This window comes from Mobula birostris, chromosome 2, assembly GCF_030028105.1.
Source record: "Mobula birostris isolate sMobBir1 chromosome 2, sMobBir1.hap1, whole genome shotgun sequence".
NCBI lineage: Eukaryota > Metazoa > Chordata > Chondrichthyes > Myliobatiformes > Myliobatidae > Mobula > Mobula birostris.
Window position 1 is genome coordinate 239,354,396 of NC_092371.1, and position 144,179 is coordinate 239,498,574.

The window sequence follows — 144,179 nt, forward strand, 5'->3', positions numbered from 1 at the left end:
TCTACCCAACTGCTGTCAACTGGCAGTCACAATTAAAGGAACTCTGCATTCCCATAACACGTTGTTTAGAAATGGGAGACCTCAGGATTCAGCTGCAGATTTCAATATGGATTGTTTCCACGCCTTTCAAAATGTTCGATATTTGCTCAGAATACAATGTAGAGTCTTTTTTTGGTTGAGTTACTATGACAAATTTAATCTGTCTGAGTGGTCAGACTGCTAAGTGCTTCCTGAGTGGGAACTTCAAGCAGGGATCACGGTTGAATAAGCCACAAGTGCAGCACTAGGGAGAACAGACATAAAAACAGGAATATGTAAAGACCTTAATTGTTTGCATTCAAAACTCAATACTCTACCTTGATCTATTCGAAGAAGAGTGGTTTGGGTTTACCAAAGCCCACGTCACCGAGATATGTGATATTTCAAGATTTCAGGGGGATTAATATTATGTACATTAAAACATAGAGTGAAATGCGTCATTTGGAATCATTCACCTACAGAGTCTGAGGATTGAGCTGGGGGCAACTTGCAAGTGCCGTCATGCTTCCAGTGCCAACAACTCCAACCCTTATTGACCCATATACTTCTGTTTGGGAATGTGGGAGGAAACCGGAGCACTTGGGGAGAACCCACACCATCATGGGAAGAGCTTACAGGCAGTAGCTGGATTCGAACCTGATCACTGGTGCTGTAAAGTGATTTGCACTGACCGCTATGCGGCCGTGCCACCCCTACTGGGAATCCCGTGGGAAGTTCTCTGGCATTCTGCTAGAAGGCTCCTGCTAAGCACCCCTGACCTCGTTGTGAAAATCAGGGTCACAGTCAGCAAAAGGTCCAAGTCTGGCTGCTCCCTGCTGATGTGTACCACAGATCTGAGGTCTACTGCTTCCTACAACACTGGAAGTGTCACCAATATTTACTCAAGGGGTTTGATTTTACTGAGGAGGTGATGGCATTGCCTGGAAAGGAACTGCAGGCATTGCTAGCCTCCCCGAACTTCCGTAATGCTACTACAGTGCCAGAAACCCGGCTTCAATTCCATCACCCTCTGTAAGGAGTTTGCACATTCTCCCATGGGTCACCTTGCACATAGAGTCCTAGGCACAGAAACAGGCTCTTCGGCCCATCTAGTCCATGCCGGACCTTTTAAACTACTCCATTGACCTGCACCGGGACCATAGCCCTCCATAACCCTACTATCCCATGTACCTATCCAACCTTCTCTTCAACACTGAAATCGAGCTTGCACGCACCACTTGCACTAGCAGCTCGTTCCACACCCTCACCACCCTCTAAGTGAAGGTGTATCCCCTCATGTTCCCCTTAAACATTTCAGCTTTCATACTTAACCTATGACCTCCACTTGTGGCCCCACCCAACCTCAGTGGGAAAGCCTGCTTGCATTACCCTATCTGTACCCTTCATAAAATGAGTATACCTCTATCAAATCTCCCCTCAGTCTCCAATGTTCCAAGGAATAAAATCCCATCCTATCATAGAGACATAGAAACATAGAAGACATACAGCACAGTACAGGCCCTTTGGCTCATGAAGCTGTGCTGAACATGTACTTACTTCAGAGATTACATAGGGTTACCCATAGCCCTCTATTTTTGTAAGCTCCATTTACCTAACCAGGGGTCTCTTAAAAAATCCTATCATTTCCGCCTCCACCACCCCCATTGGCAGCCCATTCCACCACTCTCTGCATAAAAAACTTACCCCTGACATCTCCTCTGTACCTACTTCCAAGCATCTTAAAACTGTGCCCTCTCGAGTTAGCCATTTCAGCCCTGGGAAAAAGCCTCTGACTATCCACACAATCAATATCTCTCATCATCTTATCCTTAGAACTCAGGATCTCTAGTCCCGACAACACCCTTGTAAATTTTCTCTATACTCTTTAAATCCCACTGTGTACATACATCTATTGATGCTTCGGGACACATCTTCAGTGATGTTCCTGGAATCATCGGGTGTTTCGGGTCTTTCAACATCATACAACCTCCTCCAGGTGACCCAGCCGGGGCTGATCAGACCCCAGTTTGTGTCCAGATGGCTAGCCACTTATGACTCTGTGGCTCCCCTCTTTTGAGCCCAGCCATCTTGAGACCCTCTCTGCCGCATCGGTGGTACTGCGGATGGCTCTCCTCTTCCTCTCTCCCTCGATGCCCAAAATGCTGAAGGCTCTAACTGAAGAATGGGCTACAAATCCCCTACAACCAACCTCCACTGGGAGACATATGGGTTAGTAGGTTAATTTGGTCACATTGGTGTAATTAGCTAGCGATTTGGTTGGAAGGGTTTGTATCTTCAAATAAAATATAAAGCTTCAAGTGCCATTGACTTTAGTCAGTGGCAACTTTTACATATTTCACTAAGGAACTCTGAGTTCATCATACACTGAAAATACTTGTCTTCACTCCAGATACTAATTTTCCAGTGATCAATGCCACATCTGGAAAAAGCACACATCTTAAGGGAACCACTGAGACATTTTAGTAGACAGAGGTGGATCCTGAGAGACAAGAACTATCCACTTGTATCTGACGCAGTGAATTTGTTACTTTATCCCCAAGTACTGCCTGACCTATTGTCTGTTATTATCTGTCACTATTTCAGATTTCCAGCATCTGCAGTTCTTCAGACTTGGATTTACTGCCAGCTACTTACACAGCATCTCACATACTTGAACTCTCTGACTCGGCAGCTGCCAAGAAAGCAGCAGAGAAGGTCATTCTTCAGTAAACAAGTTAAAGAAACACAATAAGCAAAGGAACACAACAAGAAAGGACAAGAGAGGCTAGGAGTGACACGGCGGTGTCATGGTTAGCACAACACTTTACAGCACAATCACCCTGGGTTCAATTCCCACCACTCTCTGTATGTTCTCCCCGTGACTGCGTAGGTTTCCTCCAGGTGCTCCGGTTTCCTCCCACAGTCCAAAGACGTACCGGTTGGTCATGGTAAATGTCCCGAGTTTAGGGTTGAAGCAGGAGGATTGCTGGGCAGTGTGGCTCAAAGGGCCGATAAATAAAAATTGAAAAGTAGAAAAAAAACAATAAATAACAATGATTGAAGTCTCCTGCAATTAGGAGGAGGCTGTCCAGATGCCTGTTTTGTGAAGAGCTGATGATATGGTAAAGCTCTTCCAGCACATCCTTAGCATTCAGGAAGTGGGAATGGGGTGGGGTTAGACGTAGGCCGTGATGGTGCAAATAACAGTGAACTCCCTGAGCAGGCATCGATCTTCATAAGATGATATTAGTCCATGTGCCCCACTCTGGGTTCAGAATGCTTCTGTTGTGTGCATGATCTGTTTTGTGTTTTATTTCTCTTTCTCTGCTGGCACTGGGGGTCGGTCTTATTTTTTTTAATTGAGTTCTTTTGGGTTCCATGCTCTGCGGCTACCTGTGAGCAAACAAATCTCAAGGTTGTATAATTTATACAATCTTTGATAATAAATGAACTTTGAATCTTTGAATCTATTTACAAACAGTAAAATATTCGACCAAACATCTAAGTTCCTCCAAGTTACACAAACCACAAAACTAAATATTCAATAAACAGATGCTTAGTTGAGATTGCGAGAGGAGCATAGCTTCCTGATGGTTCTGTGGAGTGTGTCTGGAGACCGCGGAAAGAGAGAGCAAGCCTCCTGCACGCTTTATTCTTTATACCCAGGGTGTTTGAAATCAGACACCAGAGCTGAGGTACACAAGGCAACCAATAGGAAGAGCTGCTACAGATTTCAAGTGGACCAATCAACGGCCGACACGGCGGAAGCAGCTTTTGAATGGCAAGTAACCCACACCCCCACATGACAAGTACACTTGCAACAGATCAGGAAACCTTGTGGTGATTTCCTGTCACTTCCATAAGTTCACCTACATGAAATCAAATTTTGCTGCCTGTGTCCTAAAGTCTTGTATCTCAGTCATTCATTACCCCCATGTTTGCTTGAGTATATTTTATTGTGAGACACAACATGGTTACAGGCCCTTCAGGCCCAATGAGCCCATGCCGTCCGATTATACACTTAAGTAACCTAACTCCCCCATGGGTAGTCCCAAGCCTGGCTGTGAGAGGAAGAGAACGGGGCATGGGGTTCACAACTCGATGCAGTAAAAACACACAGCCACAGAAAAGCTAACAGAAGCTCCAAAGACCTTATTCCTGGGAGAGGAAGGACCTTCGCCTAGAAGACGTATGAAGTCATGGTGAAAGCAGAAACCACAGGGCCAATCAGTTTTTGGCCCAGAACTGAGGACTCTGGTGAACTGCTGTTGGCAGCCTACCCCACTGTAATGGGCTGATGGGCTAAGGAAGAGGAAGATTGATTAATCTACCAATCCAAAAGTCTTTGGACATTGGGAGGAAACTGGAGTACCCTGAGGAAACCTACAGAGTGTTGAGGAGAACACACACACACACACGCACACACACACACACACACACACACACACACACACTCACTCCTTACAGGTAGCGCAGGAACTGAACCCAAATTGATAGCACTACACTAACCATTATGTTACCGGACATTTAATTATTACTATTTGATGGATTAATCGTTAATAATTAGTAATTGATGAACTATCCTGTGCTTGATTCAACTTAGCATCTGCAGTCTTAAAATCTGCAGTGGCCGGGTGGCAGGATTGGAGATAAGTCTCTCCCGAAGGACATGAAAGACGCTCTTTCCCTCCGCTAGCCTGCAGGTCACCGTTTGGCAAGGTGTAGCACCTGCTTATCCCCACAATCAGGGTCCCGTGGAGCCCTGGGAGCAGGTGGTGGATGGTTGTATGAGCAGCTGGTGCACATCACAAGTCCTGACGCCAGACAGACAATCTCTGAAGAGTACTGATCATTGTTGGGCTCACCCGTCTTGTAAAGACACTGCCCAGAAGAAGGCAATGGCAAAGCACTTCTGTAGAAAAATGTCCCAAGAACGATGATGGAAAACCATGATCGCCCACGTTTTATGACACATAATGATGGTGATATAGCCTGTCCTTACCTCACCAGCTCTACCAAATATCTGTCCTCCTCCAATTCTGGCATCTTGTGCTTCTTGAACTTGAGTTGCTTCACCATTCATGGTCATTTCTTTGTCTTCTGAAGCCTAAGCCCTTTCCAAATATTTTCCGCCTTTCTCCTTCCAACTTCCTGTAACATGCTTTGAAAAACCGAAGTACTTCACTAAACTTTGAGTAACACACAATGTGCTGGACGAACTCAACAGTTCAGGCAGCATCTACAGAAGGGGACAGACTTGGAGTTTCTGTCCAAGGCTCTTCATTGGACTAGAAAGTAAGGGGGAATGGGGCAGGTAAGAAGTTGGGAAGGGACTGCCTACAGGCTGGCAGGAGTTCGGTGAGACCAGGTGAAGGGAAGGGAGGAGGGTGGGGGAGGGGAGGGATGAATTAAGATCCTGGGAGGTCATTGGTGGAAGATATGTTCCTTTTCAATGTGTTTTGGGGTCTATTGAGGTGCTGATCTGCAACAACACTCAAACTGCATCTTAATTTTACAACGGATGAGTTCTTGGTGCTCAGTGGCCGGCCATTTTGCGATATTCTCCAGGTGCTTCCGGGGTACCTCCTGCGTGGCCTTGTGGAGGACCGATTCCGGGCTGGTGTTGCCAACAGAGGCATTACGGGAGAAGGATGGTTGTACGGACGGAGGCCTCTGTAGTAGGGCGATCGCACTCCCGCTCTTTCTCTCGACGGTGGGGAGAATTTGCTGGCATTTCTTGAGTCAGAGAATCTCAGAATAGAAAGTGATGTGGCAGACTGTAATATTGTGGTAAACCATATATATATGTTGTAACTGGGTTACCTGTCTGGACACGCCCCTCTGCTGACTGCGCCTGTGGCTCCTCCCACAGACCCCTGAATAAAGGTGATTGTGCCATTGCTCCTCCTCTCAGTCCAGGGCAGATACTCAGCATGGATGAGACCTATTTTACTGTTAATAAAATCCTTTCAGTATTTACTCTACTTCCAGTCTTTTGGAGTAATTGATAGTGCATCAAATGTTGTGACAACGACTATCAGTTTCCCCCAGCTGTAAAAATGGGTGACATATCTCTGTGCCTTGTGTGTGTGTGTGTGTGTGTGTGTGTGAGAGAGAGAGAGAGAAAAAAAGAAAAAGAAAAAAAAAAGAAATATTTCAAGCTGTCGGGTAAACCAGACCAAACATCAGAAAGGGGAAGAAATATGATTAAGGTGACTTTGACTATGGAATGATTGTTGGTACCAAACAGGGTGGTTTGAGTAGATCTCCTGGGATTTTCGTACACAACAGTCTCTCAGGTTTAGAGAATAGTGCAAAAACAAACAAAACATCCAATGAGCAGCAACTTTGAGGGTGAAAAAGCTTTGTTAGTGAGAGAGGTCAGAGGAGAATGGCCAGACTGGTTCAAGCAGACAGGAAGGCAACAGTAACTCAAATAACCACATGTCACAACAGTGGTGGCAGAAGAGCATCTCTGAACACACATCAGTTTGCACCCTGAAGTGGGTGGGCTACAGAGCGAAGACCATGAACCATGAGATACTGAATAAAGTGGCCACTGAATGTATAACTATTGCCAAATTTTGTCTGACAATGTTCCTGCCTTACTGTTTCAATATAATTAAAATATATTTAAAAATACAATTTCAATACAAATTGCTGCTATTAAGTGTTAAGGCTGATTTATACTTGCGTGTACTAGCTTGTGCTGTAGCCTAGCAAGTGGACTACGCTGTTGTGAGCATTTATACTTGTGCGTTGGTGTGTCTGCGTTGCTCTGCAATTCACGCATGTCACGCATGCACACACACTTGCCCATGCGAGGCTTCATGGTCATGGTAGTCTCTCTCGGGGTAAACAAGTTTAAAGCAAGTGTCTTTTTTCATAAAAGCGATATGTGTCCTCCATAATTTCGGAGGTCTGTAAAGCTTTATGGAAAGCATTGCAGCCAGAGCTCCTTCCCTGCCCTTCAGTCGCCCAATGGGAAGCTATTGCAGCGTAGGAAGACATGCGATTCTACCAAGTGGATCAATCACAGTTGTTCCGGTCTGCATTGCCGCGACGCGTGGTTACATTTTGGGAGAGGTGCACGTCAGGCTACGGTGTAGAGATCCGCATAGACACTGCGTAAGGTTCGCGGCTATGCTGTACCTACAGCGTCGATTTGACGCACAAGTATAAATCAGCCTTCACTCATTAATTAAGAATTGGAAAAGTGTAAGTAACACTGCACAACAAAGGTTTTGCTTCCTGAATACTTTTGGGTGTATCTTATGGATTTTGGGCTGCAGATCATGAAAACCTCCATGAAAGTTCTCTATCTCACACCATTATGTTGAACTGGCCCGTATTAGTCCACAATTCAAACAGATCATTAGTGACAGGCAATTCGAAGAACTTCTAGTGGGACTGCAGAAAATCGCGTGGAAGGCATTCAAGGATGTTGTTGAAAATTTTCCTGACAACTACAGATCACCAAACTACATGCAGCTGGTTGACAACATGCTGCAAGCATACAAGACCATGCAGTGCATCATGTCACTAAAGATTCATTTCCTGTGTTCCCATTTAGACTTCTTCCCTGCGAATCTTAGCGCTGTCAGTGACAAGCACGGTGAAAGGTTTCACCGGGACACTGTGACCGTGGAGAAATAGTATCAGGGCAACTGGAATCCATCAGTGCCAGCTGGTTATTGTTGGACACTTAATGAAAAGTCTCAGACACTGAGTACAAACGAAAATCAACACAACATTTTCAGCTTAGTTGAACAATTGCAAAGTGTCAGCACATATAATGCAATTAAACATATTATTTTCAATAAAAGTTAATTTCTTGTTTCTCCAAATTCCTACGTGATACAAGTAGTCTGAAATTATATTTGTGTTCAGCTTCAAGTGGTCTATCATAAACAAAAAAACTTTCTGAGGAAGCAACACTGTCGAAAAAGTTTGCCCTCCAGTTTAATTAGTAAAAAAGTAGAATGGCAAAACAGATATTAAACATAAAATACCAAAATCTAGAAGACACACTAATTTGTCCTCTGCAGATTATACAACAGTTCAAAATGGCAAAGAGATTTCAACAAAGGAAATGACATTGCACTTACTCTGGTCTACTTTAGAAACTCATCCATGAGCTGAGGACACTACAGCAGCAATTACTTGCAGTGTCAGATGAAGACAGACAAATTCGTTTTTACAAAAATGGCGCTTTCTACTCTCTTGTCATTTTTTGAAAGCAAACGGACAACAATTCTAGTTATGTTGACTTCCCTGGCAACGGTGGCAGGACAGCAAGCATTTTCATTCTTTGCGTTCAAATGTCCGTGCAAACCAACGATTAATCTATATTATGGCCTGGCTTTTAGTACGGTTCCTGCCCTGGTGTTGCTGATAATCGGATTTTCCATTAACAGTCTGACCTGGAAACTAATAATGAGTTTAAGAAAAGGCTCAAGTTTATTGCGCAAAAATTGCAAGTTAATCTGTTACGTCCTTGTCAGCATAATTTTAACATCCCTGGTTGCCCCAGTAACCTGGATAGCTGTTACTCTTCTGAATGGCCTGTATTACAATTGTGCCATGAGTGAGTTTTTACCAGTTGACAGCTGGAATGTTTTTGAGAATATGAGTCTTCATGATCGGAAGATCATTCTTGCTCGCTTTCCCTGTCCAAAGGTGAAAATTACAGGGATAAAGAACATCAACGATCTAAGAACTGAAGGCAATAATATTCTTCTGTTTCAGTCACAGGTAGGCCAGATTCGCACAAATGTTTGCTTTACTTTGTAGTGTTAATGTTGATTCCAGGCAATAAAATTGCAGTAAGTCATTCATTTCTTAAACTACATATCTTTTTTTATTTAATCTGTACTTCTAATTATTCATTAAAGTTGCATTGCCAAGCTTAGCAAGCTTATAAAAATAAATAAGTATTGAGAGAATGAATTAAATTAATTAAGTTATTAAAAGTGACCAGAGCAGCATTTCTATACTAAGAAATATTACTGCTGAAATACTAACTCATGGTTTTATATCACATAGACTAGATTACTGCAGTGGACTTTTTACTGGCCTTCCAGTTCAATTCATTCAGAACGCAGTTACTAGACTTTTAGACCACGATGAGGGAACATATCACTCCGTACCAGCTACTCTGCATTTACTTCCTTACTCTTTTAGAATCGATTTTAAAGTTCTTGTTTTTAAAGTTCTCAATGGTCTGGATCAGAGTATATCACAAAATCACATTTGTTTATAATCCTATTCAAGCTTCTTCCACTGGTCTCTTAAGTTTAAGCCATCTCTCTCAAAAGAAAATTGGCAGGTCAACTTTTCTTTTTGAACAATGCTCCTAAACTGTGGAACTCAATATTAAAAACTATAAAGGATTCAGACTCAATTGACACTTTAAAGGCCAGCTTAAATCCAATTACTTTAACCTTGCTTTTAACTAATATAACATTGTCTTTTGTTTTTCTGTTTACATATCCTATTGTAAAGCATTTTGAACGACATTGTTTGTATGACAAGTGCCCTATAAATAAGTTATTATTATTAGCTTTTACATTCTCAGTTGATGAGATTTTGATAACACAATAGTGGCTACAGGAAGACTTAATTAAGTAACAGACTAGGTCCTGATTACAGGATAAATGGTTATCCATGGGTCTAATAACAAATCCAATTTTCTATTACACCAATGAGTGCATGCGATGGCATGCAAGTGAAATCTCTGAAACATGGGTATGGTTGTTGCTGCATTCCTTGTCTTTCATCATCATTACCATCATTAAATGTCATGTTGTGTGATGTAGATGATCATGGTCTTTCTATGACCATGATCGTTCGTGGCATTTTTTTCCGCATAAGTGGTTTGCTATCGCCTTCTTCTGGGCAGTGTCTTTACAAGACGGGGACTCCCAGACATTATCAATACTCTTCAAAGGTTGTCTGCCTGGCAGAACTAGGACTTGTGATGTGCAGCAGCTGCTCATATGACCACCCACCACCTGCTCCCAGGCTAAGCAGGTGTACATCTTGATCAAGGGTGACCTGCTGACTAGTGGAGGGAAGGAGTGCCTTACTCCTCCTTTGGTAGAGCTGTATTTCCCCCCAGATGTTAAATTGGGGGTTGCTAGAGGGGGTCGCCTCACTATAGGAAGGATGTGGAAGCATTGGAAAGGGTACAGAGGAGATTTACCAGGATGCTGCCTGGTTTAGAGAGTATGCATTATGATCAGAGATTAAGGGAGCTAGGGCTTTACTCTTTGGAGAGAAGGAGGATGAGAGGAGACATGATAGAGGTGTACAAGATAATAAGAGGAATAGATAGAATGGATAGCCAGCGCCTCTTCCCAGGGCACCACTGCTCAATACAAGAGGACATGGCTTTAAGGTAAGGGGTGGGAAGTTCAAGGGGGATATTAGAGGAAGGTTTTTAACTCAGAGAGTGGTTGGTGCGTGGAATGCATTGCCTGAGTCAGTGGTGGAGGCAGATACACTAGTGAAGTTTAAGAGACTACTAGACAGGTATATGAAGGAATTTAAGGTGGGGGCTTATATGGGAGGCAGGGTTTGAGGGTTGGCACAACATTGTGGGCTGAAGGGCCTGTACTATGCTGTACTTTTCTATGTTCTATGTTTTTAGATGGCATGGCTCAAAGGGCCCGTGGAGTCAATTTCATACTTTATCTCAATAAATAAATAAATTCATTATTAGGCTTAAAACAATGGGTTAGAATATATCCTTGAGTCTGGTGGGACGTGCTTTCAGGCTTTTGTATCTCCTGCCCGATGGGAGAGGGGAGAAGAGAGAATGTCTAGGCTGGGTAAGGTCTTTGATGTGTGGAAACCATAGAGAGGGTGCAGAGGAGATTTACAAGGATGTTGCCTGGATTGGGGAGCATGCCTTAGGAGAATAGGTTGAGTGAACTCAGCCTTTTCTCCTTGGAGCGATGGAGGATGAGAGGTGACCTGTTAGAGATGTAGAACATAATAAGAAGCATTGATCGTGTGGATAGTCAGAGGCTTTTCCCCAGGGCTGAAATGGCTAGCACGAGAGGGCATAGTTTTAAGGTGCTTGGAAGTAGGTACAGAGATGTCAAGGGTAAGTTTTTTACTCAGAGAGTGTTGAGTGCGTGGAATGGGCTGCCGGTGGCGGCGGTGGTGGAAGCGGAAACGATAACGTCTTTTAAGAGACTCCTGGATGGCTACATGGAGCTTAGAGAAATAGAGGGCTGTGGGTAAAACCTAGGTAGTTCTAAGGTAGGGACATGTTCAGCATAGCTTTGTGGGCCGAAGGGCCTGTATTGTGCTGTAGGTTTTCTATGTTTCCGTGTTCCTATGTTTCCATTATAGTGGCTGCTTTACTGATAGAACGAGCAGAACTGAGATGAGGCTGGTTTCTGTGATATGCTGAGCTGTGTCCAGAACGCTTGGCAGTTTCTTGTGCTGACGTACAGAGCAGTAGCCGTCCCAAACCATTGTGCATCCAGATAGGATGCTTTCGACAGTGCAATGGAAAAAAAATGTTTGGGGACGTACCAAATTTCTTTAGCCTACTGAGGAAGAGGTGTTGGTGAACTTTCTTGGCCACGATGTTTATGTGGTTACATAAGCATGAAAACAGCTATTCTCAGCTTGGAGAAATATTGCAACAAAAAAGGGAACGACTGGAAAGCAGAAACGCATCTTGGTTGGGAATTCACTGACCATAACACACATTCATTACAGAGAGAATACACATTTACAATATGCCCTCAGATAAATAAGGGTAGAAAATCACATCAATAAAGTAAAATTAGACAGGACGCTGGAGGAACTCAGCAGGTCAGGCAGCATCAGTGGAAACGATGAGTTGACGTTTCCACGGTTGCTGCCAGACCTGCTGAGTTCCTCCAGTGTGCTGTCAGTGTTGCTTTGATCCCAGCATCTGCAGATTATTTTGTGTTTAAAATTAGACAGGGTTGTCTATGAAATTGCAGTTAAGTTCATTAAACTTAAGAAACTCCTCACTATTTCTTTTGAGAAAAGCAGACCTGTTTTTTCAGCACACCTCCACAGTCATCATCAGCACAGGAGGCTGTGTACTGAGCCCACTGCTCTATTCCATTTACACTTACGGTTGTGAGGCTATATATATTCAAATGCCATATTTAAGTTTGCTGATGACACCACTGTTTTTGGCCAGGTCAAATGTGGTGACAAATTAGCATATCGGAGGGAGACTGGAAATTATGTATTTATTTACTTATTGAGATACAATGCAGAATAGGCCTTTTAACCCAAGCCTAATCACAGGACAATTTACAATGAGCAATTAACCTACAACCGATACGTCTTTGGACTGTGGGAGGAAACCGGAGCACCCGGAGGAAACCCACGTGGTCATGGGAAGAATTCCTTCCAGGCAGCGTCGGGAATTGAACTTGGGTTCCTGATACTGCAAGGTGTTGTGCGACCGTGCTTTGAATGGTGGCACAACAACAACCTCTCACTAAATGTCAGCAAGACCAAGGAGCTGATTATTGACTATAGGAGGAGGAAACCGGGAATCACTGAGCCAGTCCTCATTGAGGATCGGAGGTGAAGAGAGTCAGTAACTTTAAACTCCTTACCATTATCATATCAGAGGATCTGTCCTGGTTCCAGCATTTAGGTACCAATACAAAGAGGGCACGGCAGTTCCTCTGCTGAACCAGGCACAGTTATTACCCTCAACTCTGAACTGATTCCAATATCAATGGACTCTACACTTTCAAGGACTCTACGACTCAAGTTCTCAATATTATTCATTTACTTATCTATTATTATTGTTGTACTTTTCTCATCTCAAGCTGGTAAAACCTGAGGTACAGGCATAGCCAAGCACACTCTTTTCTCAATTGTTAGGAATTTTCAGACTCGTTTAATGGTGTTTAGTCTTGTGGATTTCTGGAGATTAACATAAATATTGATGTGAAGCCCTAATTATTTAATGCTATTATGTAGTGACTTTGGGATTTGTAGATATTACTTTTGGGACAATGTATACCCTGTTCATGTTCCATCATCTTTCATTTATGATTGTGAGGACATGCAGTCCCCTTTTATTGTCATTAGGTAATGCATGCATTAAGAAATGATAAAATGTTTTTCTACAAACATTTCCATTGTTTAATTCAGCATATTTCTGATAGAAACATAGAAACATAGAAAATAGGTGCAGGAGTAGGTCATTCGGCCCTTCAAGCCTGCACCGCCATTCAGTATGATCATGGCTGATCACCCAACTCAGAACCCTGTACCTGCCTTCTCTCCATACCCCCTGATCTCTTTAGCCACAAGGGCCATATCTAACTCCCTCTTGAATATAGCCAATGAACTGGCCTCAACTGTTTCCTGTGGCAGAGAATTCCACAGATTCACCACTCTCTGCCTGAAGAGGTTTTTCCTCATCTCAGTCCTAAAAGGCTTCCCCTTTATCCTCAAACTGTGACTCCTTCTTCTGGACTTCCCCAACATCAGGAACAATCTTCCTACATCTAGCCTGTCCAATCCCTTTAGAATTTTATATGTTTCAATAAGATCCCCCCTCAATCTTCTAAATTCCAGAGGGTATAAGCCTAGCCAATCCAGTCTTTCATCATATGAAAGTCCTGCCATCCCAGGAATCAATCTGGTGAACCTTCTTTGTACTCCCTCTATGGCAAGAATGTCTTTCCTCAGATTAGGGGACCAAAACTGCACACAATACTCCAGGTGTGGTCTCACCAAGGCCTTGTACAACTGCAGTAGTACCTCCCTGCTCCTGTACTCGAATCCTCTTGCTGTGAATGCCAGCATACCATTCGCCTTTTTCACTGCCTGCTGTACCTGCATGCCCACTTTCAATGACTGGTGTATAATGACACCCAGGTCTCGTTGCACCTCCCGTTTTCCTAATCGGCCACCATTCAGATAATAAGTGATGTTTTTCACTTTTTTGATTTCTGTATGTTATGTGTGTTTGGAATGGTTCTATCTATTAAGTAAGTTGTTCTTGCTTGTTTATCCCGAATTATTATACCCAGATGGTTACTATGGATTGTTCTATCTGTAGTAATGGATCGGTTGTAAAATAATTTGTAGGTTCTGACTCTAAAGGTGGATCAGGTTTGTATTTTTAGTCAGTCATGGTGTCTTTCATGAATTTGTATTTTAAAGCAAAATTTGGTGAATGATGTTTGCCACTTGAGTGGTGCCTGTGTAAGTAACCAGATTGAGTTAGACTGCTGCAGGATTCTATATTGCGTTGGATTGTTCCTGGATTCTCTTGGCAATTTCTGCATTTATGTTTTGAATTTGAGGTCTTTTATTACGTGTTTTTGATAACTTTCTTGTGTTAACAACCTGGTCCTGTATTGCCATAAGATACCCTTCTGTTTCTGGGAAGAGGTCTCCAATTCTTAGCCAGGCATTCTATGCTTCCTTGTTGACATCTAGTCTGCTCAGATTATTATTATTATTCTTGTTATCATTGTTATTTGTATTTGCAGTTTGTCCTCCTTTGCACATAACTCGTTTGCCAGTCTTTGTGTGCAGTTTTTCATTGATTCTATTGTATTTCTTTGTTCTACAAAGAAAATGAATCTCAGGGCACATGGTGACATATAGGTACTTTGATAGTAAATTTACTTTGGACTTTGATCTTAAATTTCTATTGAAAACTTTTAAGTGAGATGGTTTTGTTTAAATAAATATATTTTTCATTCTCAATTTCTGAAAATAAAATAAAATAAGGAACTTCATCGCGAGAGTTGCCTGAAACACATGCAACCTCATAATTTAGCACATATCCTGGACCTCAAATTTAACGGAAAGTTGGGTTTTGGTCTCTTGCCTATTACAAAAGCAGAATTACAATTAACTGGCTCCTGTCATTTGACTTCCAACCCGCTGTGCAAGAAATAATGTAGAGCAAAAATACAAATATTGCAGGAAGAGTCAGACTTACTATTTTAAACGGAATAGTAAACCAGAGGGCACAGCCTCAGAATAGAGGGATGTCCCTTTAGAATGGAGATTAGGAAGATTTTTTTCCCCCAGAGGGTGCTGAATCTGTGGAATTCATTACCACAGACGACAGTGGAGGCCATGTCATTAAGTGTATATAAAGCGGAGGTTGATAGATTCTTGATTAGTCAGGGTGTCAAAGGTTACAGGGAGAAGGCAGAAGACTGGGGTTGAGAGGGATAATAAATCAGCCATGATGGAATAGCAGAGCAGACTTGATGGGCCAAATAGCTCAATTTTGCACCTATGTCTTATGGTCAGAGGTCAGAGTGAATTGGAATCAGAATCAGAATCAGGTTTAATGCCACCAGCATAAAATTTGTTCACTTTGTGGCAGCAATACAATACATGACAAATATAAAAAAATGACTTAGATATGTATATCAAATAGATAATTAGATAAATATATGTATATCAAATAGATAAATTAAAATAAGTAGTACAAAAACAGAAATTAAAAAAAATATGGTGGGGTAGTGTTCATGGGTTCAATGTCCATTCAGAAATTAGATGGCAGAGGGAGGAAGCAGTTTCGGAATCACTGAGTGTGTGTCTTCAGGCTCCTGTACCTCCTCCCTGACAGGAACAGTGAGAACAGCCATATCCTTGGTGGTGGGGGGTGCTTAATGATGGACACTGCCTTTCAATAGACAATGGACAATAGACAATAGGTGAAGGAGCAGGCCACTCGGCCCTTCGAGCCAGCACCGCCATTCACTGTGATCATGGCTGATCATCCACAATCAGTATCCAGTTCCTGCCCTATCCCCATAACCTTTGATTCCGCTATCTTTAAGAGCTCTATCCATCTCTTTCTTGAAAGCATCCAGAGACTTGGCCTCCACAGCCTTCTGGGGCAGAGCATTCCACATATCCACCACTCTCTGGGTGAAAAAGTCTTTCCAAGGCAACACTCCAAGATGTCTTGGATATTACAGAGGCTAGTACCCATGACAGAGCTGACTAATCTTACAACTCTCTGCTGCTTCTTTCAACCCTGTGTAGTAGCCCCACCCCACCATACCAGACCCCGATGCAGCCAGTTAAAATGCTCCCCATGGTACATTTGTAGAAGTTTTTGACTGTTTTGGATGACAAACCAAATCTCCTCAAGCTCCTAATGAAATATAGCTGCTTTTTTTTTTGCCTACTTTTAGTTGCATCGATGTGCTGGGACCAGGTTAGATCTTGACACCCAGGAACTTGAAACTGCTCACCCTCTCCACTTGTGATCCCTCTGTGAGGACAGGTGTGTGTTCCCTCTCCTTACACTTTCTGAAGTCCACAATCAGCCTTTGGTCGTACTGGCAATGAGGCAAGCTTGTTGCTGTGTGACACCACTCAACAAGCTGGTATATCTTGCTCCTGTACTCCCTTTCGTCTCCATCTGAGATTCTGCCAGCGATGGTTGTATCAACAGGAAATCTATAGATTTTCTAGGGTAGACTTCACAGTCAGACTGAAGTTGCAGATTTCTCTGTATAGCAGCATTGTGATGCGCCTAGTGTGGTGTGTAGTGGGCAGTGCTTGTTACTCTCGCTTTCAGCTTCCACCACTGGCTAGCAGACTCATAAAAAGGAGATCTGAGTGCCAGTACGCAGCCTCTCCAACAGCAAGCTTCACGTAGTGCATCCTCACTGGCAACACATGGAAACCGGACTCCTTTTGGATTTAGGCTCAACTACACAGGACGGGGAGGAGGTCTGGCCCCTGCACACGTTGCACACAGACACACCGGTGTGTGGACATGCCCTGGTGCTCGTGAACCAGATCCCCAGCTATGGATAAATAGCCCTACTACTTTGTGGGCAGCCTCAGGAGAGACGAAGGCTACGGGAGTAAACCCAGACAGCAAATCCTGGGTGGAGCCCCCAAGGTAGCAGGACATCACTGAACATCCTTCCAGAAGCTCCTGCAGCCAAGCTGGTGCCAAACGTATTGTTTTCCTTTGGACTACACTGGTGAGGCGGAGAGAGCGATCTTGATGACTAGGCATCTCAGGATCTCCATACCTTCTGCCCAGGCTTGTGATGATGATTATCAAGCAACAGATCATTGTGGCAATAAATATTGTTAAAACATCTAGAATTCTTTCAACTCTAAAAGGAAATTCATAAGTCTAGTTAAGTGTGAAGTGGTCTTGCAGATTTATTGACTGAATAAATTTGTGGGGTTGGAATTCTAAATTGGAGAAAGACCAATTTTGATGGTATCAGAAAGGATCTGACAAGTGTGGATTGGGACAGGCTGTTTTCTGGCAAAATTGTACCTGGTAAGTGGGAGGCCTTCAAAAGTGCAATTTTGAGATTACAAAGTTTGTACATGCCTGTCAGAATAAAAGGTAAAGATAACCAGTGGAGGGAACCTTGGTTTTCAAGAGATATTGAGGCCCTGGTTAAGAAAAAAAGGAGATGCATAGCAAGTATAGGCAGGTGGGAATAAATGAGGTCCTTGTGGAGTATCAGAAATGCAATGCAAGAGAACACGTGAGAAAGAAATCAGGACGGCTAAAAGAAGGCTTAATGTTGCCCCAACAGACAATGTATGGAGAATCCTAAGGGATCCTACAGATATGATAAGAGCAAAAGGATTGCAAGAGACAAAACTGGTCCTCTGGTCAGAATGGTAGAGCCAAAAGAGATGGGGGAGATCTTAAATGAATTTTTTCCACCTGTATTTACTCAGGAGACAAAGACAGAGTCTATAAAGTGAGGCAAGGTGGCATCAACTTCATGGAATCTAGCAGAGATATTTATATCATTCTTAGCAACAGGTGAGTTATCGGAGGATTGGAGGATCACTAACGCTGTTCGCTTGAGAAAGTTTCTAAGAATAAACCAGGCAGTTATAGGCCGGTGAGCCTGGTGTCAGTAGTGGCTACCTTATTGGTAGGAACTCTAAGAGAACAGATATAGAATTATTCGAATAAACGGAGACATATTAAGGATACTCAGCATGGTTTTGTGTGTAGTAGTTCGTGTCTAACTAATTTTATAGAATTTTTCAAGGAAGCTACCAGGAAAGTTGATGAAGGCAAGGCAGTGGACGTAGCAATGCATTTGACAAGATCCCGTATGGGAAATTGATTAAGAAGGTTCAGTTACTCAGCATTAAGGATGAGGTAGTAAGTTGGATGAGACATTGGCTTTGTGGGAGAAGCCACGGGGACCTGTGCTGGGTCTGTCATTGCTTGTCATCTACATCAGTGATCTGGATGATAATGTTGTTAACTGGATCAGCAACTTTGCAGGTGGCTGTAGTGGATAGCAAGAAAGGCTATCATGATGGCTTGCAGCTGGGAAAATAGGCTAAGAAATGACAGTTGTAATTTAATGCAGACAACTGTGAGTTTTGTACTTCGGCAGAACAAACCATGGTAGGCCTCATGCAGTGAACGATAGGGCACTGAGGAGTGTGGTTGAACAAATGGATCTAGGAAAACATGTCCATAACTCATTGAAAGTGGCATCACAGGTAGATAGAGTCGTAACCAAAGCTTTTGACCCATTGGCCTTTATAACTCAAAGTATTGAGTACAGGAGAAGGGATAATATGTTGAAAGTGTGTAAGATATTGGTGAGGCCTAATTTGGAGTATTTTGTGCAGATCAGCTACCTACAGGAAAGATGTAAATAAGGTTGAAAGAGTGCAGAAAAAAATTACAAAGATGTTGCCAGTTCTGAAGGACCTGAGTTATAAACATACGAGGGGTGATTGATAAGTTCACGGCCTAAGGTAGAAGAAGTCAATATTAGAAAACCTAGCACATATATTTTTCCTACATTTACACACTTAGTCCAGCGGTCGTGGAGCATACGGATCCCTTCTTTGTAGAAGTCGGCGTCTTGGACCTCCAGAATGTGGTCCACAGCAGGGGTGATTGATAAGTTTGTGGCCTAAGGTAGAAGGAGATGAGTTATTAACTTCAAACTTTCTGCATTGTCACTCAAAGAGTTGAACTGCACGTGCATGTAACGGGAGCTGTATAACTCATCTCCTTCTACCTTCGGCCACGAACCTATCAATCACCCCTACTATGGACCACTTCTACAAAGAAGGGATCCGTATGCTCCACGAACGCTGGACTAGGTGTGTACATGTAGGAGGGGACTGGGTTGAAAAATAAATGTGCTAGGTTTTCTAAAATTGACTCCTTCTACCCTAGGCCACGAACTTATCAATCACCCCTCGTAGATTGAATAGAGCCTTTGAATAAGGAAAGATTCTTTAGAACGTAGAAGATTGAGAGGAGATTTGAAAGAGGTATACAAAATTATGAGGGTTATAGACAGGGTAAATGCAAGCAGGCTTTTCCCACTGCATTTGAGTGGGACTACAACTAGAGGTCATGGGTTAAAGGTGAAAGGTGAAGTGTTTAAGGGGAACTTGAGGGGAAACTTCTTCACTCAGAGGGTCATGAGAGTGTGGAATGAGCTGCCAGCACAAGTGGTGCATGTGAGCTCGAGTTCAATGTTTAAGAGAAGTTTGGATAGGTACATGGATGCCAGGGGTATGGAGGGCTCTGGTCCCAGTGCTGATTGATGGGACTAGGCAGTACTAAATGGTTTGGCACAAACTTGATGGGCCATAGGGCCTGTTTCTGTACTGTATGACTCTATGAATGCTAAGGAAAAGTTAAATCACAAAAAAAAATAAACCTTTATAATCAGACAAGGCTAAAGTAAAGATAACATCTTCTCCTCTGTCCTCAGATGCCTTCAGATGTCCTCAGAATGGTCCATGAATCCTCATTATTCCTTTTATTTCACTATTTGATTTGTAATTTATAGTAATTTATGTCTTGTTGTGCAAAACAACAAAATTCACATCATCCAAGACAGCAATAATAACTTGATTGTGATTTTGAGGTAAATTTTAAGTCTGATGGCATTGGAGCCTTCTCTTTCTAAAAGGGTAGATCTTGGAAACAAATACGAGTGATATTAAATGGGAAAATGGTCTGTTAACACTAATTTTACACCACCGTGCAATGTCAAAATTATTCTCCCTATTCCGTTTTCAACCTGACAGCATGAACATCAATTTCTCTAACTACTGGTAATTTCTTCCTCATTTCCCTTTTCTCTTTTTACATTCTCCAATTCTGGCTCCCCTTTGACCCCTTCTCTTCTCCTCTCCTGTCTTTCACCTTCCTCTGGTGCCTTTCCTCCTTCCCTTTCTCCTATGGTCCACTCTCCTCTCCAATCAGATTCCTTCTTCCTCAACCCTTTACCTCTTCCACCTATTGCCTCCCTGCTTCTTACTTCATCCCCCACTCACCTCCCCCTCACATGGTCTCACCAATCACCTGCCAGCTTGTATTCCTCCCCTTCCCCCATCTTCTTATTCTGGTATCCACCCCTCCTTCCTTTTGATGAAGGGTTGTTGGCCATAATGGGTTTAAAATATTGAACTTGAATGGGTCAAGGACAGTGGGAACAGACAGATTAATTGTTTTTGTTACTGTTATGTGCTTGGAGATGGAGGCTGCCATTTTGTGGAAATGTTTTATGTCCTGCATTTTGCGAGATGGTGTTGCTTTGTTTTCAGTGTCTTAAAATAGACACAATGGTGTTTTAGGTAATCTGTGTATCTAGAGATGAGTTCCAAATAAGAAGCTATTTGTGAGGTGTTCTTTGATATAACATAACATGCAGGTTTGTGAATATTGGGGTTGGTGCTTGTCTGGAGTAATGCGAGCTGGTTACTGAAGAGAACAAAAAGCCATAAAGTACCGACAGTCACTTGCTGGGAAGAGGGCAAGTGACTCGATGCTGGCCTGGAGCAGAGCCAATAAAAAGGTGTTAAAGGTTAATCAGATGACCTACAGCCAATGACACTGGAATGCAATATTTAAATTGGTAAGGAACAAGTATAAAAGTGGACACTTTGAGTGTGCTATCAGCGATAACTCTCTCAAGAGACCCACCATTGCAAAGAAAAACCCCCGTGCCAGGGGCTGGGAGAAGAAAAGATAGATCATCTGACCAACGGAGATCCCCTATTTCGGTGTTATCAATTGGAGAAGTGGTCTGAGTGAGCAATGGTACAGAGGGAACAGTAAGATGTTGGTCCGGAGGTCAGCAAAGTTACATTGTTGTTTGTGCAGAGACAATAAAGTGTGAGCTTAGATTAATTACAAGTTGCTAAGTGAGCTTCCTATCCTAGTTCCGTTGACGAACAATCAACAGGGTCTTGGCACGAAATGACAACAGATTATTCCCTTCCATAGGTGCTACCTGACCTGCTGAGTTCCACCAACATTTTATGTGTTGGTCTGGTATCCCAGCATCTGCAGGGTCTCTTGTGCTTAAAATCCAAAATGTGTTTATCAGACATAATGTTGATAAACATGATGCTCCCCGTAGTGGGGAAGTCAAGGACCAGAGGGTGCAGCTTCAGAATAGAAAGACATCTCTAGAAAACAGAGATGAGCAGGAATTTCTTTAGCCATAGGGTGATGAATCTGTGGAAATCGTTGTCACAGACGTCTGTGGAAGCCAAGTTATTGAGCATATTTAAATGGGAGTTTGATAGGTTCTTGATTAGTCAGGGCATCAAAGGTTATGGGAAGAAGGCAGGAGATTGGGGTTGAGAGGGATAGTAAATCAGCCATGATGGAATAGCAGAACAGACTTGATGGGCCAAATGGCTCATTGCTGTTTCTATGCCCTTATGATCTTGTCACGGTCCTGTCTGTAAAGTAAGCATTCTGGTTCGCGGTCCGGTCCGTGAAGCCTGCCTTCTGGTTCATGGTCTGGTCCGTGAAGTCCGCATTCTGGTTCACGGTCCAGTCCATCAATCCGTATTCCAGGTTTTCCCTGTTTTCCCCAGTTCCGTTGGGCTCCTTAATCGAGGCACGTGATTCTAGTTTTGGGCTGGCTACATAAATAGCTTCAGGATTCAGCTTCTTTTGGCTGGACTGTTCCCTTCCCCTCCCCATCCGAATCCCTGACAGTTACCTCGGCAATTTCCCTCAGCAAGTATCCTTGGCAGTCATCCCGGCCCTGCTTCCTAGGAGGATCCCGGTCCTGCGTCCTAGGAGGGTCCCGGTCCTGCGTCCTAGGAGGGTCCTGGTCCTGCGTCCTAGGAGGAGTCCCAGTTCTGTACCAAAGGGGCTAACCAAGCCGAGTCCAAGAGCCGAGCCTAGCCCAGTCCAAGAGCCAAGTCCTGGCCTGGAGTTCCACGTCCTGCACTGGAGTTCCTCGCCCAGTCCAGGAGTTCCTCGCCCAGCCCGGTGCTGGAGTTCCCTTGTCCTGTGCTGGAGTCCCCTTGTCCTGTCCAGGAGTCCCTCGTCTAGTCCAAGCCTAGTTCAAGAACCTCGTCCTGTCTTAGCCACGTCCACTCCTGTAGCCACGTCTTGTCCTTGCCTAGATCCAGGGTCTGAGCCCGAGTCAAGACCCAGGTTCCAGGTCCCTGTCTGGTCTCTGGCTCAGAGTCCTAGCTCAGGCTCCTAGTTCCAAGTTCCTTATCCTGGTCCCGCTTTCCTAGTCTTAGTCCCAGCCCAGGCCCGGTGTCCTTGTCTCGCCCAGGGCCTGTGTCCATGTCCAGTGTCATTTCTTCCTGACTCCCCTTGCTTCCTTGATAAACCTTGTCCTGTTCCTAGTACCTCTGTGTCTGTGTCTTGCATTTGGGTCCACTCCCAGCGCCCCCTTATGACAGATCTTATGGTCTTACAATCAATCAACCATTGTTGCACCTATATATTATCGCTCTGCATGGACCCAATTTCATTAGCTCTCTGTTGGCAGAAATACCGGCAGCTTACAATTTAAAATGTGAATGCCTTCATATTAACGTTTCCAACATTTTCTTTTTATGTAGGTGGCCGGTTGGATTTTGATAGCCTGCGTGACCGTCGCTGCTTTCCTGACCGTCTGCATTCCAACGTTCTGCTCTCCGCTCAGTTTCCTGCACTTAAGCTACTGGGCTCAGTACATAGACAATGAAAACACTCTCTTTCAAGAGACATCCAAAAAGCATTCCCAACTACTTGCGTTGAAGCACATCAAGAAATTCTTTGGCTTTACATCAAAAGAGAAAGAAATAAAGACTATCTGCTTGCCTGCCAGGAAAGACTGGACAACGGTCTCCGGCATAGATATGTTTACTAAAGTGGAGGATGAATTCTGTCAGTACAGCCTCCTGCATACCTGGGCTGATGAATCAACTCCAAGTGGCCAATATATTTCAGTTGACGATGTGGTGGCATAATCAAGGATCAAAGATCAACTTTATTCAGCACCCGTACCACCCCCTGCCCATGGCACTCCTTCTCTGCCACCTGCCCCACACCTCTCCCACAGCGTTCCACCCCCACCATTCCCAACATCCTTTGCTCCTGCCAGATTTACAAACTCGCTCTCCACTCCATGTTGACAAATACAGTACTGTGCAAAACTCTTAGGCACCCTAGCTATATGTATATGTCTAAGACTTTTGCACAGTACCATACATTTACATGTATTAGGAATTTGCTGTGGTGTGTTGGTCAAGGTGCTCATGCAACAAAAGCAACAACATTCAACAATTAAAAGTAAAGGCATCCGTTACTCTTGCGAGACCATAGATCTATGCCTGGAAAGTCTTCACTCTCCAGGGCACAGGCCTGGGCAAGGTTGTATGGAAGACCGGCAGTTGCCTATGCTGCAAGTCTCCCCTCTCCACGCCACCGATGTTGTCCAAGGGAAGGGCATTAGGACCCATACAGCTTGGCAGCGGTGTTGTCACAGAGCAATGTGTGATTAAGTGCCTTGCTCAAGGACACAACACGTTCCCCAGCTGGGGCTCGAACTCACGACCTTCAGGTTGCTAGTCCAATGCCTTAGCCACTTGGCCACGTGCCCACACTATTCAACAATTACAAGAATAAATAATTAGATAAAAATAAAGTACAGATATTGGATAAAATATACTTAAATACATAAAATGCATAACTTACAAAGAAGACATAAAATACATATATACTACATGTATACATACACAATATAAAAATACATACCATAAATACGTAAAATATACATATGTACCAGCATGTATTTACATTGTAAACAGCGTTATAAAATGTGGTTTAAAGTGTTTACAATGCAGTGACTGAGGTAATAGATATAGTGGGGTTGAGGGATTACTAAAATGGTTGATCAGATTAACTGCCTGTGGGGAACAAATTTATGATGGTGTGGTTTTTGTTTTAATAGCCCTATGGGTTTTCCAGAGGGAGCTTTTGGAAAAGGCAATTTGCAGGGTGAGTAGTATCTGCAATGATTTTTCCTGCTCACTTCTTCCTCCTGGACCCACTCAAGTCCCACAGTGCTGGTAGACTACAGCCAATGACCTTTTCTGCTGACCTGAGAGTTTGCTGTAGTTTTTGTATCTTGGGAAAGGATGCTGCACCAACCCAGACAGTAATGGCTGATGTGACAATGCTCTCCGTGCTGCCAGTGTAGAATTGCACCAGTATGTTCTGGGCAAGTTGGAATTTTACTAACTGTTGCAAGAAGTACAGTCCTGTGCAAAAGTCTCAGGCATGTACACATAGCCAGGGTGGCTAAGATGTCTGCACAGTACTGTGTTGGTCAAGGTAGAGCGAAGAGCAAGTTTGTAAATCTGGCAGGAGCAAATGACAAGGGTGGAAAGTTGTACATCCTTGGCCAAGCCTTTTTTTTAAATGAAGGAAATGTGGTTCTCCCACAGGTCCTGCAAAATAGTGATGCCCAGAAACCTGAAAGTTGAAACAGTGCTAATTGCAGCGTTGCCGATGATGAGTCAGTGGAGAGGAGACACATTTCTCCTGAAGTCGATATACATCTCCATGGTACTGTGGGCATTCCGTTCCAAGTTGTTTTGATTGCACTAAGTTGGAGCAGAATGCATTAATACATTTAGGTCAACACTTTCCTGTCAATCCAATCTCAGTAATAACACCAAGGTTATCCCCACTGCTAACTCTGCTACAGCCCTCTCTAATGGTTTGGAAGAATCCTTTGACAGGCTGGGATGAAGCTAGAGCATTATGTCCCACTAGCAAGGTAGTAGAACCAGATCTAATTTGACCATTCTTGCAGCACCAAGTCCTAACTTAAGAAGCAAAAACGATACCATTATTGGTGGGCTGTATTCAATGATCTAAAGTAAAACAAAATTTTGAGGCTTCCAAGCCATGACCCCCACTGCAGCCACAGGACCAGAACAAAGAAGTTCATAGATGACAAAATTCCTGCCTGGAACCCCTCTCTTGATTGTTTTTGAGCAGCACTCTGACCAACACACTCCAGCAAAGTTTGAATACATGTATATAACATATTAAGTTGATCTTTGATCCTTAACAAGACCTCAGCCAAAATGATGATTTTTTTTTCTGCTACAACTAAAGACTTTTGGTGGTTAAATAACAAGTTTGAAGCTTAAATCAGCATTTGAATACAAGAACACAAGAAATAGGAGTAGATCATTCTGCCCTTGTGTTTGACCCCTGGAGCTGAGTGGGACAGTCTACAACCAGAGGGAAAGCCTCAGAATAGAAGGATGTCCCTTTAGAATAGAGATGAGAATTATCTTTAGCTAGGGGCTGGTCAATCTGTGGAATTCTTTGCCACAAAATGTGGTGGAGGCCAAGTCATTGGATAAAGCAGAGGTTGATAGGTTCTTGATTAGTAAGAGCATCTGTGATCAATATTCACTGACCAGGGCCAGAGGTATTTTTTGCCAAGTTCAGCTTTCTAATCTAGCTCAAAGAGTTGTTTTTGTGTGCAGTTTTGGTATTGTGTGCAGTTTTGGATTGTGTGCAGTTTTGGTATTGTGTGCAGTTTTGGTCCCCTAATCTGAGGAAAGACATCCTTGCCATAGAGGGAGTACAGAGAAGGTTCACCAGATTGATTCCTGGGTTGGCAGGACTTTCATATGAAGAAAGACTGGATGAACTGGGCTTGTACTCGTTGGAATTTAGAAGATTGAGGGGGGATCTGATTGAAACGTATAAGATTCTAAAGGGATTGGACAGGCTAGATGCAGGAAGATTGTTCCCAATGTTGGGGAAGTCCAGAACAAGGGGCCACAGTTTGAGGATAGAGGGGAAGCCTTTTAGGACCGAGATTAGGAAAAACTTCTTCACACAGAGAGTGGTGAATCTGTGGAATTCTCTGCCATAGGAAACAGTTGAGGCCAGTTCATTGGCTATATTTAAGAGGGAGTTAGATATGGCCCTTGTGGCTACGGGGGTCAGGGGGTATGGAGGGAAGGCTGGGGCGGGGTTCTGAGTTGGATGATCAGCCATGATCATAATAAATGGCGGTGCAGGCTCGAAGGGCCGAATGGCCTACTCCTGCACCTATTTTTCTATGTTTTGAGTAAGTTAAACTCCCAACTAATTTTTTTCTGATTAGCTTCTTGTTGTAAACATGAGGCAGTTTTCAATTCTTAATGTAAATGGCAATCTGAAGTTAAAAGAACAGCTTTGCAGATGAATAGTACTGTCTATTGAGCACAGACTGATGACCCACAGTATGGGGCTGGTGGCTCAAGAGATACAGTATAAGACAATGGAGTTATGTTAATTGGCTTGTATCAAACTAGACAAACTGGGTATGTTATTTAGTTCAAGGAAGGTTGCACACCAGATTGATTCTATCACATCAGATAATGATCTCTTTATAGTTGGAAAGTTTATGTACCCAGAGCATCAGCATTCACAGCATTAATTGTGGGTAGTTGGGAGCTCTATTGCCAGAAGCTTTTAGACCATCTATGTGAAAAGGTATCTGGAAAAATGTATTGCGTGTGCATGAAGTCACCCAAGTGACACAAAAAAAACAGTATAAATGTTAAAAAGCAGACAGCGTTGTTAGGAATGGTCAATGAATATCAAGAAGAATGACAGAAAGGCTGGGTGAATTTGAATCTATTCTTCTGCCTTTGACTTCAGAGACGGACAATTCTTTTATCTGCAACTCATTGGTATCTCTTTTTAGCTTATAGGAATTGCACCTGTGGTTTGGAAATCCTTTATGTTTTAGAAATCTTTTATAAGATTGAAAACCTCTGGAAGTTTTAAATGTGTTGTAAGAATTTTATCTAAATTTAAACATGTACCGCTAAAACTAAATGAACTGTGTTTAAAATACTTTGCTAGCTAGAAGTATCTCCTCCTTGGTAGGGAAGAAAGACCCACTGTTCAAATAGTGGGTATTGGCAGCTGAATTCGCTGTGGAGGATTATCAGGGAAATGATCTAGTCTTTAAGGAGTAGCTAGCTACAGTATAACCTCCCTTTAGTGAGGTTACCCGTAGCTATCTGTACTGGATATCTTTGTTTGAGTTCAGAATTTCGTGATCAGCAAACTTAATACCATCACATCACAAGATTAAAGGGGAGAAGGCAGGAGGGTGGGTTTGAGAGGGTTCCAGTCATGATGGAATGGCAGAGCAGACTTGATAACCTAATCTAAGACTTATTTACGGATCATATTTCAGTGGCTTGTTCACAAGGGCACTTACTTTGAACACCAATATCTTTCAGTCTCTCAACTTTTCACTACTGTATACATACATCTACTGATGCCTCTGGACACACCTTTAGTGATGTTCCTGGAATCATCGGGTGTTTCGGGTCTTTTAACATCATACATCCTCCTCCAGGTGACCCAGCCGGGGCTGATCAGATCCCAGCTTGTGTCTAGATGGCTAGCTACTTATGACTCCATGGCTCCCCTCTTTTGAGGAACAGCCATCTTGAGGCCCTCTCTGCCGCATCGGTGGTACTGCAGATGGCTCTCCTCTTCCCTTCTCCCTCGATGCCCAAAATGCTGAAGGCTCTGGCTAATGAATGGGCTGCAAATCCCCTACAACCAACCTCCACTGGGAGACACCTCACTCTCCATCCAGCCTGCTGACAGTTGCTGACGAGTTCTGTGTACTTGGAGAGCTTCCTTTCAAAGGCCTCTTCCAAGCTATCTTCCCATGGGACTGTCAGCTCCAGCAGCACCACTTGCTTAGTCGACTCAGACACCAGGACAATGTCTGGTCGCAGGGTGGTGGCTGCGATATGGTTGGGGAACTTCAGCTGCCGTTCGAGGTCCACCAACAGCTGCCAGTCCCTTGCAGAGGTCAGGATGCTTGCAGATGTTCTTTTGGCGGGTATTGGCTGCTCCCCAACTCTGACAAAGGCAATGGTCTGCTTAGAGGGTCAAGTATACTCCACACGTTTTGAAACCAAAGTGGGTCTCAATTTTCCGCTTTATATTTCATCTGCTATGTCCCCACCCATTCACTTGGCCAGTTCAAATCCTGTTGAAGGCTTTCTACATCCAAAACTGCCACCTAGCGGTGAGTCAGATTTATCATATGTACATTGAAACACACAATGAAATGTATGGTACAAGATATTTTGTGTTAACAACCAACATACCAGACAACCCACCCTGCAAAATCTCATTTCAGGGAGGTAGCATCCCTGCCCCCACCACATATCCCACGCCCCCCGTCGACCTCCAAGGGTGTATGTAATATTTTGTTTAATGATTTTGTCTAATCTGTAAACCAAGTTGGGTATATGCAGCAAATGTGACATTAATATATGTACTTATATTATCATGTTTATTCTATTACAACTTTAAGCAAGTCTACAGGGAGTGTGGCCTCATCACGTAGGACATCAATAGCGTAGCTCCTTGGCAGCTAGCCAGCTGGTTTAAATCAGGGGTCCCCAACCTTTCTTGCACCGCGAACCGGTTTAATATTGACAATATTATTGAGGACCGGCCGACCTGGGGGCGAGGGGGTGTTAAACGTGACCGGAATATAGGTGATAAGTCAACTGTAAGTCACTTGTAAGTGGCTAATACACTCAATTTCGTTTCTAAAGGGGTTTATCTAACGAATTTAATATTAAACACACAGCGCATATTTTCCCTGTATGAACATATAAAATCATTGCTACACACCAATATCGTTGAATCAGTGGGAGCCCTGGGCTTGTTTTCCTGCAACAAGACGGTCCTATCGAGGAGTGATGGGAGACAGCGACACTCGAAGGAGATTCCTTATGTCCAGTCTATTCTGCAATTTAGTTTTCGTTGCATTCATTGCAGAAAACTCCGCTTCACAAAGGTATGGTGTTGGAAATGGAAGCAACGTTTTCAGTGCTTTCATGGCTATCTCAGAATATTCAGCCTTGACTTTGATCCAGAATGCCGGCAGAGATGTTATGTCAAACATACTTCTCAGTCCGCCGTCATTTGCAAGCTCGAGGAGTTGATCTTCCCTCTCTGACATGGATTATTCACTGGAGACATTCACTAATGGCTCACGGACCCATTCCTTTGCACGTCTTGGGTGACTGATGACCTCGTGTGCGTTAAAATTCAACAGTGGACGTGACAGGGAATGAGGAAAGGTGCAGCTGACTCATATCGTTTCATATTGCCATATCATATTGTTTCCTCACGGCCCGCTGATTGGGGACCACTCTTAGCACGAAGAGAGACCAATCAGGATGCCTGCTCTCCCTCTCCCTCTCAAAAAAAATCTATTTCGGGATATTTTATATAATTTCCGGGCATCAGGGAGCCATTATCGATATGCGGGAGACTCCTGGAACTTGCAGGAGAGGTGGGATGTCTGACATACCCAAGGATGTGCTGGAGACAGCCCTCAAATATCGACACATACTCTGCCGCCAACATAGCATGTTCAAAACACCACACACAAAAACCAGACAGAAACAACAACATAACCGGACAATGACAGCAAATCAAATTCCTTTCCTACCCTCCTACTCAGCCATCCCCTCACACACACGGACAGGCCTTCAGGCCTACAAGCCTCCAGTCCTTGGAATCATCAAACTGGAATACACTGGTCCTCCCAACCAAATTATTAATATAAATTGTAAACAGCTGAAGCTCTTTGAAAGATTCTCCCCTCAACAGAAATCATCCCCCTTCTCTCATTCCAAGCCTCATCTTCAGCCCAGGTCATCTGATTTGCCAAGACACTGACAGCAGCTTATTCAGGTGAAGCCCATCACAAAGGAACTATTCTCTGTTTCCATTCACCCATCAGTTGAGACCCTTGTCTTGCATATCAGTCTTTGAGCTTTGGAATTAATTCTGAGCTCAACCTAATTACAATTTGCAATGTACATATCAAAGTATATATATATATGTCACCACTTACATTTCTGAGATTCCTTATTTTGCAGGCATACTCAATAAATAAAATAACCATAATAGAATCAATAAAAGACCACATCAACTAAGGCATTCGACCAGAGTGCAAAAGACAACAAACTTCGCAAATTCAAAAAGAAAGAAATAATAATAATAATAATAAATAAATAAATATTGACAACATGTGATGAAGGGTCCTTGAAAGTGAGTTCTTAAGTTGTGGGAAATTTCAGTGATGGGGTGAGATAAGTTAAGTCAAGTTACACACACACAATACAGGAGCAACTCAGCAGACTAGGCAGTATCTAAGGAAAAGAATAAACAGTCATAATTTTGGACTGAGACCCTTCATCGGAGCCTTGAAACGTTGACTGCTTACTCCCTTCCATAGATGCTGCCTGGCCTGCTGAGTTCCTCCAGCATTTTGTCTGTGCTGTTTTTAAAGAGTGTATTTTGCTCTTATCTTCACTTTTATTTGCTCAAGCTTGCGGCTTTACGCTGGGGAATGAATCCAGCAGCACTGGCTATCTATTTCCTGTGAAAACTCTTCGGCTCTGAGGGCAAGTACTGGAGCTGGATCTGGATGTACTGAGTCCGACTGGGAGGCTGAAGACCTCAGAGATGGTTACTGATGTGGTCACACCCGGAGTGCAGGCTCCAGATAGAGGATGGGTGACTACCTGGAGAAGTAAGGGAAGTAAGCAGTTAGTGCAGGATTCCCTGTGGCCATTCTCCTGGGCAACAAATGTACCCTTTTGGAATCTGCTGGGGGATGGGGGATGGCCTATCAGGGCACAGCAGCAGTCAGGCCAGTGGCACTGTGACCAGCACTGAGGCTCAGCAGGGAAGGGTAAAGTCAGGTAGAACAATAGTGATAGGGGACTCGATAGTTAGGGGGATGGATAGGAGATTCTATGACAGCAAAAGGGAAGCCACAATGATGTGTTGCTTTCCAGGTGCTAGGGTCAAAGATGTCTCAGAGAGGCTGCAGAATATTCTCAAGAGGGAAGGTAGCAGCTCGAGGTCGTGAGGCACGTTGGTACCAATGAAGGGTAGAAAGGGGAAGAGGTCCTGCGCAGTGTATAAGGAGTTAGGGAAGAGGCTGAAGAGCAGGACCTCCAAGATTGGAATCTCTGGATTATTCCCAGTGTCATGAGCTAAACAAGGCAGGTATATGATGATTGTACAAATGACTGAGTGAGGAACTGGTGCAGCAAGCAGGATCTCTTAATATTATTATTGGGATCTCTTCTGGGGAAGGTATGGCTTTAAATAAAAACGTGGGTTCCACCCGAAACTGAGGGGGACAAATTTCCTTGTGGATAAGTTTACTAGAGCTGTTGGGAAGTGTTTATTTTGGATTGGGTGTTGTGTAATGAACCAGATTTGATTAGGAAGCTTAAAGTAAAGGTATACTTGGGAGTCAGTGATCATAATATGATAGAATTCATCCTACAATTTCAGACAGAGAAGCTAAAATCAGACGTATTAATATTACAGTGGAATAAAGGGAATTACAAAAGCATGAGAGCGGAGCAAAGGGACACCAGAAGGGATGACAGCAATAGCTATTCTGAGGGCAATTCAGAAGCTGCAGGATACATTCATCCCAAAAAAGAAGAAGTATTCTAAACAACAGGAATTCTGCAGATGCTGTAATTTCAAGCAACACACATCAAAGTTGCTAGTGAAAGCAGCAGGCCAGGCAGCATCTCTAGGAAGAGGTACAGTCGACGATTCAGGCCGAGACCCTTCGTCAGGACTAACTGAAGGACGAGTGGGTAAGGGATTTGAAAGTCGGAGGGGGAGGGGGAGATCCAAAATGATAGGAGAAGACAGGAGGGGGAGGGATGGAGCCAAGAGCTGGACAGGTGATAGGCAAAAGGGGATACGAGAGGATCATGGGACAGGAGGTCCGGGAAGAAAGACAAGGGGAGGGGAACCCAGAGGATGGGCAAGGGGTATAGTCAGAGGGACAGAGGGAGAAAAAGGAGAGTGAGAGAAAGAATGCGTGTATATAAATAAATAATGGATGGGGTACGAGGGGGAGGTGGGGCATTAGCAGAAGTTAGAGAAGTCAATGTTCATGCCATCAGGTTGGAGGCTACCCAGACGGAATATAAGGCTTGCCACACATTTTAATTCCACATCCCATTCCCATTCTGACATGTCTATCCACGGCCTCCTCTACTGTAAAGATGAAGCCACACTCGGGTTGGAGGAACAACACCTTATATTCCGTCTGGGTAGCCTCCAACCTGATGGCATGAACATTGACTTCTCTAACTTCCACTAATGCCCCACCTCCCCCTCGTACCCCATCCGTTATTTATATACACACATTCTTTCTCTCTCTCTCTCCTTTTTCTCCCTCTGTCCCTCTGACTATACCCCTTGCCCATCCTCTGGGTTCACCCCCCCCTTTTCCTTCTCCCTGGGCCTCCTGTCCCATGATCCTCTCATATCCCTTTTGCCAATCACCTGTCCAGCTCTTGGCTCCATCCCTCCCCCTCCTGTCTTCTCCTATCATTTTCAATCTCCCTCTCCCCTTCCCACTTTCAAATCCCTTACTCACTCTTCCTTCAGTTAGTCCTGACGAAGGGTCTCAGCCCAAAACATCGACTGTACCTCTTCCTAGAGATGCTGCCTGGCCTGCTGCGTTCACCAGCAACTTTGAGAGGTATTCTAAAGGCAGGGTGGCGCAACCGAGGCTGACAAGTAAGTCAAAGCCAACAGAAAAACAAAAGAGAACAAAAGGTAGTGGGGAGTTAGAGGATTAGAGAGCTTAAAAACCAACAAAAGGCAACTAAAAAGGAAAGAAAAGATGAAATATGAAGCTAGCCCACAATATAAAAGAGGGTACCAAAAGTTTTTTCAGATATATGAAGAGAAAAAGGAGGCGAGGGTGGATATTAGACCACGGGAAAATGATACTGGAGAAGAAATAATTGGGGGAAAAGGGCGGAAAAACTTAACAAGTACTTTGCATCAGTCTTCACTGTGGAAGACACTAGCAGTATGCCAGAAATTCGAGAATGTCAGAGGGCAGAAGTGCGTGTAGTTGCAATTACTGAGGAGAAGGTGCTTGGGAAACTGAAAGGTCTGAAGGTAGATAAGTCACCTGAACCAGATGGACTACACCCCGGGGTTCTGAAAGAGGTAACTGATGAATTTGGAGGCATCAGAAATTATCTTTCAATAATCACTAGACACTGGAATGGTTTCCTTCAGACCAAGTGACCATAAGACACAGGAGACTCCAACATCGTCCCAACCACTGAAGTCAGGCTAACTGGCATGAAATTTCTTTTCTTCTGCCTCCCTCCCTTCCAAAAGAGTAAAGTGACGTTTGCAATTTTCCAGTCCTCCAGATGTAATGCTGAGGCTTTATAAGGCACTGGTGAGGACTTACTTGGAGTATTGTGACAAGTTTTGGGGCCCGTATTTAAGCAAGGATGTGCTGACACTGGAGGATTCAGAGAAGGTTCATGAGAATGATTCCAGGATTGAAAGTGTCATTGTCAGAGCTGCGATTGAAGGCTCTGGGCCTGTACTCACTAAAGTCCAGAAAAATGAGTGGGGAACTTAATGAAACCTACCAAATGTTAAAAGGCCTACATAGAGTGAATGTAAAGAGGATGTTTCCTTTGATAGGGGAGTCTAGGACCGGAGGGCACACCCTCAGAATAGGATAGACTTCCGTTTGAAACAGTGATGAGGAGGAATTTCTGTCGCTAGAGGGCAGTAAATCTGTGGAATTCATTGCTATGTGCAATTCACTGGGTATATTTAGGTTCTTGATTAGTCAGATTGTTAAGGGTTCTGGGGAGAAGGCAGGAGAATGAGATTGAGTGGAATCATAAATTAACCATGATGGAACGTAGCCATGTCAGAGCAGACTCATTGGGAAGAATGGCCAAATTCTGCTCCTATGTCTTATTGTCTAAGCAGTGACTGTCAGTCTGCTGTTCAAACACAGAAACCCAAACATTGCTGTGACATGTATGTACCCTTTCCAAAAGCAATCTGCATTAGAAAGTGCAGTGAGACTCCAGTTCCTTTGCGGCTCAAGTACGTCCTCAGATCAGCACCCAAACCTCACACCTCATGTTATTGCTCATTTACATAATTACACTAGGCATCGATGTGGCCTTTCAATTCACCTGGCAGAGACAACTCGTTTTCATTCTGTACGCTCTAACTTTGCAGCCGTAGGCATTGTAAACATCGTGTTCTGACCTCTAAATCTGTCACCTTCTTCCTTTGCCTCCCCAGTGCAATGACCCAAGCCGACAGCACCCTAACCAGAATCACTTACTGCCCGTTATGCCACTGGCGTTTAGAGCAGTGATAAGACCACAGACCATAAGGCATAGGAGGAGAATCAGGCTATTCAGCCCATCAAGTCTGCTGCACAATTCCATCATGGCTGATCCTGGATCCCACTCTACCCATACACCTGCCTTCTCGTCATATCCTTTGATGCCCTGACTGATCAACATCCGCCTTAAATATACCCACCACTTGGCCTCCACTGCAGTCTGACCACAGATTCACTACTCTCTGGTTCAAAAAATTCCTCCATACCTCTGCTCTAAAAGGTCACCCCTCAATCTTGAGGCTGTGTCCTCTAGTTCTGGATACCCCCACTATAGGAAACATCCTCCTCACCTCCACCTTATCTAGTCCTTCAAAGTTCAGTAGGTTTCAATGAGATCCCCCTGCATTCTTCTAAATTCCAGTGAGTACAGACCCACAGCTACCAAATGCTCATCATGTTAACTCCTGCATTTCTGGAATCATCCTCATGAACCTCCCCTGGACTCTCTCCAATGACAACACATCATTTCTGAGATATGGGGCCCAAGCCTGTCGACAATACTCCAAGTGTGGCCTGACTAGTGTCTTATAAATCCTCAGCACTATCTCTTTGCTTTTATATTCTATTCCCCTTGAAATAAACGTCAACTTTGTATTTCCGTCTCTACTACAGACTCAATCTGTAAATTAACCTTCTGGGAGTCTTGCACAAGGACTCCTAAATCCCTTTGCACCTCTGATGTTTGAACCTTCTCCCCATTTAGATAATAGTCCGCACTATTGTTCCTTTTATCAAAATGCATTATCATATGTTTCCCAACACTGTATTCCATCTGCCATTTTTTGCCCATTCTTCCAATTTGTCTAAGTCCTACTACAATTGCATTGCTTCCTCAGAACTACCTACCCCTCCACCTATCTTCATATCATCCACAAACTTTGCCACAAGGTCATCAATTCCATTATCTAAATCATTGACAAAAAATGTGAAAAGTCACGGTTCCAATACTGACCCCTGAGGAACACCACGAGTCACCAGCAGCCAACCAGAAAAGGTCCCCTTTATTCCCACCTGTCAGCTATTCTGCTATCCATTAATCAGCCTCATGTGCAGCTCCTTATCAAACACATTCTGAAAATCCAACTAAATGACATCCACTGCCTCTCCTTTGCCCACCCTGCTTGTTACTTGCTCAAAGAACTCAGTAACAGAATTGTCAGGCAAGATTTCCTTTTACAGAAACAATGCTGACTTTGACATACTTTATCATTAGTTTCCAAGTACCCTAAAACCTCGTTGTTAATAATAGACTCCAAATGCTGGAGGAACTCAGCAGGCCAGGCAGCATCTATGAAAGAGAGTACAGTGACGTGTTGGACCAAGATCCTTCAGCAGGACTGGAAAAAAAAAGATGAGGAGTAGAGTTAAGAGATGGGGGAGGGGAAGGAGAAACACAAGGTGATCGGTGAAACCGGGAGAGGGAGGGGTGAAGTGAAGAGCTGGGAAGTTGATTGGTGAAAGACATGCAGGGCTGGAGAAGGGGGAGTCTGATAGATGAGGAGAGAAGGCCACAGAAGAAAATAAAAGGGGTAGGAGCACTATAGGGAGGCGATGGGCAGGCAAAGAGATAAGGTGAGAGCGGGAAAAGGGGATGGGGAATGATGAAGGGGGCGGGGGCATTGCATGAAGTTTGAGAAGTCAATGTTCATGCTATCAGGTTGGAGGTTACCCAGACAGAATATAAGGTGTTGTTCCTCCAACCTAAGTCTCAATGGCCTCATCACAATAGTGGAGACCATGGATAGACATATCAGAATGGGAATGGGAAGTGGAATTAAGTGGGTGACCACCGGGATATCCCACTTTTTCTGGTAGACAGAACGTAGGTGTTCGGCGAAGCCGTCTCACAATCTACGTTAGGTCTCACCGATATACAGGAGGTCATACCAGAAGCAGTAGACATTGTATGACCCCAACAGACTCACAGGTGAAGTGTAGCCTCAACTGGAAGGACTGTTTGGGGCCCTGAATGGTAGTGAGGGAGGAGGTGTAGGGGCAGGTGTAGCACTTGTTCCGCTTGCAAGGATAACTACTAGAGGGAGATCTACGGGAAAGGATGAATGGACAAGGAATTTGCACAGGGAACAATCTCTGCAGAAAGCAGAAAGTGGTGGTGGTGGTAGGGGAAAGATGTGGTGGAATTCCAATGGAGATAGGGGAAGTTGTGGAGAATTATGCGCTGGACGGGGAGGGTGGTAGGTGAGTACAAGAGGAACCCTATCCCTGGTAGGGTGGCCGGGAGCAGACGTGCGTGGAATGCGGTTGATGGTAGCATTGATGGTGGAGGAAGGGAAGCCCCTTTCTGTGAAGAAGGAGGGTATCTCCTTCGTTCTGGAATGAAAAGCCTCATCCTAGAGCAGATGCCGCGGGGACGGAGGAATTGGGAGAAGGCTGGGAAGAAGTCCAGTTAGCTGTGGGAGTCTGTGGGTTTATAATAGACATCAGTCGATAAGCTGTCTCCAGAGACAGAGATAGAGAGATCGAGAGAGGGACGGAGGTGTTGGAAATGGATTGGTTAAATTTGAGGGCAGGGTGGATGTTGGAGACAAGGCAGATGCAGTCGACGAGGTCAGCGTGGGTGCAGGAAGCAGCACCAATGCAGTCGGCGATGTAGCGAAGTGCGGGACGGCCACTAATGTAGGTTGGGATGGGAACATACACTGTTCCACGTAGCCGACATTGTGCAAAACTCAGGACAGTAAGCGCAACTGTGTTAAGCACATCACCGGGCTATGCTTTTTCATTAGGACCCGGGACCGTCTCAGGAGCTGCCAGAGACGAGTGTTGCGCCGCCAGACACAGCGTGGTTCCCCAGCACGTGCGCCAGGCCACGCTGGGGATTCCCCCGCCAGCACCGCATTCCAAATCAATGACGACACAGCTGTGACGTCCGCTCAGTCTCGGCCCCAGCAAATCAATCGTGAGTAGATCGTTCGGGGAGGGTCACGTGTCCGCGCTGACAGCTGAATCGATCGACGATCCGCAGCTGGGTACGGGGGTCGGTGTGTCTGACGGGAGGCGCTGCTTTCAATGGCCTTGCTCCACCGTGCAAGATGACTGATTATTGCGAGGAGCAGCGCAACGAGCTGGAGGCGCTGGAGTCCATCTACCCGGACTCGTTCACAGGTGAGCGGCGAGCCGCCGAGCAGGGAGAGGTGCTGCCCTCCGCTCTCTTAGGGGCCCGGCTAAGGCCCATCTGGTGACTGGCGTGGAGGCAATGCGGGGAAATGGGCGAGGGAGAGACCAGGAGAGAGCGAGGGACGGGAAAGTGAGGCGGGGGAGTAGAGGAGGCTGCGGATGGGAGGGGTGGGTTATGAGTTGGGGACGGTGTAGATGAGAAATGTCGGTGGGCGATGAGGAACGGGGTGGGGTGGAGGTGGTTGAGGGTGGGGTTGAGCTGAGGGTGGGGGGGGGCGAGATGAGGCCTTTTCCATTAAAGTGACAGATTGCAATAGTCTGTATTCCATGGACCTTAGAAGAATAGAGGGCTGTGTGGTGGGAAAATTCTAGGCAGCTTCTACAGTAGGTTACACGATCGTCACAACATTGTGGGCCGATGTGCTGTCGATTTTCAATGTTTCATGTTCTATTCAATGACGCTTGACAATGCCCCAGAATGCAAACTTCATTCTGATTCTGAGGGGGCAGATGGGGCCAAAATGCAGCCCACACATCGGCATCTTCTGCTATTTTCTCCATACACAGAGATTCCAAAGACTCCTAGATGTTACTTGTTTTTTTTCTCTCAGGAAGGTTTTGAAACTTCCTTGAACACTTCTCTCTGATGAGCAACATTCCCTCTAATACAGCTGTGTGAACTAACCATTGCTCTGAACAAGAAACTTTTACACGGCCTGAAAACTGAGCACGGTAGTTTGCTTTGTAATATGCCCACGATGAATTCCTAGAATGTGAATTGAAAAATCACATTTTTTTATCTATTAATGGAATGGTACGATTAAATACAGAACAACAGAAATCTTTCACATTTCGAAAACTTTTTCTAGCCATGCCCAATTCTAGCTGCATGGTAACAATTGCTATGTGCGCGGGAGCATTTCAGTTACTGCGCAGCCGCACAGCGTAAAAGGAGCAGTGCAGACAAGGACAGAAATTGGAATAGAGTGTTTGTGTGAGCATGTGAATGATGTTGCATTGCCAGCAGAGCTGACGGGGGTTTCAGGTCTCAATCTTTCAGCCATATTCTGGGGGTAAGGTGAGTGAGTTGCCCCAGAATGGACACGGCAAGCCCCTTCACCAGAGGTGCTACCTTTCCCTGGCCACCCCATACATCCCAATAGAATACAGTCACCAAATAAACTGAAAAATCTTAGTGTATCAGCAAAAAGTAAGTGGATTTATAAAGGGTAAATTATGCCACATACATGGCTATGGTTTTGTCTAAAGTGTTGGATGCGCTTGGGTGGTGGGGTGGAGATACAGCGGTGCAAGGAAGTTTGTGAATCCTGTAGAATTTTCTTTACTTCTGCATAAAAATGACAACATAAGAACGTAAGAAATAGGAGCAGGAGTAGGCCATCTGGCCCATCAAGTCTGCTCCGCCATTCAGTAAGATCATGGTTGTTCTGCCATGAACTCATCTCCACCCACCTGCCTTTCCCCATAACCCTTAATTCCCTATCCAACATTGTCTTAAACATATTTACTAAGGAAGCCTCCACTGCTTCATTGGGCAGAGAATTCTACAGATTCACCACTCTCTGGGAAAAGCAGTTCCTCCTCATCTCCACCCTAAATCTACTCCCCCAAATCTCGAGGCTCTGTCCGCTAGTTCTAGTCTCACCTACTAGTAGAAGCAATGTGATTGCAGCAGGACTTAGACAAATTGGAAAAATGGGCAAAAAAGTGGCAGATGGAATACATTGTTGAGAAATGTGTGATAATGCATTTTGGTAAAAGGAACAATAGTGCGGACTATTATCTAAATGGGGAGAAGGTTCAAACTTCAGCGGTGCAGAGGGATTTGAGAGCCTTGTGCAAGACTCCCTAAAGGTTAATTTACAGTCTGTGTTAAAGAAGGCACTTGCAATATAGGCATTTACTTCAAGGGGAATAAAATATAAACATAAGGAGATAATGCTGAGCCTTTATAAGACACTAGTTAGGCCACACTTAGAGTATTGTCAACAATTTTGGGCCCTGTACCAGTGGAAACAACCTTCCTGCCTCTATCTTATCTATCCCTTTCATAATCTTAGATGTTTCTATAAAATCTCCTCCCATTCTTCTGAATTCCGGTGAGTATAGTCGCAGGCTACTCAATCTCTCCTCATAGTCTAACCCCCTCATCTCTGGAATCAACCTGGTGAACCTCCTCTGTACCGCCTCCACAGCCACTACATCCTTCTTCAAGGAAGGAGACGAGATCTGTAAGCAGTACTCCAGGTGCGGCCTCACAGTACCCTGTACAGTTGCGGCATAACCTCCCTGTTCTTAAATTCAGTCCCTCTAGCAATGAAGGCCAACATCCCATTTGCCTTCTTGATAGCCTGCTGCACCTGCAAACCAACCTTTTGTGATTCTTTCACAAGCACTCCCAAGTCCGTCTGCACAGCAGCATGCCGCAATTTTTTACTATTTAAATAATAATCTGCTCTTCCATTTTTCCTTCCAAAGTGGATGTCCTGGCATTTACCAACATTGTACTCCATTTGCCAGACCCTTGCCCACTCACATAACCTATCTATATGTATGTCTCTGCAGACTCTCCGTATCTTCTGTACAATTTGCTTTTCCACTCAATTTAATATCATCAGCAAACTTAGATGCACTACACTCGGTCCCCTCTTCCAGATCGTTAATTGCGGGCCCAGCACTGACCCCTGAGACACACTGCTCCCTACTGATTGCCAACCAGAGTAACACCCATGTATCCCAACTCTCTGCTTCCTAATAGTTAACCAATCCTCCATCCATGCTAATACATCACCCCCAACTCTACATCCTTATCTTATGGATAAGTCTTTCATGTGGCACCTTATTGAACGCCTTCTGGAAATCCAAGTAAATAATGTCCATCTGTTCCCCTCTATCCACTGCACTTGTTATATCCTCAAAGAACTCCAGTAAGTTTGTCAAACAGGACCTGTCTTTGCTGAATCCTTGCTGCGTCTGCCTGATGGATCCATTTCTTTCTAGATGCTTCGCTATTTCTTCTTTAATGGCAGCTTCAAGCTGAAGCCTGTTGAGCCAAAGCTTTCAGTTCCCACTCACACAATGGCTGCTCTGCTTTGACCCTGCCTTACTTTTACTTGCTCCGGCTAATGAACCATGAATAAACCTGTGCAAAGCTCTCTCTGCGAATAGATTGGTCTGTCGCTAATGCGCCAAGCCCAGCGAAACACTCCTTTTTTGAAACTCTTCTCCTCAATCTGTGCAAAGCTCTCTCTGCATATCAGTTGGTCCGCTGCTAATGATCAGATCTTTTTGTCAGTTCTAAAACTAGATAAAGGGAACCCAATTAAGTAAATACATTATACTTGTTCATTTATTTATTGAGAAAAATGATCCAATATTACATGTATTTGTTAGAAAAAGTATGTGAACCTTTGCTTTCAGTAACTGGTTTGACCCCCTTGTCCAGCAAAAACTTCAACCAGATGTTTCCAGTAACTGTTGATCGGTCCTGCACATCGGCTTGGAGGAATTTGACGCCATCCTTCCTTACAAAGTTGCTTCAACTCTGGGATGTTGGTGGGCTTCCTTGCGTGAACTGCTTGTTTCAGGTCCTTTCACAACATTCCTTTAGGATTAAGGTCAGGACTTTGACTCGGCAGTTCCAAAACACAATTTTCTTCTTTATAGGCCGTTCTGTTGTTGACTTGCTTTTGCCTTTTGGATCATTGTTGTGTTATATTATCCAGTTTCTGTTAAGCTTCAGGTGACAGACTGCTACACTGACATTCTCCTGTAAAATGTCTTGTTACAATTTTGAATTCATTGTTCCCTTAATGATTACAAGCTGTCTAGACCCTGAGGCAGCAAAGCAGCCCCAAACCAGGATGCTCTTTCCACCATGCTTCGCAATTGGGATGAGGTTTTGGTGTTGGTGTGCAGTACCCTTTTCCCTCCAAACATAACAATCTGCATTTCTGCCAAACTGTTTAACTTTTGTCTCATCTGTCTACAGAACAGTGTCCCAGAAGCATTGTAGAACATCGGAATGGTCTTTTCCAAACTTGCGATGTGCAGCAATGTTTTGTTTTTGAAGAGCAGTGGTGTCCTTCCATGAACACCATTCTTCTTCAGTGTTTTTCTTATCGGGGACACATGAGCAAAGACTTCAACAAGCTCTAGAGATTTCTGCAGGTCTTTTGCTCTTACCCTTGGGTACTTTTTCACTTCCTTCAGCATTGCACATTGTGCTCTTGCTGTGATCTTTGCAGGATGCCCACTCCTAGGGAGAACAGCAATAGTACTGAGTTTCCTCCTTTTCTGGCCAATTTCTTTTAAGGTGGACTGATGAACATTCAGGTCTTTAGAAATGCTTTTGTAGCTTTTTCCAATGATCTACAATTCTTCTAAGTTCCTCCAAAAGTTGTTTTGATCGAGGCATGGTGCACATAAACAGCTCTTTCTTGAGAAGAGCAGGCCCTCTCAGTAACCTGACTTTGACAGGGCACCTCTACAACCCACAGCTCCAATCTCATCTCATTGATTGGAACACCTCACTCCAAATAGTTTTTGTAGAAGACATTACCCTAGAGGTTCATAATACATGGATCATTTTTCTCAATCAGAGAATCAATAAGTATAATGTTTTCTGTGTTATTTATTTAATTGGGTTCTCTTTATCCAATTTTAGGACTTGCTTGTTGATCTGATCATATTTTAGGACAGATTTATGCAGAAATAGAGAAAATTCTACAGGGTTCACAAACTTTCCAGCACCACTGTAGATCTCTACCCAAGCAGGTGTAAGATATTCCTTCCCTATCGGCAAGTTGTAGCGATCCCCTCCAACTGATCAAGGTCACGTGAAGCCATGAGAGCAGGTGGTGGATGGTCGTACGAGCAGGTGGTGGACATCACAAGTCCTGGTTATGCAACCACTGATGCCAGGCAGATAATCTCTGAAGAGTGTTGATAATGGTTGGGTGACCCGTCTTGTAAAACAAGGCACTGCCCAGAAGAAGGCAATGGCAAACCACTTCTGTAGAAGAAGTTTCTAAGATGATGGTGGATGTAGGAGATTTTGTTATTTACATTGACGTTTATTAAAAATATAAACTTCCTTATGAGACTCTGGTAACTAAATTTGAAGCTTCTGGAAGGCAGGTCATTGACTCGTCTGGGAAATTGAGTGACAAGCAGGCGCGCACGTTTCTCTTAACTGTCACATTGTTGGGTTCTCAAGTCAAGTCAGCTTTATTGTCATTTAACTATATACATGCATACCGTTAAATGAGACAACATTCTCCGAACCAGGGTATAGAGCACTGTAGCATACATAACATATAATATATGAAAGTGAGGATGAATTACACATAAGTAAAGTTCAAATATTATATGTCGTAAGGTGTGGCAGGGTTTCAGGAGCCTAATGGCTTGAGGGAAGACTGTTTCCCATCCTGACAGCATTACAAACAATTTTTGTCATTTAAAATCTGTGACCAATTAAATATCCTACTGAAATTCAGGCTTGACCATGATTTATGTATCTTTAGTTCCACTGGCAGTTCTGATGCACTTTCTATCTACATTTGGGGTAAGAATCAGTTTGGAATGTGGTAGGAAACAAGCACTCAGAGGAAGCGCACGCAAGTCAGAGGGAAAATGCAAATTCCATGCATTCGGTGTTCAGGATCAGATCAACAGTAGGTTCGTGAAACGATGAGGCCGCAGCACCATCCCTGTACAACTATGGAAGAGCAATTAAATAATTATTCTGGTTCCGTGTACGAGAGGAGATAAAGGCAATTTTCCAGAAATGTTAGGAACCAAGAATGTGATGAAGATGGTGAATAAGCTTTAAAATAGTTATGTTGCTCTATTTTTGAAGTGTAGGCAAGACAGAACGAGGACCTCTGGTCTATTTTATAGAGTCATAGAAAAGTACAGCACAGAAATCGGCTCTTCCATACAACCAGACAATAATGGCCCCGGTACCATTGTCATAATATGGATGATAAAGTGGATCTTCGTGAAACTTCTGTCAGGACTAAACAGCCCGGATACTAAAAGGATCCTTGACTGGTGTGTCTAGAATGGGGAATCAATTTCAAAATGCAGGGTAAAAAGATTGGAACTGGTGTAAGGAGTCTACGGCTTGAAATGGTCTACTCTTGACGCCATAGCCTCGCTGTCCACTTCTTCCTCTCCCACCTGGAAAACGATGCCTCATACACCAGGATGTTGTTATCAACCTCAGCTCGGCGTTTAACATGATCATCCCTCTGAGACTGGTGAGTAAACTATCCTCAACATCCTCCTCTAAATGGATCTTGGACTTGCTGATGGGAAAACCCCAGTCAGTCCAAGTTGGCAGCAATATCTCAGGCTTAATCACGTTGAACGCTGGTGCCCAGGGTGGCGAACTCAGCCCACTATTGTCTTACGGCTGCACTGCCAGATGGAAATGCAGCTCAAACTGCAAGTTTTCTGATGATGCAACAATTGTTGGCCTCATCAGCAACAGTGTACAGAGAACGGGAAGAGAGGTTTGTCCAGTGGGGTGCAAAAACAACCTGGGCGGGAAGAGGAGAGAGCAGCGCGCCACGTGTGTGCAGCCCTCCAGTAAAAATGATATCGTATTGGTTAAGTAGGGGCCGTGGACAATTCTGATTTGATGGAGACAGACGTGAAAGCACAGAGGAACATCTGGAGAAATTTCTGAAATGCAGGTTCGCTGCTGTTGTTACTGCGCGATCGAGAATCTTCCAGAGGGAAGGCCTCAAAATCCCCGGCTTTGCCTGTGTTGGCGACTGAGATTGAGGTCGAATCGTTCGGATAGAGATGGTACTTGGTGTCGGAGAGCTGATCGGAGGCTCCAAGTTTTCGGACGACTCAGAGTCGGACTGTGGTTGGGCATGGCAGGGAGAGTTTTTCTTCCTTCTCCCGTCTGCGTGAGATGTGGGACATTTGAGAGACTTTGAACTTTTACTGTGCTCATGGACTGTTCTTCATCGAGTTATGGTATTGTTGCACTGTTGTAACTATATTTTATAATTATGTGGTTTTGTTAGTTTTTTCAGTCTTGGTCTGTCCTGTGTTTTGTAATATCACACCGGAGGAAATATTGTATCATTTCTTAATGCGTGCATTACTAAATGACAATAAAAGAGGACTACGTGTCTTCATAATCTAATCTAATCTCAACATGGACAAGACAAAGGAAATCAGAATCAGGTTTATCATCAGTCTCATATGTCATAAAATGATATTTTTTGTCATAGCTGTACAGTGATACATAAAACTACTGCAGTGCTGTGCAAACGTCTTTGGCACCCGTGCTATATATACGTGGCTAAGACCTTTGCACAGTTCTGTATTACATTGAAAGAAGCCCGTAAGACATAGGAGTCTAAAGGGGCTGCCTTCTATTCCCCCCCCCATCCTAGACTCCCCACTACAGGAAGCATTCCCTCCATGTCCACCCTAATAGATTTCGTACAGTCATTTGCATTAACAACGAACACAATCAGGGATGTACTGAACACAACTGATAACCAGAGATGTACTGGCCGCAACTGGCTACCTGTTATGTACGTTTGCTAGCTTTTTAGTTGCTGTACCTACGTACTAATTTTCTATTAACTTCTTATTCTTCTAAGGAAACTAATATTTGTTTTTCCCTCTAGTGGTGTCGGAGAATCCTGCAAGTTTTACCATAAGGGTAACATCCGAAACGGGTGAAAATGAAGAAAGTAAGTGCCCTGAGTTTGGTTCAACTATATTTCCATGTGTCTTATTCAGTGTGGGATTAATATTATTGTTCCGTTTGATTTTATATAAGACCCACTTGTGTTCTATCTATTATTTGTACTTGTTTGTATGGAAGTATGGACACGTACTGGAAGTTGGTTTTATGGTTCCATGGCCTCCGTGTTACGCTAACAGTCTGTATTACAATGGACTGTACATAGTTCAAAGCTCTGCAGTTTAGAACAAGCACAGGAAATGCAGTTCTTGCTCACCACCAATAAATGCTGACTACTGACATAGTGTTGTGCGCAGGAGTGTAGCAGCTAGCGTTTACAGTGCCAGCGATTGGGGTTCAATTCCCACGGCTATCTGTAAGGAGTGTGTACAATCTCCCCCTGGACCACATGGGTTTCCTCCAGGTTCTCCGGCTTCCTCCAACAGTCCAAAGGTGTACAGTTAAAGGTTAGTAGGTTTGGGCGTGCTCTGTTAGCACCAGAAGATTGGTGACACTTGCGGACTGCCCCAGGCATGTCCTTGTTGGCTGTCGACAAAACATGTTTCACTGGGTGTCCCAATGTACGTGCAGCGAGTAAAGCTAATCTTTATCTTTACAACTGGATAACACTGGAGTACTTTGGAAATTTTGATGTTGCCATTGACTGTGTAACATGGCACCTACCATCTTCGATGATTTGCCTAATTACAAGTTTTTTGTAACGAGGCCAGTTGGGGTGGGATGGGCAGCATAGAGATATCTGGAGATTCCTGATTGTTTTCACAAAACCATGTGACGTCACAGTAGCACAGCCATTAGCACACATCTACTTCAGCTCGGGACGTCAGATTCGGAGTTCCTTTCCGGTACAGTAAGTAGTCTTTCATGACCATATGGATTTCCTCCAGATGCTGCGTTCCCCACCCACATTCCAAAGATGCACTGGTTAGTCGGTTAATTGGTCATTGTAAATCGTCCTGTGATTAGGCGAGGGTTAAATAGGTGGGTTGCCGGGTGTCGTGTCTCGTTGGGCCAGAAGGGCCTCTTCCATGCTGTATCTCAAAATAAATAAATGAAACAATAAGCTAAATAAATGGGTTGATGAAAGATAAAGGCAGGCAAGACCTTTGCCGCAACAGACGTGTGAGGCAGGTAGATGTTCTGTAGGTGGGAGTGTTTTATGACTGAAAAAATGCAGCTTTGGGAATGCAGCATGTCAGCATAATTGGGATTTGTAGTGAAGATGTGCAAAACAAAACTATTGGTAATCACACAGTGATATTAAATGGGGAATTGTAGAACAAGCTCATTGAGTGTTCGATGGCTCTGGGCCTGTAGTCACTGGAATTCAGAACAATGAGGGGTGACCTCGTTGAGGATCTGCCTCAGAAGGCAGTGGAGGCCAGTTCTCTGGATGCTTTCAAGAAAGAGTTAGATAGAGCTCTTAATGATAGCGGAGTCAAGGGATATGGGGAGAAGGCAGGAACGGGGTACTGATTGTGGATGATCAGCCATGATCACAGTGAATGGCGGTGCTGGCTCAAAGGGCTGAATGACCTACTCCTGCACCTCTTGTCTATTGCCTATTGACCTCATTGAAACCTATTGAATGGTGAAATGATGTGGAGAGGATGTTTCCTATGCTGATAGAGTCCAAGACCAGAGGACACTGCCTCAGAATAGAGGGGCGTCCTTTTAGAATGGAGATGGGAGGAATTTCTTTAGTCAGAGAGTAGTGAATATGTGGAATTCACAGGCAGCTGTGGAGACCGTATTTATGTATATTTAAGGCAGTGGTTGATAGATTCTTCATTGATCTAGGCCAAAAGGGATACGGAGAGAAGGCTAGAGATTGGGGCTGAGAGAAAAATTGAATCAGCCATGATGAAATGGTGAAGCAGACTTGATGGGCCAAATGGCCTAATTATACTCATTATCTTATGGTCTTATGGTCTAAAGCAACTTTCAGAGGACCTTAGAAGAATTGTAGAGATGCATGGAGCTGGAAAAGGCTACAAAGGCATTTCTAAAGCCCTGAGTGTTCATCAGTCCACAGAAAGAGAAATTGTCTACAAATGGAAGAAACTCAGTACTGTTGCTACTCTCCCTAGGAGTGGGCATCCTGCAAAGATCACACCAAGAGCACAATGTACAATGCTGAAGGAGGTGAAAAAGTACCCAAGGATAACAGCAAAAGACCTTGAACTTGCTAAAGTCTCTGTTTATGTGTCCACTGTCAGAAAAACACTGAACAAGAATGGTATTTGTAGAATGACACCACGGAGGAAACCACTGCTCTTCAAAAAAAAAAACACATCTCAAGTTTGCAAAAGACCATCTGGATGTTCCACAATGCTTCTGAGATAATGTTCTGTGGACAGATGAGACCAAAGTTGAAAAGTTGGACTTTTTGACAGAAATGCGCACTGCTATGGTTGGAGGATAAAGGGCACACTGCACACCAACACCAAAACCTCTTCCCAACTGTGAAGCACGGTGGAAGGAGCATCATGGTTTGGGGCTGCTTTGCTGCCTCAGGGCCTGGACAGCTTGCAATCATTGAGGGAACAATGAATTCAAAATTGTATTAAGACATGTTACAGGATAATGTTAGGGTAGTGGTCTGAGCATCTGAAGCTTAGTAGAAGTTGGATAACGCTGCAGGACAATGATCCGAAACACAAAAGTAAACCAACAATGGAATGGTTTAAAAAGAAGAAAATTTGTGTTTTGGAATGGCCGAGTCAGAGTCCAGACCTTAACCCAATTCAGATGCTGTGGCATGTGGCATGCAAGGTATCCCAGTAATATTGACGAACTGCAACTGGTCAATGGTCTAAAATTCCTGCTTGCCATTGTACAAGGGTTCACATACATTTTGCCAGCCTGGACTGTGAATGATTAAACAATGCGTTCAGTAAAGACATGAAAAGTACAACTGTGTGTGTTATTAGTTTAGGTAAATTGTGTGCGACTATTATTGTGACTTAGATTAAGATCAGACCACATTTAATGAGTAATTAAAGTAGAAATCCAGGTAATTGTAAAGGGTTCACATTTCCTGCAACTGTGTGCCTTTTTGAGGCATTGCTCCTTGAAGATGTCTTGGATGCTGGGGAGGCCAGTGCCCATGACGGAGCAGCTGACTTGAGTTCACAATTTTCTGCAGCTTATTTCAATCCTGTGCATGCCCTCCCCCTCCCCGCCCACACCAGAGGGTGATGCAACCAGTTAGAATGCCTATCTGTAGAGATATGCCAGTGTCTTTGGTGACATACCAAGTCTCACATTCCTAACAGGTAAGAGTGGTAAAGGAGGAGGATGTGATGGCAGAGGAGTAAGAATACACGGTGCTGCTCAGGCACAAATCATACCATGTATGGGCTTGATAATATCTGGAGAGGTTTTTGTAAGGAGTACACCCGTAAGGGATGGAGCCATTCACACTAACTAGGAAGGAAAATGTTCAAGGTGCCAGAAAGTGCTTGTTATGATCTAGAGCAGGGGTTCCCAAACTGGGGTCCTTGGTCCGCTTGCTTAATGGCATTTGTCCATGGCGTAAGAAAGATTGGGAGTCCTTCGTCTAGGTGAAATATGAGGACAAAAAAGAAGAAAGAGTATAGAAAGGTAGGAGATGAATGTGGGTGAAAACCAGGGAATAGAGGGATGCTCATGAGCAGATGACTGGACTGTTCTTCCTGTACCTGAGACTGCGCTTCTCGGTATTGTGGTCACAGAGAGAAGAACAGCAGAAAAATAATTCCTGATTCCACGCTCACAATTTTTGCATGGTAGGGGAATTGAGGGTTATGGGGAGAAGGCAATAGGTGGTGGAGATGAGACCATGGCCAGATCAGCCATGATCTCATTGAAAGTTGGAGCAGGCTCGACGGGCCAGATGCACAGAGTCTTGTCATCTTCAGAAGTTTTCTGATGACTCTGCCATAGTTGGATGCATCAGCAAGGGAGATGAGGCTGAGTACGGGGCTACGGTAGGAAACTTTGTCACATGGTGTGAGCAGAATTATCTGCAGCTTAATGTGAAAAAGACTAAGGAGCTGGTGGTAGACCTGAGGAGAGCTAAGGCACCGGTGACCCCTGTTTCCATTCAGGGGGTCAGTGTGGACATGGTGGAGGATTACAAATACCTGGGGATACGAATTGACAATAAACTGGACTGGTCAAAGAACACTGAGGCTGTCTACAAGAAGGGTCAGAGCCATCTCTATTTCCTGAGGAGACTGAGGTCCTTTAACATCTGCCGGACAATGCTGAGGATGTTCTACGAGTCTGTGGTGGCCAGTGCGATCATATTTGCTGTTGTGTGCAGACACCAACAGAACCAACAAACTCATTCGTAAGGCCAGTGATGTTGTGGGGATGGAACTGGACTCTCTGACGGTGGTGTCTGAAAAGAGGATGCTGTCCAAGTTGCATGCCATCTTGGACAATGTCTGCCATCCACTACATAATGTACTGGGTGAGCACAGGAGTACATTCAACCAGAGACTCATTCCACTGAGATGCAACACAGAGCGTCATAGGAAGTCATTCCTGCCTGTGGCCATCAAACTTTACAACTCCTCCCTTGGGGGGTCAGACACTCTGAGCCAATAGGCTGGTCCTGGACTTATTTCCTGGCATAATTTACATATTACTATTTAACTATTTATGGTGTTATTACTATTTATTATTTATGGAGCAACTGTAATGAAAATCCAATTTCCTCTGGGATCAATAAAGTATGACTATGACTATTTGGAACTGAAATGAAGAGAAATTTCTACACGGAGGGTGTGACATTCTCTACCCTGAACCTTGGCCATTAAGTTCATTCAAACATTTTTGAAGATTTCATGATATCAGAGATTTGTGAATATGATAGTGCGGAAAAATGGGTAAAGGTCAGTCATGATCCTGATGACTTTGAGTAGATTTGAAACCTAATACCATTCCTAATTGTTTTCTTGATGCAACACACATCAAAGTTGCTAGTGAACGCAGTAGGCTAGGCAGCATCTCTAGGAAGAGGTGCAGTCGACGTTTCAGGCTGAGACCCTTCATCAGGACTAACTGAAGGAAGAGTTAGTAAGAGATTTGAAAGTGGGAGGGGGAGATCCAAAATGATAGGAGAAGACAGGAGGGGGAGGGATGGAGCCAAGAGCTGGACAGGTGATTGGCAAAGGAGATATGAGAGGATCATGGGACAGGAGGCCCAGGGAGAAAGACAAGGTGGGGGGGGGAACCAGAGGATGGGCAAGGGGTATAGTCAGAGGGACAGAGGGAGAAAAAGGAGAGAGAGAGAGAGAGAGAAAAAGAATGTGTGTATAAAAATAAATAACGGATGGGGTACGAGGGGGAGGTGGGCCATTAGCAGAAGTTAGAGAAGTCACTGTTCATGCCATCAGGTTGGAGGCTACCCAGACGGAATATAAGATGTTATTCCTCCAACCAGAGTGTGGCTTCATCTTGACAGTAGAGGAGGCCGTGGATAGACATATCAGAATGGGAATGGGATGTGGAATTAAAATGTGTGGCCACTGGGAGATTTTTCTTGATGTTCCTGTCCAGTGCTCTTTTTGTCAAACCACTAGATGGCAGTATAGGCCATGTAATGGATCTGCCAGAGATTTTGCAGGCCTTTGGTAGTAAGTTATAAATCATAAACAGAAGAAAGTCTTCAGATTCTGGAAATCCAGAGCAGAGCACCCAAAATGCTGGAGGAGCTCAGCAGGTCAGGCAGCATCATGGAAAGGAATAAACAGTCGACATTTCAGGCTGAGTCCTTCCTTCAGGACCGGAGAATAAGGGGGAAGACGACAGAATAAAAAGGTTGGGGAGGGTATGTAGGTGATAGGTGAAGGCATCAGACATAGGAACAGTTAGGCCGTTCAGCCCATCAAGTCTGCTCTGCCATTCCATCATGGCTGATCCCAGATCTCGCTCAACTCCATACACCCGCCTTCTTGCTCCTCATGTTAAACTGCTTCATTTCCAGAATCACCCTCGTGAACCTCCTGTAGACTCTCTCCAATGACACCCCGTCCTTTCTGATATATGGGGCCCAAAACTGTTGACAGTACTCCAAGTGCGGCCTGACTAGTGTCTTATAAAGACTCAGCATTATCTCCTTGCATTTATATTCTATTCCCCTTGAAATAAATGCCCACATTGTGTTTGCCTTCTTTACCACAGACTCAACCTGTAAATTAACCTTTGGGGAGTCTGGCACGAGGACTCCTAAGTCCCTTGTGACGGGATCCTGAAGTACCCCTATGAACTGTGCTTTTGAAAAGAGAGAGAGAGAGAGTTATTTAACACCAACAGCTTGTTTGTAAGACAGAGAGAGAGACGAAGACTAACGATTGGACTGTCAATTTAAGGCACTGGAAGTAACTTTGGATTTCTACTGAGTTGGAGACAGCACCGAGCAGCTCGTAGGTTGCTATGGTGACCGAAGGCGGTGTTATATAATGGACACTCGATGTTATGATTTTTGGCAGGTTGTTGACACTTTCTTCAAGGATTTTTGCCTGCTTGCATTTCTTCACAGAGGGAGGAAGGAGGAGTTATTTGAATGACAGGTGGTACCCAGTACGATGAGAGGAGTAGAAGGTCAGATGATACAGACCTCAGACACATGTTCTGGACACTGAATGAGCTTTGTTGTGCCCGCAGGAAAAGTGGGTTTTGGAGGATCGATCAGGCGGATCGATCCATCGTTCTTGCAGTGGAAGGGTTGACTGGTGGGGAATTGTCCATGTGTCCACCCTCGCCTGAGGGATAGCTCCACCACAGAAAACCGGTACCCTTTGTTAAAGTTACAGACAGTGACTTTTAAAGGATTTCGAAGGACAACGGGAAGATCGACGGCGTCAGCTCACCTGAAGACTCAAATCTCTCTCTCTCTCTCTCTCTCTCTCTCCATCACTACTCAACTCAATACTAAGAAATGAACTGAACTGAACTTTACTCATCATCGTGAGACTGTATCTTTTTACCCCTAGACTTAAAGAAGCTTGGTTTTTCATACACATATTTCCACACTTACTGATATACTTACTTACATATGTAATCATTGCTAGCCTGTTTGATTTATCCACATTTATATTACTGTATTGTGTAGTTACTAATAAATATTATTAGTTAATAGCAATGCTGGACTCCAAAGTGTTTTCTATTTCTGCTGGTTCTTTATTCCCATTAGGGGGTTCGTGACACCCTCTACACCTGTGACATTTGAACTTTCGTCCCGTTTAGGTAATAGTCTGCACTATTGTTTCTTTTACCAAAATGCATTATCATACCAATTTCCCAACACTGTATTCCATCTGCCACTTTTTTGCCCATTCTTCCAATTTGTCTAAGTCCTGCTGCAATCACATTGCTTCCTCAGCACTACTGACCCCTGTCTTCGTACCATCCGCAAACTTTACCACAAAGCCATCAATTCCATTATTCAAATCATTGACAAACAATGTGAAAAGTAGCAGTCCAAATACTGACCCCTGAGGAACACCACTAATTGCTGGCAGCCAACCAGAAAAGGCCCCCTTTATTCCCACTCACTGCCTCCTGCCTGTCAGCCATTCCTCTATCCACGCCAGTATCTTTCCTATAATACCATAGGGTTTTATCTTGTTAAGCGTCCTCATGTGACACACCTTATCAAATGCCTTCTGAAAATCCAAGTAAATAACACCCACTGCCTCTCCTTTGCCCACCCTGCTTGTTACTTCCTCGAAGAATTCTTAACAGAATTGTCAGGCAAGAATTCCCTTTACAGAAACTATGCTGACTTTGATTTAGTTTATCATTAGTCTCAAAGTACCCCGAAACTTCACCCTTAATAATAGACTGCAACACTTTCCCAACCACTGAAGTTAGGCTAACTGGCCTATAATTTCCTTTCTTTTGCCTTCCTCCCTTCTCATAGAGTAGAGTGACATTTGCAATCTTCCAGTACTCCAAGATCATGCCAGAATCAAGTGATTCTTGAAAGATCGTGATCAATACATCTGTTATTTCTTCAGCAACCTCTCTCAGGACTCTGGGGTGTAGTCCATCTGGTTCAGGTGACTTATCCACCTTAAGACCTTTGAGTTTCCCTAGCACTTTTTCCTTTGTAACAGCAATGGCACTCACTCCTGCTCCCTGACTCTTACGGACCTCTGGGACACTGCTCGTGTCTTCCACAGTGAAGACAGATGTAAAGTACCAATTAAGTTTATCTGCCATTTCTTTGCCCCCATTACTACCTCACCAGCATCATTTTCCAGTGGTCAAATATCAACTCTCACCTCCCTTTTACTCTTCATATAACTGAAAAAAACTTTTGGTATCCTGCTTTATATTATTAGCTAGTTGCTGTCAGATTTCATCTTTTCCCTTCCTATAACTTTTTTAGTTGCCTTTTGTTGGATTTTAAAGGCTTCCCAATCATCCAACTTCCCACTCTCTTTTGCTACCATGTATGCTCTTTCCTTGGCTTTTATGCAGTCCTTACCTTCCTTTGTCAGCCACAGTTGCCTACCCTTGCTATTCGAGAACAACTACTTCTGTGGGACCTGTGCCCAGAATCTTCAGCTATCTCTGCTCTGCCATCATCCCTGCCCGGATCCCCCTTCAATCCACCTGAACAATCTCCTCTCTCATGCCTCATGGGTGGGAAAGGCAAAGAGCTGGTGAAGAAGGAATCTGATAGGAACAAGGTGGCAGCCAACACAAGTTCCCAGGAGGGGCGTGTGGCTGTGGTAGCGTGTCTGGGTGAGTACATGGTCGAAGAATCAGAGTAGCAGCAGAGAAGGAGCAATGAGAGAGGGTTTCACTGAACTGCTGTCAATGATCAGATTTACACGTATTCAGGGTAGGCGGCCCTCGAAGAGATTTCGCAGTGGAAAAGCAAATCATAAACACGAGAAAGTCCTCTGAGTTCCTCCAGCATTCTGTGTGTGTTGCTGTGGTTAAAAATGCTACGTTATATTTTCCATTCACAAGTTAAACCTTTTTTTTTTGGTCTCTTTTGTGTGTAATGTTGGATGTTCTAATCCAGTGACTCTCAACGGGGTAGGTTATGTGTCCTAAGGGGGCATTAGGGGGAAGTAGAATTCATTGGGGGGGGGGATATGATTCTTACCTCCCCCTAAGCGACACCCACCTAACTGGCACTATAATTATGATACCATATGTGATTGATCAATCGTGCTAACTGGAATAGTATAAAGGTAGCTTGCCGAACACCAGCTCCATCCCGACAAACATTTAGATTCCAGTCTGAATCCTCGTCAATGTAATTTTCACTGTTGTGATCGTCTTCATCTTCACCTCACCGTTCCTTTGCGTGCTGCCACCATCTTCAGTCTGTGTCAACTCACTGCCATCGTCAACATCCGATAGGCATTTCCAGTTTGTGTTAATTTTTTATTTTAATTTAGCCTCGTTAATGATGGATAAATGCGTATGGCACAATTTCTACATATGAAGGCGGTGAGGCCTTGAATTCTAATCCTGCTAAGAAACAGGAACTACAGATAGTGTGTCAATACAATGTTAAATACCTGGAGTATGGTTTTATTTCATTCCCATCAGACCAGCAACGGCCCATGTGTCTTATTTGTACAGTCTAATAAAGCCATGAAACCATCAAGATTGCAGGAACTCTTCCGTAAAAGACACCCTGAAAAGGCTACTTATGCCATTATTCAGTTCCAGAAGATGAAAAAAGCATTTGCACACTCAAGTCATTTGTTGAGAAAGCTAAAAATGACCTTGCTAGTGGTCTCATTGCTTCTTAAAACACTTCCAAACTGATAGCAAAGTGTGGAAAATCTCATACAATTGGTGGAAGATTAATAATGCCTGCTTTATCAGAAGTGCTCACCAGTGTTCTCAGAATGGATACCAGTATTTTAAAATCAATTCTTCTGACTAATAACTCTGTAGCTCAATGTACTGACAAAATGAGTGAAGACATTGAATAACAACTGTGCACGGAGCTACAAAAACAGAATTTGAGATACAACTCGATAAGTCAACTGTGCGAGAAAGCGAGACATTGCTAATGGCATATGTATGGTGTGACACATAGATGTTAGCTGTCCTGTGTGATCAGCAGTTGGTCTGCCACCTGTCTTCGGGAGAGAGAGAGATAAGGAAGACAATGGAGCAGCATTTGGAGATGTGTAATGAAGGGACGGGAGAGAGAGCTGTCAAGAGCGGCTCCCCCTTTGAACCTTGAACTGTTTGAAGTGATGGACAGGCGATACCCCAGCAGGGGGATAAAAAGGGACAGGTTTGCTAAGGCAGGACACACACACGACACCCGAGGTAACGAGACCCTGGAAGCGGTGCGCCTCTCACAAGTCGGTGGGAAGCTTTTGGACGGCTGATCGCGGGATTAAGCCATAAACGCACAGGGTGGAAAGGCACGATCGGCGGGAACCTGGTGTGTGTCCACCCTTGCCTGGGTGCCAGGTTCAGCGCAGGGAAACGATCGTATCTGGAAACGGAGGGGTCACGGTTGGTGACCTCAGATGACATCACAAAGGACTCGCCCGAAAGCTGACTGCGAAGGTCTGTGTGTGGAAGCTGTGTTGAATATTCATTTGTTTTGCTCTCTCTCCTCTTCCCCACCACTGTCCATCGCCATCGCAACGATTACTGCGAACTGAACTAAATTGAACTGGACTTTGTGTCACTTTGAAACTGGTCATTTACCCCTAGACAATGATAGAGCTTGATTGATCCTGAATTCTGTGTACATGTATGTTTATCATTGCTGAACTGTTGCATTCATTATCCTTTTGATTAGAGTACTGTGTTGCTTGTTTCTTTAATAAAACTTCCTTAGTTCTAGTAATCCAGACTCCAACTGAGTGATCCATTTCTGCTGGTTTGGCAACCCAGTTACGGGGTACGTAACATAAGTGGGGTTCTCGTCCGCGATTTTGAACGCTAAATTTGGGACGGAGTAAATTGATTGGGTCAAAATTCCCGAAAGAAAGAAAAGACAAACAGCAGAAATGGAGGCTGAGGAATTTATAAAGGCGCCGACCTTGGAGGCATTAGAGGATGCCAGGAAATCGGAATTGGTAGCTGTGGCCAAACTGTTGAATCTTGCTAAGGGGAAGTCGACAATGAGGAGAGAGGAGATACACAGAGCTATCGTAGAGCACTATGTATCTAAAGGTGTGTTTCCCCAAGGGGAGCTGGAGGTGGTGTCTATTGAAAAACCTGCTGGAGACGCGGTACAGGTGCAGCTTGAAAAACTGAGACTCGAGCACGAGTTCTGGGTACGGCAGTTGGAGCAAGAAGAGAAAGAGAGGGATAGACAGTTGGAGCGAGAAGAGAAGCAGAGAGAGTTAGAAAGGCAGGAGAGAGAGAGAGAAAGGCAGTTGCAGCGAGAGGAGAAACAGAGGGAAAGGGAATTCGAGTTGGAGAAGTTAAGGATAAGGGCAGAGCAGGGGCTCGTGCCGAACCAAGGTGGAGTGTTCCGGGCGACCCAGGAGGTTAGGCTGGTTCCCCCATTTGACGATACCGACGTGGATCGGTACTTTCTCCATTTCGAAAAAGTGGCTATAAGTCAGGACTGGCCGAGGGATAAGTGGGTTGTTTTGCTTCAGAGTGTACTTAAAGGAAAGCCCAAGAAGCTTACTCAGCTTTGTCCGCGGAAGATGCCCAGAGGTATGAGGTGGTGAAAGAGGCCATCCTCAGGATTTATGAGTTGGACCCAGAGGCATACCGGCAGAGGATCCGGAATGCGAGGAAGCAGTGGGACCGCACGTATTTGGAGTTTGCCCGTGAGATGCAGACATATTGTGAGCGTTGGTGCGCCTCGAAAGGGGTAGAGGGGGATTATGACAGACTGCTGCAGCTGATCCTGATTGAGCAGTTTAAAGGTTGTGTCCCTGAGGGTATGAGACCCTACCTAGATGAGAAAGAGGCAGCCACTTTAGCCGCAACTGCTAAGTTAGCGGATGAGTATGCGTTGACGCATAAAATGAAGTTTGTCCCGAGTAAAGGCTACCAGAAGGGTCGTCAGGACGGCGGGGAGAGTCCGCCAGAAAAGTCAGTAAGTAAGCCGGGGACTAGTGAGAAGGATAAGGTAGACCGGGAGCAGTCTGGCAGGAAGTCTCCTGGGGTCGTCTGTTATAATCGTGGGAAAGTTGGACACTTTGCGTCCAGGTGCTTTGCCCCAAAGAAGGAGATGGAAAAGGAAAAATGGGGGTTCCGACTGGCTGTATTGAGCTGGCAAACCAACCTCCAGGAGAGGGGAGGTCAGATAAGGTTCGGGAAGGGCACAAGAGGTTTATCTCGGCTGGATTGGTGTCAGTGAAGGAGGGTTTAAAACCAGTTCCAGTGTGGATCTGGAGAGACACGGGAGCGTGTCAGTCACTGATACTGAAGAGTGTATTAGAGTTTAGCTCAAAGACCCGGACTGGGGAGGTCAAGGTCAAAGGTATTGGGGAAGGGACAGAGTCAGTCCCTTTGCACCAGATACACTTACAAAGCAACCTGGTCTCTGGACTAGTCACGATCGGGGTGAGGTCCGAATTACCGATGAAAGGCGTGGAAGTCTTGCTCGGTAATGACATCGCCGGGGGAATCGTGTTCCCAGCCGTGAGATTGACAGGTCAGCCTGCCAGCATTGAGGCCCAGCCCATGGACTCACAGGTTCATCATGGGACTGCGGTAGTAAATTTAGCTGAGACGTTTCTGCCAACCTTGTACGAGACGGGGGTAGAAAATGAAAAGAAGGAGTGTAGTGAGACAAGAGGTAGTGAGGAAGCTGGGACAGGCGTAGCAGTAGCCAGGAAAGAATTTGTGCAGACGCAGGAGCGAGACGAGGGGCTGATGGTTTTGGCAGAGACAGCTCTCTCTGTCACAGCTTTAACAAGGGAACTAGTAGGCTATTGTGTGGAGGAGGAAGTGCTAAGGAAGCAAGGGAGACCAATTACCGTGCCCGCAGATGAGGAATGGGGGGTGGTGCAAAAGAGTTATGGGGATGAGGTTTTTAACCTGGCCCACGAGGTACCCCCCGGTGGACATTTTGCGGTACTGGAGGGAACAGTTGGTGGAACCATGAAAGAGGTTTACCGGCTGCTCAGGGGGAAGGATATTATTGATTATGACCGACGCAAACTGAGACGGTCACAGGCTTTTGATATGCTAACAAACCTAGTCGGTGTTAGCACGGAAATCAATGAAGCTAGGGTCCCCCCGATAAGAGAAAAAAACCATTTTGAAAAGATGAGTATGGTATCGACCAGATGGGAGAAGGCTATTGTTTTGGCCAGGTCTGCTGATAAGGTCTCTCCCTTAATCCCCGAACAAAGCGACTCTTTAGGAGGAGTAATTAAATGACTCGCACCCGTGTGTTTGATTGTCCCGAGGCGATGCAAAGAACTGGGACGTTGGGTGGTGTCTGTTACAATAGGTCAGCCTAGTAAGAAACATTCATATAGAATGAGTAATTCAGTGACTAAAGGGCTGACGAACACAGAGGTGTGTATTGGCAATTTAATACGGCTGTCTGAAGCCAGCTTGATAGTGAACCTTGAAAAAAATGAGTTCGGCCACACGATGGTCACTTACCTGGGAATTGTGGTGACACGGGCAGCTGGCAGCGATGCAAGCTACAGTGCAGGCTATCGCTGACCTCCCAACCCCGACGGACAAGAGGGCCCTCAGAAGGCTCTTGGAGATGGTGGGGTACTGTAGGAAGTTTTGCGATAACTCTGCGGTCACTACCCCCTCCCCCTCCTACTAAGCCCTTGCGAGAGAAAACTAAGTCGGAATGGGACGACCCTTGTTATTGTGGTCCGGGACAAAACCAAATGAGAGGTTACATTGATCGCAATTCATCAGTGTTTTTGGCCACTATGAAGTTTGCTGAGTTGGAGCCTGGTCCAAGGGATTATTAATAACATATAAAAGGAACAGAAAATGTGATGGCTGACTGTCTGTCAAGGTGTTGACAACTTCAAACTCGCTGTGTTAGCCAAATAGCTGATAAAGATGTATATTTGTGTGTGTATCAAATAATGTATTTATGTTTGTAATTTTTACCCCCTGGTAAAAATCCTTAAAGGGGGGAAGTGTGACAAGAATACACATAGATGTTAGCTGTCCTGTGTGATCAGCAGTTGGTCTGCCACCTGTCTTCGGGAGAGAGAGAGATAAGGAAGACAATGGAGCAGCATTTGGAGATGTGTAATGAAGGGACGGGAGAGAGAGCTGTCAAGAGCGGCTCCCCCTTTGAACCTTGAACTGTTTGAAGTGATGGACAGGCGATACCCCAGCAGGGGGATAAAAAGGGACAGGTTCGCTAAGGCAGGACAAACACACAACACCCGAGATAACGAGACCCTGGAAGCGGTGCGCCTCTCACAAGTCGGTGGGAAGCTTTTGGACGGCTGATCGCGGGATCAAGCCATAAACGCACAGGGTGGAAAGGCACGATTGGCGGGAACCTGGTGTGTGTCCACCCTTGCCTGGGCGCCAGGTTCAGTGCAGAGAAACGATCGTATCTGGAAACGGAGGGGTCACGGTTGGTGACCTCAGATGACATCACAAAGGACTCGCCCGACAGCTGACTGCGAAGGTCTGTGTGTGGAAGCTGTGTTGAATATTCATTCATTTTGCGCTCTCTCCTCCTCCCCCCACTGTCCATCGCCATGGCAACAATTACTGCGAACTGAACTGAACTAAATTGAACTGGACTTTGTGTCACTTTGAAACTAGTCATTTACCCCTAGACAACGATAGAGCTTGATTGATCCTGAATTCTGTGTACATGTATGTTTATCATTGCTGAACTGTTGCATTCATTATCCTTTTGATTAGAGTACTGTGTTGCTTGTTTCTTTAATAAAACTTTCTTAGTTCTAGTAATCCAGACTCCAACTGAGTGATCCATTTCTGCTGGTTTGGCAACCCAGTTACGGGGTACGTAACAATGGTTTATCAAAAATGACCAAGATAACAATGAAGAGTTTGAAAGCTTGCTACTTCACACTGAAATGCTTTGCCTGTCAAAAAGCTGCTGCTTAAAAGGTAGTGTTGAGGAAACAGGTAGGCTGCAGAAGGACTTAGACAGATTAGGAGAATGGGCAAGGAGGTGGTAAATGAAATAGTGTTCTAAAATGCATGGTCATACATTTTGGTTGTAGAAATAAATGTGTAGACTGTTTTCTAAATGGAGAGAAAATCCAAAAATCTGAGATGCAAAGGAACTTGGGAGTCTTTGTGCAGAACAGCCTGAAGGTTAACTTGTAGGTAGAGACGGTGAGGAAGGCAAATGCAATGTTAGCATTCATTTCAAGAGGTCTAGAATACAAGAGCAGGGATGTGATGCTAAGGCTTTATAAGGCACTGGAGAGGCCTCACTTTGAGTATTGTGAATAGTTTTGGACTCCTCATCTAAGAAGTGCTGGTATTGGAGAGGGTTCAGAGGAGGTTCACAAGGATGATTCTGGGAATGAAAGGGTTATCATATGAGGAATGCTTGGTAGCTCTGAGTCTACTCGCTGGAATGTAGAAGGATGAGGGGGGATCTCATTGAAACCTTTCGCATGTTGAAAGGCCTAGTTATGGTAGATGTGGAAAGGATGTTTCCCATGGTGGGGAAGTCTAGAACAGGACGCAGCCTCAGATAGGAGGGCACCCGTTTAAAACAGAGATGTGGAGAAATTTCTTTTGCCTGAGGGTGGTGAATTTGTGGAATTTATTACCACAGGCAGCTGTGGAGCCAGGTTGTTGGGTGTATTTAAGGCAGAGCTTGATAGATTCTTGATTGGACAAAGGTTACGGGGTGAAGGCCGGGAAATGGGTCTGAGGAGGGGAACAAAGGATCGGCTGTGATTGAATGGTGGGGCAGAGTTGATGGGCCAAATGGCCTAATTCTGCTCCTATGTCTTATGGTCTTATGTTAGCATATGGTAGACATGTTTTTACACTATGGAAGCACTAAGAAGTATATTGTGCCTGAGAGGGGCATTGGCAAGTATGAAAGTGTTTTGGAAACTGGGGAGGATCATTGGGCTAAAAAAGATTGGGAAACACTGCTGTAATCAAAAGCAGATCAATCTGTTTGAATTCAGGAAAAAGTGGAACAGCCCAGTGTAATAAAAAGCAAATGCAGTATGAAAAATAGCTTTGAGTCCTGCACTTGACTATATTTTATTTCCTCTTACTGCCATTTCTTCGATTACAACCTTCGTAGCAGTGTTAAGCCTCAGTAATTTTAAAAGACATCAGTAATCAGCAACCTCGTATCTCCCTTCCTCTTTGACTCCCTCTACACCCATCTGTGTATTAAGTTCTTTTTCTAAATTATTTGGATTGGACTTAAAGAAAAAGATGAGGGAAGTTGATAGATAGGTAGATAGATATACTTTATTGATCCTGAGGGAAATTGGGTTTCATTACAGCTGCACCAACCAAGAATAGAGCGTAAATATAGCAATACAAAAACCACAAACAATCAAACAACAAAATGCAAACTATGCCAGATGGAAATAAGTCCAGGACCAGTCTATTGGCTCAGGGTGCCTGACCCTCCATGGGAGGATCTGCAAGTTCGACGGCCACAGGCAGGAACGACCTCCCGTGCTGCCCAGTGTTGTATCTCGGTGGAATACGGCCGGAGTCCAACAGTAAAATGTTCAATATCCGGGCTACAAACACATTCCTCGATCGTAATATGACCCGGATTGCACCATCTGTTGTTAACCAGAACAGTAAGCACCCAACTCCTTTACGCTTACCGCTCTCAGTGCACCTCCGGTCAGCCAGAACGGTCTGGAAACCCTCCATGGAAAAGTTTTGATCGGGTGTGTCCTCGTGCAGCCCCAGTGAAACACATAACATTGCACTCCTGAAATGTTCTCTGAGTCCTGGCTAGCGCCGTGAACTCATCCATTTTATTACCCACCGAACTCCTCTTCTCCATAAGTCTCTGTTGTCTCGACCCGGTCCTCTTTCCTCGACTTTGTGATCCCCGTCTGCATCCTTTGTGTGTTTTCCTCCAGATTTCAGCAGGAGTGTCCGCCGCTCTGCTTGCTAAACCGGCCGGCATTAGCGCAAACAGCTGGTCCCTGGAATACACAATGCGACCATGCTTCTGTCCCGCTAATGAGACGTGTCAGAATGTAACTATTTCCAGTGCTAAAATCCCAAATAAACCTCTTTCTACCAGCATGTTAGAGAGGGTGCAGCTTCGACGTGTTACCGTGAAAAAAAATGTGTGCTCATTTTCCAATAACAGAATGTTACTTATTCAAATTATCTCTTTATCAGCAGTTGAAGCAACCCTCCAATTCACATATGTGGAGAAATACCCAGATGACCCTCCGAAGTTTGAAATTGCCACACATGAGAATCTTCAGAACTCTGATACTGCAGATATAATGTCACTGTTAACTGAGCAGGTAAGTGAAGTAAAGGCACAAAGTAAAGGTTTCCTTTTCAGCATAGAGTACGTAGAGTTCACCAAAGAAAATTTGACAAGTTGAGTTGCATTCCTATAGAAGATTGTTCTGTTTTCCTGATGAGAATGCATCCTGCCCAGTGTAGGAGTCTCAGAACTAGGTTTCATAAGGTGCTTCATCCCAGACTATGTAGAGAGGGTTCAACTGGTAAATGCAAGCAGGCTTTTTCACTGGCTGAGATTAGGTCATGGGTTAAAGATGAAAGGTGAAATGTTAAGGGGAATTCACTCACTCAGAGGAGGGTGAGAGTGTGGAACGAGCTGCCTGTAGGAGTGGGTAGGTACATGGATGGGAGGGGTCCGGACGGCTATGGTCCAGGTACAGGTTGATGGGCCTAGTCAGAATAGTCTGGCACCAGGTAGATGGGTTGAAGAACCTGTTTCTGTGCTGTAGTGTTCTATGACCATTATTTTTCTTACATAAATCAGTGGAAATGCAGTATTGCAATCAAAGGAAAGCACATAATGTGGATCCAGAATTGAATTAACTCAAGTAAAATAATAATTCTGGTACTTAATATTCACTTCAGGCTAATAAAAGTTCCTTTCTGTCTGATTGGCAATAACACATTACTCAAAGGCTGAGCAACAGATGGCAGCTGTCATTTCACTTTCTATTTTTCCTCCAGGTTGGTATGCCAGGTGTGGGGAGAGAAAAAACAACTACCGTCTTTACCAAAGTATAACCTTATTGTTGAATTACTCATAGATTAAAAAAAATAGTTAAAATGGTTCAATTTAACCATATAACATATAACCATATAACAATTACAGCACGGAAACAAGCCACCTCGGCCCTTCTAGTCCGTGCCGAACTCCTACTCTCACCTAGTCCCACCGACTTGCACTCGGTCCATAACCCTCCATTTCCTTCCTGTCCATATATCTATCCAATTTAATTTTAAATGACAACATCGAACCTGCCTCAACCACTTCTGCTGGAAGCTCGTTCCACACATCTACCACTCTCTGAGTAAAAAAAAGTTCCCCCTCATGTTATCCCTAATCTTTTGCCCTTCAACTCTCAACTCATGTCCTCTTGTTTGAATCTCCCCCACTCTCAATGGAAAAAGCCTATCCACATCAACTCTATCAATCCCCCTCGTAACTTTAAACACCTCTATCAAGTCCCCTCTCAACCTTCTACGCGCCAAAGAATAAAGACCTAACTTTTTCAACCTCTCTCTGTAACTTAGGAGATGAAACCCAGGCAACATTTTAGTAAACCTCCTCTGTACTCTCTCAATTTTACTGACATCTTTCCTATAATTCGGTGGCCAGAACTGTACACAATACTCCAAATTTGGCCTTACCAATGCCTTATACAATTTCAACATTACATCCCAACTCCTATACTCAATGCTCTGATTAATAAAGGCCAGCGTACCAAAAGCTTTCTTCACCACCCTATCCACATGAGATTCCACCTTCAGGGAACTATGCACCATTATTCATAGATCCCTCTGTTCTACTGCATTCTGCAATGCCCTACCATTTACCATGTATGTCCTATTTTGATTAGTCCTACCAAAATGTAGCACCTCACATTTTTCAGCGTTAAACCCCATCTACCATCTTTCAGCGCACTCTTCTAACTGGCCTAAATCTTTCTGCAAGCTTTGAAAACCTACTTCATTATCCACAACGCCACCTATCTTAGTATCATTTGCATTAATATGATATTTAATATCAGAAAATATATACATTAAGAAATCTGAAATTCTTAGTTTTTGCAGCTTTTACTACCTTAAAGGACACTGCTTGGAATTTCAGAATCAGGTTGATGTATGTTGTGAAATTTGTTGTTTTACAATGCAATACATTGTCATAGCATCAAGAGAGGCTGGAAAAATTTGCATTGTTTTCTCTGGAGCTGCAGGGACTCGCCTCTTCCCACCCCTTCCTTCCGCCCCTCCTTCTTCCCCCCCCGTCTTCCTTTCCCCCAGAGTTCCTTCCCCCCCTCCCCGGTTTTCCTTTCCCCCCTCCCCTGTCTTCCCTGCCCCACCTCCTTTCCCCCACCCCTCCTCCCCCAACTGAGTTTTACAGTTGATAGTGATCACTGACCTCATTTATGTTTGAGTGGAGCAATTGTTCATTCTTTCATCTTGTGCTTACACTGAGTCTTTTTCCAGGCGCAAGAAAACATTGGGATGGTCATGATATTTACCTTAGTGACAGCTGTTCAAGAAAAATTAAACGAAATCGTCGATCAAATAAAATCTCGCAAAGAAATGGAGAAGTTATTAAAAGAGAAAGAAGCTGAAGAAATTGAAAAGGTATTTTATGTGCAAATTTACCTGTCAGTGAAAGTGGATTGAATACGTCAGAATGATCTGTACGTCATACACTCAGTGGCCACCAGTGCTTAATAAAGTGAGTTTATTCTCAAGGTCTTCTGTTGCTATAGCCCATCCACTTCAAGGTTCGACATGTGTATTCATAGATGCTCTTATGCACACCACTCCTTGTAACGTGTGGTTATTTGAGTTATTGTCGCCTTCCTGTCAGTTTGAACCAGTCTGCCATACTTCTCTGACCTCTCATTAACAAGGTGTTTTTGCCAACAAAGCTGCTGTTCACTGATTTTTTTTTGTTTTTTGCACCATTCTCTGCAAACTCTGGAGACTTGTGCATGAAAATCCCAGAACATCAGCAGTTTCTGAGATACTCAAGCCGCCCTGTCTGGCAACAACAATCATTCCACAGTCAAAGTCACTTAGATCATATTTCTTCCTTATTCTGATGTCTGGTCTGAACAACATCTGAACCTCTTGACCATGTCTGCATGCTTTTAAGCATTGGATTGCCGCCACATGATTGGCTGATTAGGTATTTACATTAATGAGCAGGTGTGACTATTAAAGTGGCCACTGAGTGTGGATCTCAGTAGGTTTCTGACATTCGTTTGAATCCTTAAAGCTGTTATTCTACATCTGTTCACTCATATTTGTCATTTGCTAATTTTGTCCTTTTTTTTGTACATAAATATATCTTTGGATCTCCTGTCTTTTGGAAAAAGTTCCACAGATTTGTTTGCAACTGAGTGCTCCCTGTGCCATGTGCTCATGAAGCAAGAAACAGGAAGGTAGTATCAAGCTGCAGAGTGGCATGGCGGTTAGCATTATACTTTAATACGCCATCGATCACAGTTAATTCCTGCCATTGTCTAAGGAGTTTGTACAGTCTCCCCGTGACCCCCTGTGTTTTGTTTAGGTGCATCGGTTTCCTCCTACATTCCAAAGTCATATGGATTATTAGGGGTTATTAATAAATTGTTGGGCATCTGAAATATGGCCTGTTTCTATGCTGGCATGTTCTATGATTTCACGACTGACAAAAACAAAATTAGAAGCACAAGAGATTTGACAGATGCTGGAAATTCAGAGTGGCACGCACAAAATGCTGGAGGAACTCAGCAAGTCAGGTAGCATCTTTGGAGTGGAATAAACAGTCGATGTTTGGGGCTGAGACCATTTATCGGGACCCTTCCACAGAAAATTCAGTTGGTTGTAAATTTAGTCAGCTCCATCTTGGGTACTAGCCTACAAAGTACCCAGGACATCTTCAGGTAGCGGTGTCTCAGAAAGGCAGCGTCCATTATTAAGGACCTCCAGCACCCAGGGCATGCCCTTTTGTCACTGTTACCATCAAGAAGGAGGTACAGAAGCCTGAAGACACACACTCAGCGATTCAGGAACAGCTTCTTCCCCTCTGCCACCCGATTCCTAAATGGACATTGAACCCTTGGACACTACCTCGCTTTTTTTTAAGTACCGTAAATTCCGGTGAATAAACCAACCCTGAGTGTAAGCCGATCCTCCATTTTCAAGGTTAAAAAGGTGACTTTTTCATGTTACCTTTGTGTAAGCCGACCCCTTTTGTAGAGGTTTTGGATCAGGGAGGGAAGTTTTGGATTAGGTTCCCAATGGTAAAGAGTCCTCTGAAATGTAACCCCCGTGAAACTATTTAGCGCCCATTGTAATCTTGTTAAAACATAACACGGGGTAGCGGGATCAGTACGTGTACTCAGTATTGAGTTTGCGACCACCATGTACAAAAGATGGTCGCAAAACACAGAATGTGTTTTGTTGATCTTTTCTTTTTTGTAGATTTCATAAGTGTTTGTATTTTTTGTATTTGACTCAAAAACAGCCAATAAATACGACCTGTTTTCTGTGTATTCGTTTTTCCAAAGTTGGCATCCTCTGTATAAGGGCCAAATTCTCGGCTTATACACCAGAATTTACGGTATATATTATTTCTGTTTCTTGCACAATTTTTAATCTGTTCAGTATTTGTATACTGTAATTGATTTACTTATCTGTTTATTATTATTATTTTCTTTTTTCTCTTATTCTATATAATGTATTGCATTGAACTGCTGCTGCTAAGTTAACAAATTTCACGACACATGCTGGTGATAATAAACCTGATTCTGAGAAAATGTTGGTGGAATTGCAGATAATGAAGACGGTCTGTTGATAGCCCCATTCTAGTGATTGAAGCTTGGGCAAAATACTAGAGGGTATAGGTTTTAAGGTGAGAGAGGGAAAGTTGCAACAATTCCTCCTCATCTCTATTCTATTCTGAGGCTGTGTTCTCTGGTCTTAAACTCTCCGACCATAGGCAACATCCTCTCCACATCCTTCTTCACTGTTCTGAATACCAGTGAATACGTGCCCAGAGCCATCAAGCACTATTCATTTGACAAGCTATTCAATACTGTAATCATTTCCGTGAACTTCCTTTGAACCCAATCCAGTTTCAGCATTTCCTTTCTAAGATAAAGAGCCCAAAACTGCTCACAATTCTCCAAGTGAGGCCTCAGCAGTGCTTTATAAAGTCTCAACATTACATCCTTGCTGTTATATCCTAGTGCTTTTGAAATAAATACCAACATTGCATTTGCCTTCCTCACCACAGACTCAATCTGCAAATTAACCTTTAGGGAATTTTGCACAAAGACTCCCAAGTTCCTTTGTGATGCAGTTTTTTTGCATTTTCTCTTCACTTAGGAAATAGTCAACCATTTCTTCTACCAAAGCGCGTGATCATATGCTAATGATCTTCCAAGAATCACTAGATTCTGGAATGGTTTGGGAAGACTGGAAAATTGCAAATGTTACTCCACTCTTCAAGAAGGGAGAGAGGCAGAAAAAAGGAAGTTAGTCTAACCTCGGTGGTTGGGAAGATGTTGGAATCGATTATTAAGGATGAGGTCTCAGAGAGGAGGCACATGATAAAATAGGCCACAGTCAGCATGGTTTCCTCAAGAGAAGATCTTGCCTGACAAATCTGTTGAAGTACTTTGAAAAAATAACAATCAGGACAGACAAAGGAGAATCAGTTGATGTTGTGTATTTGAATTTTCAGAAGGCCTTTGACAAGATGCCACACTTGAGGCTGCTGAACAAACTACAAGCCCATGGTGTTACAGGAACAATGTATAAGGTTGTGGCTGACTGTGTGGGCAAGCCTGTTCTGGATCCACAAAGCAATGCCCCCTTGGATCCCATGCCTCCTTACTTTCTCAATAAGCCTTGCATGGGGTACCTTATCAAATGCCTTGCTAAAATCCATACACACTACATCTACGGCTCTACCTTCATCATTGTGTTTAGTCACATCCTCAAAAAATTCATTCAGGCTCGTAAGGAAAGACCTGCCTTTGACAAAGCCATGCTGACTACTCCTAATCATATTATGCCTCTCCAAATGTTCATAAATCCTGCCTCTCAGGATCTTCTCCATCAACTTACCAACCACTGAAGTAAGACTCACTGGCCTATAATTTCCTGGGCTATCCATACTCCCTTTCTTGAATAAGGGAACAACATCCGCAACCCTCCAATCCTCCAGAACCTCTCCTGTCCTCATTGATGATGCAAAGATCATTGCCAGAGTCTCATCAATCTCCTCCCTCACCTCCCACAGTAGCCTGGGGTACATCTTGTCTGGTCCCGGTGTCTTATCCAACTTGATGCTTTCCAAAAGCTCCAGCACATCCTCTTTCTTAATATCTACATTCTCAAGCTTTTCAGTCCACTGCAAGTCATCACTACAATCGCCAAGATCCTTTTCCGTAGTGAATACTGAAGCAAAGTATTTAAGTACCTCCACTATTTCCTCCGGTTCCATACACACTTTTCCACTGTCACACTTAATTGGTCCTATTCTCTCACATCTTATCCTCTTGCTCTTCATATACTTGTAGAAAGCCTTGGGGTTTTCCTTTATCTTCTCCACCAAGGCCTTCTCATGGCCCCTTCTGGCTCTCCTAATTTCATTCTTAAACTCCTTCCTGCTAGCCTTATAAACTTCTAGATTCATATCTATTCCTTGTTTTTTGAACCTTTGGTATGCTCTTCTTCTTGACTAGATTTACAACAGCCTTTGTGCACCACGGATCTTGTACCCTACCATCCTTTCCATGCCTCATTGGAACGTACCTACTCAGAACCCCACGCAAATATCTAGTTATGTTAACTTCACACACTTATGTCCCTTGACACCTGGAACTTCCACCATACTGCTAGTGTTTTCCACAGTGAGGACTGATGCAAAATACTTATTCATTTCATCTGCCAATTTGTTGTCCCCCAATACTACCTCTCCGGCATAGTTTTCCAGTGGTCTGATAGCCATTCTCACCTTTATTTACACTTTATGTATCTTCTTTAATATTATTGGCAAGCTTTACTTTCGTATTCTGTCTTTATCTTAATTACTTTTTAGTTGCCTTCAGCTGGTTTTGAAAAGTTTCCCATTGCTCTAACTTCCCACTAATTTTTGCTTTATTATATGCCCTCTCTTTGGCTTTTATGTTCTCTTTGGCTTCTCTTGTTAGCCACGGTTGTGTCGTCTTTCCTTGAGAATACTTCTTCCTCTTTGGGACGTATATATCCTGCGCCTTCTGAATTGCTTCCAGAAATTCCAGCCATTGCTGCTCTGCCATCATCCCTGCCAGTGTTCATATAACAATTACAGCATGGAAACAGGCCATCTCAGCCCTTCTAGTCCGTGCTGAACTCTTACTCTCACCTAGTCCCACTGACCTGCACTCAGCCCATAACCCTCCAATCCATTCCTGTCCATATATCTATCCAATTTAACTTTAAATGACAACATCGAACTTGCCTCAACCACTTCTGCTGGAAGCTCGTTCCACACAGCTACCACTCTCTGAGTAAAGAAGTTCCCCCTCATGTTACTCCTAAACTTTTGCCCTTTAACTCTCAACTCATGTCTTGTTTGAATTTCCCCCACTCTCAATGGAAAAAGCCTATCCATGTCAACTCTATCTATCCTCCTCATAATTTTAAATACCTCTATCAAGTCCCCCCCTCAACCTTCTGCACTCCAAAGAATAAGGACCTAACTTGTTCAACCTTTCTCTGTAACTTAGGAGGTGAAACCCATGCAACATTTTAGTAAATCTCCTCTGTACTCTCTCAATTTTATTGCCATCTTTCCTATAATTCGGTGACCAGAACTGTACACAATTTCCAGTCAATTCTGGCCTGCTCCACTCGCATGCCTCTGTAATTCCCTTTACTCCACAGTAAAACTGATACATCTGACTTGACACGAGGAAATCTGCAGATGCTGGAAATTCGAGCAGCACACACAAAAAATGCTGGTGGAACGCAGCAGGCCAGGCAGCATCTATAGGAAGAGGTACAGTCGACATTTTGGGCTAGAACCCTTCGTCAGGACTAACTGAAGGAAGAGCTAGTAAGAGATTTGAAAGTAGGAGGAGGAGGAGGGGATCTGAAATGATAAGAGAAGACGGGAGGGGAGAGGTGGATCTAAGAGCTGGAAAAAGGGATACCAGACTGGAGAAGGGAGAGGATCATGGGATGGGAAGCCTGGGGAGAGAGAGAAGGGGGGAGGGGAGCCCGGAGGGTGGGGAGCAGGCAAGGAGTTATAGTGAGAGGGACAGAGGGAGAAAGAAGATAGAGAAAAAAAGGGGGGAAATACAAAAATATATTAAATAAATAAATAAGGGATTGGGTGTGAAGGGGAGGAGGGGCATTTAATGAAAGTTAGAGAAGTCAATATGCATGCCATCAGGTTGGAGGCTACCCAGACGGAATATAAGGGTCCGGGCCCAAAACATCAACTAGACATCTGACTTGAGCTTCTCCTTCTGAAATTTCAAGGTGAATTTGATCATATTATGATCACTTCTCCTGAGGGTTCTTTTATCTTACGCTCTCTAATCAAATCTGGTTCATTGCACAACATCCAATCCAGAGTAGATTGATCCTCTAGTGTGCTCAGTCACAAGCTGCTCTAAAACGCCATCTTGTGGGCATTGTAGAAATACACCCTCTTGAAATTCAGCACCATTCTGGTTTTCCCAATCTACTCGCATATTGAAGTCACCCATGACTATTGCAACATTGCCCTTTTGGCACGCATTATCTATTCCCCCATTGTAATTTGTAGGCCACATTCTTACTATTGTTTAGGGGTCTGTATACAACTCCCATCAGGATCTTTTTACCCCTGCAGTTCCTTGGTTTTATCCACAGTGATTCAACACTGTCTGACCCTATTTCAGCTCTTTTTAATAATCTGCTTTAATTTTTTACCATTCTGCATTCCTCCCTATCCTTTCAATATAGTGTGTATCCTTGGACATTAAACTTTCAGCTATAATCTGTGATTCCGTGATGCCTATAACATCATTAGATTATGAAGACACGCAGTCCTCTTTTATTGTCATTTAGTAATGCATACATTAAGAAATGATACAATATTTCCTCTGGTGTGATATCACAAAACACAGGACAGACCAAGACTGAAAAAAACTAACAAAACCACATAATTATAACATATAGTTACAACAGTGCAACAATACCATAACTTGATGAAGAAGTCCATGAGTACAGTAAAAAGTTCAAAGTCTCTCAAATGTCCCACATCTCACGCAGACTCACGCACATCACACTCTTCCTCCAGTGGAAGAGAGCGCAATGACTTAAAAATGTCATGTCCTCCCTCCTACACCAGCTCCTTAGTCACATATTAAACTGTATAATCTTCCCAGTTCTAGCCTCATTAATTTTGAGATCAGAACACTGGAGGTTTTGCTATTTAACTTAGCACCTAAATCCCAGAGCTCCCTATGCAGAACCTCGTCAGTGTCCTACCCATATCATTGGTACTTAAGTGGACATTACTTTTGACCGTTCACTCTCCCAGCTAAGAATGCTGAGGACTCGATCCGTGATATCCCAGACCCTGGTACCTGGTAGGCAACGTACAATCTGGGAATCTTGTTCTTGCCCACAGAACCTCCTGTCCGTTCCCTTATCAAACGAGTGCCTTATCACCACAGGGTGCCCTTTCTCCCCAATTCCCGATCACTGTGACTTTCCTCTGTGAGGTCACCCCCCCCCCCCCGACAGTATACAAAGTGATAGACCTATTGTTGAGGGGGGGATGGCCACAGGGTTACTCTGCACTGTCTTCTTAACCCCTTTCCCCCTCCTGACTGTCACCCAGTTTCTTGTGTCCTGCACCTTTGGTGCAACTACCTCTCTATATATCCTATCTATCACCCCTTCAGCCTCCCGAATGATCCACAGTTCACCCAGTTCCAGCTCCAGCTCCTTAACGCTGTTCGTTAGCAGCTGCAGCTGGATGCACATCTCACAGTTGTAATCATCAGGGATGCTGGAGGTCTCCCTGTCTTCCCACATCCTGGAAGAGGAGAACTCAGCTATCCTGCCTGGCATCTCTACTATCCTAGCTGAGCAGATACAAAGAAGTGAGGGGAAAAGAGCTGAACTTCGAGCTTTTCTTTTGCTTTCCCTGACTGAAGCCTGGAAGAGCAAAAGTCTCAAGATCACCACTCTAACAACGTCCACTCAGGTGACAACCTTTGCGATGATGACTGTTGTGCTTGCCCCTGCCTTTCTTTAATTTGCTCTTACTAATCAATTCCAAACACTGATTGGTGGCTGGTCAAAGCTCTGTTTCACTGTACTGACCTGCTGCTATTGTTTATACTCAGGCAGTGGACCTGATTGGAGCCCCCTCCTCTCAAAACTTCTGATGTCCTGATTGGCTGTTAGTCAAAGCCCTTCTTAATGTCAGAAGAATAGTGATCCTGAAGATCTATTAATTTTAACCTGATCTTGATTAGTGCTATTAAACTTCCTGCTTCGGCTCATACGTAAATTAAAATATCACAATGCAATGCGTATGTGGAAAAATATTATATGATTGGTTTCCTGAAATGGACTGCATCATCAGCAATTAAATGCAGGAATGCATAGTGCAAACTGAAATGGAAAAGCAAAACTGAAAATATGAAGGCTATCTGTATCCAAGGTTGATAATGAACAAATCATATTTCTGTCTTGTCAATACTGCAGAACTTTAGTATTGATATGTTAAGTTACTATATTGGTCTTTTTCTTGAGTCCTGATGCTGAGATAGATGCCAGGATGTGCTGGGACACATGATCAGTGATGTAACCTGGGGTCATCGGGTGGTTTGGGTCTTTCAACATCAGACACCCTTGCCAAGGTGACCCAGCCAGGGTTGATCAGGCCCCAGCTTGTGTCGCAGAAGCACTGGTCCACAGGTCACACCTCTTGGTCCATAGGCATCTGGAGGCTCGCTCAGCAGCCTCCGTGCCAGTCCTGATAGCTTGTTTCTTTGCAGACCTCATAATGCCAAGGAGAGAGTAGGTTCTGCAGAGCCAGCAGCCAGTGAACACCAGCTTTAAAGGCCCTGGCAGTACTCTAGCTCCTGGTATTCGGTCTTATTCTTGAATGCCTCCTCAATCCGGTCATTCCAAGCTACTGTCCATTCTGCCATGATCACCTGCTTCAAGGTTCTGTACTATTACATTTTTTTCTATTAACTTTTCTAGGCTATTTTCCATGGCACGCCTGTAACAATTGAGAATTTCTTGTCTTGGAAAGCAAGATTTGATGCAGAGTTAACTGAAATGAAGAAAAAACAAAAAGAAGACGAGCAAGGCGGAAAAGTTAAACTGACAGGTTTGTGATTTGATTATTGTACCTTCTCCAGAAACTTTTGGTTAGTTAATACAAAATGAACGATGTAAATCTTTTTCCAAAATATTAACAAAGCTCATCTCATTACTGTATTGATGTTTATTTATGTGTATTGAAACATGCAGTCTGAGGGGACAAGTGGAGAGATAGTTACACACAAGGTGTAGGACATAAGGAATTGGGTGACAGTCAAGAAGGGGAAAGGGGTTAAACAGTCAGTGCAGAGTAACCCTGTGGCCATCTCTCTCAACAACAGGTATACCACTTTGGATACAGTTGGGGGTGGATGACCTAGCAGAGGAAAGTCACAGTGCTCAGCTCTCTGGCACTGAGTCTGGCTCTGTGACTCAGAAGGGAAGTGTGGGGGGGAGGGAGAGAAGAGGCAGGGCCCCAGACAGTTCTTCCAGGTGAGGTGACACTTCACCTGTGAGTCAGCTGGGGTGATATAATGCGTCCAGTATATCACCCCAGCCGATGTGGCCTTCAATATATTGGCGAGACCCGATGCAGGCTGGGAGATCGTTTTGCTGAACACCTACGCTCTGTCTGCCAGAGAAAGCAGGATCTCCCAGTGGCCACACATTTTAATTCCACATCCCATTCCCATTCTGACATGTCTATCCACGGCCTCCTCTACTGTAAAGATGAAGCCACACTCAGGTTGGAGGAACAACATCTTATATTCCGTCTGGGTAGCCTCCAACCTGATGGCATGAACATTGACTTCTCTAACTTCCGCTAATGCCCCACCTCCCCCTTGTACCCCATCCGTTATTTATATACACACATTCTTTCTCTCTCTCTCCTTTTTCTCCCTCTGTCCCTCTCACTATACCCCTTGCCCATCCTCTGGGCTTCCCCCCCCCCCCTTTTCCTTCTCCCTGGGCCTCCTGTCCCATGATCCTCTCATATCCCTTTTGCCAATCACCTGTCCAGCTCTTGGCTCCATCCCTCCCCCTCCTGTCTTCTCCTATCATTTTGGATCTCCCCCTCCCCCTCCCACTTTCAAATCTCTTACTAACTCTTCCTTCAGTTCGTCCTGACGAAGGGTCTGGGCCCGAAACGTTGACTGTACCTCTTCCTAGAGATGCTGCCTGGCCTGCTGCGTTCACCAGCAACTTTGATGTGTGTTGCATGACAGGGGATTTGTTAGTTAGGGGAACAGCAAGGAGGTTCTGTGGACAAGAGTGAGATTTGCTGATCGTATGTTGCTTCCTGGCTGCTAGGGTCCAACACATCTTGGATCGAGTCTTCAGCATTCTTAAGTGGGAGGGTGAATAGCCAGAGTCTGTGGTCCATGTAGGTAGCAATTGCATTGGTAGGAAGAGGGATGAGGTTCCTCAAAGTGAGTTCAGGGAGTCAGGTGCTAAGTTAAAGACGATGACCTCCAGGGTTGTGATATCAGAATAGCTACCTGTGCCACGTGTTAGTGAGACCAGAAACAGGAAGATAATACAGTTTATCATGTGGCTAAGGAGTTGGTGTAGGAGGGAGGATGTCAGATTTTTAGATCATTAGGCTCTCTTCCAGGGAAGGTAGGATTAGTACAGAAGAGCCTGTTTGCCCCTGACTTGGAGAGGGATTAATATCCTAGCGGGAAGGTTTGCTAGTGTTGTATGGGGGGGGGGGGTTGTTAAAACTAGAGATGCAGGGTATGGGAACGAGAGTGGAGAGGCTGTGGAGACAAATCTTGTTAAGACCTTAGACAAAGTCAGGAGTCGAAAGATTGAGCAGAATATATTTCAATGGACTCCCATACTGTGAAAGGACTAGATGGAATAGAGTTTGTCAAATGTGTTCAGGAAAGTTTCAAAGTAAATATGGAAAAGGATAGATCTGGTCATTGGGCTGAGGTTCTACTTTCGTATTTCAGGAAAGCAGCAATTTGAAACGGATCATAACCTTGACACATCTGACATTCAGTTCTTGGAAGAGGGTAAAGTACAATTTATTTTGATTTTTGTATGTCTGTATAAGATTGCCTCTATGTGCACAGATATGACATTTTTAATAACAGATTGATCTGTGTGTCCTCTGATTACCTCATGTCAGTTTGTTGATAGGAACATGGTAGAGGAATGACTGATCTTTCAGCTTTCTCTGATGTAATATTTTATCTTTCAATTAAATTATCAGTATCAGAATCAGGTTCAATTTCACTGGCATATGTTGAGAAATTTGTTTACTTTGCGGCAGCAGTACAGTGGTAGTGGCATCCGTTAGTCTCGCAAGACCATGGATCTGCGCCTGGAAAGTCTTGCTTCAGTCTGTGTTAGAGCAGCGTCTGTTGTGGCTGTAGAGACCCACACGGGAGTGACAGTCTCGGTTGCAGCGACTGCACTTGAAGGCACTGTCCTCCAGTGTTGTCTTGGTGCTGTTTTTCCAACGAGTGCACTTTTCTTCAGCAGCAAGCCTCAGCTCTTCTCTTCTCCTCATTTTAGACCTCTGCGTAGTTCCAGCCTCCAGTGAGAGCGATCGCTTGCGATGTCCTCGCACCTCTCGACGTTCATGTTCAGTGACTTCATGTCTGTCTTGCAGACGTCTTTGAAATGAAGATGGAGCCACCCTTGTGCTCTCTTGCCGGAGGCCAGTTCCCCGTACAGTAGGTCTTTCGGGATCCTCCTGTCTGACATGCGGTGTACGTGGCCCAGCCAGCGGAGATGGCGTTGTTGTAGCAGGGTGAAGAGGCTGGGTATCTGGGTGCAGGCCAGGACCTCATTGTTGGTGACTCGGTCAGTCCACGTGATGTCCAGGATGAGTCTCAGGCTGCGAAGGTGGAAGGCGTTGAGACGCCGCTCTTGTCTGGAGTAGAGGCTCCAGGTCTTGCTGCCGTAAAGCAGTGTGCTGAGGACACAGGCCCTGTAGACTGCAACTTTGGTGTGCATCGTCAGCTTTCTGTTCTCCCCAACTCTCTCTGTCAGCCTGCTGAATGTTGAGGCTGCTCGACTGATCCGTCTGTTGACCTCGGGGTCTAGGGAGAGACTGTCTGTGATGGTGGAGCCAAGGTATGTAAACTCGTGAACTACCTCCAGCTCGTAGTTGTTGATGGTAATGGCAATGGGGGTGCTCAACACCTTGGCTCAAGACGTTGGTCTTCTTCAGGCTGATGGTCAAGCTGAAGTCCTAGCAGGCTCTTGAGAAGCTGTCCATGAGGCGTTGCAGTTGCTCTTCAGAGTGTGTTGCCAGTGCCGCATCGTCTGCAAACAACATGTCCCTGATGAGTACTTCACGAACCTTGGTTTTCGCTCTCAGCCGGGACAGACTGAACAGCCTCCCGTCCAATCTGGTGTGGAGGTAGACACCATCAGTTGATGTTCCAAAGGCGTGCTTCAGCATGACTGCGAAGAAGATGCCAAACAGGGTGGGGGCAAGCACACAGCCCTGCTTCACACCGCTGCCGATGTTGAAGACCTCCGAAGAAGAGCCATCGCCACGTACGCACTCCTGTACTGTTGTGATGAGGCCACACTCAGGGAGAGGAGCAACACTTTATATTCCATCCTGAGTAGCCTCCAACCTGATGGCATGAATATCAATTTCTCCTTCCAGTAATTGACCCTCCTCCACCTTCACCATTCCCCATTCCTATTTCCCTTTCTCATCTCCTTACTGGCCCATCACCTCTCTCTGGTGATCCTCCCCCTACCCATTCTTCCTTGGCCTTCTGTCCACTCCTATCAGATTCCTCCTCCTCCAGCCCTTTATCTCTTTCACTAATTTTCTTCCCAACTCTTATCTTCACCTGTCCCCCCTCCCAGTTTCACCTTTGACCTACCACCTTGTACTTCTTCCTCCCCTCCCTTCCTCCCACCTTCTTGCTCAAACTTCTCATCATTTTTTCCAGTCTTGCTGAAGGATCTCGGCCCGAAACGTCAACTGTGCTCTTTTCCATAGATGCTGCCTGGCCTGCTGAGATCCTCCAGTGTCTTGTGTGGTCCATGTACACTACCTGACGTTCCTTTTTTTTGCTCTCTTCTAGGTCTTTTGTTATGTATTGCACTGTACTGCTGCTGCAAAACAACAAATTTCATGACATATGCCGGTCAGCAAATAACACAGTGCTAGATATAACTGAACTGAATATGCCTGGACTGTGTAATTTATTTTGTGTTTTGGTGTTTTATATTCTTGTTTGTCACTTGTTTTTTGGTGTTTGCATGATTTGTCCTTTTTTTTCACTTGTTGAGGGTTTGATGCTTTTAATTGAGTGAGTTCCATGGTTTTCTGTTTCGTGTTTATCTGTGGGAAGACAAATCTCATGGTTGTATACTGCATGCATACCTTGATAATAAATTTTTTTGAGTTTTGATATTAAACTCGATTCTGATTCTGAATAAATATATAGTGCAAAAAATGAATAGCGAGGTAGTGTTCATGGGTTCATGGATCATTCAGAAATATGATAGAGGTGGGGCAGAAGTTTTTCCTAAAACATTGAGTATGTGTCTTCAGGCTCCTGTACTTATTCCCGATAGTAATAGTGAGAGTAGGGCATGTGTTGAATGGTGAGGGTCCTTCAGGATGGATATCATTCCTTGGGGTACCGTCTTTTGAAGATGTCCTCACTGCAGGGCGGGTTGTGCCCCTGATGGAGATGGCTGAGGCTACAACCCCCACGGCCTTTTGCAATCCTGCACATTGGAGACTCCACACCAGGCAATGATATAACCAGTCAGAATGCTCCCACCATAGATCTGCAGAAATTTTGATGTTTAACCTGTTTAAATTGAATATTGAAAGACCTAGGTAGAGTGGTCTAGGACCTGAGGGCACAGCTTCAGAATCGAGGGATGTCCATTTAGAACAGAGAAGAGGAAAGCTTTCTTTAGCCGGGGGTGGTGAATCTGTGGAATTCATTGCCACAGGCAGCTGTGCAGTTCCAGGTCTTTAGATATATTTAAGCTGGAGGCTGATAAGTTATGGGGAGAAGGGTGGGGAAAGTAGGGTTGAGAGGGTTAATGAATCAGCCATGATTGAATGGCAGAGGAGATTTGATGGGCTGAATGGCCTAATTCTGCTCCTATGGCTTATGGTCTCAGTATAAACTAACTATTAGCTGCATGAGCTCATTAGGAAAACCTGTATCTCTAAATAAATAAATGACTGTATTGTGACTAAATGTTCTATGTATATTTACGGCAGGTAACAATGTGGAAGTTGATGAATCTCTTTTCCAAGATATGGATGATTTAGAATTAGATGACGATGACGACCCAGATTATAATCCTGATCTCGAGAGCGACAATGATTGACTTCAATGAAACAATTTTGAAAAAGTGGACCATTTACAAAATGGCAGGATGAACGTGAATTAAGTCACAGTATCTGTGACTACTTGTATTGCAATTAGCAAGCAGCGGGAAAAAAGTTTTTTTTAATCTGATTTCTGTATGCCTTCATCACTGTTCAATAAATTTACTCCAAAAGTTAATATTTTGAATGTAGCAAGATACATTTTATTTTCTTCAAAATGTTTACATTATAATTGACAGTCATTGATTATTAAACTTACTTATTTTAGTAATTTAAGGTTATTGGAATATTTTGCAGTTTTGATAATAACTGAGATGGAATTTCTCCTAGATTATAGAAATATGTATCATGGTGGGAAGTCATTTAGACTATTGTGATCTTGGTGCCTGAAAAGTACTCGTCCACTTCCTAACTCATGTTGTTGCTTTGAGGGCTATGTGCTGTGAAGTTCCTTTCAGAAATGTTCAGGGGTTCATTCGGTGTCCACCATTTCAAAGAGTGAGCTTCAAAATTCTATCAGTGTTTGGTTGAATTTCCCCACTGTGAATCTCCCACTCCTACTAAATACTTTAAATGTACTCTCACTAGGCACTTTGATATGTACACCTGCTTGTTAATGCAAATATCTCATCAGCTAATCACAGAGCAGCAGCTTAATGCAGAAAAGCATGCAGACATGGTCAAGAGATTCTTTCGTTGTTCAGACCAAACATCAGAATGGGGAAGAAATGTTGTCCAAGTGACTTTGTCTTTGGAATGATTACTGGTGCCAGACGGGGTGATTTGAGTATCTCAGAAACTACTTATCTCCTAATCTCCTGGGATTTTTCACATACAATGGTCTCTAGAGTTATGGAGAATGGTGAGAAAAAACAAAAAAAAAATCCAGTGAGCGGCAGTTCTGTGAATGAAAATGCCTTGTTAATGAGAGAGGTCAGAGAAGAATGGCCAGGCTGGTTCAAGCTGACAGGAAGATGACAGTAACTCAAATAACTACACATTACAACAGTGGTGTGCAGAAGAACATCTCTGAATGCACAACACGTCAAACCAATGTGATTTCCAGTCAAGATGGCGCCTGTGTGCAACACTCCTTTGGTCAACATCTTCTGGATAGATTATGAAACCATCTTTTTCACTACTTTTATGTCTTTTACATTTGTTTTTCATCTTGAATGTGTTTCTTCCTTGTAAACCTCCTCTGCACCATTTCTGTGGTTTCCACGTCCTTCCTGTAGTGAGGCGACCAGCACTGAGCACAGTACTCCAAGTGGGATCTGACCAGGGTCCTATATAGCTGTAACATTACCTCTCAGCTCTTGAACTAAATCCCACAGTTGATGAAGGCCAATAAACCGTATGCCTTCTTAACTACACATTCGACAGAATGTTGAAAGGGCTAGATAGGGTGGATGTGGAGAGGATGTTTCTTATAGTGGGGGTATCCAGAACCAAAGGGCACAGCCTCAAAACTGAGGGGGCAACCCCTTAGAACAGAGGTACGGAAGAACTGTTTTTAGCTTGAGAGCAGTGAACCTGTGGAATGCTGTGCCTCAGACTGTGGGTATATTTAAAGCGAAAATTGATAGTTTTCTGATTGGTCATGGCATCAAAAGTTATGATGAGCAGGAATGTGTATGGGGTTGAGTAGGATCTGGCATAGCCATGATAGAATGGCAGAGCAAACTCGATGGGCTGAATGGCCTGATTCTGCTCCAATGTCTTATGGTCTGATGGCCTTTTACCCCACCTTCTCCAATCCTCAACAGATCATAAGACCACGTCCATTAGATATTAGGAGCAGAATTAGGCCATTTGGCTCATCAAGTCTTCTCCACCATTTCATCATTGGCGTGGTAGCGTAGTGGTTAGCACAGTGTTTTACAATACCAGCGACCCAGGTTCAATTCCCGTCCTGCCTATAGGAGTTTGTACTAGCTCGCTGTGACCATGTGGGTTTTCTTCCAGTGCTCCAGTTTCCTCCCACAGTCCAAAGGCGTAGCAATTGATAGCAATTAATTAGTTACTGTAAATTGTCCTGTGATTAGTTTAGGATTAAATTGGATTTCTGGGTAGTGTGCCCAGAAGGGCCTATTCCCCACTCTATGTCAATAAACAAATAAATACAAATAATCTCTCTCACCAATCAACTTCCCAGCTCTTTACTTCACCCTCTTCCCCCTCTCCCAGTTTCACCTATCCCCTACCACTACCATCTTGTATTTCCTCCTCCCCTCCCCCTACCTTCTTAAACTTGACTTCTCCCCTTCCTTTCCAGTCCTTGTGACGGGTCTCAGCCTGAAATATCGACTGATTATTCAATTCTATCGATTCTTCCTGTCCTGCTGAGTTCCTCCAGCATTCTGTGTGTGTTGTTTTGCATTTCCAGCATCTGCAGATGTTCTTGTGTTTGGTATTTAGTTCTTGACTGAATCAACACAACAGCACAATGGTTTTGAAAAGTACTAACCTGTAGTTAGGTTAGTTAAGGAAGCTTATGGGGTGTTAGCTTTCATAAGTTGAGGGATAGAGTTTAAGAGTCGCGATGTAATGATGCAGCTCTATAAAACTCTGGTTAGGCCACACTTGGAGTACTGTGTCCAGTTCTGGTCGCCTCACTATAGGAAGGATGTGGAAGCATTGGAAAGGGTACAGAGGAGATTTACCAGGATGCTGCCTGGTTTAGAGAGTATGGATTATGATCAGAGGTTAAGGGAGCTAGGGCTTTACTCTTTGGAGAGAAGGAGGATGAGAGGAGACATGATAGAGGTGTACAAGATAATAAGAGGAATAGATAGAGTGGATAGCCAGTGCTTCTTCCCCAGGGCACCACTGCTCAATACAAGAGGACATGGCTTTAAGGTAAGGGGTGGGAAGTTCAAGGGGGATATTAGAGGAAGGTTTTTTACTCAGAGAGTGGTTGGTGCGTGGAATGCACTGCCTGAGTCAGTGGTGGAGGCAGATACACTAGTGAAGTCTAAGAGACTACGAGACAGGTATATGGAGGAATTTAAGGTGGGTGGTTATATGGGAGGCAGGGTTTGAGGGTCGGCACAACATTGTTACTTTCTGATAGAATTACAATATGTACTGATAACGTACTGTATCTCAGAATAAACTGCACACAGAATTTAATGGAATAAGAATGAAAATTGACAAAATATCAGTATTATTATGGAACATGAAGCATTTTGGCTAATCGTCTGTTTTCAGTGTTATTCAAATAAAATTCCTCATTCACCAGGTTCCCAGATGAACTTCAATGGAACGTCTTCCATTTTTTCCTGGAATATTTTAGTAAACATCTCGTTTTGGGCCACAGTGAAATGGGTTTTCCAGTCCCCGACTATCCCTGCATTAAAACACAAAGGAGAGATTGAAAAGTTAGAAAAATATAATACAGTGCTGCAATTCAGAAATGAAAAAAATAGAAAATACTGGAATCACTCAGTTCAAATTTATTTGTCATCAACCATATACGTGTATACTGATAAAGAAAACATCGTTTCCTTAGGGCCAAAATGTAAAATACAGTACACAGAGTCACACACTGCACATCCAGTTACGATCCAGAACATACAATCACAAAAAAATAAAATTCGCTCAAGTCCTTGAATGGTACGGCCCGAAGCTTGTAGTCCATTCCTAGTGATCTGTCATGAGAAGAGAATTCTTTGGGGAAAAGATGTCTTGTCAGAGGAGAGAGATTGTAATTGTTAATAAGTAATGTACTTTTGAGTGATCCTCTCCCTGTAGGGATTGATTTCAGTGACATCTCCTGGCACAGCATGTTGGCCCCCGGGAAGACAAGCTGAGTTAATTGCCTGCAGCTGACCCAGTGTAAGACAAGTCAATTTGCCTTCACCTACTGAGCCAGCATGTCATGAATATCTGCTACATGTTCTTGCAGAAATGCGGCTCCAGGCCAAAATCCCACGTGCCATCGATCTTCAGACCACGTCACTTAGAGACTTGTGCTAGCACTATTTTTTGTGACTGTATGTGCAGTTGTAACTATATTTGCTGTGTGTGACTCTGTGTACTGTGATTTGCAGCTTGGCCCCAGAGGAACATATTTTTGTTTAGCTGTATACATGTGCATGATTGAAACACAATTCAACTTGAACTTGGAAGTACTGTGAGTCTGAGCCACTCTAGGTCAGTCATTTGCAATGAAGAGTGTGTTTATTCCACTGGAATGTCACTAGATCACCATTTCTGACCTCAATATTCAAACTTGAAAGTAAATTTGTTACCAAAGTAGATATCTGTCACCGTATACAACCCTGAGATTCATTATTTTTTGGGACGGACTCAATAGGTTCAATAACCATAATAGAATCAATTAAAGATTGCACCGGTTTGGGTGTTCAACCAGTGTGCAAAAGAAAATAACTGCAAATACAAAAAAAAACAAATACATAAGCAATAAATATCAAGAGTATGAAATGAAGAATCCTTGAAAGTTAGTCCATAGGTTGTGGAAATATTTCAGTGATGGGGCAAGTGAAGTTGAGTGAAGTGATCTGCGTTGTAGATGTACTCAATGGTAGACAAGGCTTTATCTCTGATGGACTTTGCTGTATATACTACTTTTTGAAGGATTTTCCATTCTGGTGCATTGGTGTTTCCATAGCAGGCTGTGATGTAGCCGGTCAATATACTCTCCACCACACAGCTATAGAAGTTTGTCGGAAGTTTTAGATGTCATGCCAAATCTTGGCAAACTCCTAAGGAAGTAGACATGGTTCTGTGATTTCTTCGTAATTGTACTTACGTGCTGGGCCCAGGCCAAGTCCTCTAAAATGACAACACTGAGGAATTTAAAGTTGCTGACCTTCTTTAGCAAATGATACTTTGGTATCATTTCAACCGTCTCAACAATACTCATGCAGTCCACACAATAAGTTCCATTGCCTATAATGCTTAATTTTTCAGTATTACTTGTTCTCCATATTTTTTTTTCAATTTTAGAGTTTTGTTATTCTTCATTTCTTTCTGTACTTGCACAGCTTGTTGTTTGTGCCCACTGGCTGTTTGTCAGTCTCCACCTGTGTCTAGTTTCTCATTGATTCTATTGTTTTTGTTGTTGTACTCTGAATGCCCACAAGAATACGAACCTCTGGGTAATTAGATTAGATTAGATTCAACTTTATTGTCATTGTGCTGAGTACAGATACAAAGCCAATGAAATGCAGTTATCATCTAACCAGAAATGCAAAGAATAGTGTTATTTACAAAATAACTGTGAATAAAAAGTAAGTGCTACAGCACACAAATATAAAAGTACTGAGACAGTACAATATGGGTGCAATATTGCTTAGCGCTGTGATGTGAGGTTCAGCAGGGTCACAGCCTCAGGGAAGAAGCTCTTCCTGTACCTGCTGGTGCGGGAGCAGAGGCTCCTGTAGAGCCTACCAGATGGGACTGTATGTTCCTTGATAATAAATTTACTTTGAATTTTGAACTTCCCGTTGGGGAAACTCAGTTCCTCTAAGAGCATAAGGCATGGGAGCAGAATTAGGCCATTCAGCCCATTGAGTCTACTCCACCATTCGATTATGGCTGATTTTTTTCCTCCCTCAATCCCATTCTCCTACCTTCTCCCCATAATCTTTGATACCCTTACTAATCAAACACCTATCAACCTCCACTTTAAATATATCCATATTTTAATAAATGCTCTTGATATATTGTGTCCAGATATAAAATAAATTACATTTTGTGAATATCGATTTGTAAGCAGGGGGAAATGCAGTGGGGAGTTAACAACTGATTAAAAATATATATACAAGGCATATATAATTGGCACAAAATTAATATGCTGCATGATGATATAGGCATAATATTGGAATATTTGCACACTGAATCTTAAATCTGCATCCTACACAGTCACTTTCAAAATGCTTCATATATTTGGAAGACCAGTAATAATTGATAAACCTTTCAAAGTTCACAGTAGATCAAATAGAGGTTATAGGTTTAGAGTGAATTGTGAAATATTTAAGGGGAACCTGAGGGGAAATCTCTTCATTCAGAGGGTGTTGCAAGTGTGGAATGAGCTGTGAGCGAAAGTGGTAAATGCAGCTTCAGCTCAGAGAAGTGTGGATAGTGCAAGGAAAGAGTTAAATGTGATTGCTCCTTGGGATATGCTCAAAAAAACGGAAGTCTGTAAGACAAAAAATGGAAATCTGTTAGCTTGGAGTGGGATTGTTTCAAGAAAGTACTAGAGACCCAGTCCATAGCAATGGTGTGAGAAAGTCAGGGAAGTACATCTGCAGTTATAAGAGTGGAAAATGGAGAAAACATGTTTGTCTGGGCAGAAGGTCATAAGAGATAAAAGGGGTGCAGCTGGAAACACCAAAAGATGGAAAACACTAGTGTAAGGGGTTTTGAAGGGTATAAAAGGCCACTTCCTTTGTTGCAATGGGGAAGAGAGTTTTGTCTTAGGCAGGATCACAGATGGTGCTGAGATAGGGAACAGAATGTTGCGTCCGGTGCTCCCGATGTGGCCTTCTATATATTGGCGAGACCCAACGCAGACTGGGAGATCGTTTGGCTGAACATCTACGCTCTGTCTGCCAGAGAAAGCAGGATCTCCCAGTGGCCACACATTTTAATTCCACATCCCATTCCCATTCTGATATGTCTATCCACGGCCTCCTCTACTGTAAAGATGAAGCCACACTCAGGTTGGAGGAACGACACCTTATATTCCGTCTGGGTAGCCTCCAACCTGATGGCATGAACAGTGACTTCTCAAACTTCCGCTAATGCCCCACTTCTCCCTCGTACCCCATCCGTTATTTATTTATATACACACATTCTTTTTCTCTCTCTCCTTTTTCTCCCTCTGTCCCTCTCACTATACCCTTTGCCCATCCTCTGGGCTTTACCCCCCCCCCTTCTCCCTGGGCCTCCTGCCCCATGATTCTCTCATATCCCTTTTGCCAATCAACTGTCCAGCTCTTGGCTCCATCCCTCCCCCTCCTGTCTTCACCTATCATTTTGGATCTCCCCCTCCTCTTCCCACTTTCAAATCTCTTACTAGTTCTTCTTTCAGGTAGTCCTGACGAAGGGTCTCGGTCCAAAACGTCGACTGTACCTCTTCCTAGAGTTGCTGCCTGCTGTGTTCACCAGCAACTTTGATGTGTGTTGTTAACAGAATGTTGAGTCAGAGTTAGAGAGAGAGAGAGAGAGAGAGAGAGAGCGAGAGAGAGAGAGAGGGAAAGAAAGCAGGCTGCATGTAAGATTGCTGGATTTGTGACTCCCCACTAACATTGCAGAAATCAGCTTTTTTAGTGAATGGAGTATTATTTTGATTTCTGTATTGCTACGAATGTAAACATTTGTTTTGCTTTCTGTATTGCATTTGCGCTGACTCTGATAAAGTGTTTTTTTCATGGTTTAAAACGTGTGAAATGTCTCCATTGTTTGCGGATACATGTGCAAATACCATGATCTGAATAAGGAAAGAAGACAGAACGAAATGTAAAATTATTGTTCGTTACAGAAAGGTAATGTGATTTGGAGGAATATATTATAGGTGCAGATGGTGTTTCTAGGCAGATCAGGTTTGCATGAACTAGATGGGCTGAAGGGCCTGTTCCGTAGTATTCTATGTCCAAATAGAGAACATGGGAAGATAATAATCAATGGACACTTTATTAGGTACACCAGCTCGTTTTTGCAAAATCTAATCAGCCAATCATATGGCAGCAACTCAATGCATAAAAGCATACAGACATGGTCAAGAGGTTCAGTTGTTGTTCAAACCAAACATCAGAATGGGGGAGAAATACAATTTTAATGACTTTGACCGTAGAATGATTGTTGGTGCCAGACAGGGTGTTTTGAGTATTTTAGAAACTGCTGATCTCCTGGGATTTTCATGCACAGCAGTTTCTAGAGTTTTCCAAGAATGGTGAGTGAAACAAAAAGCATCCAGTGAGCAGCAGGTCTGTGGGCAGAAATGAGAGAGGTCAAAGGAGAATGACCAGACCAGTTCAAGCTAACAGGAAGGTGAGAGTAACCCAAATAACCACACGTTACAACAGTGATGTGCAGAAGAGCACCTCTGAACGCACAACACGTTGAACCTTCAAGTGGAAGGGCTACAGCAGCAGAAGACCTCACCGGGTTCCACTCCTGTACCTAATAAAGTGGCCACTGAGTGTATATCACTGCAGCCCCCAAGTGCTAAGGACACAATAAATTAATAGATAGAACAGTGAACTTTTCCTCTGTGCACATCAGTGCTGCTTCTGGAGATGGAGATAGCTTTTAGGATGATGGTTTCAGTAGTTCCTCTCCCATCATGGTCGTACCACAGCGCCAGGTCATCTAAAAAAAAATTCTATAGAATCAGCATTGTTAACAGTAAAGTCAAAACTCTTCTAGTGGCAACTAATTTTTTTTTATTTGATTACTGATATACTGTGATAACGTGGTTTCAGATTTTAATTACCTTTTCTCATAAATCCTGGAACACTTGGGTCAAATATAGGAAATCCAGCTCTTTCATAATTTAATTTGGGATTCTTTTTCATGTTCTTAAAGGTAGAATGCTCGACAATTATGTTAATGCTTCCGTCATCCAAGGGTCTTTCAAGAAACTTGCAGAATTTTATTACGGCTGTTTTCAGGTCCTGGAATCCAAGAAGAGTCATAAAATCATAGAAATCTGCAGCATGGAAACAGGCCATTTGAACCACCTATTCTATGCCGAACCATATAAACTGTCTAGTCTCATCGACTTGCACCTAGACCATAGCCCTCCATACCACCCCCCCATCCATGTACCTATCCAAATTTCTCTTAAATGTTGAAATCGACCCTGCATCCACCTCTTGCGCTGATAGCTTGTTCCACTCTCTCACCACCCTCCGAATGAATATGTTTCCCTCACGCTCTCTGTAAACATTTCACCTTTCACCCCTAATCCTTGACATCTGGTTGTAGTCTCACCTAACCTCAGTGGAAATAAAATACTTGCATTTACCCTTTCTATGCCCCTCAGAATTTTGTACACTTCCATCAAATTTCTCAATCTTCTATCTTCCAGGGAATAAAGTCCTTAATATTCAACCTTTAGAAATAAGAGGAATCATTAAAATTATGTACAAGAGAGAACTTAGTGGCTAAGTAGTGATCTTTAAAAGAAGTATAACTGGTACATTAGTTATCATTAATCTTCCTTGTGGAGTATTCTATTAACAAAGCTACTGAAGCTTTCTCATGCAGATGGCCAGGAATTGCCAATAAGAATAATATGATGCTTCATTCGAATGTCTGTTGGCTCTTTCCCTGCTGGCTGATTGCAGCTTAGAGGAGGAGGAGAAGATGGCGGCACGATGCAGTGCACGCGGCCTCTCCGGTGAATGATATCTGTAACCTGTTAAGTAGGGGACCGTGCACAATTCTGATTTGATGGAGACAGACTTGAGAGTACGGAGGAACATCTGGAGAAACTTCTGAAATGCCCGCTTCGCTGCCGCTGCTACTGTGTGGTCCGGAATCTCCGGAGCAGAAGGCCCCGAATCCTCGGCTTTGCTTGTTTCAGCGGCCGGGGCGAGGTCGAAGGCACTCGGCAGAGGATGGCGCTTGGGAGGCTGTATCGGAGGGACTGGTTGGAGGCTTGAAGTTTTCGGATGGACGGACTCGGTGTCAGCTGTGGTCGGCTGCTTCCAAGGCATCGGCAGTTGTTGGTGCCTTGGAGGTTTATAGCAGGGAGTTTCTCCCTTTTGCCGCCTGCTATCGGGGACTCGGGAGTGGATCGGGACTTGAGACTTTTTTTTACCGTGCCCATGATCTGTTCTTTATCAAATTATGGTATTGTTTTGCACTGCTGTAACTGTATGATATAATTATGTGGTTCTGTCAGTGTTAGTCTTTGGTTTGTCCTGTTTTCTGTGATATCACTCTGGAGGAACATTGTATCATTTCTTAATGCATGTATGCATTTCTAAATGACAATAAAAGAGGACTGAGTGTTCTCATAATCTAAAAAAATCACATTCCTTTTCTTCACCCCTTGATTCTCTGGTCGCTAAAACTCTCTCTTTTTCTCCAAACATATCTTTGCTCATTGCAGCCAAAAAGTTATATTTTAACTTCATCAGTCCACAGGACGTGTTTCCAAAATGCATCAGGCTTGTTTAGGTGTTCCTTTGCAAACTTCTGACGCTGAATTTTCTGGCAGGGATGCAGGAAAGGTTTTCTTTTGATGACTCTTCCATGAAGGTCATACTTGTGCAGGTGTCGCTGCACAGTAGAACAGTGCACCACCACTCCAAAGTCTGCTAAATCTTCCTGAAGGTCTTTTGCAGTCAAATGGGGATTTTGATTTGCCATTCTAGCAATCCTATGAGCAGTTCTCTTGGAAAGTTTTCTCAGTCTTCCAGACCTCAATTTGACCTCCACTGTTCCTGTTAACTGCCATTTCTTAATTACATTACGAACTGAGGAAACACCTACCTGAAAACGCTTTGCTATCTTCTTATAGCCTTCTCCTGCTTTGTGGGCATCATTTATTTTAATTTTCAGAATGCTAGGCAGCTGCTTAGAGGAGCCCATGGCTGCTGATTGTTGGGACAATGTTGGGAGGAGTCAGGGTATTTATAAAGCTTTGAAATTTGCATCACCTGGCCTTTCCTAACGATGACTGTGAACAAGCCATAGCCCTAACAAGCTAATTAAGGTCTGAGTCCTTGGTAAAATTTATCTGAGAGCTCAAAAGGGTGCAGAATTTCATGAAAAGAACACCTCTCCAACTGTTAAGCACGGGGGTGGATCGATCATGCTTTGGGCTTGTGTTGCAGCCAGTGGCACGGGGAACATTTCACTGGTAGAGAGAAGAATGAATTCAATTAAATACCAGCAAATTCTGGAAGCAAACATCACACTGTCTGTAAAAAAGCTGAAGATGAAAAGAGGATGGTTTCTACAACAGGATAATGATCCTAAGCACACCTCAAAATCCACAATGACTACCTCAAGAGGTGTAAGCTGAAGGTTTTGCCATGGCCCTCACAGTCCCCTGACCTAAACTTCATTGAAAATCTGTGGATAGACCTCAAAAGAGCAGTGCATGCAAGATGGCCCAAGAATCTCACAGAACTTTTGCAAGGAATAATGGGCAAAAATCCCCCAAACAAGAATTGAAAGACTCTTAGCTGGCTACAGAAAGTGTTTACAAGCTGTGATACTTGCCAAAGGGGGTGTTTCTAAGTACTGACCATGCAGGGTGCCCAAACATTTCCTTTGGACCCTTTTCCTTTTTTGTTATTTTGAAACTATAAAAGATGGAAAAAAAGTAACCTTGCTTAAAATATGAAAGAAATGTGTCATATTTAACTTTATGTCTTTTGGAAATCAGGTCATCTTTTACTCGCTTAGCTATTCACAGAAACAGAAATTTTGACCAGGGGTGCCCAAACTTTTGCATGCCATTGTACTTGTAAACCTGCTGGCTCAGCCTCAGCTCTGTCTTACTGGTTTCTATCCCCCTGCCATATTAGTTTAAACCACTCCCAAATGAGTATGAATCCCGGGTTATGCTTTGGGAACATAGAACAGTACAGTATAGGAACAGGCCTCTCAGTCCACAATAGTGTGCCAAACCAATTAAATTACTCATCAAACTAATCTTGTCTGCCCATACAATGTCCATATCCTTCCATGAGGATGATTCCAGGAATGAAGGGCTTAACATATGAGGAGCATTTGGCAGCTTTGGGGCTGACATCATCATCATCAGGTGCCGGGCCCAGTTTGAGCTTTGACTGACATGGCCTACACACTCCTGTTTCGGGTCAAGTGGATCAATTCATTGGTATTCATTTCCCGTTTTCTGGCTGCTGTCTCCATCGTCATTTGTCTTTGTCTTCCTCTTGCTTTCTTCCCTTCAATCTTTCCCATAATTACTGTGCATTCTAACTCCTCTTTCCTAATCACATGTCCAATGAAATTACGTTGCCTTTTCATGATCTCATACATTATTTCTCTTTTTGTGTTTGCTCTGTTCATGACATCCTCGTTAGATATTCATTTCGTCCATGATATTCTTTGCATCCTCCTCAAAAACCACATCTCTGCTGCTACAATTCATTTCCTCATGCCACTAGATATTGTCCAACATTCTGAGCCAGTTAACGTAACTGGATAACCATAACATTTCAGTACTCTGAGGTGGGTTGTCATGCTTTGTTTAGTATTGGTCGGTATACTCTTCATTCTCGTAAAGGTGTCTTTTGCCATCCCTATTCTTCTTTTGATGTCCATGTCGCACCTGCCATCTGATGTCACCCAGCTTCCTAAGTAGCAAAAGTTCTGTACTTGTTTTATGTCTTCCTGTTTATTCTCAGCCTGCAGATAGGATTCTCCTTCTTTTTGGATATCACCATACATTCTGTCTTTTTGCAATTGATAGATAGACCCATTTTTGCACTTTCTTCAACAATTTAAGTTTTGTAGTTCTTCCTCCGTACTTGCAATTAACACAGTGTCATCCGCATATCTGAAATTATTAATGTTTTCACCGCCAACTTTGATTCCCAAGATGTCTCTTATTTTTTTGTAATATTGTTTCACTGTACACATTAAATGAATCAGGGGAGAAAACACACCCTTGTCCAACGCCTCTCTTGATTTTCGTAAACTGACTCACTTCTCCATCTATTCTTACAGCGGCAGTTTGTTCTCAGTACAGATTTCTGATTAGGCGGAGGTCTTTCGAATCTAGATCTAGAGTTTTCTGTAATATTTCAAATAACTTATTGTGCTTCACTTTATCAAATGCTTTTGTGTAGTTGATAAAACAAACAAACAAATCTTTTTGCACTTGAATAGCTTGTTCTGATAGTATCCTTGACATCAATATTGCGTTTCTTGTACCTTTGTCTTTCACAAAACCACATTGTTCTTTACCTACTTCAGTTTGTATCTTACTTTTAGCTCTTGTCATCAAAATTCTTAGAAGTATCTTGGTGATATGACTGATTAAACTTATGGTCCTATGTAATTCACATTCTATTGCTCCAGGTTTCTTAGGAAGAGTGATAAATACTGACTTTTTCATCTCTTCTGGTATTAGTCCAGTCTCATAAATATCATTGATTAAATCAGTAAGTTTTTCAATTCCATAACTTCAAGGGTGATAATTTGTTCTATTACTAATTCATCAGGACCTGCTGCCTTTCCTTTCTTCATCTTATTTATTGCATTACGAACTTCAGATTTTAAAATACTCGGACCTTAAATGTTTTTCTTAATTTCTGGCTCTACTCACTGTAATTTAGAAGAATGTGTGGGGATCTCATTGAAATCTACTGAATATTGAAAGAACTAGATAGGGTGGATGTGGAGAGGATGTTTCCTATGGTGGGGGTATCCAGAACTAAAGGGCATAGCCTCAAAATTGAGGGATGACCCTTTAGAACAGAGGTAAGGAAGAATTCTTTTAGCCAGAGAATAGTGAATCTGTGGAATGCTCTGCCATAGATTGCAGTGGAGGATAAGTCCGTGTGGGTAAATTTAAGACGGAATTTGATCGTTTCCTAATTGGTCAGGACATCAAGGGATATGGCGAACAAGCAGGTGTATGGGGTTAAGTGGGATTCGAGCATGATGGCATGAAGGAGCAAGCAGAATAATCATTAGTCTAGAGTGGATAGATAGATAGATACTTTATTGATCCCAAAAGAAATTACAGTGTCGCAGTTGCATTACAAGTGCACCTTGTGTACTAATGATATAACAACGTTTATACGAACAATATTCAATGGACTTTACCTGGGTCATCTCTTCATATGACTGAAATATAATGTTAAATTCTTCTCTGTGATTATACCAGTTTTTAACATGGTTAAACCAGCTATCGTAATCCACTGTAATAAAACAGGTAGCATTGTTGAAACAGACAAAATGATTAAGCAGATTGTATACCAATTTCCTTCAGCATTAGAATGCTGAAGGAGTTAAACTGAACATGGAACATAGAACCGTACAGCACAGAGAAAGCGTCTTTGACCCGTGATGTTTGTGCTGAACTAATTACCTCTGCAGGCACACAATTCAGCACAGTGGCGTAATGTTATCACAGCGCTGGCAACCGGGTTCAAATCCCGCTGCTGTCTGTTCTCCCCCTCCATGGTCCCTGTCACCATGTGGATTTTCCCCCCTGAGTGCTCTGGCTTCCACTGACATTCCAAGGATGTATGGGTGATGTGGGCTGATTGGAATAGAAATGCCTGTCATCGTGCTGTATCTCTCGTGAGACCACACTTGGGGTATCGTGTGCAGTTTTGGGCTCCTTATTTTCGAAAGGATATACCGACATTGGAGAGGGTTCAGAGAAGATTCACGAGAATAATTCCAGGAATGAAAGGGTTACTGTATGAGGAATGTCTGGCAGCTCTTGGGCTGTATTCCGTGGAGTTCAGGAGAGTGAGGGGGGATCTCATAGAAACATTCGGAATGTTAAAAGGCCTGAATAGATTAGATATGGCAAAGTTATTTTCCATGGGAGTCTAGGACTTTAGGATTGCAGGTTATCTATTTAGAACAGAAATGCGGAGAAATTACTTTAGTCAGAGGGTGGTAAATCTGTGGAACTTGTTGCCACGAGCGGCTGTGGAGGCCAAGTCATTGAATGTACTTAAGGCAGAGATAGACAGGTTCTTGATTAGCCAGGGCATCAAAGGGTATGGGGAGAAGGCAGGGGAGTGGGGATGACTGGAAGAATTGGATCAGTCCATGATCGAATGGCAGAGTGGACTCGATGGGCCGAATGGCCTACTTCAGCTCCTATATCTCATGGTCTTATGATCTTATAAAAGAAATTATCCATATTTCTCCATTCCCTTCTCGTGCTTCTTAAACAACATTATCATATCTGCTTCCCCCACCACTCTTGGCAGTGTGTTTCTCGCGTCAACCATCCTCTATGTGAAACACTTGCCTCACACATCTTCATTCATTCAGAGTTTAGAATCAGAATCCCCGTGACCACGTGGGTTTCCTCCGGGGGCTCTGGCTTCCTCCCACAGTCCAAGGACATATAGGTAGTAGGTCACATGGTGTAACTGGACTCCTGTGCGCATGCACCAGTCGTGCATGCAGCCTGTTGCAGCCATTCCGACTAGTTTTCTTACTTTTTTAACTTACGTTATTTGTTGTATTTTTTTCACGGTAACACGTTGAAGCTGCACCCTCTCCAACATGCTGGTGGAGAGAGATTTATTTGGGTTTTTAGCGCTGGAAATAGTTACATTCGGACATGTCTCATTAGCGGGGCAGCAGTACGGTTGCATTGTCTATTCCAGGGACCAGCTGATTGTGCTTATGCCGGCCAGTTTAGCAAACAGAGCGGCAGACATCCCGGATGAAATCAGGAGGAAAACACACAGAGGATGCAGAGGGGGCTCAAAAAGGCAAGGGAAGAGGATCGGGTTGAGACGACAGAGGCTTATGTAGAAGACAAGTTATAAACCATGTCTCCCCTCTCTCATTATGGGCAATGTGAGATCGCTGGGGAATAAAATGGACGAGTTGACGGCGCTAGTCAGGCGTCAGAGAACATTTTGGGAGTGCAGTGTTATGTGTTTTACTGAAACGTGGCTGCACGAGGACATAACCGACCAAAACTTTTCCATAGAGGGCTTCCAGACCGTTCGGGCTGACCGGAATTGCACTGAGAGCGGTAAGCGTAAAGGAGTTGGGGGCTTGCTGTTCTGGTTAACAACAGATGGTGCAATCTGGGTCATATTACGATTGAGGAACGTGTTTTTAGCCCGGATATTGAACTTTTTGCTGTTGGACTCCGGCCACATTATTTGCCAAAGGAAATCTCGCATGCAATTGTGGTTGTTGTGTACATCCCTCCCTCTGCCAACCCGACGTTGGCGTGTAACATCATTTACACCGTCATAGCCAGATTACAAACCCAGCACCCGAGTGCCCTCGTTACCATCTCGGGTGACTTCAACCAGGTTACCCTGGCTAGAACACTGCCCAACTTCACGCAGTATGTGAGCTGTACAACCAGAGGGGAGAGGACTCTGGATTTGATATACGCTAACGTTAAGGATGCATACAGCTCCTCTCCCCTCCCCCCACTGGGAAGGTCAGATCACAACCTGGTGCATCTAAAACCCTGCTACATGCCTCTGGTGAAGAGTAAACCTGCAACCTCGAGGACAGTGAGGAAATGGTCGGAGGAGGCTTATGAGGTGCTCCAGGGTTGTTTTGAGGTGACAGACCGGCAGGCACTCTGTGAGCCACATGGAGAGGATATTGATGGGCTCACTGATTACATCAACTTCTGTGTGCACTGCAATGTTCTGAAAGGACTGTCCTTTGTTATTCAAATAACAATCCATGGGTGACAAAGGACATTAAGGACATCCTGAACGCTAAAAAGAGGGCGTTTAGAGATGGAAATAGGGAGGAGCTGAGGGCAATACAGAAGGACCTGAAAGCCAGGATCAGGGAGGCTAAAGACAGGTATAGGAGGAAGCTTGAGTGGAAACTCCAGCAGAACAACATGAGAGAGGTCTGGAGTGGGATGAGGACCAGCACTGGGTTCCAGCAAACTAGCAACAGAGGAGCTGAAGGCACTGTGGACAGGGCCAACGAACTTAACCTGTTCTTTAACAGATTTGACATTGTGGCCCCTGCCCATCCCCCACGTGATTCATCTGCTGTCGGCCCCCAACCAACACATATTCCACTCTCCCCTCCTACCCCTCCTCACAGTCCCCCATCCTGCTCTCATGACTATACCCCTTCCCCACAAGAAACCACCACGGTGGGCTTCACAGCTGAATAAGTGAGAAGACAGCTGAAACGTCTCAACCCAAGCAAGGCTGCAAGCCCGGATGGTGTCAGTACCAGGGTGCTCAAAGCCTGTGCCCTCAGCTATGTGGGGTACTTCGCCATGTCTTCAACCTGAGCCTGAGGCTCCAGAGGGTTCCTGTACTATGGAAGACATCCTGCCTCGTCCCTGTGCTGAAGACGCCGCGCCCCAGCAGCCTCAATGACTACAGACCGGTGGCATTGACCTCCCACATCATGAAGACCCTGGAGAGACTTGTTCTGGAGCTGCTCCGGCCTATGGTTAGGCCACACTTAGATCCCCTCCAGTTTGCCTACCAGCCCCGACTAGGAGTTGAGGATGCTGTCGTCTACCTGCTGAACCGTGTCTACGCCCACCTGGGCAAGCCAGCGAGCACTGTGAGGGTCATGCTTTTTGACTTCTCCAGTGCGTTCAACACCATCCGCCCTGCTCTGCTGGGGGAGAAGCTGACAGCGATGCAGGTGGATGCTTCCCTGGTGTCATGGATTCTTGATTACCTGACTGGCAGACCACAGTACGTGTGCTTGCAACACTGTGTGTCCGACAGAGTGATCAGCAGCACTGGGGCTCCACAGGGGACTGTCTTGTCTCCCTTTCTCTTCACCATTTACACCCCAGGCTTCAACTACTGCACAGAGTCTTGTCATCTTCAGAAGTTTTCTGATGACTCTGCCATAGTTGGATGCATAGAGGGATGCATATCCCTTTTGCCAATCACCTGACCAGCTCTTGGCTCCATCCCTCCCCCTCCTGTCCTCTCCTATCATTTTAGACCTGCCCCTCCACCTCCCACTTTCAAATCTCTTACTAGCTCTTTCTTCAGTTAGTCCTGATGAAGGGTCTCAGCCTGAAATGTCGACTGTACCTCTTTCTACAGATGCTGCCTGGCCTGCTGCGTTCACCAGCAACTTTGATGTGTGCTGTTTACAAGGATGTTGCCTGGTTTGGGGAGCATGCCTTATGAGAATATGGATGAGAGGTGACCTGATAGAGGTGCATAAGTTGATGAGAGGCATTGATTTTGTGGATAGTCAGAGGCTTTTCCCCAGGGCTGAAATGGTTGCCACAAGAGGACACCGGTTTAAGGTGCTTGGTAGTAGGTACTGAGGAGATGTCAGGGTTAAGTTTTTTACTCAGAGAGTGGTGAGCGCTTGAAATGGGCTGCCGGCAACGGTGGTGGAGGTGGATACGATAGGGTCTTTTAAGAGACTTTTAGATAGGTACATGGAGCTTAGTAAAATAGAGGGCTATGGGTAAGCCTAGTAATTTCTAAGGTAGGGACATGTTCGGCACAAATCTGTGGGCCGAAGGGCCTGTGTTGTGCTGTAGGTTTTCTATGTTTCTATGTTTCATCTCATGTTCTAGATATTTATTGCTTATTTATTTATTATTATTATTACTTTTTACCTTTTGTATTTGGACACTTTGTGGTTTTTGCACATTGGTGCGGTCTTTCATCGATTCTAAATGATTATTATTTCATTATGGATTTATTGAGTAAGCCTGCATGAAAATGAATCTCAGGCTTGTATACAATGACATATCCTTTATGTACTTTGACAATAAATTTATTCTGAACTTTGAATTTTGTACAGATATCCACTACATTACCATTTCCTGTCAGAGCCACTTTACTTACAGACAAGTCTGAACCTGCTTTCACTTTATGGACATACAATCAATCTATCTATATAAACTAATTTTTGTTGATCGGCTCCAGACTAACAATGATTTTGTTCTCCTTTACACTTATGTACTCTTAGTGACATTGAACAATCTTAAATCTTGAATCTTGCACAAACTAGAATGATTTTATTCTTACATTCCATACTTCAAAATTTGACTAAGATGCATCAATTTCACTCCTGCCAGGCTTATTATCGAGTGCATGTTCTTAGTGATCACTGGGAAGTTATGAAAGGATACGTAAGTGTAATTTGTGCTTCCATACCTTGTCCCTTCAGAAACTTCTGAAGAAAAGCCCCAAAATTTTCCGGAGTTTCCAAATAATTAGCAAACTTGTGAAAATAGTAAAAGGAGACTGCAACATCCTTGGGATTTCTGTACACATAGATAACCTGATGAGTAAAACGGTATTGTAATTAATAATCATGGGCATTTGCACAATTATTTTTAGAGTCAAAGAAAAGTACAAAACAGGAACAGGTCCTTCAGCCCATCTAGTCTGTGCTGAACTATTTAAACTGCTTACTCCCATTGACCTGCACCGGGTCTATAGCCGTCTATACCCTTACCATCCATGTACCGCGCGAAACATCTTTTAAAAGTTGAAATCGAGCTTGCACCACTTACGCTGGCAGCTCGTTCCATGCTTTCACGAGTCTCTGAGGAAGAAGGTACTCCTCATGTTCCTTAAGCTTTTCACCTTTCACCCTTAACCCATGCTAAGCTTCTCGAGTCTAGATGTAGAATTTTGAGAATCAAACATGCAAGAGTCATTTTGTGTGCTTTGTAAAAGCCACAGCCCTTTACTTCCATTACAAACAAACCAAAGGCAGTCACCTTACAGGACCTGGGGAACCAGGGGTTCCCATACCCCAAAGCTTAATGGTATTGGTGCAAAAAAAAAACTTGGGAACCCCCTGTCTTACACTATCCCTCAATATGTGGGATAGTCTCCCTTAAAATTAAGACAACAACTCAATGATGTTTTTTGTGAATTATGTAGAACTGTTTCTATTATGAACAATATGTGTCATCTGTCACCCACGACATTACCCTACACAGTGGTGAATCTAAGTCTGGTATGATTGTTTGAGTGAAGATCATAAGGGTTATTGCTTAGGCTAACTGGCTAAAATTCAGAAGTAGCCTTGCACATATCTGTGCAGTTCATGGTTGTCAGTCCAAATTACTTCAGAGTTTGATAAATGAGATGCAAATTTAATAAAACCAAATGCAAATTAGGCAACCTGAAATACTATCTGAATGGGTTGCTTTGTAGAATATTGGAAAGCTTTTAAAACAACACAAGATATACTCTCGAAGAATAGCGCAAATAATGCATTGATTGCATCTGTCAAGCAACTAAGAACTCACTGAGCATATGTTCATGTGCCTCTGCTGCTGTAGCCCGTCCAAGGTTTGATGAATTGTACATTCAGAAATGTTCTCCTGCGCACCACTTTTGTAAAGCATGATTATCTGAGTTACTGTCATCTTCCTGCGTTAAAACCAGTCCGCACATTCTCTTCTGATCTCTCTCATTAACAAGGTGATTTTGTCCACAGAACCATCACCACTGGATGTTTTCTTTTTTTTTTTCCTACCATCCTCTGCAAACTTTCGAGACTGCTGTGCGTGAAAATCCCAGGAGATCAGCAGTTTCTGAGATACTCAAACCACCCGTCCGACCCCAACAATCATTCCAAGGTCAAAGTCACAAAATCACATTTCCTCCCAATTGCAAAGTTTTCTCTGAATAACCGAAGGATCTCTTAATCATGTCTACATTGAGTTGTTCTCACATGATTTCTCATTAGATATTTGCCTTAGCAAGCAAGTGTACAGGCATACCTAATAAAGTGGCCACGGAGTGTATTTATTTGGTAAATTCATTTGTGCGTTTAATCTGATAAGAAGCAATGAAGAAATTCGTGGGATGAGTAAAACTTTTCAAATAGGCAGTCAGATACAGTATATGACTACACTTGCATTGTAAATTGGTGAACATTTGTTTTTTTAATTCTCTTCACTTTACATCTGATGTATGTTCACCAAATGCAAATGTACTACATATTTTTAAAGGAGACCAGATTTCCCAATGCTCAGATGTGAAATTGCCCCATCAAAAAGCCAGTTGAGTTACTATTAGTGATGAGAAGTTTCTATCATGGTACTGTTGCTAAATTCATTAACTCTGAGGATGTACATTAATATCTATTTGATGTTGTCTCAAGAACTTGAAGCATTTCATTTGTACAGTACTATATTTGTCAATGTGGAGTGGACAGCGAGTTTGTAAATCTGGCGGGAGCAGAGGGTGTTGGGAATGGCAAAGCTGGAGCACCCTGGCAGGGGTGTGGGACAGGCGGCAGAGAAGGAGTGCCAAAGGCAGGAGGGTGTCTCGGGTGCAGACACCCCCAACCCTGAGACACCAGGCAAGGTAATTTGATTCCAAACAATTGAGCTTAGTAAAATTATTATGACAGAATGTTATTGATATTTATTTCTGTTATTGATCATCATAGAATGTCTCTCTGGTGCTTTCCACTCCCACCCCTCTCTCTTCCTCTTTTCCCAACTATGATACCCCTCTTTCTGCCCCCGTCCCACTCTCAGTCCACAACAGAGACCCATATCAGAATCAGGTTTATCATCACTCACATATGTCATGAAATTTGCTGTTTCTTTTGTGGCAGCAGTACACTGCAATGCATAAAATTACTACAGTACCGTGCAAACGTCTTAGGCACCCTCATTATATATTTGTGCCTATGATGTTTGCTCAGTACTGTATGGTATGCTTTGTTCTATGATCACAATTGGCAACCAATATTTCACCTCTTGCACAGAAGCATCTGACTGCATTTTTAAACAAGAGAGAATCTGCAGATGCTGGAAATCCAAGCAACACACACAAAATGCTGGAGGAACTCAGCAGGACACGCAGCAACTATGGAAATGAGTACAGTCGACGTTTCAGGCCAAGACCCTTTTGGCAGGTCACACAGCTGACATTTTGGGCCGAGACCCTTCAGCAGGGCAGTCCTGCTAAAGGGCCTAGACCCAGAAAGTCAGCTGTTAGACCTGCCGAAAGGGTCTTGGCCTGAAACGTCGACTGTACTCTTTTCCATAGATGGTGCCTAGCCTGCTGAGTTCCTCCAGCATTTTCTGTGTCTATTTTAAAACCTGTTTTAATTTATTCTTCATGAATTGGAATTTTAATCTTAAGACAAAAGCACAGAATTAGGCCATTTGACTCATCAAGCCTGCTGCACCATTTCATCACGGTTGATTAATTATCCCTCTCAGCCCTGTTCTCCTGCCTTTCCCCTGTAACCTTGGATGCCTCATTTAAATATATCCAGCAACTTGGCCTCTACAGCCATCTGTGTCAACGAAGTACACAGGTTCCCCACCCCCTGCATCCACATCCTCATCTCTGTTCATTGACTGAGATTGGCAACTCAGTCAATAAATTGAGCAACACGCAAAGTGCTGAAGGAATTCAGCAGGTCAGGCAACATCTTTGGAAATAGAACCTTCCAGAAGTCAATATTTTGGGCTGAGCCCCTTCATCAGGTACTCCTCTCCATAGATGCTGCCTGACCTGCTGCATTCCTCTAGCAGTTTGTGTGTATTACTCTGGATATCTAGAATCTGCAGAGACTCCTGTGTTTATAATCCTCACCTTGCCCATTTTCTTCTTCAAAGCTTTTGGGATGAGTTCATAAGGCAGATGTGTGACAAACAATCGAGGTGATGGGCGGTCATCCGTAATAATTTCTTTTACTGATATCTCAAGCCAGGGAGCCTCACGGTAAGTTGGCTTGCATTCTCCCGTTTTCAAATCTTCATCCATAAAAATATGTGCCAAAATAGTCTGCATCCATATTGTTCCTAAAATTTGATAATCAAAAGCATAATTTAGCAAAACAATTACATTTATTAAATTGCTGAGCCTCTTTCCAAGTCAATGCAATCATTTAATGGCAATGAGAGAGATTAACTTTATTTGTCACAAGTACAGTGAAATGTGTTGCTTGTGTCAACAACAAACACAGTCCGAGGATATCCTGGGGGCAGCCTGTGAGTGTCGCCATGCTTCTGGCACCAACTGAGCATGCCCACAAATTACTGACCCTTACGATCCCGTATGTCTTTGGAATGTGGGAGAAACCGGAGCACCCAAAGGAAACTCATGCAGTCACGGACAGGGTGTACAAACTCCTTAATGGCGGCAATGCATATTGTAGCCTGATATTCCAATCATTCGTGCTGTAAAAGTGTTGCAATAACCACTACGATACCAGGGGCCTACCCTTATATATACCTGTTGAGAACAGGTCATCACGTGACCTCAGATCGGCGGGAAAATTTACATCATGTGACCTCCGCAAGACCATTACATCATCCTCATAAGACAGTCACAGGAAATCCATGAGGTATGTAACAGCGGAAGGTGAGCAGCTCTTCAGCACCCTCTCCCAGCCGCTTGGTCGTGGCAGCTGGAAGAACATGTCTGCGTGTGATGGTCTCTGTCTCCCTCTCGTTCACTGCTCCCGGAGGAAGGTCCCTGTGTTCGAATGGTGCCTCTCTCCCTCAATGCTGTCAGAGGACGGTACCGGAGTCCTGGGTCTTGGGCAAGGTTTGATCGATGTGGTTTGTGGACTGGACTCTGTAGTCCATGTTATGATGTGTTTCTGATTTTGGACACTCCTCTTTTTGTTGCTATTTTGGACGATTTTGATTGGGGCGGCCTGCAGATAACGAACGTGGAGCTGAACTGAATATGCCTGGATTCTTTCAATTTTGTGTTTTATATTCTGTGCTTTTTTTTTTGCTCTTTTTTGCCTTTTGAACAATTTGCTTTTGTTTTGCACATTGGGGCTGGTTTGAATGAGTTTGAATGGCCTAGCTGGGAACGTCAATGCCCAGGAACAGATAGATCTACAGAAAGTGCCCAATCCATCGCAAGTAAAGCCCTCCCCAACACTAAGTGCACTTACGTGAAGCGCTGCCTCAAGGAAGCATCATCCATCATCCAGGACCTCCCCCCTGCCCCCCCCCCACCATCCAGTCCATACCCTCTCCTCACTGCTTCCATTAGGTAGGAGGTACAGAAGCCTTAGGTCCCACACCACCAAGTTCAGGAACAGTTATTACCCTAGAACCATCAGGCTCCTGAACCAGCGTGATAACTTCACTCACCTCAACATGGACCTGATTCTACAACCTACAGACCCACTTTCAAGATTCTACAACTCATATTCTAAGTATTTTTTACCCACTGGTTGTTATGTTGGTCTTTGATATGAGTAGCTCTCCCAAAATTCTATTGTATTCTTTTATTTTTCTGAAAATGCCTGCAAGAAAGTGAATCTCAGGGTAGTATATGTAAACATAGATGAGACTAAATTTTACTTTGACAAAGTCTACAATATTGTATTGTTATCTTCAGAATGTAGATAAATCAATTTCTAAATCATGTTTTTTTCTGAGGGTTGAGATAAACATTGTTGCTGAGTTGAATGGCATTTAATCTCCATGTTAGCCAACAGCTCTAATATTTGTATGTAATTGTTAATCTTCTTATCTAAAGCCAAAGGTTCATAAAGGTTCAAAGGTTCAACTTATTGTCAGAGAATGTGACATGAAAACAAGAAACCCCACAGAATGAATGATAGAAACATCGAAGCCCCAAAGTCCCCTCTCCTCCTTTCGTACAAGCAGCAGTAAAAGCATTATCACCTCCTCCCTCCACCCACATCAGCAGAATCACTGACAACCGCCCCCCTACCATCGAAGCTATAGCAGAAATCCCAAACAGTCCTTGATCCAGAATCCATCAGAACTATAGTCCACAAAGCAGCACTTCAGAAATCTTAGACAGGCTCTCTTTCCCAATGAAGGAGAAAATTTAATTTTATCCCAACAATGGTATCACATTGCTTGCTTAAAAGAAACTTCAGAAGAGTGGTGCGTCTTTAAGTGGGAGTGAACAAGTACGGTGCAGTCAAATTCTTCGGAGATCAAGGACTGTTGCCTCGAAATTGATTGGGTCATCAAAAGAAATATTACAGCAACATACCGTTCAGCTCTGAGTCACATCAGATCTGTTACACACAGCTTTAACCCGGAGTGTTTCAGTGTATGGCCTCGTGGCATAACAGTTCCAGTGCCAGCTGTAAGATCAGGGTTGGATTTCTGCCACTGTCCGTGATGGTGCTCCCCATGTCTGCTTGGGTCTCCTACGGTTTTACCGGTTTCCTCCCACATTCCAAAGGTGTACAGGTTCGGCTTAGCAAGTTGTGTGCATCTTTTGTTTGGTGACACTTGTGGTCTGTCCCCAGTACATCCTTGGAATGTGTTAGTTGTTGATGCAAACGAATGTGACAAATAAAGCTAATCTTTATCTATTTACATATACTGTATAGATCGCATTTTAATTAACATAACTAACCATGCCTTTTGCAGTTCCAGCTGCAGCAGAGAATATGCAATATTACAAATACGTTTACACTGAAGACTATCTTACCAGATTTAGGATAAGTTACTATGAATACATCAGAATCTCGAACATCGTAATTTTCCATCTGATCTAGACGTTTGATAGTATGAATGCCAGACAAATTGCAGCCTTTGAAGTTAAATAATTCGACTGTTTGGAATTCTTTCTCATCCTCCGCCATGTTTCTGCACATTGAGGCAAAGGTCTGCAAGTCAAAATGACAGTTAATAATTAATTCATTGCAAGTTAAAATCTGAGATGTTCAAATATACAGATTGCATTGCCATTCTATTTCACAATGTCAAGAAGTTGCTCTAATACACTCAGTGTTAACAGTAGTAGGTACACCTGTACACCTACTCATTAATACAAATATCTAATCAGCCAATCACTTTGCAGCATAAAAGCATGCAGACATGGTCAAGAAGTTCTGTTGTTGTTCAGACCAAACATCAGAATAGGGAAGGAAATGTGATCTAAGTGACTTTGACCATGGAATGATTGTTGGTGCCAGAAGGGGTGGTTTGAGTATCTCAGAAACTGGGATCTAATGGGATTTTCATGCACACGTGCAAATACAATTTAAGAAGATGCTGGTGAGTCTCTGCAACTTCTGGCTAGTGGCTAATGAAACAAGGAAAACACCTAAGTACTTTGTTAGTCACTATTTTTCTGGTAAACAATCTTCACAAACAATAGCCTGGAACTTCCAGCTGGACTTGGAGGCAATTTGATGTGGCAGAAGCGAGGCAAGGCGAGGCAGCAAGCCCATTGCCGAGAACGAGGAAGACCCGGGGTTTGATCAATTTGAGTGATGGGCCGAATTGGAAAGGTTGGGTACCGGCCAAATTGAGGTGGTGGGGTCCAGGGCCCCTGACCACATCAAAGTGACTGAACCCAGGGTCTGGATCACGATTTAAGCACCAGTCCAGACTGAAAAGGTCAGAGTATCAGGGCAGGTTCAGCTCACTGCTCCACTCTGCACTGAACTTAGGGTCTGTCAACGGGCTCTCTTTGTGAATTTCAGTTCATAACACTATTTACTCGAGCTTATTGTAAGCATTTGGCGTTTGCTGGCCTTTCTTTTCAATGGGTTTCTTTGTTTACGTGACTGCCTGTTAGGTTATAAATCTCAAGGTTGTATAATGTGCGCATACTTTGATAATAAATGAACTTTGAACTTTGAAATAGAAACAACAATATGCTAAATTTAATGTTGTGGTCCTAATTGTTCTATTGCGTAAGGACCATAAGGGTTACATCATATTTGTAGCTTCATATGACACAGTAGGAGCCCATTCTAACTTCAGCTCTATGCTGCCTATCAAAGCAATCCTACCCCTCCACATTTCAATAGCCACTCCCTTTCACATGACCATCAGCTCCATCCTGACTCATCAACATTAGGCAAAAAGTACAGGAGACAATAATCTACCAAAATCATGGATTTGGGACTTGCAAGGAAAAGTGGGGGAAAAAAACCACACAGTCCGTAAGAAAATAAGTTGTATATGATGATACATATATATGTATACACACTTTGATAATAAAACCTACCTTGAACTTTGAATCAATCACATCAATGAAGAACTACACGCAAAACAAAGACTGACAAACAACCAATGGGAAAATACAAAAAAATAAAGAAGTACATAATACTGAGAGCATGCGTTGTCGAATCCTTCAAAGTGAGTTGATAGATTGTGGAATCAGTTCAGTGTTGAGGAGAGTGATGTTATCCACGCCAGTTCGGGGGCCTAATGGTTGTAGGGTAATAAATGTTCCTGAACCTGGTGGTGTGGGACCTCAGGCTCCTGTGTCTTCTCCCCAATGGCAGCAGTGAGAAGAGAACCTGGCCTGGGTTGTGGGGAGTCCTTCTTCTGACAGCTCTCCACGTAGATGCGCTCAATAGTAGGTAGAGCTTTACCTGTGATGGGCTGGTCCGTATCCATTTCTGTTTGTAAGCCTTTCCACTCAGGGGCTTTGGTGTTTCCATACTAGGCCGTGATGCAATCAGTTGAGCTCAGTTGTGCTCCACCACACGTCTACAGAAGTTAGTCAAAATTTCAGATGGCATGCCATATTTTTGCAAACTTTTAATACGGGCACTGCCATCTGACCAAGGCTGATTCGATTCTCCTCTTAACCCCATTTTCTTGCCTTCTCCCCATAACCTTTGATGCCTTTACTGATTAAGAACCTATCAATCTCCCCTTTAATTATACCCAATGTCTTGACACCTCACAGCTGCCTCTGGCAATCAATTCCACAGATTCATCACCATCTGGTATTCCTCCTCATCTCCTCATCACTAAAAGGCACTACATAAGTAACTTATCAGTCTTGTGCACATAAGATTTTAGTACGTTGGAGCTCACACCTCCAATTAATCCACAATGTCCTTCTGAGACTCCGGCCACACCATCCAAACCCCCGAGGTCCGGTATCCGCCACCCTGGAATCGCTGTCCGTTCCCCGCACGTCCATCCTCTCTGCTCACCTCCCGAAAAAGCCCATGCTCCTCAACTCAGCACACGTATACAAGATAACATAACATGAGTTCCATTGGCTAGCAAATGAATACAATTTCCATTATCACTAAGTATAACCCAAACATGCTGTTACAGAGAACCCCTTGCTCAGCAGTTAACAGTACGAGAAGCTATTTTAGTATAACACTTCAGAGAAGCCATTTTGGTAATAAGTAATTAACAGTTAAGTCCATCTAGTGTTACTGAGAACCCTACATTCTCCCCCCAACAAAATAAACCATACCCTCATGTCGTTCAGATAATTCGCCATCCCTTCCTGCGACACACACAGCCTAATCCATGTGCAGAAAGCAGTGACTTGACTCCCCAAAACAGTAGAGATCACACCTTGTTCCCCGGGTGCTACATAGGCCAACCTCTCTGGGGGTTTCCGACTTCTCTGAGACCTACGTACCCCCTCTTCTAACTCTTCCGCTTTGGACACCACAGGAGACCCTTTGAAACTATGAGGCGAACCCTCACCCGAGTGGTCACCCAAGCCCCTCTGCACCTCCGAACCCTCTATCTCTGGTTCAGGCCCTACATTCTCTCCTTCCACGCCCCGCAGTACCACAGACTGCCCCTCATTAGCCCCGTCTAACCCAGTGGGGGAAAGGCCAGGAGTCTCTTCCTCCATCACGGGAGCATCAGCCAACGGCAGAATGTACCAGCCATCCCAGTCATCATCCTCCAAATCAGTATCCCTCACAGGGGCTGGGCCCGGGCCCGTCTCTCCCGGGGTAGGCACATCCACCACCCTGCGGGGATGCAGAGTCCTGGTATTGGGTGCAGCCGCCTCGTCAGGCTCCTGCTCTACCTGCACATCTTGCCCCAGGGGCAACAGGTGGTTCCGATGGAGAATCTTGACAGGTCCCTTTCCATCCTTGGGCCGCACCCGGAAAACTGGTAGGTTTGGCATCTGACTCTCCACCACATAGGGATCAGTGATCAGCCAACTTGCGCTTTCCCTGTAATCCCAGGTTCCTGATGAGGACCCGGTCTCCCAGTAGGAGTTGAGAGAACTTTACTTTCTGGTCATGCCACCTCTTATTTCCCCGATTCTGCCGGGCGGCCGCCTCCCCGGCCAAGTCGTAAGCTCTTTCCTCATATCAGACACACACTCCAGGTAAGGCTTCGGCGATACCTCACCCGCGCCAGTCCTGAAACAAAGGTCAATGGGCAACCTTGCCTCGTGCCCAAACATAAGATAATAGGGCGAGTAACCAGTAGCTTCGTTGCGTGTACAGTTGTAACAGTGAACTAGATGCCCGATACGTCGACTCCAACAATTCTTTTTGCTGATCTCCAGAGTCCCGAGCATGTCTAGCAGCATCCAATTAAACCTCTCCGGCTGGGGATTGCCCCGCGAATGATAGGGCGTGGTCCTCGATTTCTCAACCCCCAGCATGTCCAGTAACTCATAGATGAGCTTATTCTCGAAAACTCATCCCTGGTCACTATGTTTCCGCCGAGGAAGGCCATAATGCACAAAATACTTCTCCCATAGCACTTTTGCCACTGTGATTACCCTCTGGTCCTTCATAGGAAAAGCTTCAGCTCTGAGTCACATCAGATCTGTTACACACAGCTTTAACCCGGAGTGTTTCAGTGTATGGCTTCGTGGCATAACAGTTCCAGTGCCAGCTGTAAGATCAGGGTTGGATTTCTGCTGTTGTCCGTGATGGTGCTCCCCATGTCTGCTTGGGTCTCCTACGGTTTTACCGGTTTCCTCCCACATTCCAAAGGTGTACAGGTTCGGCTTAGCAAGTTGTGTGCATCTTTTGTTTGGTGACACTTGTGGTCTGTCCCCAGTACATCCTTGGAATGTGTTAGTTGTTGATGCAAACGAATGTGACAAATAAAGCTAATCTTTATCTATTTACATATACTGTATAGATCGCATTTTAATTAACATAACTAACCATGCCTTTTGCAGTTCCAGCTGCAGCAGAGAATATGCAATATTACAAATACGTTTACACTGAAGACTATCTTACCAGATTTAAGATAAGTTACTATGAATACATCAGAATCTCGAACATCGTAATTTTCCATCTGATCTAGACGTTTGATAGTATGAATGCCAGACAAATTGCAGCCTTTGAAGTTAAATAATTCGACTGTTTGGAATTCTTTCTCATCCTCCGCCATGTTTCTGCACATTGAGGCAAAGGTCTGCAAGTCAAAATGACAGTTAATAATTAATTCATTGCAAGTTAAAATCTGAGATGTTCAAATATACAGATTGCATTGCCATTCTATTTCACAATGTCAAGAAGTTGCTCTAATACACTCAGTGTTAACAGTAGTAGGTACACCTGTACACCTACTCATTAATACAAATATCTAATCAGCCAATCACTTTGCAGCATAAAAGCATGCAGACATGGTCAAGAAGTTCTGTTGTTGTTCAGACCAAACATCAGAATAGGGAAGGAAATGTGATCTAAGTGACTTTGACCATGGAATGATTGTTGGTGCCAGAAGGGGTGGTTTGAGTATCTCAGAAACTGGGATCTAATGGGATTTTCATGCACACGTGCAAATACAATTTAAGAAGATGCTGGTGAGTCTCTGCAACTTCTGGCTAGTGGCTAATGAAACAAGGAAAACACCTAAGTACTTTGTTAGTCACTATTTTTCTGGTAAACAATCTTCACAAACAATAGCCTGGAACTTCCAGCTGGACTTGGAGGCAATTTGATGTGGCAGAAGCGAGGCAAGGCGAGGCAGCAAGCCCATTGCCGAGAACGAGGAAGACCCGGGGTTTGATCAATTTGAGTGATGGGCCGAATTGGAAAGGTTGGGTACCGGCCAAATTGAGGTGGTGGGGTCCAGGGCCCCTGACCACATCAAAGTGACTGAACCCAGGGTCTGGATCACGATTTAAGCACCAGTCCAGACTGAAAAGGTCAGAGTATCAGGGCAGGTTCAGCTCACTGCTCCACTCTGCACTGAACTTAGGGTCTGTCAACGGGCTCTCTTTGTGAATTTCAGTTCATAACACTATTTACTCGAGCTTATTGTAAGCATTTGGCGTTTGCTGGCCTTTCTTTTCAATGGGTTTCTTTGTTTACGTGACTGCCTGTTAGGTTATAAATCTCAAGGTTGTATAATGTGCGCATACTTTGATAATAAATGAACTTTGAACTTTGAAATAGAAACAACAATATGCTAAATTTAATGTTGTGGTCCTAATTGTTCTATTGCGTAAGGACCATAAGGGTTACATCATATTTGTAGCTTCATATGACACAGTAGGAGCCCATTCTAACTTCAGCTCTATGCTGCCTATCAAAGCAATCCTACCCCTCCACATTTCAATAGCCACTCCCTTTCACATGACCATCAGCTCCATCCTGACTCATCAACATTAGGCAAAAAGTACAGGAGACAATAATCTACCAAAATCATGGATTTGGGACTTGCAAGGAAAAGTGGGGGAAAAAAACCACACAGTCCGTAAGAAAATAAGTTGTATATGATGATACATATATATGTATACACACTTTGATAATAAAACCTACCTTGAACTTTGAATCAATCACATCAATGAAGAACTACACGCAAAACAAAGACTGACAAACAACCAATGGGAAAATACAAAAAAATAAAGAAGTACATAATACTGAGAGCATGCGTTGTCGAATCCTTCAAAGTGAGTTGATAGATTGTGGAATCAGTTCAGTGTTGAGGAGAGTGATGTTATCCACGCCAGTTCGGGGGCCTAATGGTTGTAGGGTAATAAATGTTCCTGAACCTGGTGGTGTGGGACCTCAGGCTCCTGTGTCTTCTCCCCAATGGCAGCAGTGAGAAGAGAACCTGGCCTGGGTTGTGGGGAGTCCTTCTTCTGACAGCTCTCCACGTAGATGCGCTCAATAGTAGGTAGAGCTTTACCTGTGATGGGCTGGTCCGTATCCATTTCTGTTTGTAAGCCTTTCCACTCAGGGGCTTTGGTGTTTCCATACTAGGCCGTGATGCAATCAGTTGAGCTCAGTTGTGCTCCACCACACGTCTACAGAAGTTAGTCAAAATTTCAGATGGCATGCCATATTTTTGCAAACTTTTAATACGGGCACTGCCATCTGACCAAGGCTGATTCGATTCTCCTCTTAACCCCATTTTCTTGCCTTCTCCCCATAACCTTTGATGCCTTTACTGATTAAGAACCTATCAATCTCCCCTTTAATTATACCCAATGTCTTGACACCTCACAGCTGCCTCTGGCAATCAATTCCACAGATTCATCACCATCTGGTATTCCTCCTCATCTCCTCATCACTAAAAGGCACTACATAAGTAACTTATCAGTCTTGTGCACATAAGATTTTAGTACGTTGGAGCTCACACCTCCAATTAATCCACAATGTCCTTCTGAGACTCCGGCCACACCATCCAAACCCCCGAGGTCCGGTATCCGCCACCCTGGAATCGCTGTCCGTTCCCCGCACGTCCATCCTCTCTGCTCACCTCCCGAAAAAGCCCATGCTCCTCAACTCAGCACACGTATACAAGATAACATAACATGAGTTCCATTGGCTAGCAAATGAATACAATTTCCATTATCACTAAGTATAACCCAAACATGCTGTTACAGAGAACCCCTTGCTCAGCAGTTAACAGTACGAGAAGCTATTTTAGTATAACACTTCAGAGAAGCCATTTTGGTAATAAGTAATTAACAGTTAAGTCCATCTAGTGTTACTGAGAACCCTACATTCTCCCCCCAACAAAATAAACCATACCCTCATGTCGTTCAGATAATTCGCCATCCCTTCCTGCGACACACACAGCCTAATCCATGTGCAGAAAGCAGTGACTTGACTCCCCAAAACAGTAGAGATCACACCTTGTTCCCCGGGTGCTACATAGGCCAACCTCTCTGGGGGTTTCCGACTTCTCTGAGACCTACGTACCCCCTCTTCTAACTCTTCCGCTTTGGACACCACAGGAGACCCTTTGAAACTATGAGGCGAACCCTCACCCGAGTGGTCACCCAAGCCCCTCTGCACCTCCGAACCCTCTATCTCTGGTTCAGGCCCTACATTCTCTCCTTCCACGCCCCGCAGTACCACAGACTGCCCCTCATTAGCCCCGTCTAACCCAGTGGGGGAAAGGCCAGGAGTCTCTTCCTCCATCACGGGAGCATCAGCCAACGGCAGAATGTACCAGCCATCCCAGTCATCATCCTCCAAATCAGTATCCCTCACAGGGGCTGGGCCCGGGCCCGTCTCTCCCGGGGTAGGCACATCCACCACCCTGCGGGGATGCAGAGTCCTGGTATTGGGTGCAGCCGCCTCGTCAGGCTCCTGCTCTACCTGCACATCTTGCCCCAGGGGCAACAGGTGGTTCCGATGGAGAATCTTGACAGGTCCCTTTCCATCCTTGGGCCGCACCCGGAAAACTGGTAGGTTTGGCATCTGACTCTCCACCACATAGGGATCAGTGATCAGCCAACTTGCGCTTTCCCTGTAATCCCAGGTTCCTGATGAGGACCCGGTCTCCCAGTAGGAGTTGAGAGAACTTTACTTTCTGGTCATGCCACCTCTTATTTCCCCGATTCTGCCGGGCGGCCGCCTCCCCGGCCAAGTCGTAAGCTCTTTCCTCATATCAGACACACACTCCAGGTAAGGCTTCGGCGATACCTCACCCGCGCCAGTCCTGAAACAAAGGTCAATGGGCAACCTTGCCTCGTGCCCAAACATAAGATAATAGGGCGAGTAACCAGTAGCTTCGTTGCGTGTACAGTTGTAACAGTGAACTAGATGCCCGATACGTCGACTCCAACAATTCTTTTTGCTGATCTCCAGAGTCCCGAGCATGTCTAGCAGCATCCAATTAAACCTCTCCGGCTGGGGATTGCCCCGCGAATGATAGGGCGTGGTCCTCGATTTCTCAACCCCCAGCATGTCCAGTAACTCATAGATGAGCTTATTCTCGAAAACTCATCCCTGGTCACTATGTTTCCGCCGAGGAAGGCCATAATGCACAAAATACTTCTCCCATAGCACTTTTGCCACTGTGATTACCCTCTGGTCCTTCATAGGAAAAGCTTCAGCTCTGAGTCACATCAGATCTGTTACACACAGCTTTAACCCGGAGTGTTTCAGTGTATGGCTTCGTGGCATAACAGTTCCAGTGCCAGCTGTAAGATCAGGGTTGGATTTCTGCTGTTGTCCGTGATGGTGCTCCCCATGTCTGCTTGGGTCTCCTACGGTTTTACCGGTTTCCTCCCACATTCCAAAGGTGTACAGGTTCGGCTTAGCAAGTTGTGTGCATCTTTTGTTTGGTGACACTTGTGGTCTGTCCCCAGTACATCCTTGGAATGTGTTAGTTGTTGATGCAAACGAATGTGACAAATAAAGCTAATCTTTATCTATTTACATATACTGTATAGATCGCATTTTAATTAACATAACTAACCATGCCTTTTGCAGTTCCAGCTGCAGCAGAGAATATGCAATATTACAAATACGTTTACACTGAAGACTATCTTACCAGATTTAAGATAAGTTACTATGAATACATCAGAATCTCGAACATCGTAATTTTCCATCTGATCTAGACGTTTGATAGTATGAATGCCAGACAAATTGCAGCCTTTGAAGTTAAATAATTCGACTGTTTGGAATTCTTTCTCATCCTCCGCCATGTTTCTGCACATTGAGGCAAAGGTCTGCAAGTCAAAATGACAGTTAATAATTAATTCATTGCAAGTTAAAATCTGAGATGTTCAAATATACAGATTGCATTGCCATTCTATTTCACAATGTCAAGAAGTTGCTCTAATACACTCAGTGTTAACAGTAGTAGGTACACCTGTACACCTACTCATTAATACAAATATCTAATCAGCCAATCACTTTGCAGCATAAAAGCATGCAGACATGGTCAAGAAGTTCTGTTGTTGTTCAGACCAAACATCAGAATAGGGAAGGAAATGTGATCTAAGTGACTTTGACCATGGAATGATTGTTGGTGCCAGAAGGGGTGGTTTGAGTATCTCAGAAACTGGGATCTAATGGGATTTTCATGCACACGTGCAAATACAATTTAAGAAGATGCTGGTGAGTCTCTGCAACTTCTGGCTAGTGGCTAATGAAACAAGGAAAACACCTAAGTACTTTGTTAGTCACTATTTTTCTGGTAAACAATCTTCACAAACAATAGCCTGGAACTTCCAGCTGGACTTGGAGGCAATTTGATGTGGCAGAAGCGAGGCAAGGCGAGGCAGCAAGCCCATTGCCGAGAACGAGGAAGACCCGGGGTTTGATCAATTTGAGTGATGGGCCGAATTGGAAAGGTTGGGTACCGGCCAAATTGAGGTGGTGGGGTCCAGGGCCCCTGACCACATCAAAGTGACTGAACCCAGGGTCTGGATCACGATTTAAGCACCAGTCCAGACTGAAAAGGTCAGAGTATCAGGGCAGGTTCAGCTCACTGCTCCACTCTGCACTGAACTTAGGGTCTGTCAACGGGCTCTCTTTGTGAATTTCAGTTCATAACACTATTTACTCGAGCTTATTGTAAGCATTTGGCGTTTGCTGGCCTTTCTTTTCAATGGGTTTCTTTGTTTACGTGACTGCCTGTTAGGTTATAAATCTCAAGGTTGTATAATGTGCGCATACTTTGATAATAAATGAACTTTGAACTTTGAAATAGAAACAACAATATGCTAAATTTAATGTTGTGGTCCTAATTGTTCTATTGCGTAAGGACCATAAGGGTTACATCATATTTGTAGCTTCATATGACACAGTAGGAGCCCATTCTAACTTCAGCTCTATGCTGCCTATCAAAGCAATCCTACCCCTCCACATTTCAATAGCCACTCCCTTTCACATGACCATCAGCTCCATCCTGACTCATCAACATTAGGCAAAAAGTACAGGAGACAATAATCTACCAAAATCATGGATTTGGGACTTGCAAGGAAAAGTGGGGGAAAAAAACCACACAGTCCGTAAGAAAATAAGTTGTATATGATGATACATATATATGTATACACACTTTGATAATAAAACCTACCTTGAACTTTGAATCAATCACATCAATGAAGAACTACACGCAAAACAAAGACTGACAAACAACCAATGGGAAAATACAAAAAAATAAAGAAGTACATAATACTGAGAGCATGCGTTGTCGAATCCTTCAAAGTGAGTTGATAGATTGTGGAATCAGTTCAGTGTTGAGGAGAGTGATGTTATCCACGCCAGTTCGGGGGCCTAATGGTTGTAGGGTAATAAATGTTCCTGAACCTGGTGGTGTGGGACCTCAGGCTCCTGTGTCTTCTCCCCAATGGCAGCAGTGAGAAGAGAACCTGGCCTGGGTTGTGGGGAGTCCTTCTTCTGACAGCTCTCCACGTAGATGCGCTCAATAGTAGGTAGAGCTTTACCTGTGATGGGCTGGTCCGTATCCATTTCTGTTTGTAAGCCTTTCCACTCAGGGGCTTTGGTGTTTCCATACTAGGCCGTGATGCAATCAGTTGAGCTCAGTTGTGCTCCACCACACGTCTACAGAAGTTAGTCAAAATTTCAGATGGCATGCCATATTTTTGCAAACTTTTAATACGGGCACTGCCATCTGACCAAGGCTGATTCGATTCTCCTCTTAACCCCATTTTCTTGCCTTCTCCCCATAACCTTTGATGCCTTTACTGATTAAGAACCTATCAATCTCCCCTTTAATTATACCCAATGTCTTGACACCTCACAGCTGCCTCTGGCAATCAATTCCACAGATTCATCACCATCTGGTATTCCTCCTCATCTCCTCATCACTAAAAGGCACTACATAAGTAACTTATCAGTCTTGTGCACATAAGATTTTAGTACGTTGGAGCTCACACCTCCAATTAATCCACAATGTCCTTCTGAGACTCCGGCCACACCATCCAAACCCCCGAGGTCCGGTATCCGCCACCCTGGAATCGCTGTCCGTTCCCCGCACGTCCATCCTCTCTGCTCACCTCCCGAAAAAGCCCATGCTCCTCAACTCAGCACACGTATACAAGATAACATAACATGAGTTCCATTGGCTAGCAAATGAATACAATTTCCATTATCACTAAGTATAACCCAAACATGCTGTTACAGAGAACCCCTTGCTCAGCAGTTAACAGTACGAGAAGCTATTTTAGTATAACACTTCAGAGAAGCCATTTTGGTAATAAGTAATTAACAGTTAAGTCCATCTAGTGTTACTGAGAACCCTACATTCTCCCCCCAACAAAATAAACCATACCCTCATGTCGTTCAGATAATTCGCCATCCCTTCCTGCGACACACACAGCCTAATCCATGTGCAGAAAGCAGTGACTTGACTCCCCAAAACAGTAGAGATCACACCTTGTTCCCCGGGTGCTACATAGGCCAACCTCTCTGGGGGTTTCCGACTTCTCTGAGACCTACGTACCCCCTCTTCTAACTCTTCCGCTTTGGACACCACAGGAGACCCTTTGAAACTATGAGGCGAACCCTCACCCGAGTGGTCACCCAAGCCCCTCTGCACCTCCGAACCCTCTATCTCTGGTTCAGGCCCTACATTCTCTCCTTCCACGCCCCGCAGTACCACAGACTGCCCCTCATTAGCCCCGTCTAACCCAGTGGGGGAAAGGCCAGGAGTCTCTTCCTCCATCACGGGAGCATCAGCCAACGGCAGAATGTACCAGCCATCCCAGTCATCATCCTCCAAATCAGTATCCCTCACAGGGGCTGGGCCCGGGCCCGTCTCTCCCGGGGTAGGCACATCCACCACCCTGCGGGGATGCAGAGTCCTGGTATTGGGTGCAGCCGCCTCGTCAGGCTCCTGCTCTACCTGCACATCTTGCCCCAGGGGCAACAGGTGGTTCCGATGGAGAATCTTGACAGGTCCCTTTCCATCCTTGGGCCGCACCCGGAAAACTGGTAGGTTTGGCATCTGACTCTCCACCACATAGGGATCAGTGATCAGCCAACTTGCGCTTTCCCTGTAATCCCAGGTTCCTGATGAGGACCCGGTCTCCCAGTAGGAGTTGAGAGAACTTTACTTTCTGGTCATGCCACCTCTTATTTCCCCGATTCTGCCGGGCGGCCGCCTCCCCGGCCAAGTCGTAAGCTCTTTCCTCATATCAGACACACACTCCAGGTAAGGCTTCGGCGATACCTCACCCGCGCCAGTCCTGAAACAAAGGTCAATGGGCAACCTTGCCTCGTGCCCAAACATAAGATAATAGGGCGAGTAACCAGTAGCTTCGTTGCGTGTACAGTTGTAACAGTGAACTAGATGCCCGATACGTCGACTCCAACAATTCTTTTTGCTGATCTCCAGAGTCCCGAGCATGTCTAGCAGCATCCAATTAAACCTCTCCGGCTGGGGATTGCCCCGCGAATGATAGGGCGTGGTCCTCGATTTCTCAACCCCCAGCATGTCCAGTAACTCATAGATGAGCTTATTCTCGAAAACTCATCCCTGGTCACTATGTTTCCGCCGAGGAAGGCCATAATGCACAAAATACTTCTCCCATAGCACTTTTGCCACTGTGATTACCCTCTGGTCCTTCATAGGAAAAGCTTGAGTATACCTGATTTAGTGGTCCGTGACGACCAAGACATTCGCCGTGTTGCTGGTATCGGGTTCTATGGACGGGAAATCCATACACACCAGGTCCAAAGGCCCCGCACTCTGCAAGTGGGACAACGGGGCAGCCTGCCCGGGCAGCGTCTTCCACCGTATGCAATGAGTGCAGGACTTGCAGTACTCTTCAACCTCCGTCCTCATCCGGGGCCAGTAAAACCGGTCCTTGAGCAATCCATAGGTCTTTTCCACCTCCAAATGTCCAGAGTCATCACGGAGGGACTTCAACACAATCTTCCGATACTTCTCTGGCAGGACCAGCTGCCAGCAACGAGGTCGGTCCGGGGGTGCCGTTACCCGGTATAACATTTGGTTTTTCAACCTCAGCCGACGCCATTCTCTCAGTAACAGGGACACGGGACCGTGCTTAGCCTTCTCCGCCCGTGAGACATCCCCCTCTTCCATAGCATGCCAGACCAGGCCTATGTCTCGGTCATCTCGCTGAGCAGCGGCCACTTCCCCAGGGCTTAACCGTGGCAGCTGCGTGGTCTTCAGAGCAGTCATGTCACAGTACACGAGGGGCAGGGCGTCATCGGATGCCCCCAATGAGTCCACTGCTCGATCTGGCCTCTCCTTCTCCTCAGCCTGCACAGTGATAGCAAACTGGCACATCGCCTTCACCCCGGATGCAAGAACACTCTCCCGCTCCTCGTCCTTCTCCAGCTCCTTATGCGCCTCGTCGGGACAGGGCATCCGCATCGACATTCCGGCTCCCCAGCCGGTACTTCAGGCTAAAATCATATACAGACAAGGCTGCCAGCCACCGATGGCCTGTGGCATCCAGTTTCGCCGAGGTCAAGATGTAGGTGAACAGATTGTTGTCCGTCCTCACCTCAAACTTGGCCCTGTAGAGATAGTCACTCAGCTTATCCACCACCGCCCATTTCAAAGCCAGGAACTCCAACTTGTGAGTGGGATAGTTTCTCTCTGAGGGTGACAATCTCTGGCTGACAAATGCTACAGGCCTCAAGCCAGCTCCCTGATCCTGGTATAAAACAGCCCTTAACCCCTCATGGCTGGCATCAGTGTGTAGCACATAGGGCAAAAGCCAGTACCGGCGCCTGAGTCAGCATCTTCTTCAGTGACTGGAAAGCCGCTGCACATTGGTCATCCCATCTTTGTCTGAAGGGCTCTGACGGGTTCAAATATACTCCAACTTTCTGTCCTTTCCTCCCTTTCCCCCTCTGTCCCAGGGGAGGGTAGCCACACAGAAGCTGGTTCAAGGGATTACTCACCTTGGCGTAGCCCTTCACGAATCTCTGATAGTATCCACAGAACATTAGGAACGAGCGCAGAGCATTTCCGGTCTGGGGCCTCAGCCAGGTGGTCACTGCTTCGATCTTAGCCGGGTCTGCAACTACTCCATACCATGAGACAATGTGTCCAACATAGCCAACAGACGTCTGGCAGAACTGGCACTTGTTCAGGGAAAGTTTTAATCCTTCCTGCTTCAGCCAGTTGAGCACCTTCATTAGTCTCGCTTCGTGTTCTTCCAAGGTGGATCCAAATACTATGAGGTCATCCAAACATACTAGCACTTCGAGCAGGTTCATATCCCCCACTGTCTTCTCCATGACCCTCTGGAAAGTGGCAGGGGCTGCCGATATGCCCTGGGGCATCCTTTCAAACTGGTAAAATCCCAGAGGGCATATGAAGGCCGTCTTCTCCTTATCGGCCTCATTCATCAGGATCTGGTAATACAGGTGTTCCCCGTTTTTCGGACGTTCGCTTTACGAAACCTCACTGTTACAAAAGACCTGTACCCTGTTTTCGCTTTCAGAAGGTGTTTTCACTGTTACGAGGAAAGGCAGCACATGATCAAAAATCAGCACGCGATAAAAGGCAGCGCGCGCCCCGAGCAGCCGCTCTCCCCCGGATTTGGAACGGCATTGCTTAAACACGTTGCATTGAGCAGCTGTTAGCAAGATGAGTTCAAAGGTGTCGGAAAAGCCTGAAAGCGTAAGAGTGTTACACTTAGTGTAAAACTAGACATAATTAAGCGTTTTGATCGTGGTGAACAAAGCAAGGACAAAGTGAGTTTGGCTTGTGGAAGCTGACGAAGATGATGTTGAAGAGGTTTTGGCATCCCATGACCAAGAACTGATAGATGAAGAGCTGATGCAGTTGGAAGAGGAAAGGATAACAATCGAAACCGAATGCAGTAGCGAAATGAACGTGAAGCAACTGCGTGAGATTTTCGCTGCAATGATAAAGTACAAATTTAATTTTGAAAGGGTACATAGGTTTAGGTTTTGCAGGATGGTTTGAGTCCTTACAAACAACTGTATGATAGAAAAATGCGCGAGGCTCAGCAGTCAAGCAAGCCTTCCACATCAGCCACAGCAGACGACGAACCTCGACCTTCGACATCAAGGCGGGCAGTCACAGGAGAAGATGAGCTGCCTGCCCTGATCGATAATGAGACCTATCAGTTTTCTCTGTGGGCGGGCTTTACAGTCGACCTCAAAAATAATGACAGTGTTGCTCGCTGCACTGTTTGCAACAGTGACTCTTCTATTGCCCATGGTGGGTTAAAATGTAAAAGACATGTTGAGGTGAGTTTAGCAGGTGTCATTCGTTCATTAGCATAGCTAACGTTATTTAAACTAGCTGGCTGGCTGCTAAGGAGCTACTCTATTGATGTCCTACGTGATGAGGCCAAACTCCCTGTAGACTTGCTTAAAGTTGTAATAGAATAAACATGATAATATAATATAAACACAAATTTTAATGTCACGTTTGCTGCACATACCCAACTTGGTTTACAGATTAGACAAAATCACTAAACAAAGTATTACATACACCCTTGGAAGTCGACGGGGGGGGGTGGGGGAATATGGTGTTGCGGGGGGGGGGTGCTACCTCCCTGAAATGGTGGTGATACCTCCCTGAAATGAGCTTTTGCAGGGTGGGATGTCTGCAATAGGTCTTCACCCGCCTTCTCCTTACAGGCTCCCAGGAGTCCCCACACAATAGGGGTGTTGGTCCCCACCGCAATTGACACACCACCAGTCTCACCGGGGTCGGGGCACACCAGTACCAGGGCCTCATGAGCCTCAGACACCCCCACCTCAGCTTCCAGGAACTCCAGTTTCACAGACAAATAGCCATCGTACGGGTAATCACCATCACTGATGCCCCATATCTCCAGTGCACTGAAAGGTGTCAGGGGTAAATGCCCCAGATACTGATTGTAGAATGACCGGTACAGTAATGTGACCTGCGACCCAGTGTCGAGTATGGCTCTTGCATCGATTCCCTCGATTCGTATCGACATGCTGGATCGGGGCCCCACCAATCCTTCTGGGATAGGGTCTTTTTAATATTGACAATATTATTGAGGACCGGCCGACCTGGGGGCGGGGGGGTGTTAAACGCGACCAGAATATTGGTGATAAGTCAACTGTACGTCACTTGTAAGTGGCTAATACACTCAATTTCATTTCTAAAAGGGTTTATCTAACGAATTTAATATTAAACACGCAGCGCATATTTTCCTCATATGAACATAGTGAGAAGTCAATTATAACAGTGATCCCAAACCTCCGGGCCACGAAGAATACAGCGCTACAACAATAGCCAGAACACACCCAGCACATCTTTAAGAAAAAAGCCGAAATAAACAAGCTAATTGATTATGTGCCGGGCAGCACCTAATTAATTAGCTTGTTTATTTCGGCTTTTTCCTTAAAGATGTGCTGGGTGCGTTCCGGCTACCGCTGCATTCTTTGCGGCCCGTAGGGTGGGGACCACTGATAAGTCAATAGCATCATAACATTTTAAGTAACGTTTGGATATTAAACACAGCGCATCTTTTCCTCGTATGAACATATAAAATCATTGCAACACACCATTATTGTTGAATCAGTGCGAGCCCTGGACTTGTTTTCCTGCAACAATACGGTCCTATCGAGGGGTCATGGGAGACAGCGATACTCAAAGGGGATTCCTTATGTCCAGTCTATTCTGCAATTTAGTTTTCATTGCATTCATTGCAGAAAACTCTGCTTCACAGAAATATGTTGGAAATGGAAGCAATGTTTTCAGTGCTTTTGTGGCTACCTCAGGATATTCAGCCTTGACTTTGATCCAGAATGCCGGCAGAGATGTTATGTCAAACATACTTTTCAGCCCACCGTTATTTGCAAGCTCAAGGAGTTGATCTTTTTCCTGCACTGATGCGGATGATTCACTAGGAACATTCACAAATGGGTCATGGACCCATTCCTTTGCACGTCTTGGGTGACTGATGACCTCGTGTGCATTAAAATTCAACAGTCCGTGACAGAGAATGAGGAAAGGTGCAGCTGACTCATATCATTTCATATCGCCAAATCATATTGTTTCCTCAAGGCCCGGTGGTTGGGGACCACCCTTAGCTCAAAAAGAGACCAATCAGGATGCTTGCTCTCCCTCTCCCTCACAAAAAAATCTAGTTCCAGGATATTATATATAATTTCCGGGCGTCAGGGAGCCACTATCGATATATGGAAGACTCCCGGAACTTCCAGGAGAGGTGGGATGTCTGCAGGTCTCATAATCCTCTTCCCCGTCGGGGATGGTGGTCCTCCCTGAGAAAATTCCTATCTTATGTCGCAGACCCACTGCCCTGTTCACCAAAGAGTTAATGGCTGAGGCCAACTCAGAGCCCTCCTACTTCCGTGGGGAATGAGAACTAAATACATTCTCCAAATCTGACCACTCCCTTCCTTCATCCCTCGAAAATGATTGGACCCGCTCTCTAAAATCCCCGCCCCTAGATTCGGGCAACTCCTCTGGTGTCTCTTCAGACCCTTCCTCCATGACAGGATGCACGCCCCATGGCCCTGTCTCACCTATGTCACCGATAGATGGCAGCAGTCCCAATTCCTTGACGTCAGCACCAGCCTGTACCAGCACAAAGGCTGAGTCCCCCGTTTTACCAATCTTTCCGCTTACAATCTCAACCTTACCGATAGCTCTGACTGTACTCAGACATCGGGTTTACACATCGTCCGGGGTACGTATATCCACCCTACTTAATACGCAGGCATGAGTAACCGGAACATCCTCGATCTCACACCAAAGTTCAATCTTATCCGCATCCATCTCTTCTAATTTAACCCGTACTTACACCGTATCCGACAAAATTCAAATCCCGGACAAGCCCCCACAATGTAACAGCCTTTGCTCCAACTGACTCCCGTTGCCTAGGGTGAATAGCCGTCGACTCCGCCAAACAGTGCAAATGCTTTGGTGCGGATACGGTGTGAGGCACCCGATGATCAGCCACGACACAAATATCAAACGATATACCAAGTGCAAGTAAAGAATTATACTTTATAGCAAATTTTGGTGATGGGTTAGTATCAACAACTCAAAGAAAAGGCGCCACATAAGTAATTTATCAGTCGTGTGCACATAATATTTTAATACGTTGGAGCTTACGCCTCCAATTCCATCCACAACGTCCTTCTGAGACTCCGGCCACCATCCGAACCCCCGAGGTCCGGTATCCACCATCCTGGAACTGCTGTCCATTTCCCACACATCCGTCTGCTCCGCTCACCTCCCAAAAAAGCCCGCGCTCCTCAACTCAGCACACGTATACAAGATAATATAACATGAGTTCCATTGGCTAGCAAATGAATGCAATTTCCATTATCACTAAGTATAACCCAAACATGCTGCTACAGAGAACCCCTTGCTCAGCAGTTAACAGTACAAGAAGCCATTTTAGTATAACACTTCAGAGAAGCCATTTTGGCAATAAGCAATTAACAGTTAACAGTCCATCTAGTGTTACTGAGAACCCTACACAAGGATAAGGACATGGAGGACCAGGAGATCAGTGCTGAGTGTATAAATACATTAGGACATTTAGATGTCAAGGAGGAGGAAGTGTTGGACTTTCTAAGGAGTATTAAGGTGGATAAGTCCGCAGGACCTGATGGGATTTATGCCAGATAATTGAAGGAGGCAAGGGATGAGACTAATAGGCCCTTGACCAGTAGCTTCTGTCCTCTCTCGCCATAAGCGAGATCCCAGAGGACTAGTGAATGGTTAATGTTGTACCTCTATTTAAGCAGGGAACAAGGGAAAATGGTGTAGGGGGCAGGGTTGCAGATTTCAGGATCATTGGGACCTCTTCTAGGGCAGGTGGGACCTGTACAAGAGAGACGGGTTACACTTGAACTACAAGGGGACCAATATCCTTTCAGGGAGGTTTGTTAGCGCTATTGGGGAGGCTTTAAAATAGATTTGCAGGATGGGAACCAGAGTGCCAGAGCTGACAGTGTGGCTGGGGTGAAAATAAATGATGTTAAAAGTTCAACCAAAGCCGCAAATAGAAAGGTTGTGAGTGGTGGTAAAAATCTTCTGAGGTGTATATATTTCAATGCTAGGAGTATTGCGGGGAAGGCAGATGAGTTGAGGGTGTGGATTGACATGTGGAATTATGACGTTATAGCAATTAGTGAAACTTGGCTACAGGAGGGGCAGGACTGGCAGTTTAATATTCCAGGGTTCCGATGTTTCAGATGTGATAGAGGCAGAAGAATGAAAGGTGGGGGGTGGGGGTGGGTAGCATTGCTTGTCAGGGAAAATATTACAGCAGTGCTCAGGCAGGACAGATTAGAGGGCTTGTCTACTGAGTCCTTATGAGTGGAGTTGAGAAACAGGAAAGGTATGGCCACATTAGTGGGTTGTATTATAGACCACCCAATAGTCAGTGAGAATTGGAGGAGCAAATCTGCAGAGAGATAGCAGGCAACTGCAGGAAACATAAAGTTGTGGTGGTAGGGGATTTTAATTTTCCACATATAGATTGGGACTCCCATACTGTTAGGGGTCCAGATGGTTTAGAGTTTGTAAAATGTGTTCAGGAAAGTTTTCTAAATCAATATATAAAGGTACCAACTAGAGGAGATGCAATATTGGATCTCCTGTTAGGAAACGAGTTAGGACAAGTGATGGAAGTGTGTATAGGGGAGCACTTTGGTTCCAGTGATCATAACACCATTAGTTTCAACTTGATCATGGACAAAGATAGATCTGGTCCTAGGGTTGAGGTTCTGAACTAGAAGAAGGCCAAATTTGAAGAAATGAGAAAGGATCTAAAAAGTGTGGATTGGGACAGGTTGTTCTCTGGCAAAGATGTGATCGGTAAGTGGGAAGCCTTCAAAGGAGAAATTTTGAGAGTGCAGAGCTTGTATGTTCCTGTCAGGATTAAAGGCAAAGTGAATAGGAATAAGCTACCTTGGTTCTCAAGGGATATTGCAACTCTGATAAAGAAGAAGACAGAGTTGTATGCCATGTATAGGAAACAGGGAGTAAATAAGGTGCTTGAGGAGTATAAAAAGTGCAAGAAAATACTTAAGAAGGAAATCAGGAGGGCTAAAAGAAGACATGAGGTTACCTTGGCAGTCAAAGTGAAGAGTAATCCAAAGAGCTTTTACAGGTATATTAAGAGCAAAAGGATTGTAAGGGATAAAATTGGTCCTCTTGAAGATCAGAGTGGTCGGCTATGTGTGGATCCAAATGAAATGGGGGAGATCTTAAATGGTTTTTTTGCATCTGTATTTACTAAGGAAACTGGCATGAAGTCTATGGAATTAAGGGAAACAAGTAGTGAGATCATGGAAACTGTACAGATTGAAAAGGAGGAGGTGCTTGCTGTCTTGAGGAAAATTAAAGTGGATAAATCCCCGGGACCTGACAGGGTGTTCCCTCGGACCTTGAAGGAGACTAGTGTTGAAATTGCAGGGGCCCTGGCAGAAATATTTAAAATGTCGTTGTCTACAGGTGAGGTGCCGAAGGATTGGAGAGTGGCTCATGTTGTTCCGTTGTTTAAAAAAGGATCGAAAAGTAATCTGGGAAATCATAGGCCAGTAAATTTGACGTCGGTAGTGGGTAAGTTATTGGAGGGAGTACTAAGAGATAGAATCTACAAGCATTTGGATAGACAGGGACTTATTAGGGAGAGTCAACATGGCTTTGTGCGTGGTAGGTCATGATTGACCTATCTATTGGAGTTTTTCGAAGAGGTTACCAGGAAAGTGGATGAAGGGAAGGCAGTGGATGTTGTCTACATGGACTTCAGTAAGGCCTTTGACAAGGTCCCGCATGGGAGGTTAGTTAGGAAAATTCAGTCGCCATGTATCCATGGAGAGGTGGTAAATTGGATTAGACATTGGCTCAATGGAAGAAGCCAAAGAGTGGTAGTAGAGAATTGCTTCTCTGAGTGGAGGCCTGTGACGAGTGGTGTGCCACAGGGATCAGTGCTGGGTCCATTGTTATTTGTCATCTATATCAATGACCTGGATGATAATGTGGTAAATTGGATCAGCAAATTTGCTGATGATACAAAGATTGGAGGTGTAGTGGACAGTGAGGAAGGTTTTCAAAGCTTGCAGAGGGACTTGGACCAGCTGAAAAAATAGGCTGAAAAATGGCAGATGGAGTTTAATACAGACAAGTGTGAGGTATTGCACTTTGGAAGGACAAACCAAGGTAGAACATACAGGGTTAATGGTCAGGCACTGAGGAGTGCAGTAGAACAGAGGGATCTGGGAATACAGATACAAAATTCCCTAAAAGTGGCGTCACAAGTAGATAGGGTCGTAAAGAGAGCTTTTGGTACATTGGCCTTTATTAATCAAAGTATTGAGTATAAGAGCTGGAATGTTATGATGAGGTTGTATAAGGCATTGGTGAGGCCGAATCTGGAGTATTGTGTTCAGTTTTGGTCACCAAATTACAGGAAGGATATAAATAAGGTTGAAAGAGTGCAGAGAAGGTTTACAAGGATGTTGCCGGGACTTGAGAAACTCAGTTACAGAGAAAGGTTGAGTAGGTTAGGACTTTATTCTCTGGAGCGTAGAAGAATGAGGGGAGATTTGATAGAGGTATATAAAATTATGATGGGTATAGATAGAGTGAATGCAAGCAGGCCTTTTCCACTGAGGCAAGGGGAGAAAAAAAAAACGAGGACATGGGTTAAGGATGAGGGGGGAAAAGTTTAAAGAGAACATTGCGGGTGGCTTCTTCACACAGAGAGTGGTGGGAGTGTGGAATGAGCTGCCAGACGAGGTGGTAAATGTGGGTTGTTTTTTAACATTTAAGAATAAATTGGACAGATACATGGATGGGAGGTGTATGGAGGGACATGGTCTGTGTGCAGGTCAGTGGGACTAGGCAGAAAATGGTTCAGCACAGCCAAGAAGGGCCAAAAGGCCTGTTTCTGTGTTGTAGATCCAGGGAACTCTCATGTTTTGTTGTAGAGAAATTGCTGGGGAAAATTCTGAGGGATAGGATATATGAGCATTTGGAAACATGGATTTAGAGGAACAAATTGGTAGAGAGATCGCAGACCAATGTTCCCTCTAATTTTTAGTAGTCAGTGTGCGCAAAAAATCTTATGTTGTGCAAATGTTTTTCCTGTGACAAAATTATGTGTGCACTGATTGCACACATGGCACAGTTTATGTAGGTTTACAAAATATTTGACATAAAACTGCACAGAATAACAACAAAATAATATACATATTTAAGTCACTCAGTTATTTTTTCTCTCTCCTGTCTTTGGCATTTACCCATTCTTTGTAAACTCCATCTCGACTAATAGAACCTCTATCCAATTGGTAGCTTTTGATTCTCATTAACATATCCAAATGACATTCACCTAAACGGTTTCTCAGCTTGTTTTTGAGTTGATTCGTTAGGCTAAAACCTCGCTCACAGTCCGCACTAGATGCAAGAAAGGTTCCCCCAATGTGCATTAACTGTGCAAGGTTACAAAACTATTCATTGTGAAGTACAAATGCCACCATTTCAGCACAGTTTGAAATCAGTTTGGATTTAATTTTTTCTTGCACGGAAAATTTGAAATCATTAAACTGTCTAACTATTACAGTATTTTCAGCTGGAAAATCATGATATTTTAGACATAAGGCATTAACTTGTTCATCGCTAAATGTGAAGTCACAATCTGCAATTGCGGAGAAATCAAAAGCTGACCATTCTTGTACCTCGTCTTCAGGAAACCTTTCTTCTAAATGAACACAAGGACTATTTATAAAAGTCAACAGCGAACTTGTATCCATTATGAAGTTTTCTTCACGTTGTTGGCTTAGCAAAACTCTAACTTTGTCACTCCACGAAACATGGTCTCCCAGATACTGCTTTCTTATCTTGTTAATTTTGGCTTGCTCAAAATGAAGTGAATCAGTCGGTGTCAGGCCACTCTTTAGCAGAATCTTGCACAGTGCAGCCAGTTCATCAAAGACATCACTTCAAACCTGTAAAGTTCTTTTGTGCTTCACGCCCTTCGCTTCTTTTGAATTCGACATAGTGAATCAATATTTTTTTCAATAAAAACTTAGTAAGCTATCCACAGGATTTCAAACAGATCTTTGTAAACTTAACGATATGAACACTGTCCGCCAAAGATGGCTGCCGCCGTGATGCACCTGTACAAACTGGAACAGGAAAGGTGAGGTGACGTAAATTAGTGACGTGCATTGTGGTATTTGAAAAACCGACTAACTAGTTAACAGAAACAGTTAGCTAAAAGATTATTTTCAGTAAGTATAATTATTAATTACTACATTATTTTAGGTACTAAACTTTTGTGCACACGTTAATTTCCTTTGTGTGCTGGTTGAAAAACGCGCGTGCGTGCACACGCACACAGCTTAGAGGGAACGTAGTCGCAGACTATTGCAAGAAACATAAGGCTGTTATAGTAGGTGATTTTAACTTGCCACATATTGACTGGGAATGCCATACAGTAAAATGACTAGATGGGATAGAGTTTTTCAAACGTGTTCAGGAAAATTTCCTTCATCAGTACATAAAAGTCCCAATGAGAGAGTGTGCGATACTGGATCTGCTATTAGGGAATTAGACAGGGCAGGTGACACAAGTTTGTGCAGGAGTACACTTGGCATCCAGTGACCACAATGCCATCAATTTCAAAGTAAATATGGAAAAAGATAGGTCTGGAGCATGGGTTGAGATTCTAAAGTGGAGAAAGGCCAATTTTGATGGTATTATAAAGTGTAGGGAAACTTGGTTTTCAAGAAATATTGAGGCCTTGCTTAAAAGAATAAAAAGTGCAGAGCAGATACAGTATATGTAAATAGATAAAGATTAGCTTTACTTGTCACATTCGTTTGCATCAACAACCAACACATTCCAAGGATGTACTGGGGACAGACCACACAGACCACAAGTGTCACCAAACAAAAGATGCACACAACTTGCTAAGCCGAACCTGTACACCTTTGGAATGTGGGAGGAAACCGGTACACCCATAGGAAACCCGAACAGACATGGGGAGCACCATCAAACCCCTCACAGACAGTGGCAGAAATCCAACCCTGACCTTACAGCTGGCACCGGAACTGTTATGCCACGATGCCATACACTGAAACACTCCGGGTTAAAACTGTGTGTAACAGATCTGATGTGACTCAGAGCTGAACGGTATGTTGCTGTAATATTTCTTTTGATGACCCAATCAATTTCAAGGCAACAGTCCTTGATCTCCGAAGAATTTGACTGCACTGTACTTGTTCACTCCCATTTAAAGACGCACCATTCTTTTGAAGTTTTCTTTTAAGCAAGCAATGTGATACCATTGTTGGGATAAAATTAAATTTTCTCCTTTGTTGGGAAAGAGAGCCTGTCTGAGATTTCCGAAGTGCTGCTTTGTGGACTATAGTTCTGATGGATTCTGGATCAAGGACTGTTTGGGATTTCTGCTATAGCTTCTATGGTAGGGGGGCGGTTGTCAGTGATTCTGCTGATGTGGGTGGAGGGAGGAGGTGATAATGCTTTTACTGCTGCTTGTACGAAAGGAAGGGAGGGGACTTTGGGCTTCGAGGTTTCTATCATTCATTCTGTGGGGTTTCTTGTTTTCTGGATGTCTATGAAGAGTACAAATTTCAGGCTCTATATTGTACACATTCTCTGACATTAAATTGAACCTTTGGTTCTAGATAAGACGATTAACAATTACATAGAACTATTAGAGCTATTTGCTAACATGGAGATTAAAAGCCATTCAACTCAGCAACAATGTTTATCTTCACCCTCAGAAACAGGCATGATTTAGAAATTTAGGGTCAGGTCCGTGTTGAGGTGAGTGAAGTTATCACGCTGGTTTAGGAGCCTGATGGTTCTAGGGTAATAACTGTTCCTGAACTTGGTGGTGTGGGACCTAAGGCTTCTGTACCTCCTACCTAATGGAAGCAGTGAGGAGAGGGTATGGACTGGATGGTGGGGGGGGCAGGGGGGAGATCCTGGATGATGGATGATGCTTCCTTGAGGCAGCGCTCCACGTAAGTGCACTTAGTGTTGGGGAGGGCTTTACTTGCGATGGATTGGGCACTTTCTGTAGATCTATCTGTTCCTGGGCATTGACGTTCCCAGCTAGGCCATTCAAACTCGTTCAAACCAGCCCCAATGTGCAAAACAAAAGCAAATTGTTCAAAAGGCAAAAAAGAGCAAAAAAAAAACCACAGAATATAAAACACAAAATTGAAAGAGTCCAGGCATATTCAGTTCAGCTCCACGTTCGTTATCTGCAGGCCGCCCCAATCAAAATCGTCCAAAATAGCAACAAAAAGAGGAGTGTCCAAAATCAGAAACACATCATAACGTGGACTACAGAGTCCAGTCCACAAACCACGTTGGTGGGGAGCGAGTCATGTTGAGGAAATTCAAAATACAAAGGTGCAAAGGGACTTGGGAGTCCTTGTGCAGGATACCCTACAGGTTAACCTCCAGGTTGAGTCAGTTGTGAAGAAGGCGGATGCAATGTTGGCATTCATTTCTAGAATATAAGAGAAGGGGTGTGATGTTGAGGCTCTATAAGGCACTCATGAGACCACACTTGGAGTATTATGTGCAGTTTTGGGCTCCTTAATTTAGAAAGGATATACTGACATTGGAGAGGGTTCAGAGAAGATTCACGAGAATGATTCCAGGAATGAAAGGGTTACCATATGAGGAATGTCTGGCAGCTCTGGGGCTGTATTCCCTGGAGTTCAGGAGAATGAGGGAGGATCATATAGAAACATTCAGAATGTTAAAAGGCCTGAACAGATTAGATACGGCAAAGTTATTTCCCATGGTAGGGGAGTCTAGGACAAATGCAGACAACACAAAGAGTTAAATTGTACAACAGAGGCAAAATTCAGAAGGACAAAGAATGCAGGACTGAAGGTGCTGTATTTAAATGCGCGTAGCATTCGGAATGAGGTGGATGAACTCATGGTGCAGTTAGAGATTGGTCGTATGACATTGTGGACATCACTGAATCATGGCTGGAAGAAGGCCATAGTTGGGAGGTTAACATCTAAGATATACTTTGTATCAAAAGGACAGGCAGAAATGCATAGCCAGTGGTGTGGCTCTGTTGGTGAGAGATGGAATTACATCTTTAGAAAGAGAAGATACAGAGTCGGAGAAGGTTGAACCTTTGTGGCTGCAGTTAAAGAAACTGCAAGGGTGACAAAAAACATCATGGGAATCATATATAGGCCTCCAAATAGTAGCCACGATATGGAGTTGAGATTGCAAAGGGAACTAGAAAAGGCATGTAATAAAGGTAATGACGTAATTGTAATGGGGGACTTCAATATGCAAGGGGATTGGGAAAATCAAGTTGGTGTTGGATCACAAGAGAGGGAATTTGGTGACTGCCTACAAGATGGCTTTGTAGAGCAGCTTGTGGTTGAACCTACTTGGGGAAAGGCTATCTTAGATTGGGTGTTGTGTAATAATCCAGATTTTATTAGTCAGCCTAATGTAAAGGAACCCTTAGGGGGCAGTGTTCATGATATGATTGAATTCATACTGCAATTTAAGAGGGAGAAGCATAAGTCACATGTATCAGTATTACAATGGAATAAAGGGAATTACAGAGACATGAGAGAGGAGCTTGCCCAGGTGGATTGGAAGAGGATACTGGCTGGGATGATGGCAGACCAGAAATGGCTGTAGTTTCTGGGAATAGTTCACAAGGCATAGGATAGATATGTCCCACAGAAGGAGAAGTTTTCAAATGGTAGGAATAGGCAACCCCGTGGCTGACAAGGGAAGTTAAGGACTGTATGAATGCCAAGTAAAGGGCATATTAGGTAGCAAAAGTGAGTGGGAAACTGGATGATTGGGAGCTTTTAAAATCTAACAAAAGGCAACTAAAAAAGCTATAAGAAGGGAAAATATGAAATATGAAGGCAAACTAGCCAATAATATAAAGCAGGGTACCAAAAGGTTTTTCAGTTTTCTGAAGAGTAAAAGGGAGGTGAGAGTTGATATTGGATGACTGGAAAATGATGCTGGTGAGGTAGTAATGGGGGACAAAGAGATGACAGAGAAACCTAATGGGTACTTTACATCTATCTTCACTGTGGAAGACAGTAGCAGTGTGCCAGAGGTCTGTGAGTGTCAGGGTGCAGGAGTGAGTGCCATTGCTATTACAAAGGAAAAAGTGCTCGGCAGACTCAAAGGCCTTAAGGTGGATAAGTCACCTGGACCAGATAGACTACATCCCAAACTCCTGAGAGAGGTTGCTGAAGAAGTAATGGAATTATTAGTCATGATCTTTTAAGAATCACTTAATTCTGGCATGGTGCTGGAGGACTGAAAGATTGCAGATTACTCTATAAGAAGGGAGGAAAGCAAAAGAAAGGAAATTATAGGCCAGTTAGCTTAACCTTGGTGGTTGGGAAAGTGTTGGAGTCTATTATTAAGGATGAGGTTTCGAGATACTTGGAGACTAATGATAAAGTAAGTCAAAGTCAGCATGCTTTCAGCAAAGGAAAATCTTGCCTGACAAATCTGTTAAAGTTTTTCGAGGAAGTAACAAGTAGAGTGGACAAAGGAGAGGCAGTGGAATTCATTTACTTGGGTTTTCAGAAGGCATTTGATAAGGTGCCACACATGAGGCTGCTTAGCAAGATAAAATCCTATGGCATTACAGGAAAGATACTGGCATGGATAGAGGAATGGCTGACAGACAGGAGGCTGTGACTAGGAGTAAAAGGGGCCTTTCCTAGTTGGCTGCCGGTGACTAGTGGTGTTCTTCAGGGTTCAGTATTGGTACCACTACTTTTCACATTGTTTGTCAGTGATTTAGATAATGGAATTGATGGCTTTGTGGCAAAGTTTGCAGATGATACGAAGATAGGTGTAGGAGTAGATAGTGCTGAGGGAGTAATGCGATTGCAGCAGGACTTAGACAGATTGGAAGAATGGGCAAAAAAGTGGCAGATTGAATACAGTGTTTGGAAGTGTAAGATGCATTTTGGTAAAAGGAACAATGGTGTGGACTGCTATCTAAATGAGGAGAAGGTTCAAACTTCAGAGGTGCAAAGGGACTTAGGAGTCCTTGTGCAAGACTCCCAGAAGATTAATTTACAGGTTAGATCTGTGGTAAAGAAGGCAAATGCAATGTTGGCATTTATTTCAAGGGAAATAGAATATAAAAACAAGGAGATAATGCTGAGCCTTTATAAGACACTAGTCAGGCTGCTCTTGGAGTATTGTCAACAGTTTTGGGCCCCATATCTCAGAAAGAAGGTGTCGTCATTGGAGAGAGTCCAGAGGAGGATGATTCTAGAAATGGAGGAGTTAACATATGAGGATCATTTGGCAGCTTTAGACCTGTACTCACTGGAATTTAGAAGAATGTGGGGGGTTGAGCATCTCATTGAAACCTACTGAATGTTGTATTTTCTCTCCATTTAAAAAAAGTCAACCCTTTCATTTTTTCTACCAAACTGCATGACCATACTCTTTCCAACACTGTATTCCATCTGCCATTTCTTTGTCCATTCCCTAATCTGTCTCAATCTTTTTGCAGCCTTCCTCAAAACTGCCTGCCCCTCCACCTATCTTCACATCATCTGTGAACTTTGCAACAAAGCCATCAATTCCATCATCTAAATCATTGACACATAATGTGAAAGGAATCTGTCCCAACACAGATCCCTGTGGAACACCACTAGTCACCAGCAGCCAGCCAGAAAAGGCTCTGTTTATTCCCACTCACGGCCTCCTGCCAATCAGCTACTGCTTTATCCATGCTAGAATCTTTCCTGTAATACCATGGGCTCATAGCTTATTAGGCAGCCTCGTGTGTCGCACCTTGTTAAAGGCCTTCTGAATACTTCTTCCTTTTTGGGATGTATTTATCCTCTGCCTTCTGAATTGCTTCCAGAAATTCCAGCCATTGCGCTCTGCCATCATCCCTGCCAGTGTCCTTTTCCAATCAATTCTGGGCCAACCCCTCTGTCATGCCTCTGTAATTCCTTTTGCTCCACTGTAATGCTGATACATCTGACAAGAAAGAGGACAAAGGACAAAGAAGAGCTAAAAGAACCAAGGAAAAAAAGTGGCTAGGGTCTTTTCATTTTCACACTAGAGATAACAAAATTCCATTGAAAACAATTAACTTATAAAATAGTCATATTCAAGTGGTCTGACACCTGCTACTAATGTTTCAGAAAAAAATACAGAAGCTGCTGCACTGTAATTGCTGGAAAATTCATGTGTATAGGTGATTATATAACAATACAGACAAGCATAGGAAAGTTAAACTACAAGAAAAATAACAATTCTACACCCGAATCGGTCGTGAGTTCAAGTTCAATTTCAAGCTTTATTGTCATTAAACCATACATGAATACCCTTGAAACCAGCCATACGAAACAGTGTTACTCTGGGGCCAAGTTGCAAAACACAGTACCAACAATCACACATGGCACAAAGCACATACAAGGTATCAGTAAAATACAGCCAAATATATACAGTCCAAAACCCTGAGTCATGAATACGTATCGTAGAAATCTGCAGTTGAATACATCTTGTCTTCTGCTGAGCGAACACTGGGAAGCAGCACCAACTCCAGCTTGGATGCCATGCTGTGCACACTGACTCCGACGCCTCTCTGCTGGGCTTAAACACAGTCCTCGCTACGCCGAGGCTAAACAGCTGCCCCGCCATCCGCCAGTCAATCATTGAATCAGGCTTGTAGCATTCTACACTGACATTTAACAGGGTCTTGTGATCAAAAGGAAAACTGTGAGACTGCACACCTCCTTTGTGTACCGACTCTTTGATGCAGGCAGCAGCACAATCTGCACCAAGTCCAGCTCCTCTGGTTTCTCCACCAAAGCACAACTTGCTCATGGTGCAGAACCGCAGTACTTTAAGTTCTTAACGTCCAGCAGGGTCTTAGGGTTGTAAAAAAGTAAGGTTAAAATGAAGACTAATAATAAAATGAATAATGAATAAGGTTAAAGTGATGTTGTGGGGATGGAACTGGACTCTCTCACGGTGGTGTCTGAAAAGAGGATGCATGCCATCTTGGACAATGTCTCCTATCCACTACATAATGTACTGGGTGGGCACAGGAGTACATTCAGCCAGAGACTCATTCCACTGAGGTGCAGCACTGAGCGTCATAGGAAGTCATTCCTGCCTGTGGCCATCAAACTTTACAACTCCTCCCTTGGAGGGTCAGACACCCTGAGCCAATAGGCTGGTCCTGGACTTATTTCATAATTTACTGGCATAATTTACATATTACTATTTAACTATTTATGGTTCTATTACTATTTATTATTTATGGAGCAACTGTAACGAAAACCAATTTCCCCCGGGATTAATAAAGTATGACTATGACCATGACTATGAATAATAACGCCTTTGGCTGAGCCCATAGAAGCCGCTGCGATCGAACGCGGTTCCATTTTACCTGAACTTTCGGTTAATGACAGGATGTAAATGTTTCAAGAAGCAGTTCATGTGAGTTAAGCTACTCTCCACTCCCCTAACTCCAGCTGTCTTGTCTATAAATTAATTACCATTCAAAGTTCAAAGTAAATTTTATTATTAGAGTACATATATATCACTACATACAAACCTGAGTTTCATTTTCCTGTGGGCATACTCAGCAAATCTATAGAATCGTAACTATAACAGGATCAGTGAAAGATCAAGTAGAACGTAAAAGAGAGCAAACTGTACAAATGCCAATATAAATAAATAGCAATAAATAATGCGACCATGAAATAACAAGATAAAGAGTCCTTAAAGTGAGATCATTGGTTGTGGGAACCTCTCAATAGATGATTGTAGTTTACCCCATCATTTAGGTTGGACCTCAAAAATGTTTAGGAAAATTCCTAACCATGAAAAATATTAGTAGAGCTAGTCTCTATAAAGTGAATTTGCCTGGAAAAATGTGTTAAATCAGAAGCAATCTGTCGAGTATATAATAAAATGTTGGAAAGATTCAGTTCATATTGTATTTCTCATGCATTATCACAAATGCTTTCAGAATGACCTGGGAAATGCAACAATTTTACTCAAAGTATATTCTCCACTTGAACACATTCCAGAAAAGTTCACTTTTCTTCAATTATACTCAAATCTCTTTGGCTTAGAATGCATGTGATAAGGACATTTTAAAGGGCATTTTCACAAAATAATGGAATCACATAACAGTACTACTCCCTATCCCAATCTCTCTCCCCAATCCTGCAATGTTTTCTTTATTTTCAAATACTTTATGCAAATCCATACCTTCAGTTAGCCTAATCGAGAACATAACAACTTTCTACATTTTAATTCAGTCAATTTGGCTTACTAGAGAGACTTGACATGTATTTATAAAGGGTAATGATGCAATATGAACTTGATTTATTTCTTGTTAGATTCAGTACATGGATGGGAGGGATATGGAGGGTATGGTCTTGGTGCAGGTTGAATACCAGTTCAGCATGGACTAGATGGGCCGAAGGTTGTTTTTCTGTGCTATAGCTTTCTCTGATCCTATAACCATGACATGAGATATGTTGTCACAAGTAGCACAAACGAGCAGACAATCGTCTTCCATAAGCAGCGATCCATAGCCAGGAGAGGAGGCCGAAAAATCCGTCTGCCTTGGCATATGTTGAAGGATTTAGCTTCCACTCTTACATGGGTTCTGAGATAACTGATGAAGTCACACCTACAGGCATGGGACAGGAGGTACCTGGCATTGTAGTGAGCGTATAATTTCAGATTCAGATTCATTGAACACATGTATGTCAAAACATACAATGAAATAAGTCAGTTGTGTTAACAACCAACACACTAAGGACGTGCTGGGGGCAGCCTGAGTGTCACCACACATTCTGGCGCCAACAGAGCATGCCCACAACGTTCCAGAGAACAACACAAACAGCAGCAACAACAACAACAACCGTATAACAGCAGCTTTACTTCCTTAGAAGTTTGCGAAGATTTGGCATGACATCTAAACTTTGACAGATTTCTATAGATATGTAGTGGAGAGTATATTAACTGGCTGCAGCACAGCCTGGTATGTTAACACTAGTACTCTTGAATGGAAAATTCTACAAAAATTAGTAGACATCATAGGTAAAGCCATCCTCACCACCACTGAGCACGTCTACATGGAGTGTTATTGCAGGAAGGAGGGGATCATCATTGGGGACAGGACCCCCACCACCACACGCTCTCTTCTTGCTGCTGCCATCAGGAAGAAGGCACAGGAGCCTCAGATCTCACATCCTCAGGTTCAGGAACAGCTATTACCCCTCAGCCATCAGGCTCTTGAACCAAAAGGGAAGGGATAACTTCACGCAACTTCACTTGCCCCGTCTCTAAATTGTTCCCACAACCAGTGGACTCACGTTCAAGGGCTCTTCATCTCATGTTCTCAATATTTATTGTGTATCTACTTATTATTATTATTATGTCTTTCTTTTAGTACTTGCACAGTTCATTGTCTTTCGCACGCCAGTTGAATGCCAGTCAATGTGGTCTTTCATCGATTCTATTATGGTGATTAGATTTATTGAATATGCCCGCAAGAAAATGAATCTCATGGTTGTGTATGTACTTTGATAATAAATTTACTTGGACCTTTGGAAATGAGCTACTTTCCCACCCACCCAGTCACACAGAGTGACAGTCCTCCAACCTCAGCACCAGGCTACAAGTCTCCAGTCGATTTGCAGTCTCACAGACAATGGGCCTCCATCTTCCCCAAACAACTCTCAGAATCATAGACCCAAGATTTCATCCATTGGGCTTTGACTTCTGGACTTTCAATCAACCTTTGGGCTTTGATCTTCACTGTTGACTCCAGGTCTAGCTGATGATGGGATCCTGAACTCTAGGTTGTTCTCTTTCTGGTGACAGCCCACCCTTCCTCTATTCCCCAGTCTAACCTTCTCACCTGCCTATTTCTTTGGCCTGGTTCCTTTCATCCTTCCCTTTCTTCTTTTGTCCACCCTCCTCTCCTATCAGGTTCTTCTTCTCCAGCCCTTGACCTTTCCCACCCATCTGGCTTCATCTATCACCTTTCAGCCAGCCTCCTTCCCCTCCCCCACCATTTAATTCAAGCAGCTTCCCCACTCCCTCTCAGTCCTGAAGAAGGACCTCAGCCTGAAATGACTGTTTTCTCTTTTCCATAGATGCTGAGTTCCTCCAGCATTTTGTGTGTGTTGCTCTGGATTTCCAGCATCTGCAGAACCTCTTATCTTCCTGAAATCCATGTTAATATTAACGGGAGGGGGAATGTTCACCTAAGGTTCCGAATCAGGTTTATTATCACTGACTTATCTGACGTAAACGTCATTGTTTTGTGGCAGCAGTACTGAGCAAAGATATACAATTACTATAAAAGATGGAAGGAATAAATAGTGCAAAACAAAAGAAATATTAAGATATTGTTCGTGGACCATTTAGAAATCTGACGCTGGAGGGGAAGAGGCAGCTTCAGAGCCATTGAGCACATGACTTCAGGTTCCTGATGGGAGAAGTGATAAGAGGGCATGTCCTGGATGGTCAGGGCCCTTAACAATGAATGCCAACTCCTTGAGGCACTAAACAATGTTTTCGATGGTGGAGAGGGTTGTGCCTGTGATGGAGCTGGCTGGATCTACATCTACAGCCTCTTGTGATCCTGGGCATTGGAGCCTCCATACTAGATGGTGATGTAACCATTAAGAGCACTCTCCACTGTAAATCTATAGAGATTTGGAAGGACCTTTAGTAACATACCAAATCTCCTCGAACTCCGAACGAAGTGGAGCCGCTGGTGTGCCAGCCTCACGTTTGCGTCAATGTATTGGGTCCAAGATAGATACTCCGGGACGTTGACACCCAGAACATTAAAGCTGCTCACTCTTTCCACCATTCAATATGATGATCTGATTGTAATGCCAACATTTACCTGTCTACCATCCAATAACCTCGTGCCTCATTTCTTATATGTCTCTGCCTATCCATACCTTGCTTTACAGCAAGTGCAAATGATCATATTCCACCATACATGATCAGAGGTGGAGAGGGTCAGCAACTTTAAATTCCTGGGTGTTACTGTTTCGGAGGATCTGTCCTGGGCCCGGCACATAAGTGCAATGGTGAAGAAAACACGGCTGCACCTTTACTTCTTTAGGAGTCCGCAGAGATTCAGCATGATATCTAAAACTCTGACAATCTTCTATAGATGTGTGGTGGAGAGTGTATTGACTGGCTGCATCATGGCCTGGTCCATACACCAATGCCTTTGAACGGAAAATCCTACAGAAGGGAGTAGATTTGGCCTAGTACATCATGGGTAAAGCCCTCCCAACCATTGAGCACACCTACATGAAATGCTGTCTTAGAAAAGCAGCATCCATCATCAGAGATCCTCACTACCCAGGTCACACTCTCTACTCGTTGCTGCCATCAGATAGAAGGTACGAGAGCCTCAGGACTTGCACCAACAGATTCAAGAACCATCCCACAACCATCGGGCTCTTAAATCAAAGCAAATAACTACACTCAGTTGCTCCATCATTGAGATGTTCCCACAACCAATGATCTCACTTCAAGGACTCTTTATCTCATTATCTCATGTCCTCGTTATTTATTGCTATTTATTTATATTTACATTTGCACAGTTTGTTGTCTTCTGCACTCTGGTTGATCTTTCATTGATCCTGTTTACAGTTATTATTCTATAGATTTGCTGAGTATGCCCACAAGAAAATGAATCTCATATCTAGTGACATACATGTAGCTTGATAATAAAATTTACTTTGAACTTTGATAAGTGAGCATTGTCTCCTTTGAGGATAATATTTATCACTCAAGCAACAACGCTGTAAGATTATGTATAATTTTTCATGAGATCATCTAATGTGAGAATTCGTGATACCTACTTTTGAATAATAGGCAAGAAGTAATTTCACGATTACCAGAGTCAGATATTACAGAAAGATAAATTGTTTCCCATTTTATTAGATCAAAATCGTGACCTAGCACTTGGTGGCCTTGACCTCTACTGAATGCCTATGAATCTTCAGGGGTCGAGCATGAATGAACTCAATCATCTGACTTCAAGATAAATGTAATGTATGGATCTATTTCTTTTCAAGCAATGACTCCTCTTTAGCATATTGCAAGGACTTTTGTCCATGCATTCTCATTGTTTTTCCTCTCTCTGTCGCTGCAATGTGAATACACCAGTTAAAGTCATCTCTCGTGTGCGTGCATTTACTTAATTGAATGCAGTTGTACAGAGAAAACAAATTGGTGATGAGTACGTACATGGATGTCAGAGAACAATACCTGTGAGAGGAAAGGATTAAACAGTATGGCATAGACCATGGACGCAAACAAAGAGGTGTGTGAATACACAGTGAAAGGCACGCAACTAGCAAGGTTAAAGTGAAAATAACATGGTGATGGCTTCAGTCCAGAAAGTTGACAAACTTGATAGTGTTAATGAAGGCTGAGAGCCATATGTCGAGAGGGTAGATCTGTATTGTACATTGAACGACATGATTGAGAAAAAGTAAGCCCTCACACTTATTAGCTTAATGGGTGACCTCTAGTAACCTCTGAAAAGCCAGCAGGCAAAATGTTCAACAAAATCATTACAATTTTACAAAATCACCTGAGCCCTAAGCTGCTGGTTGTAGCTGAGAGAGTTAGATTTTACAGAAGAAATTAGTCAAAGGATGAAAGCATTGCAGAACTGCACAAACCTTCCCAGTACTGTGACTTTAGAGATGGACTTTCTGATGCATTAAGAGACAGACTTGTATGTGGCATGCATGGTCAAAGAACTCAAAAGAAGCTACTGGCAGGAAGAGACCTAACCTTAGAATGGACATTGACTATTGCAATTTCATTAGAAACTGCAGCAGAACTACAGAAAAGGAGGTTAGAATGTGAAATGTGCAAAGTGTGTCAGAAAGGGGCAAAAAGCCAAAAATGATATTGATGTGGCAAATCCTCCCATGATGCAAATGACTGTTGGTTCAAAGAAAAAGTTTGCAGAAAATGTCATAGACAAGATCACATAGACAGAGTGTGCACGGCAGACAAAAAGCACAACCAAAGAGAAAAATCACACCAATCAAATGTTTCAAACACAAAACTACGCAACTGTATCAAGTGACCGAATGTAAAACAAAATCAGACAACTCAGTGTATGACAAAAGTGAGCAGTCGTACCTAGAACTGCATAGTATGACTGAAGCAGATCACAAAATCATCTGTATGACAGTAAATATGTCTGGTGTAAAACTAAAAATGGAACTGAACACAGTGTCAGCTTTGTCTATAGTTTTGGAGTTTGACTACAACAGACTGTTTTCTAAGATACCATTAGAGAAGAGCTCAGAGATGATAAAGACTTACAAGGTGAAAAAGTGTTTCCCAAAGCCAAGCTGAAAGTGAGTGAGACGTATGGAGTCCAAATGAAGCAGCTAGAGCTTTTTGTGTTGAAAACTAGAGGGCTAGCACATTTTAGATGTGAATAGTTGAGAAAAATCCAACTAGACTGGCACTCAATCAAATCTCTCAGTGTGGCTTCAACAGACAACTGAAGCCCAAATGATAGCACTAACCAGAGACTAGCACAGCTGCTTAATACTAATGAGAAGGTGTTTGAGAAGGGATTGGCAAACTCAAAGGCATGAAGGCCAGAATTGAACTGGCTGAAAAAGCAACACCAAGATTCCATAAAATGTGTCCAGTGCCTTATGCACTATGTTCTAAAATGGATGCTGAACTGCGGAGCTTGGAGCTGTCTGGAATTCTCTCCAAGGTTGAGTGGAGCAGTTGGACCATGCCCATTGTCCCGGTGATCAAGAAAGGGAAAGGTGGAGCTGTTTGCATATGTGGGGATTTCAATGTGAGAATAACCCAGGTGCTGTGTACTGTGCAGTATCCCCTGCCATGAATAGAAGACATTTTTGCATCTTTGGCAGGAGGGGAGAGGTTTTCAAAGACTGACGTCACAAGCCTATCTGCAATTGGAGATTGAGGAGTCAAGCAGGAAATTCCTCACGATCAACACTCACAAGGGACTGTTCCAGTATAATCATTTCATCTTTGGCCTGTGTGGATCTTGTGTTGTGATTCCCTCTAAACTGTGTTAGAAAATCTGTATGAAGGATTCCTGGGTACATTCAACATGAAGAGTCTTGCCCCGAACTCTGGCTGGTGGCCAGGAATAGACAAACTGGTTGAAGACTTGTCCAAAAGCTGTTCAGGGTGCCAAGAAGTTCAAAATGCACCCCCACAGCCATTGATACACTCATGGGAGTGGCTGTCATCTCCATGGTGACGAGTGCATATTGACTTTGCTAGGACATTCATGGACTCCATGTTTCTGATTGCTGTGGATGCTCATTCAAAGTGGCCAGAGGTTATACCAATGAAGTCAACCACCTCAGCAAATACTTTCTTCACTAGAAATGGCTTACCAAAGCAAACTATGAGTCACAACAGACCACAATACATATTAGAAGAATTCCCACTGTTCATGAAAAAAAATGGCTCCAGACATTTCAGGTCAGCTCCTCCCCACCCAGCAGTGAACGGGGTAGCTGAAAGGTTTATTCAAACCTTCAAGAAGTCCATTAAAATGATGGACAAGGAGGACATTTCTCTCGAGCACAAGGTGGATAACTTACTTCTTGTGTACTGGAACTCTATTCATGTGACAACAAATCAAACACCTGCAATGCTGTACATGAGCAAGAATCTGAGATCTCGCATACACCTCCTGAAACCAGATTTACGGAGAGAAGTGGAGAATAAACAGTTCAGCCAGTTGCCAAGTGAATCAGCAAGGAGCTTCGAGATTGGACCCCTTCTTCCATCTTCAACCCTCCTCCTCTTCATGGACACTCCGCTCTGGTCTTCTGCCTGCTCTGGATCTCTTTATCGCTAACTGCCGAAGGGACATCAACCGTTTCGACTTCACTGCACCGTGTTCCCATTCCAACCTTACTCCTTTCGAACCCTCTGCTCTCCACTCCCTCCGCACTAATCCTAACCTTACTATTACACCCGCTGATAATGGGGGTGGTGTTGTAGTCTGGCGTACTGACCTCTACCTTGCCGAGGCACAGCGACAACTCTCGGGATACCTCCTCTTATTTACCCCTCGATCGTGTCCCCACTAAGGAGCACCAGGCCATTGTCTCCCACACCATCACCGACTTTATCCGCTCAGGGGATCTCCCATCCACTGCTACCAACCTCATAGTTCCCACACCTCGCACTTCCCGTTTCTACCTCCTACCCAAGATCCGCAAACCTGCCTGTCCAGGTAGACCTATTGTCTCAGCTTGCTCCTGCCCCACCGAACTCATTTCTGCATACCTCGACACGGTTTTATCCTCCCTTGTTCAATCCCTTCCTACCTATGTTCGTGACACTTCTCACTCTCTTAAACTTTTCGATGATTTTAAGTTACCTGGCCCCCACCGCTTTATTTTCACCATGGATGTCCAGTCCCTATATACTTCCATCCCCCATCAGGAAGGTCTCAAAGCTCTCCGCTTCTTTTTGCATTCCAGACCTAATCAGTTCCCCTCTACCACCATTCTGCTCCGTCTAGCGGAATTAGTCTTTACTCTTAATAATTTATCCTTTGGCTCCTCCCAGTTCCTCCAAACTAAAGTCAACATGGATTTGTGAAGGGAAAATCATGTCTGACGAATCTCATTGAATTTTTTGAGGATGTAACTAGTAGAGTGGATAGGGGAGAACCAGTGGATGTGGTATATTTGGATTTTCAAAAGGCTTTTGACAAGGTCCCACACAGGAGATTAGTGTGCAAACTTAAAGCACATGGTATTGGGGGTAAGGTATTGATGTGGATGGAGAATTGGTTAGCAGACAGGAAGCAAAGAGTGGGAATAAACAGGACCTTTTCAGAATGGCAGGCGGTGACTAGTGGGGTACTGCAAGGCTCAGTGCTGGGACCCCAGTTGTTTACAATATATATTAATGACTTGGATGAGGGAATTAAATGCAGCATCTCCAAGTTTGCGGATGACACGAAGCTGGGTGGCAGTGTTAGCTGTGAGGAGGATGCTAAGAGGATGCAGAGTGACTTGGATAGGTTGGGTGAGTAGGCAAATTCATGGCAGATGCAATTTAATGTGGATAAATGTGAAGTTATCCACTTTGGTAGCAAAAATAGGAAAACAAATTATTATCTGAATGGTGGCCGATTAGGAAAAGGGGAGGTGCAACGAGACCTGGGTGTCATTATACACCAGTCATTGAAAGTGGGCATGCAGGTACAGCAGGTGGTGAAAAATGTGAATGGTATGCTGGCATTTATAGCGAGAGGATTTGAGTACAGGAGCAGGGAGGTACTACTGCAGTTGTACAAGGCCTTGGTGAGACCACACCTGGAGT

At 43.9% G+C, this 144,179-nt stretch overlaps 3 protein-coding genes across 4 annotated transcripts; 2 read left to right on the forward strand and 1 right to left on the reverse strand.

The window, feature by feature from the left end:
* Positions 1 to 8,163: 8,163 nt before the first annotated feature.
* Positions 8,164 to 26,271, forward strand: LOC140210407 (calcium homeostasis modulator protein 4-like). Its single transcript, XM_072279342.1, has 2 exons — positions 8,164 to 8,772; positions 22,879 to 26,271. Exons 1-2 carry the CDS (start codon positions 8,194 to 8,196, stop codon positions 23,266 to 23,268), a joined length of 969 nt encoding a protein of 322 aa, XP_072135443.1. The 5' UTR covers positions 8,164 to 8,193; the 3' UTR covers positions 23,269 to 26,271.
* An 11,265-nt stretch (positions 26,272 to 37,536) lies between these two features.
* On the forward strand, positions 37,537 to 79,436 carry rwdd1 (RWD domain containing 1). 2 transcript variants are annotated; one of them, XM_072251630.1, is made up of 7 exons: positions 37,537 to 37,724; positions 45,419 to 45,484; positions 62,779 to 62,906; positions 65,098 to 65,241; positions 73,858 to 73,987; positions 75,879 to 75,941; positions 79,148 to 79,436. In XM_072251630.1, exons 1-7 carry the CDS (start codon positions 37,652 to 37,654, stop codon positions 79,255 to 79,257), a joined length of 714 nt encoding a protein of 237 aa, XP_072107731.1. In that variant the 5' UTR covers positions 37,537 to 37,651; the 3' UTR covers positions 79,258 to 79,436. The 2 variants fall into 2 exon arrangements, with proteins under 2 accessions (XP_072107731.1, XP_072107730.1); XM_072251629.1 differs by having other exon boundaries at positions 37,538 to 37,724; positions 62,776 to 62,906.
* Positions 79,437 to 82,381: 2,945 nt separating this feature from the next.
* On the reverse strand, positions 82,382 to 104,500 carry LOC140194147 (amine sulfotransferase-like). Its single transcript, XM_072251627.1, has 6 exons — positions 104,335 to 104,500; positions 101,488 to 101,696; positions 98,065 to 98,191; positions 93,050 to 93,144; positions 87,726 to 87,906; positions 82,382 to 82,610 (listed from the first exon to the last, which is right to left on the reverse strand). The coding sequence occupies exons 1-6, from the start codon at positions 104,498 to 104,500 to the stop codon at positions 82,492 to 82,494; spliced, it is 897 nt and encodes a 298-aa protein (XP_072107728.1). The 3' UTR covers positions 82,382 to 82,491.
* Positions 104,501 to 144,179: the final 39,679 nt, after the last annotated feature.

What these genes read in the sequence shown, in the direction of transcription:
- LOC140210407 (XM_072279342.1), top strand. Translation starts at nt 8,194, where the DNA reads ATGAAGACAGACAAATTCGTTTTTACAAAAATGGCGCTTTCTACTCTC. An exon ending in TTCTTCTGTTTCAGTCACAG is followed by an intron (nt 8,773 to 22,878) that starts GTAGGCCAGATT and finishes CTTTTTATGTAG; the next exon opens with GTGGCCGGTTGGATTTTGAT.
- rwdd1 (XM_072251629.1), top strand. Translation starts at nt 37,652, where the DNA reads ATGACTGATTATTGCGAGGAGCAGCGCAACGAGCTGGAGGCGCTGGAG. An exon ending in CGGAAAAGTTAAACTGACAG is followed by an intron (nt 73,988 to 75,878) that starts GTTTGTGATTTG and finishes TTCGTATTTCAG; the next exon opens with GAAAGCAGCAATTTGAAACG. An exon ending in CATTCAGTTCTTGGAAGAGG is followed by an intron (nt 75,942 to 79,147) that starts GTAAAGTACAAT and finishes TATTTACGGCAG; the next exon opens with GTAACAATGTGGAAGTTGAT.
- LOC140194147 (XM_072251627.1), bottom strand. Translation starts at nt 104,500, where the DNA reads ATGTGCAGAAACATGGCGGAGGATGAGAAAGAATTCCAAACAGTCGAA. An exon ending in AGTAACTTATCCTAAATCTG is followed by an intron (nt 101,697 to 104,334) that starts GTAAGATAGTCT and finishes ATCAAATTTTAG; the next exon opens with GAACAATATGGATGCAGACT. An exon ending in GAAGTTTCTGAAGGGACAAG is followed by an intron (nt 93,145 to 98,064) that starts GTATGGAAGCAC and finishes GTTTTATTACAG; the next exon opens with TGGATTACGATAGCTGGTTT.